We start from the raw sequence: 144,179 nt of genomic DNA, 5'->3' as shown, positions 1-144,179 counted from the left end.
GGAACCATTGATTTTGACATGTCATGTGATTTGTGTTCTGTAGTAAGAGTCAAAATTGAAGAGGTAGAAAAATGCTGCTAAACGCTAATGCGGCTAAACATGCATTAACACCAATGCAAAAAGCTACTAAAAGAGCATTTTTTATAGCTTCTTTATGCTGGTGTCGGTAGTGGCTTTGCTATTGGACAATACAGGACAAATTACATATTTATATACAGTATGGGTGGTATTTAACAGATCCTCCTAATATTTAATATTATTGTCAAACCTTAAACAAGCACAAGTTAGAGGTCTTCTATATACATAGGTTTTATAATAAATGTAAAATGCTACTTCTATGTAGAATACCAAACTCTAAATAATTTTTCATCACGTGAGTACTTTTACACAAACAACAAACCTCTTTGTCTATATTTTTGAGGCTTCGTGCTGCCTGTTTAGATTCTTCCATATGTGCCAGCAGTTTACAGCTCTCGTCATCCAGCGTGGCATCCATCACAGGACCCATCTGCTGTACCAGCTTATTTTTCATTATACAGGAAAGGAACATCAGCTGCAGGTGTCAGACTGTTAAGGAATGTAAAAGACTCAGACTAAAGAGTTAGGCCCCTTTCACACAGGCGGACCGTTCAGATCCGCCTGTCTGTTTTTTTGGCGGATCTGAATGGTCCCCCCATGCATCTCTATGGGGGATCGGATGTCAGCGGAGACATGTCAAATCTGGACGGATGGAAACCCTATTTTCCATCCGTCCAGCGGATCGGATGAGAATGGAGCCGACCGTCCGTTCCCATCCGATTTCCCCCATAGAGAAGCATGGGGAACTGACAGCTGTGTCTCTGCACACAGCGTGGAGACACAGCTGTCATCCTCCTGCTCAGCGGGGGATCGGCGGCTCGATCCCCCGCTGAGAAAAACGGAATCTGTCCGACGGATGGATAATGTGAAAGGGGCCTTATTTAAAGATCAAAAGAAAAGTGGAATAGTTTCTAATCCTAGAAATTCCATCTTATAAGAAATTGAATACGTATTACAATAAATATACCCGTTTTCTGTGTAATATACTGAACAGCATTTGTGCTATAGCTCACTTAACTGCCAGCAGAATGACTATTTGCATTTCTAGGACCAGAAATAGTATACATATATGTTGCAATAAAAATACATAGTGCAAACAGCAATACTTTATATAATAGCAATACGTTATAGAAAAAAGGATATTTATATATATTTCATTAGAAAGAAAAAACATTTTTTTTAACCACCCATCACTTTTGCTGAGATTCAGTCATTAATAAATACTTTGAGATATGTAATAGGATTTAAATTGCTACCCATTGCCTTTGTAGCTTTGGCTAGTTGAGATCCAAATCACAAGTTTATATTAGCCAAAACATTTGCAGCATAAACAGCTAGGCTTAGACTTTATGAAAGATGGTGAAAGAAAACAATACTGTGGCTTCCAAAGTGAAATTTTGCTTAATTGACTAATGAAATATTAACACGATATTAGACAAAAAAAACAAATTAAATAGATTTCAGAATACAACTTCTTAGACATGACAGATGCAAAAGTTTTCCTTCTTTCCTTTATTTTCATCTGGCGATCCGGATAGTAAGTCTGTTATATTTAAACTTCCTTTAACAGGTCAAGCAGTGCAGCAAAAGTGGCAGAATGTTAAGACAAACCATTTTTCTGTAACTGCTGAAAAAGTTTTAGCTGGAGTTAGACTTTAATGTTTTAGTTACTTATGGAAAGTCCATCTGAATTGTAAAATCCATCTACAACCCTCCCCACACAATGCTGCTGCCCAAGGGTATCTCTGTTGCTCCTCAATAAATACAGGAGGCACCTTGGACATTAAGGGTATAATTAGTCAGGTAACCAGGAAAAAATAAATTAAAAAAAAAAAAAAAAGGAAAAAACTAAAAAAACAGATCCATTTTACCATTAAAACCACTTAACACTGACAGAAGTGCCTGAAATGGTCAGTTTTTTTTTTTAATTCATGTAAAACCTTTATCTCAAAAGGAAAAAAAAAACGTAACTGCTTAAAAAACATTAGCTGGACTTAGGCATCAATTTGTTAGTTATGTCCAGACAAATCTGCTAGTACATCTAACACTATTTTTAATTATTATTATCTATTATATTTAAACAGCCACATGAAGCATGGACTACCTGATGTAAAATAAAAGGTAAAAACAAAAAAAGAAAAAACAAACAAAGCCCCCACATTTAAGGATTGTAAACTGCAAAATATATATTTTTTTCATTTTGGGTTTATTACGGGTTTAAGTCATTTTAATATTCAATATCACCTTAAGACATAATCCTGCAGCTCTATAGTCCCAATGGCCAGAGTTTATTTAAAGCCAAAAATAAAGCTAAGTAGTTGATAAAGGATACAGCAACATCCAGAGCAGCGGTGCCAATTGAGATAAGGATCCAGGGAATTGCTCTCACAAAGTACTCCTGATGTCGGTCATGTGACATGATGGCAGCCGTATACATAATGCTTGCCAAAGCAGAGAAGAGGACAGCCCAGACTTGAATTACTGAGAACACCATTCCTTTACACTGCAAATGATTATAACAGCTAAGCAAACCAACAGCTAAAGTGCAAAAAATTAAAATAGTTCTCATTCTGCATTTTAGAGAGTAGTAGCACTTTCATACATAGAAACCAGCAATGAGCTCGAGTGTGTTTGAATTCTAGTTAAAACCCACCTGAGCAATCCTGCCAAGAAGCTGTCACTGTGCTGGGCCAATCATTTGTGGTCAAGGTATTACCTGCCTGGCAGCCACTAGCCACACATATACAAAGGGCATTTATACATGCAGCCGACGGCTGAAAATGCCTCGGCTGCTTATGATTGGCCCAGTAAAGTGACAGCTTCTAGCAGGCTCACTCAGGTGGGTTTGGACTAGGACCCAAACACACTTGAGCTCATCTCTCAAAGAAACCCATCAGATGGGTTTATTCTAAAAAATTTGAGTAAGCTTAAGGCCATACTGGGGACAACATTTCTTTGTTACTGAGAGAATTTCCTACTGGCAGTATCCCAAATTGTAACACACTGAAATGTGCTGTCATAATGATGGGCAACAAGTAATTAGATCTTTCAGCAGCAAAGGGATTTAAATGCCAATGCAGCCCTAAATGACATAAGGAACAACTATATCAGTCCTATAGTGCTAACAGCAGACATGTAGCCATTCAATAATAGGGTGCTAAGAAACAAAAATCGGATAAATCGGGTCTCTTGTGAATACTCAGTGGAAGTGACGAACAGATTTAAGGGTTGGATCTGATAGACAGAGTGTCTGAGGAACTATGGAGGGAGTTGTGTAAAATTGTAGTACCAATGAAACCTATCCCAAAGAAGAAGAAATGCAAGAAAGCAAAGCGGCTATCTGATGAGGCCATACAAATACCTGAAAAAAGAAGGAAGGCAAAAGGCAATGGAGAAAGGGGAAAATATACCCAACTGAATGCAGACTTCCAGAGGATAGCAAGAAGAGACAAAAAGACCTTTTTAAAACAATCAATGCAAAGAATTAGAGGAAAAACAACCGAATGGGAAAGACTAGAGAGCTTTTCAAGAAAATCATGGATATCAAGGGAAGGTTGATGGACATGATAATAGACAAAAATGGCAAGGACCTGACAGAAGCAGAAGAGATAAAGAAGAGATGGTAAGAATACACAGAAGAACTATACAAGAAAGATATAAATGTTCCATATAGCCACGATGATGCAGTCACTGACCTTGAACCGGATATCCTGGAGAGTGAAGTCAAGTGGGCCTTAGAAAGCATTGCTAATACCAAAGCTTGTGGAAATTATGGTATCCCAGCTAAATTATTTAAAATCCTAAAAGACGATGCTGTTAAAGTGCTGCACTCAAAATGCCAACAAATTTGGAAAACTCAACAATGGCCACAGGACTGGAAGAGGGCCGTTTATATTCCGATACCAAAGGGCAGCGACAAAGAATGTTCAAACCAACATACGATCACACTAATCTCACACGCTGGCAAGGTTATGCTGAAAATTCTACAAACTAGGCTTCAGCAGCAGCAGAGCTACCAAGTACAAGCTGGATTTCAAAGAGGCAGAGGAACTAGAGATCAAATTGCCAACATTCGCTGGATCATGGAGAAAGCAAAAGAGTTCCAGAAGAATCTCTACTTCTGCTTTATTGATGACAGTAAAGCTTTTGATTGTGTGGATCACAACAAGATGTGGCAAATACTGAAAGAAATGGGAATACCAGACCACCTTACCTGTCTTCTGAAAATCCTGTATGCAAGTCAAGAAGCAACAGAAAGAACAGGCCATAGAACAACTGACTGGTTCAAAAATGAGAAAGGAGTGCAGCAAGGATGTATATTGACACCCTACTTATTTAACCTATATGCAGAGTACATCATGCAAAATGCCAGGATCAACGAATCACAAGCCAGAATTAGGATCACAGGGAGAAATATCAACAACCTGAGATATGCAGAAGATACCACACTAATGGCAGAAAGTGAATGTAATGGACCGTTTCAGCAGACAAGGGGTTAAAATCCGTTTAGGCGATATGCCCCTTTCTGAGAGACAGGCACAGCTACTTGCAGGACACCAAACTCCCGAACTGGATACAAAATAGCACTCCAACCTGGAATCTCACGAATAGCTGCTAGCAGACGAACAGGAAAAGCATACATCAGCTTACACTCCTAGCAATCAGTCTCCAACAGCATACAGTGAATCCCCCCAAGAACGAGACAAGGCTCCGTGTTAGGCTCAAGCAGTGGTATATTTATTGAGGGCTACCTGCCCCTGTATTTATACAGGTCTCCCACCTGGTGGACACTCCCCTAGGGGACCAAATGGAAGACTGTAACACAAACAGACATGTATCACATTACAGACTCCCAGAAGCAAAGCATCCCCACTCTAGACAAAAGCACTCAGTTAATCAAGAGACATTTCTCAGGAGGGGGCTGCTGGAAACCATCCCCCCCCTCTCTGCAGCTAAAGTTAGTTTTCACAGCGACCTCTATCCTGGAGACAATGGAATATATAATTAGGTTTAGCTTCCAGGATAGAGGCAAGACTCCATTACACACATGGGGACCCAAATACAGTATTATGCTTTAAAATATATAAAGTTACTTTTTATACATTAAACATAGACATGTTACATATCCCCAGATAGCTCAGGTCTGAGTGCACATTATTAGGTGAATGGCACTCAGACCCCACGAATACAGTTTAATCACCATGGAGTCAAAGTCTTTTAAAGTCTGGTCCATAGTCCAAAGGCAGCAGGCGGGCAACCAGGCTCCTCCAATGCAATGGGGCGAGATTGGTCTCGTCACAGTGAAGAAGAACTAAAGAGTCTCTTAATGAAGGTGAAAGAGGAGAGCACAAAAGCTGGCCTGAAATTGAACATTAAGAAAACTAAGATCAAGGCAACTGGTCCCATCACTCCTTGGCCAATAGGAGAAGAAATGGAAACAGTGACAAATTTTATCTTCCTAGGCTCCAAGATCACAGCAGACAATGACCGTAGCTATGAAATTAAGAGATGCTTGCTTCTTGGGAGGAAAGCAAAGGCAAACCTAGACGACCTTATAAAAAGCAGAGACATCACCCTACTGACAAAGTGCCGTATAGTCAAAGGTAAGGTATTCCAAGTAGTAATCTATGGCTGTAAAAGTTGGACCGTAAGGAAGACTGAACATCGAAGAATTGATGCTTTTGAACTATGGTGTTGAAAAAAGACTCTTGAAAGTCTCTTGGACTGCAAGAAGTTCAAACCAGTCAATCCTGAAGGAAATCAACCCTGAATATTCACTAGAAGTACAGATCCTGAAGATGAAACGCAAATGCCACCTAATGCAAAGAGAGGACAGACCCTGTCCCTGATGCTGGGAAACATGGAAGGAAAAAGGAGAAGAGGACGACAGAAAACAAGATGGATAGATAGCATCATCAAAACAATGAACATGAAGTTAAGCAAGCTCCGGGAGGCAGTAGAGGACAGAAAAGCCTGGTGTGCTATGGTTCATAAGGTCACAAAGAGTCGGACATGACCAAACGACTGAACAAGAAACAAAATGAGGAACAGAAGGGTCTTTCCTTGTTTTAACTGCAACTGCAGTTAAGGACACAGACATATTACCAATTTTATCTTACCACTTTTGTAATGACAGGTACTCGAACTGTCCAGGACACCAGGACTGCGATGATCCCCAGAGTAAATCCCACAACATCTATACGTTCCTGAAAGAAGAAAAACTCAGTGTGTGGAACAATTTATTTTGTAAAAATAGAGAATTGCTTGACATGTTTAGCTTTGCAACAGAGAAATGTTAAACCTTAGCAATATCTAAAATTACATTGCGCTCACATAAATGTATTGCTATGAATGAAAGGCAAAAAAATCATTTTTTTCCATAATACAACTCTTCTCCCCAATATATCAAACCCTGTAAGACAAAGGCATAATGAGCTAGTGTGCATCGCATACTAGCTCATTATGAAATACCCGAAAACGAAGCCCCCGCAGTGCCGCCCGCTCAGCTACAGGACGGCCGACATGTTTGGCCGTCCTGCTTCCTGGTTCGCGTCCTCTGGCCATCTGGCGCGATTATGTCACGTCACAGGGCTCTGAAGGAACAGCATGGGTGGCCGTTCCTTCAGAACGCATGCGCCGATGACGTGATCGGCTGCATTAAAAGTAAATATCTCCTAAACGGTGCAAGTTTAGGAGATATTTATAGCACCTATAGATAAGCCTTATTAACCACTTGCCGACTGCCACACGACTATTTACGTCGGCAGTCAGCCCCTCACAGGCAGAGTGATGTAGTACTACGTCGCTAGCCTGTGAGGGTCTAGGGAGCGAGCGCGCGGTCATGGACCCCCCCGCGCGTGTGACACTCTGCGATCGTGGGTGCAGAGGAAGAAAGGCAGGCGGCTGATGTAAACAAGCCTCCTGTCATTCTCCCCTGTGTAGGAATAGTGATCATACGGTTCTACTATGTAGGACCGTTGATCACTGTTCCTACACCTCAAGCCACAGCCAATCACAGTTAGAATCACGCCCCTAGGGACACACATAACCCCTCCCTCTCAAAAAGGTTAACCCCTTCACTGCCAGTGTAATTTTACAGTAACAGTGCATATGTATAGCACTGATTACTGTAGAAATGTCACTGGTAACCCCAAAAGTGTCAAAAATGTCAGTCAAGGGTCCGATCTGTCCGCCGCAATGTCGCAGTACCGCAAAAAACAAACAAACCGCAGATCACCGCCATTACTCGTTAAAAAAAAAAACACCAAAAATGACAAAAATCTTTCCCTTTGTTAGTAAAACGCAATAACTTTTGCGCAAACCAATCAAAATACGCTTTTTGTGATTTTTTTTTTACCAAACATATGTAGCATAAAACAAATTGGCCTAAAATGTTAAAAAATTTTGATTTTTACATTTCTTTTGGGGGAATTTCATATAAAAAAAATGTGAAAAATATTGTTATTTTTGCAAAATTTACGCTCTTTTTTTGTTTATAGCGCATGATCAAAAAAAAAAAAAAAAAAAAAAAATCGCACAGGTGATCAAATACTACCAAAAGAAAGCTCTGTTTGTGGGAAAAAAAGCACGTCAAATTCGTTCAGGTACAGCATCGCATAACCGCGCAATTGTCCGTTAAAGTCACGCAGTGCTGAATCGCAAAATAGGCCCCTGTCAGGAAGGGGGTAAAATCTTCCGGGGCTTAAGTGGTTAAAATAGGAGTTTAAACTGAGTGGTCACGAGGCAAATTGGGTTTTTTGCTCAATAGGACCTCATAAGGGTCCTATATATTAACATATATAGGAGTTGGTATACCCTGATCCAGAATTTCTTAGCCTTAGGGTATTCCCACCATATGTGTAAAAAGAAACTATGCCTGGCAACCCTGAAAACCATGTGTTGGGTATGTGGGGACTAAAACGGCTGTTCCGAAGTTTATGCTAGTACCAGTATAAAAGAGGTTTATAATTTGCTCAGCTTTTGACTATCTCTATCCAAATTTGAACCACTGGAAGTAAATTGAAAGGGATCTATGAAAATTCAGTTTCCATTTAACTACACAAGTGGGGGATATTTTATGCATATCTTCCAACACTATCAGAAAGAGGAAAAGGAGCGGAGGAGACAGAGTTGTAGGTGACAATAAAGGTGCAATAAATTGGTAGAAGGAGAACCAGTAAAGAACAGAATTGCAGAGGCCAAGGGAGTGGAGTTTATTGATAAGAAGGAAAAGGTCAACTGTGACAAAGCCAGCAGAGAGGTATAAGAGTATGAGTATGGAGTATTTTGCATTGGTTTTAGCAGTTCATTAGGGAGTTTTAGTAGGGCAGTTTCAGTGGAATGTTGTGGGGCAGAAGCCAGACTGGAGGGGGTTAAGAAGGTTGTTAGCAACTCATATGATTGTGGATAAAGTGTTCAAAACGTTTAGTGGCAAAGGGGAGCCGAGAAATGGGTCTTAAGTTGTTAAAACAGGTGTGGTCCTGTGGTTTTTAGTATGGGGGTAACCAGTGCATGTTTTAGAGGGGAAGGAAAGGTGACAGTGAAGAGGGAGAGATTGAAGATGTAGGTTAGAGAGTGTAGGATAGAACAAGAAGGGGGCCTTAGCGGTTGTGAGAGGACAGGTATCATGATTTCACCCATAATCACATGACTTATAATTATAAATAGTGATGTTAATTTGCTTTGTGCCATTTAAGCTAAATAATTGAACTCTTGATTTAATACTGTAATTCAGTCAGGGTGCATACACAGTAATAAATATGAAACTCTTTTCTTTCTTCTTTTTTTTTTTATCTGCTAAGCGCTGCAGCAAGGGTTAAAAGAAGTATGACCAAAGCTTTTTTAGCTATACTTCTTTTTTAGGTCTCCCAGAATCAGCTGACAGCGGGCTAACATCCACTGTTGGCTGAAATCACAGAGCCGCTTCCAGGCTGTAGAATTTTGTTGGGATCCAGCCACATGACTGATTGACAGCACACTCCCGCTTTGTGCATGGCTTAGAGTCGAAGCCAGCTGCACCTGCCCCCTCTCCAGCCTGGTACTGCAGTGAGCACTGGAGGGGCAAAGCACAGAGTGGTGACTGACAGAACTGACACAGACTGCTCAGAGCTGACTGAGAACATAGCAATTAGTGGTCTCAGGCTTAGAGCAGGTAGAAGACAGCTGCAGCATCACACCAATGCTGCAGCAGGGAGGGGAGTATGTGTGTTTGTTTTTAAACCCCAAACTTCTACTTTAAAATACCCTGTCCTGGCAAAACGAAGGAAAGTTTGACCATGGCTCTGACACAGAACACAACGGTTTTGCTATCCAGCGGTCTGACACCCCCCCCCCCCCCCCCCCGAACACTCCTTTAATCAATAGCGCTGCTCAGGGAGTAAAAGGGCTGTTGATTTGATCCATGTGCAGGGATGCTAATACAGAAGGTATGTGGGAGCATATGTGTGAACTGCCACCATTTCACAGTTACACAGGAAGCAGCTTTCTAGGGGGGCACCTGTACGAGCTCGCTCCAGAGCCATGCTGCTGTGTTCATTGACACAAGCAGCGGGACTTGGCTCCGCCCCTTGTCACTGGCTTAGATTGACAGCACTGGGAGCCAATTGCTTAAGGTGCCCCAGCAAAGCCATTGAGACCTGGAAGTGAGGGGAGAGAAGATCTGCAGAAGTGCACAGCGCTTGATTGAATAAGGGCTCAGGTAGGTATTGGGGGGGGGGGGGGGCGGAGGGGTGAGGAGCCAATGTCAATGCCTAATCATTTTTTACCTTAATGCAATGCCAATGCCTAATCATTTTTTTACCTTAATGCAATTAATGCATTAAGGTAAAAAATGTTTAGGCTTTAGAACCACTTTAACCACTTCCATACCGGCGTATAGTCAAATGACGCCGGCAGCAAAGCTTTTATCGACCCGGGGGCGCGCAGCACGGCAATCAGGGATGAGGCTCGTCCCTCGGACAGAGCCCATCCCTGACCAAGGTAAACAGCCAATAGAAATTGGCTGTTTACCACGTGATCGGCTTTGTCAATCACAGCCGATCACATGAGCGGCTCCAGCGCGAGCCGCTCGTTCTCTCTGCAATGCGTGCCCCCTCTCTGCAATGCGCGTGGTGATCGGGGACGAGGCTTGTCCCTGGGACAGAGCCCATCCCCGATCTAGGTAAAGAGCCAATTAAATTGGCTTTTTACCATGTGACTGGCTGTGTCCAATCACAGTCGGTCACAAAATGTCAGCGAAAACGGTAACTAGCTGTCACCGTGTTCTCCTCCTCACACAGTGATCCTGTGTGAGCAGGAGATTGAGGTAACAGCTAGTTACCGATTATAGTGCACCCCAAACACACTGATTGCTCCCCCCCCCAATAAAGAGTACCTGTCATTAACCCATCAAAGTACCTGTCACCAGCCCATCAGAGTACCTGAGTACCTCTCTGTATCCCATGAAAGTACCCGAGTACCTGCCATTGGAGTACCCGAGTACCTGTCTCCAGCCCAGAGTACCTCTCTGCAGCCTATCAGAGTACCCGTGAACATGTCATCAGCGTACCCAAGTCACTAGCCCATCAGAGTACCCGAGTACCTGTCATCAGAGTACCTGAGTACCTGTCACCAGCCCATCAGAGTACCCAAGTACCTTTTTTCAGAGTACCCGAGTACCTGTCACCAGCCCATCAGAGTACCCGAGTACCTGTCATCAGAGTACCCGAGTACCTGTCTCCAGCCCTTCAGAGTACCTATCTGCAGCCCATCAGAATACCTGAGTACCTGTCTCCCGCCCTTCAGGGTATCTGAGTACCTATCTGCAGCCCAATAGAGTCCCTGACTACCTGTCTTCTGCCCATCAAAGTATCCTGGTACCTGTCTCCAGCCCAGTAGAGTACCCGAATACCTCTCTGCAGCCCATCATAGTACCCAAGTACCTCTCTGTAGCCCATTAGAGTACCCGAGTACCTGTCTCCAGCCCAGAGTACCCAAGTACCTGTCTCCAGCCCGAGTACCTGTCTCCAGCCCAGAGTACCCGAGTACCTGTCTCCAGCCCAGAGTGCCCAAGTACCTAGCTGCAGCCCATCAGATTACCTGAGGTGTTGAGGTGTTCTTTCCAAAATGGGGTCATTTTGTGGGGGTTTCCATTGTCCTGGTGTTCCAGGGCCTTTAAAAGTGTGATTGGTTGTAATGAAATATGTGTAATTTATGCTCCTAGAACACCTGATGGTGCTCCTTGGATGTTGGGCCTCTGTATGTGGTCAGGCTGTGGAAAAGTCTCACATATGTGATATTGCCATACTCAGGAGGAGTAGTAGAATGTATTTGGGGGTGTAATTTTTGCTATGTACGTGCTATGTGTTTGAAATATCTTATAAATTGACAACTTTGTGTAAAAAAAAAATGCGTTTTCATTTTTTCACGTTTTCCAAAAACTTGTGGAAAAAAATGACATGTTCAAAAGACTCACTATACCTCATAGAATATACGTTGGGGTGTTTGCTTTCCAAAATGGGGTCATTTTGTGGGTAATTCCATTGTCCTGGTGTTCCAGGGCCTTCAAAAGTGTGATAGGTCGTCAGGAAATTATATGTGTAATTTATGCTCCTAGAACACCTGACGGTGCTTCTTGCATGTTGGGCCTCTGTATGTGGCCAGGCTGTGTAAAAGTCTTACACATGTGGTATCGCCATACTCAGGAGGAGTAGCAGAATGTATTTTGGGGTGTAACTGCAAGTATGCATATACTGTGTGTGAGAAATAACTTGTTATTATGACAACTATGTGTAAAAAAAAAAAAAATATTTCAAATATTTCAACATCAAAAAAACTCAACATGCCCCTTACTAAATACCCTGGAATGTTTACTTTCCAAAAAGGGGTCATTTGGGGGGTATTTGTACTGTCCTGACATTTCAGGGCCTCAAGAAATTAGATAGGCCATCGGTACATCAGGTGGGTTATTTTTACCAAAGGTATGTAGTAGTATAAATTTTGGCCCAAATTTATGAAAAAAATTACTTATTTCCAAATTTGTATAATAGAAACTAAAACAAAATCTTTTTTTTTTTTTCAAAATTTTCGCTTTTTTGACTTGTATCGCAAAAAATAAAAAAACCCAGCATTGATTAAATACTACCAAAAGAAAGCTCTATTTGTGTGAAAAAAATGATAAAAAAATTTGATTGGGTACAGTGTTGTATGACTGAGTAATTATCATTCAAAGTGTGAGAGCGCTGAAAGCTGAAAATTGGTCTGGGCAGGAAGGGGGTGTAACTGCTCTGTATGGAAGTGGTTTAAACAATATATATATATAGACACTGTATATAATAAATTAAATATAACTTGCAGTGATTGTAAAAAAAAAAAAAACATGTTATACTTACCTGCTCTGTGCAGTGATTTTGTACAGAGCAGCCTAGATCCTCCGCTTCTCGGGTCCCTCTTTGGCGCTCCTGGCCCCTCCCTTCTGTTGAATGCCGCCACAGCGAGCAGCTTGCTCTGGAGGTACCCGAGCCGAAGCTCCGTGTATCCATTCAGACATGGAGCAGCGGTTCCTTTCTGCCCCCTCTCTCCTGACTGCCCAACTGGCTGTGTCTCAGCCAATCAGCAGGGAGAGTCCTGGACGGCTGAGGCACTCGTGGATATCGCTGGATAGAGATGGGGCTCAGATAAGTAATAGGGGGGCTGGTGCACACAGAAGGCTTTTTATCCTAATGCATAGAATGCATTAGGACAAAAAAAAAACCTTTTGCCTTTACAACCACTTTAAATAATAAATGGCGTTTATTAAAATAGTCTACAAAAAAAGTTCTTATATGTCCTTTATTAAAATTAGGTGGTCAGATGGGCTCTGCTCTTCATATTTGGTGGACTTGTCTCAAGTCTGTCGTTTCTGTATATGGGTTTATTCCTTAATTTATTTGGCCGCTATGGTTAACATTACTAAGGACCCTCATACACCCTTGCTTAACGAACCTCTGAAAAATATCCTAAGGTCCACACAGACTCTAATTTATTATATGCTTTTAACAATTGCTACTGCTTGGAAAAGTCTAGTGATCAACTAAGCTTTAATGAAGCTAAAACTGACCTGGATCGTGCTCCACGAAAAACTGGTCCTATGGGACAAAACCCCTGTTTGAAGAGGTATGGACCCCTTGGCTTTCTTACCTACAGGTGCCGAACACTCAGGATTGACATTGGATCGGTGACGGGGTTTGATTCCTGGACAGGTGTGGTCTCACTCCTTTGCTTTCTTTTCTGACTGTTTTCCTTTCCTTTTCTCTCTCTTTACTCAGGTGCAAGATAGGTCATCTAGTTGGATGCTTTGTCTCGACTTTAGGGTTTCCGTGTAGGTTTTGTATGTGACAATATATCTTAAAGGACATGTTACTGATACATTTGATTTCTCTAAGTACACTGCTCAAAATATTTAAAGGAACACTTTGAAAACACATCAGATCTCAATGGGGAAAATTACCATGCTGGATTTCTATACTGATATAGACTGGGTAATGTGTTAGGAAAGAAAGGATGCCCCATCGTCTGATGAAAATTAAAATTATCAACCTGCAGAAGGCTGAATTGAAAATCAGCCCAAAAATCAAAGTGAAAAAATGATACATAAGGCTAATCCATTTCGCTGAAATTTCATTGCAGCAACTCAGAATGGAACTCAGTAGTTTTTATGGCCCCCACGTGCTTGAATGCATGCCTGACAACATTGGGGCATGCTCCTAATGAGACAATGGATGGTGCCCTGGGGTATTTTCTCCCAGATGTGGGCCAAAGCATCACTGAGCTCCTGAACAGACTGAGGTGTCCCAGAGGTGTTCTATTGGATTTAGGTCAGGAGAGCGTGGGGGCCATTCAATGGGATTAATTCCTTTATCCTCCAGGAACTGGCTGCATACTCTTGCCATGAGGTCAGGTACTGTCATGCACTAGAAGGAACCCAGGACCGACTGCACCATTGTAGGGTCTGATAATGGGTCCAAGGATTTCATCCTGATACTTAATGGTAGTCAGGGTGCCATTTGTCTAGCCTGTAGAGGTCTCTGCGTTCCTCCATAGATATGTCTCCCCAGATCATCACTGACCCACCATCAAACCGGTTACGCTGAAGGATGTTACATGCAGCATAAAGTTTTCCATGGCTTCTCCAGACCCTTTCATGTCTGTCACATGTTTTTAGGGTGAACCTGCTCTCATCTGTGAAAAGCACAGGGCGCCAGTGGCGGACCTGCCAAGTCTGGTGTTCAATGGCAAATGCCAATTGAGCTCCATGGTGCCGGGCAGTGAGCACAGGGCCCACTAAGGACCTTGGGCTCTCAGGCCACCCTCAAGAAGTCTGTTTCTGATTGTTTGGTCAGAGACATTCACACCAGTGGCCTGCTGGATGTCATTTTGTAGCGCTCTGACAGTGCTCATCCGGTTCCTCCTTGCACAAGGGAGCAGATAGTGGTCCTGCTGATGGGTTAAAGACCTTCTACAGCCCTGCCCAGCTCTCCCAGAGGAATTGCTGTCCCTGGAATCTCCTCCATGCTTAAGACTATGCTGGGAGACACAGCAAACCTTCTGGCAATGGCACGTATTAATGTGCCATTCTGAAGGAGCTGAACTGCCTGTGCAACCTCAATAGGGTCCAAGTATTGCCTTATGCTACCAAAAGTGACACAGACTCTAGCCAAATGCAAAACTAGTAAAAAACAGTCAGAAAAGAGGAGTAGGGGAAAAAAAAAAAAGTCAGTGGCTTCCACCTGTGAAACCCTTCCTGTTTTGGAGGTTGGCTCCTTGCTGCCAATCTAGTGTACCTGTTGTTAATTTCATTAACACCAAAGAAGCCGAAACTGATTAACAAACCCCTCTGCTACTTAACTGACCAGATTAGTATCCCAGGAGTTTAATTGACTTGATGCTGCACTGGTTCGTATAATAAACTGGACACATGACGCTATTAATAAACCTTGGGTATCCCTGGAGAAAACTATGGCGGGTCGGAACCTAGCGGGTGCCGCCTGGATCCCGAGGGGAGAACGCGGGCTGTCAGAATGGACATCCCCATTTACGTGTAATACTCTTCGTATCTGGGATGGCCTTAATGTAAAGGGGGTCTTTTCCCTGGGGGTATCACCACTGGCTCCTCTGGGTGGCTTCCCCTGGTTTCGACCAGGAGAAGATCCCCGTTTTTTTTACGCTCCTGGGGGAAGGATGGGAAAACATTTTGTGGCAAATTTGCACCCGAGGGGAACATTTTTTCATTAAATAGCCTACGCGCACGATTTGGGGATTTCCCAATGTCAATGTGGCGATATAGACAAATGGATTTTGTAACTAAACTTCCAGAGCCCCTCCTCGATAGATTGATCAACTCTATCCTTTGGAGTCATGGGTGAATCTCGGAACCCCCGGAATCTCTGCATTTACTATCTCATATGCACAATCTGGTTTTGGAGTTGTGGAGACGATATCTTTTTATGTTAGAGAATGGGAAAGAAAGTTGGGAATAAAATTCTCCCCTCCGCAATTAACGAAAATTATGCAAATAACTCATGTTTCATCTATTAGCACTAGGGTTCAGGAATCTTCTTATAAGTTTATATCGCGTTGGTATAGGACCCCTGCCAAGTTGGCACAGATGTTCCCCACGGCCGACCCAAGCTGTTGGCGAGGGTGCGGCCAGGGGGGCTCGTTTTTACATATTTGGTGGAAATGCCCACGTATTCAATCCTATTGGGATGATATTCATCCCTGGATACAGAAACTGGCCATGGCCCCGTTGGACCGCACCCCTCTTCAATACCTCTTCCATGATACGCATTCCTCTGTAAAGCGATACAGGCGGAGTATTATCCCATTTGTGCTGAATGCTGCTAAGTGTCTGATTCCCAGACACTGGAAGCAGTCTACAACTCCTACTCTAGGAGAATGGAAACGTGAGGTTAATGGGATCATGGAGGCGGAGAGGAAGGTGCTGGTTTCCCGGGGTCAGCAGTCTCTTTTTCAAGAAATATGGGTGGGTTGGAGGCTATACTCAAGAGGAAATAATTTACATTTAACATGATTGGAAATAGCCTATGGACTTGGAGGTGGTATCGTCTATATTCTTATTAGGGATGCACCGAAATTTCGGCCACCAAAATGTTTCTCATTTCGAAAAATGGGTTAAAATGCAGAAATTAATGGCCGCCGTGAGGAAGGAGGAGGGTGCAGTGCAGGTTTGAAAAGTCCCGCCTCTGGCCGGCCACCCGCCTCTCAATGATGTCCCTACTACGACTATGTGTATGAATGAACTGACACACCGGGCGGGAGGGCGGGCGATGCTGCATTAGTGCAACCAGTATCAGTGCAACCAGTGTTAACACTGGTTGCACTGATACTGGTTGCACTAATGTAGCACAAAGGGGTTAATTAACTGCCACTGGTCGGTCACTAATGCATCAGTGACCAGCAGTGACAATACATTAACCCCCTCATGCTGCATAATACAAATACCATTGGTAATTAAATTAACCTCTTGCCAACCCGTCACAGTACATATACTGTGACAGGGTGGCAGCGACAGGTGTACGTCGCTGCCTGTTTTTGGGTGTATGCCCCTCTTCTATCTATTTTAAAATTATTTGGGGGAAAAAGTCATTTTCGGTTTCAGTTTTCGGCCAAGGGCATCCCGCATGTTCGGTTTCGGCCCAGAATTTTCATTTCGGTGCATCCCTAATTCTTATCATTTATACTTGAGGTGCATGCTCAGGATAAAATGGAGGGTCCCTTAGGGGGGGGTGGTCACTCCTTAAGGGAAACTCTCTTCCCCCCTTTTTTTTTTCTTTTCTTTTCCCCTCAATACAGGGGAATCACGACACTGGGGTGTAGAAAGGTTTTTAAGATAGGAGATATCTCCCCTTAATGATTGATAATATGAATTACTTAGGGGTATAATTCACGATAATATGATGGAGGAGGGAGGGAAAATATTTTCTCCAAAGGTTGTTAATGAAATTCACTGATGGCTAATATGGAGAACATATGAGGTTGGGGGGGAGGGAGGAAGAGGCAATGTTTTTATAATTTAAAATGTTAGATATGAAAGAAAGAAGAATTTTTGGGGTTCTTTCCCCATTTCTTTTTTTGTCTATATGTCTACGTTTATAAAAATATATAATATTAAAAAAAAAAAATGACTTGATGCTATATTCTGATTAAAAGTGTTTCTTTAATTTTATTGAGCAGTGTATATAATATATTAAGGTAGGATAAATAAGTCTAGTATTAGATGACATAGTGGTCACTATGTTTGCTGTAAGTTCATTATTATGTCTATTGCCTGCCTTGGTGGTCAGGTGGGCAGGTGTTGTCCCGCTTGACACCACCGCTGAATGTACAATGTTGGACTTATGTAAGGCCCACTGATTGCTTGGCCTCTTATTGGACTATAACCAAACTTGTTTTACAATACAAGTTTTCAACATAGTTGATCACTTTGGCGCGGTTCCTGATAACCAATAGTGGACTTCCATGGATTTCTGTCTACCCTTAAAACATGCCATCATTGTTAACTTCTTGTTTACTGTTTATGTTGACAGAGACATTTTGCACTCTTTTGTATTACGTTGTAATATTTTACTGTAATTCTGAAAACTGAATAAAAACAATTGAAACTGAAATAAATGAGGTATGTAGTTAAGAAGTTGAGCTATTAAGTTAACTGACACATGCTGACACTGCTAAATTTTGCCTGAGCTTCCAGGCATCAATTATATCTGGTCACAAAAGGGTAACAAAGTAGGGGCTTTGGTTTTGCGCTACAACACTGGTATCAAGTCTACAGCATTACGTTATTACTGATCTGGAGATAAATATTCCACATCCAGGTTAATGTATTAATACCACTGAAATGAATAACAAGAGAGCAGTGTATTGGAAGGAGATGGAAACTTTTCATTAAATACTGCTGACAGCTGCTGTAACTAATAGGTAAAAGGTATGTCTCAAATATGAAGAGCGTCCTGTTTTGGATTTCTAGTCCATGATTAAAAGAATCCTGCAAGTCTTTCTTCAGAGAATAAAACCTATGAGTAGCATGCATTACTGTAACATTTAGCTTAATCTCTTCTCTACGTTCACAGTACTGAAACTAAACAATGTTTGGTGCACATATTTTCTGGGTAAATGTAATATCATTCAGACAAGATTATTAGGCAGAAACAAAATATACTGACTTGTAGCCTTTGATATTTTCCCCATACATGATTTTATTTGAAAAACAATTTCCAGAAGCTGGAAAATTCACCCATACAGATCCTCCATAGTTGATCCCATCAGTAACAAACACACACACCGACCAGACATGCCTTTATACAGTCTAACAAAATATTCTAACTAGGGTGTCAAATAGGTATAGGGTAGCTGTCATTAAATGGCGGCCTGTAATCTGAGAACGGACCGCATGATGCTTCCGCCTTGACCGTCAGGCCGCTACCTTTGAGTGGTCATTTGTTTGCTGGGACTGCTGGTGTCCCAGCAACCAGTGACTTCCTGTGTGTGTGGCAATCCCCCTGCCTCTGACTGCAGCTCTCACTTCTAGCCAGGCCACGCGTTGGGGCATGACATCACATGCACACCCTGCCCCCCTGCTCCTGACTGCGGCTCTTGGCTCTAACTCTTAGCCGGGCTGCGAGTTGGGGCGTGTCATCACATGCGTGCCCCGCCCCCCTGCTGTTCGCGGCTCCTGGCTCTCAAACTTTGGGAGGTATATCTCGCATTTTCCGCCCCCTGCAGATTGCTGAATCCTGCCCCAAAGGTATATGGGGCACATATTAAAGGGGATTGCTGATTAGAATATTTTATAAAGTGCACACTAATGGGCATATTTTGTTAAGGGGCACACTGATGGGCACATTTTTTATGCCCATTAGAGTGCACCATAAAATAAAATGTGCCCATCAGATTGCCCCCTAACATAAAATGTGCCCATCAGCCTGCCCCGTATTTTATGTGAAGGGTCAGGCTGATGGGCAAATTTTATGCTAAGGGGCACGGTGATGGGCATATTTTATGTAAAGGGTCATGCTTATGGGTACATTTTATGTTAAGGGACACTCTAATGGCCATATTTTATGTTAAGAGCAATGCTGATGAACACATTTTGTTTTGTCCATCAGTGTGCCTGCCCATCAGAGTGCCCCCTAACAAAATGTGCCCATCAGCGTGCCCCTTATTTTATGTTAAAGGTCACGCTGATGGGCAAATTTTATGCAAAGGGACACGCTGATCGGCATATTTTATGGTAAGGGTCACTCTGATGGGCACATTTTATGTTAAGGGGCACTCTAATGGGCATATTTTATGTTAAGAGCAACTCTGATGGACACGTTTTGTTTTGCCCATCAGTGTGCCCCTTAACATAAAATGTGCCCATCAGAGTGCCCCCTAACATAAAATGTGCCCATCAGCATGCCCAAAATCTTAGCTAAGGGACACGCTGATAGGCATATTTTATGTTAAGGGTCACTCTGATGGGCACATTTTATGGTAAGGGGCACACTCATGGGCATATTTATGCTGTGGGACACACTGATGGGCATATTTTATGTTAAGAGACACTCTGTTGGGCACAATTTATGTTAAGGGGGCACATTGATGGGGAAAACTGATACAAGGGGGCACTGTGACAGGAATGCCTGATGTAAGGTGGCACTGTGATGGGGACACCTGATGTAAAAGAGCACTTTTATGGGGACACCTGATGTAAAGGAGTGATGTGCACATTTTTTTGTGCCCATCAGAGTGCCTCTTAACATAAAATGTGCCCATCAGCATGCCACTTATATTATGTTAAGGGGTATGCTGATGGGCACATTTTATGTTAAGGGGCACTCTACAAACCTTATAGCACAGACTTGGTATTCGGACCTCGGCCCAAAGAAAGTTTTAGCGACTGGACCTCCTTGAATTTTAATTCAATACTGCTGGTATAGGATCATGTCTTTTTTTATTATCTGGTCAATTGTCTTCTCTTCCATGTTTTCCTCTGTTTATGCTTCTCTCACAAGTTTCCTACTACCAACTCATGTTTTCCTCTAGTCTCTCTGAACACTCTACCTGAGCTATACCTTGATGTAGTACGGTTCTCATCCTCGGCTTAATGACCTTGTGGTTCACTGACTGTCTACCCATTGCTTGAAAAGAAGTGGGTCATAGTTACCTGCAGAACACTCCCAAGCAGCTTTCTTTGAGGACCATGAAATACTTCAGGAAGTAGAGGGGCTTTTACACGTAGAGAGTAGTACCCCAGACTTATCATCACACAGTATGTAAAGGCAGATAGGACCGGTTTGTGGTGCCTTTTTCTTTTGGAAGACTGATGACCTATAAAAAAATAAAATAATAATATTTTATTATGTCATGTTTTAATCTGTTTAATGGTGGGTTAGCAAACAAGAAGTCAAATCTGTACATTTCCCCTTCTTCAACTCCAATGTATAAATATAAAATTACATATATAATTTATAGATTATAATATATACTTTTATATTTTCTTAAAAAAAAAATAAATTTTCTGTTCTGCTGTTTTGAATGAAGAGAGTATTATACTATATATGGCAGCCACCACAGGTTTGCAGCGGCCCCCTTTTGTTGGTTGTTGGACTATGTGTTTTCTATCATCCTTGTTTTCCTTATTGTAATACTTGGTAAAACATAGTACCACAGCTAAAATCTAAATGGAATTGTCTATTCATTTGAAGTGTTAAAATATTCTGATCCGTAGAATGCATTTACAATCATATACTTCTAAACTCCATACGCCTGTAAACACCACAAAACAAACATAATTACATTACTAAAATAAGCATTTTGCATGCTTGATTTTTCAGCCAGCTCCTGGCAGAAAGATCCAGTATAGATAGGAGTTTTTTTAAACCTGTGTGCATGTAGCCTAGTATTCAATCTGCAGGCAATATAGCCTGAGAACAATCGATTTTTTCCCCCATTCACACTGAAAAAAAATTTACATGCAGTGTCACAATTATTTGAATATTTTATAAATAGACCCCTAAGTGTTAATTTACCACTTAAGTGAAGTACAAGTCAGTGACAGAATTGTATTATTGTTACTATTATTATTATTATTATTAGGCTTTAGATAAAATGCGTTACATACTTGCTCTCACTCTGTAGCTGGACGTGCATACTGGAAACAAAGTTAGTATAAAGTTTATAACATCTGATAATGCCATATAAGCTCCAGTGATGACCTGTTAAGAAACCGTCAAAAAGTATTACAACCGAACGTTAAACATTAAAAGAATACTTATATTAAATGCTAAATATTTAATTTGTTTACAAATGTATATAAAAAGAACAAATTACATAAACTTTACTGTAAAATTTAGAGAGGTAGACAATTTTCCCTTTGTACTTTTATAAATATGCAAATTTTATGTGCATTGGTTTTCCTTCATAAGAAGTCAGTGTTAAACAGTCTAAACATGATATGCCTCTCACAATACAATCTATTTAAAATAGGGATAGAGCGGTTATCGGCAGCCGATATGCACTTTCCCCGATCTATTGGTATTGGCCCCGGAACTGGCCGATATTTTTGTGATGTAATTTTGCCTTCTTTGGCCGCCTCCCTCGCCTTTCACAGCCTCATCTGGAGTCGGGACTAGTCTCGCGGGAGTGTGTCACAGGCATACACCCACCCACAGCAGCCCGGTGCCAGCCAGCCACCCACATCCACAGGCCCTGTACCAGCCAGCCAACCATAGGCACTGTACCAGTGAGCCAGCCAGCCACCCACAGGCCCTGTACCAGCCAGCCACCCACAGGCCCTGTACCAGCCAGCCACCCACAGGCCCTGTACCAGCCAGCCACCCACAGGCCCTGTACCAGCCAGCCACCCACAGGCCCTGTACCAGCCAGCCACAGGCACAGTAACAGCCAGCCACCCACAGGCCCTGTACCTGCCAGCCACAGGCACTGTACCAGTCAGCCACCCACAGGCCTTGTACCAGCCAGCCACCCACAGCCCCTGTGCCAGCCAGCCAGCCACCCACCACAGGGTATTAAAAAAGAATAGCGCGCAAATGCAAAAGAAATTACTACCAAATCTGAAGAGAGTCCATAAATAAAAATGGGGGTTTTTTTATTTTTATTTATGGACTCTCTTCAGATTTGGTAGTAATTTCTTTTGCATTTGCGCGCTATTCTTTTTTAATATACATGTCTTTTGGTTCATAGCTGCAGCAGCTTTGGAAATACATGGGTATGCTCCCCCAAATTTTTTGCCTACCCACCACAGGGTGCCAGACAGACAGCCACCCACAGACAGGGTGCCAGCCAGCCACAGGCCCTGTACCAGCCAGCCACCCACAGGCCCTGTACCAGCCAGCCACAGGCACAGTAACAGCCAGCCACCCACAGGCCCTGTACCAGCCAGCCACCCACAGGCCCTGTACCAGCCAGCCACCCACAGCCCCTGTGCCAGCAAGCCAGCCACCCACCACAGGGTGCCAGCCAGCCACCCAACACAGGGTGCCAGCCAGCCAGCCACTAAGCATTAAACAAAAATGAACATGTTCAGTACCAGATTTGTGTCAAAAATTGTTTTTATTTTTCAAAATTTTAAATGTACAAAATATCGGCCCATAACGGCCGATACCGATATGTTGTGACCAAAATATCGGTATCAGCCCTGAAAAAACCATATCAGTCTATCCCTAATTTAAAATCACAAAAGTGACATATGAATTCCCTAAATTCTTTCACATTTACTATCTCTTTCACTTCAAGGTTGGAAGGTCATCAATAGGGATGAGTGGAGTGATTTCAGATAAAATGATGATTTTACGTAATATTACAGACTGTGGCGAAGCAGGAATCTTTTTTTATAGGAAGAGATGTGTCTCTTTAGTGACATATTTAGAGTAATGTAGTTTCTTTCATTTTGTTTTCCTTGTTTTCGTGTTATTCCTTTTTCATGTACTGTCACATAAATTTTGTTATCTTACTTTTTTTTGCTATGACCAAAGATAGAGAAATGCTGCACACCAACAGCTCCAAGTGCAATGTGAAAAGCAGCCTCACTCCATACTCCTCCCAATAGCCACGTCACCTCTATGACTAAGCCCCAGTGGCCAGGGCGAAAGACGTCAGAGGTTGTAGTTGTTAGGGGAACTATGGGCGGAGGCCACTTCTCATAATATGTAGCTCGGAGCTGTTGGTGTGCGGCGTTTCTTTCTTTGGTAATAGTGTTTCCTGGATGAGCATATTCACACTAGTACCCTGTTTAGTGGTGAATTAATCAGAGCAGCGGCATAGGCACTTGGATTGGCACTACATGAAGTACATGTCAGCTTACAGTTACTTTTTTTGCAGTTTTTTTTTCTCTCTTTCGATGATTAACAAATTAAATAATGAATCTAATGAGGGTCTGTTTTTGGCACAAGAACAGGTCTTATATAGTTGAAATGAGCTTCTGTAACCCTCAGGATCCATTTGAACCCCATTGCACACTTTAAACACCACATGATTTTCACAAAAATTCTGGAGAAATTAAAATTCAGTTAATCAAGGATCACATTTCTCCTGTACCTTGTCTTTGCTGTGCATCTAGGCCAGCCTGAGGCAGAGACAGGGCAGGCAAGTCTGCATCACCCAGCTGTGTCCAAACTAACAGCTAGGTCCTGCAGATTACACAGGGATAGTTTGGCTCTCCCAATGTAATCATTGGGGTTCAGTGTGAAATCTCCCCACTCCGTATCATGAGCAGGCAGATCCTAATCCAAACCCATGCGAGGAAGCCTGCCAGGGAGCTGTCACTGTACTAACCAGATGAATGGCACAGTACTAGTGACAGCATCCTAACCGGCTCGCTCACATGGGTTAAGACAAGGATCCAAGCATGCTCAGGCTCATCCCTAACCAGGAGCATTAACATTGCTTCTGACACAGAGCACAGCACTGCTGGTTACATTAAGAGAACCCAGTCCTGCTCTTCAAAAATTTATGAAAGACACCTATAGTTGTAGCCTCCATTCATAAACTGGTGTTATTATTTTTTTATCTATTTTTTTACCATTCATATAATAACTTTTAAAATGGGTGTCTGTTTTTGTAGCACTGCATTAACCACTTTACCACTGGAGGATTTTGCTGTCTTACGTCCAGGCCACTTTTTGCTATTCGGCACTGTGCGACTTTAACTGACAATTGCGTGGTCATGCAACGCCGTACCCAAACGAAATTATGTCCTTTTTTCCCACAAACAGAGCTTTCTTTTGGTGGTATTTGATCACCTGTGCGATTTTCATTTTTTGCGATATTAATTAAAAAAATCGACAATTTTGAAAAAATAACAATATTTTTCTACTTTGACAGTTAAAAAATATCCAATATATTCAATATTTGACAAAAAAATTCTCAATGAGTGTAAACCGGAAGGTTTTACCCCATTCCTGACCAGGCCATATTTTGCAATTCGGCACTGCCTAACTTTAACGGACAATTGCGTGGCCGTGCAACGCTGTACCCAAATTCAATGTATGTCCTTTCTTTTTTCTCCACAAATAGAGCTTTCTTTTGGTGGTATTTGATCCCCTGTGCGATTTTTACTTTTTGCGCTATAAACAAAAAAAGAGCGACAATTTTGAAAAAATAACAATAATTTTCACATTTTTTATATGAAATTCCCCCCAAAAAAAAATGTAAAAATCAAAATTTTTTATCATTTTAGGCCAATTTGTTTTCTGCTACATATTTTTGGTAAAAAAAATTGCAATAAGCGTATTTTGATTGGTTTGCGCAAAAGTTATTGCGTTTACTAACTAAGGGAAAGATTTCTGTCATTTTTGGTGTTTTTTTAACGAGTAATGGCAGTGATCTGCGGTTTTTTTTGCGGGACTGCGACATTGCGGCAGACAGATCGGACCCTTGACTGACATTTTTGACACTTTTGGGGGTACCAGTGACATTACTACAGTAATCAGTGCTATACATATGCACTGTTACTGTAAAAATGACACTGGCAGGGAAGGGGTTAATTTTTATTGGAGAGGGAGGGGTTAATGTTTGCCTGGTGCTTACTGACATGTGTGGGGGGAGGTGACTGAGTGACACAGGGACAGATCGCAGGTTCAGCTAAGCTGAACCCTGCAATCTGACCCTGCCTGTCACTTAGGAGATCCGCCCACTTTGTTTACACAAGCGGGCGGATTTCCACACTAGATCCCCGACGATCGGGGAAGAGCAGCGGTGATCACCGCTGCTCCTCCCCTGGCCCGACTCCCGCTGTAACTGAATACAGTGGGAGCGAGCCTCCAGCGGCGCGCGCGCGCCACCGAGAGGGGGAATGTCTGGTGACGTAGGTCTACATCGCCAGACGATAACGAGTCACTTTGCCGCAGTACAGTCAACGTGACTGGTCGGCAAGTGGTTAAAAATGCTTTGAACTATCTGGGCCCTTTCTTATATAGTGTACAATGACTGTTAGAACTAGACACAGATGGGAGTGGGTTCCAACAGTCATTGTACACTATATAAGAAAGGGCCCAGACATGCACTTTTAGGCTCTGAGGAAGAGGCTAAGCCTCGAAACGCGTAAGCCTTCACAATTTCAGGGGACGGCCCTTGGATTCCTATGCTGAGGACTGCGTTCCTTGTGTGATATGTTTTTAACAAGAACTTGTTTGTGAGTATTTTTAAACTTTTCTTTTAATAAACCTTCCAAAGGATAATGCACTAGGCCGGTGCGCCCCTGTGTTTGCTTGTTGTTTACAGTGTTTCCAGACTACCCTGGTCGTTCAAGGGGCAGCAAGGCCGTAGTGTTTTTTCCTGGGTTGTCGTGTCCAGAGCTCCAGAAACAGCTGCAAGATCCCAGCAGAGGTGGACAAGAGATTACACCATTCTGAGCGCAGGGAACTGGTGCTTTGCACCAAACTTTTATGTGCTGCTACTGTATCCCTAGTATGTATGGGATGGACCAGGCTGGTAGTACACCTGTAATCCTCATGTCTGTTTGCAAACACCAGCAGACGTTTCTCTAAAATTTGATGTAGAAGCCATTGCTGTTGTAGTGAGAGCAGTCATTGCAGCCTGCAAGGTGGCACAGGCAGCCTCCATCCTAGAACAGGACACCTCAATACACTTCTTCGGGACCACATACACATTAGCAATGACAGGTTTGGCAGGTAGCTGAATAGGCGTGTCCTCCAGGTTGACTATCTGAACAAGTACCTTGCCTCAGTGCACCTTGGACAGAGTCCTAGCCAATAGCCATTCGCCCTTCACTTCCACATCCCACTGAGGCTCTACCATGATGCTAGCTCCTTGTAACTTCTTCCGAGCCCTCAATGGGAGTGGATAAATGGTGATAGCTGTAGTCCATGGCGAGGTGGCAGTTGTATTATTCCCACCTTTTCTAATTGACGTTTGTTCTCCCAATGTTGAACTTGATATGCATTTACCAAGAGCCCTGGAAAGCAGAGGCAGATGAGAAGTTGCATTTTTAAGTACCAGAGTCAGATCCATCCCCCACAGAGCATTCATACCCAGTACAATGGCAAGATCAGATAGGGAGGACCCACAGGTCACCACCACCCCAATGCAATCTGCTGTCTGGTCAAACACTCAGATATCCCAGCGACCCCTTCCAGCAGAATAGGGAGGTTTGTAGCGGCTTTGAAGGTCAGCTTGGCGGGATCCAGAATAGAACTTGCTCCAAACTGCTGTTGGTAGAAGGCATAGTCCAGATTGGTCACGTCAGATCCCGTGCCCACCAAATACCATGCTCATTAAACACCACCATTTAAGACCACGGGGCATTGGGATACACTTTTGGAGTCAAGCTTGGTACTTATTAGGGTAGCTCCAGCTGGTTGCCCCCCCTCTACGCCGGGAGCTCCTAGCTTACTGGCCTATGTGAGGGAACCTAACTCTTCTACGCCGCAGTTCCTTGCAAATTATCCCTGCTGGCTGCACTGCCAAAAATCTCTGATTCACATCTGGGTCCTGCCTCAGTGGACTGGCCTTTGTTTCTCTTGACAGCCAAGATTTCCTCACAGATAGCAGTAATAGAGAGAGTCAGGTCTCTCTCACCACAGTCTCTAATGCAGAAAGAGGGGTAGCAGCTGCTTCTCTGTAAGGTTCTGGCACTCTCAGTGCCTCCTATCACATTATTTCCGGGTGCTTTCCATCTACCTAGATAGATGAAGCACATATAGGTGTGTTTCCCTTTAAGACTGATGCTGTCATCACTGAGCGCCGGACTGGATGGCTATTTAGATCGCCGGCTCTCACTCACATGTGTTCGTTCAAACTGTTTTGTGCCTTGATGCTAACCTGTCTTGAAGCTCTCATGCTTGCAAGCATACCTCGCTGTCGGAACCACGCTGCGCTGATCCCTGTATCCCGCTACCGGATCATCCGCTCTTGCCGAACCTCTCCTCTGCTACATTGCTACTAGTGATAAGTACCCCACAGGGGAAACCTCTATAACCTTTATACTAAAGCTTACACTATCTAGCTCTGCATACTAAGGACTATTACTACATCTGCATTATCTAAGATTGCTAGCTCTTGAACCTACTACCACCTGTTCTTGCACTGGGTTGATCTCTCTTGTATGTCCACCTGCTACTCTGTCATCTGCTACCATACATGATTGCTAAACCTATCTACATCCCATCTGCTACTATCTTACTTTCAAGAACATTTCCTTTCAAGTGTCTGTCATCTACCATCTCTACCCAACCTGTCTCTTCAGCCTATTGTCACTGTGTTATTATATACATAAGTCACTCTAGGAAACATCTTATTGAGTGTGTGTATTTACTCGCTGAATTGAGATCCTCCACACATGATGAGTCATTGAGAGTTGGGAATGGTGTCTCAGCGTTTCTCTTACATGACTACTGAAGTGGAATATTTCTGCAGCTGGAAATCCACATCATACATAAAACGCAGGAGCGTTACATTCTCTCAGTAATAGCGGTCTTTCCTCTTTGGTGTCCACCATCCTGGCTTCAGTTTCTTCCTGTTCTCTTTCCACTGTTTTCAACAGTATACTGTTGAACAGCACTTCAGCATCTGATCTCACCTCGCTCCTATAAAGCACGTTTAAAGGGGGCTGGCAATAATTCCTGAGACAAATTGAGCTCATAGTACTTTATCAGGAGTGCCCACAGCAACGTAGCCCAGATGATCTTTTTCCTCCAACTGCTTCCACAACTCTTGAATGGCCACTGCAAACTAAGGAATGGTTTCACCTGCTTGCTGTTTCTGGAGGAAGAACTTCCGCTGCAGCTTGGCCACAAGGGTGACTTCTCCATAAAGGCCCTCCAGTAAAGTCACTGTGCAAGGGTGGACCATTAAGTGTTCAGCAAAGCTAATATGGCCCTTCTAGCATCAAGGAGGAGCTTAGCTGGTACTTTGAACAAGTGGGCTGCACTCTCTCTTTTCACCCAATCAGCCAGTGGGATGTTTGTGCCATTATTTTTTGTAATCAGAGTCAAAGCAGCTCTGAAGGGTACCAAGGTGGTATTGCAGCCCTCGTCCTGTGAGCAGGGCGGTCTTTCCATGTCTTGCCGACTACACCAAATGTAGGCGGGACCTAGGACCAAGGTACCCAATCAGGGAGACACTCACACAGTCCTTGATATTTTAGTATCTATATTGTGGCAGTAAGAATAATGACAGTAATGAAAAGCACTGGGGTGAAGCAGAAAAACTGTTGTTTTTTTTTTTACACAGTGTCACCAGCCGTGGGCCTGTATTACCAGTGGAAGGCTTCTGCTGTAGGGGTGGCAGTTGGTGGTGAACTGAGATGGCACAACAGAGCATCTAGGAAGAGCTTCATGTTTCTAACCTGGATACTGGAATGTTTCCTGAAGGCAGGTGTTGTCCCTGTACTGACTCTACTTGCAATGAACCTTTCCCAGGCTATGTATATTCCCTAACAAGATGGGTGTCTGTCCTTCACCTACCACAGAGCTCATACCTCAGACACCAACAGAGTAGACATTTCCCTTAGCAGACTCCACTCCATCAGTATAATGGCATAGTGCCACCTACTAGATGGAGGAAAACCTGCACCAACCTACAACCACATCTAAGGATTGGCAAGCCTCACAATATTCAAACCCTCTTTTGGGGTTTAGTGACGTTTTTTAAATAAGACAGATTCCACCCACTTACTCCCTAAGGAGGTTCTAATCATTGGCATAGGAATACCTGATTCTAATTTCACAGGTCTGAAGTGGTGGTAAATCTGTATTTTCAATACTTTGAGCAACAAGGCACTTGCTTCTGGGGACCCGTAGAGCTTACCTGGCCATATTCAATCCCACCTTGTGCAAGTGTGCAGCTAAATAACTGCTCTGATCCCTGGTTCACACTGCATGTGATTTGCATAGGAATCGCACCACACTACGTGCAAATCACATGCAATTCTGTGCAGTGCAATTTGAGTCCATTAATTTTGAATGACTAAAATCGCACTGCATCTGCATGAAAGAAGACAGCTTTTTTTTTTGTTTTTTGTTTGCATTTGAACCAGATCCCATGGGTGTTTACACCCATGCAATCCAGTTCAGGCAAACGCACTGAATTTTTCGACTTGCTTTTGGGGTGTTAACTTTTAATTGACACCCGCAGTAGATTGAATGAACACAGTGCGATTGCTATGCGGTGTGGGATATGCACAGGAATCGCTGCGTTTCCTGCACTTCATCAGTGTGACCCGGGGCTAAGAGAAGAGGGGAGAGTGCAGGTAATAGGTTGAGCATGTTTCATGCTAGTGGAGTATCACTTGTCTCAAGCAGTCACCAGTGATGCCAATCTGATCCCCCGCCCGCCGAGGATTCCTGGACAGCTATCCTGGAAGTGCCAAAGCATTCCGGAGGACTCATCCGGTTTCCCAGTAGGGAGGAATGTCAGCCACCTGGCCATCTGCAGCCAAATGTACCATACAAACCATGTATGTACTTATGTGTAAGGGAAGAGAAATAAATAGGGAAAGGTTTTTGAAAATGGGTTTGTGCAAGACACGTTAACTGCAGGTACGGTAAGGCAATAAGCAGCCCTTTTAGTTGACATTAAAAGCAGAGTTCCACCCTGATTAACATTTTTTAGATAAAAATACCCCCGGGACAGTCAGGGCTAGTGCATTTAAGCAACATTTGCCTCTGATTTGTCCCCTGTTTCACTTACCTTTTAGAATATACTTACCTTGAAAATGTCTTGTCCAGCGCTGCCATCTCAGGTGTGGGCAGCTGAAGCCGGAGCGTCCTCTTCAGTGACGTTGGAGACCCAGAATGCCCTGCTTGCCACTTCAGGTGCAGGCGCGTCATCCCTGCACAGCTTTTGGGCATGCCCAGAAGCTCTTTAGCAGGGAATGACGCACCTGCACCGGAAGTGACGAGCAGGGCCGGTGCAGGCGCATTGACTCCTGGGAGCGATGAGGCTCATCTCCCAGAAGTCAATGCAAGCAGGACGTGACGGCGCGGGCCGCGGCCGCAGAGGGAGGAAGAGAAAGGAAGGTAAGTATATTTTCTTTAAAAACAAGGTAAGTAAATCAAAAATAAAATTTAAATTATCAAATTCTTTTTCAGTTACATTAAAGCAAGCGGATGGTGAAAAGTTGATTTTGAGGCCAGAACTCTGCTTTAAGATTCACTGCCATAGATCCTATTGTTGCAGAATTACTGTGTAGAACAATAAATTACCACTATTAAAAAAAAAAAAAAAAAAAAAAAACACATTCAGGACATGAGGTATAATAAAATAATTTATAGTGTAAAAATAATGTATGTATTCATGCACATACCTGTATTGTGAGCTGCTTTGACAAAAGAGATCCAATTGCATTACACATGGAGCCAAAAAAGCTATAAATATTCCAAAATACTGATTGCTTGTGCATGGATTTTCTTTTGCATTGTAGGTAGAAACTCCTGAAATTAAATGAAATGGTGAAATAAATTAAATGGATAAAACTATGTACCGTAGGTTAGGTTGTTGGATGAAACCCTACACGATCAGAACTCGCCAAAAAGACCCACTTCATAAAGTACTTAAAGTGACACTCAACAATATACTTAGGCTTCAATCACTCTGGCACTCCTGGGTTTCTAAATACAGAAGTAAAAGCAACTTTTATGACCACCTGATCACTTTTTCCTGCTTTTAGATGTTCCTGCTTTAAAGCAAATTTAGATGCATTTAGTTGCCTTTAGCTGCCTCGAGGCCGCTTTCACAGTCACACCACTGTTTAGTTGCATCAGTGGATTCCTACGGCTGCAATAAACAGAGCATGTGAATAGCGGTAGCCGCTCAGCCTATATAAACCGCCTGACAGTCGCCACTGTTTGCATGTAGCTGCACACCGTGGGTTTATCTGCGGTTAGAGATGGATATTTGAGGCTGATGCAGTCAGCTGTGGTTAAGCCCAGATATCCACAGGCAACCACTTGGTGCACTGTGCGACTTCATGTAAAGAGCAGCGGCCACTGCCAGCCTTTCATTCGTTTTTATAGACTCAGTGGCCACCAATATTTGCATGCTCTGGTAGTTCCAGCCATAAAAATCCACTTATTCTTGCTGCTGTAATCTGATGGATTCTAGACGTATATAAATGCAGGTTTGACAGTGCCAGTGTGAATGAGGCTTTAGTCTCCAAAATTAATTCATATACATCCACTACTTAATGGCCCTGTAATCAATTATTATTGAATATTTTCCTACAGTTTATTTCTGTCCCCCTGTAACAGCCTCTGAGAGCTCCTGAACCCCTCTTTTCCCCCCTGTCACTTCTGTTTGTTTGGAACAAGCAGTGCACATTGGTTGCAGTCATGTGTACTGCTCTATGCACACTACACATCACATAGTCCTTGGTCCATCTCAGGAGCAAAGGAATTTGGAGGAGACAGAGCAACAGAAGTTACTTTTTTTCAGTTAAAGTGGAAATAAACTCATTGACTTAACATTTTCAAAAAAAAAGCTACAATTCCAGCACGTGTCGGGAAAAGAACTGTCTCATTGGTTGTGCCCTCAACCAAACTGTCAAACCATCCAATGGCTGGTGTCAAAACTGATCACATGTGCAGCATCATGCAGTTGAAGATTCAACAGAGGCCAAGATGGCAGCTGAAAATACAAAGCAAAGAAAAGGGCGCACCAGCCTAGCGCATTATCCTCAGCGAGTTTATTTGGATAAAATTTAAAATCAGCTACTCACAAACAATCGTGAAATTTAGGCACATCAATTCCATACACCTGCCTCCTGCCAGAGGATCAACGTCTTTACTGGAAGCAGAGGTCTGACGCGTTTTGAGGCCGTGCCTCTTCCTCTGAGGCTCGGAGGAAGAGGCACGGCCTCGAAACGCGTCAGCCCTCTGCTTCCAGTAAAGACGTTGATCCTCTGGCAGGAGGCAGGTGTATGGAATTGATGTGCCTAAATTTCACGATTGTTTGTGAGTAGCTGATTTTAAATTTTATCCAAATAAACTCGCTGAGGATAATGCGCTAGGCTGGTGCGCCCTTTTCTTTGCTTTGTATTTTCAGTGTTTGGTCGACCGCCCTGGTCGTAAGGGGCAGCAAAGCCTAGCCATCATGGATGCCTAATATCAGCACGAGTTCCGGGATTGAGGCAGCCTGAGGACCAGGTTCCGAGCGCAGGAAAAAGGGGGTGCTGTATAGCACTTATCTTTTTTGGAATATAGCCAAGATGGCAGCTTCCTTGGCTGAAAACGATATGTTTACTTTTACTTGAAGAATGCACACTTCGATACTTAGAATAGATATTTTTTTTCTTTACCACTTGCCGACCAGCCACCGTACATATACTGCGGCATGTTGGCTCGTTCCCGGGAAACGACGTACCTGTACGTTGCTTCACGAGACCGCAAGGGGGGGCATGCATGAGCACCCATTCACCACAGCGGAAGCTGAAATGTGGGCCCGGCGGCCTCAATCGCTCCCCTTGGAGACAGGATGGCGGTTTGCCGCTGTACACACGGCAGACCGCTGTTCTGTCAGCAATGAACACAGGGCTCCTGTGTTCCTCTTATTTAGGAACAAAGATCCCTGTGTTCATTCCATAAGCCAATCCCCCACACAGTTGGAAAGCATCCCCTAGGGACACATTTAACCCTTTGATCGCCCCGCGTTAACCCCTCCCCTGCCAGTGTCATTAGTACATTACCAGTGCATAGTTTTAGCACTGATTACTGTAGTAATGTCACTGGTCCTCCCAAAAGTGTCATTTAGGTGTCCGATCTGTCTGCTGCAATGTCACAGTCCCACTAAAAATCGCTAATCGCCGCCATTACTTGTAAAAGAAAAAAAAAAGACAAATCTTTCCGCTAGTTTGTAGACGTGATACCTCTTGTGCATACCAATCAATATAGACTTCTTGGGATTTTTTACCAAAAAATATGTAGCAGAATACAAATTGGCCTAAAATTATGATAAAATGTGATTTGTAATTTTTTTTTCATAGCAGAAAGTTAAAAAAATATATATTTTTTTCAGAATTGTCACTCTTTTTTTGTTTATAGCACAAAAAATAAAAATTGCACAGCAAAAGAAAGCTCTGTTTGTGGGAAAAAAGTACATCAATTTTATTTAGGTACAGCGTTGCACGACCGTGCAATTGTCAGTTAAAGTAACGCAGTGCTGAATCACAAAAAATGGCCTGGTCATTAACCAGTTCTGGACCAGAAGGATTTGCCCCCTTAATGACCAGGCCATTTTTTGCGATTCGGCACTGCGTTACTTTAACAATTGCGCGGTCGTGTGACGCTGCACGCAAATACAATTGATGTAATTTTTTTTCCCCACAAATAGAGCTTTCTTTTGGTGGTATTTTATCACCTGTGCGATTTTTATTGTTTGTGCTATAAACAAAAAAATTCAAAAACTCTGAAAAAAAATTTTTTTTTCACTTTCTGCAATATAACATTCCCCCCTAAAAAATATGTAAAAATCTAATTTTTTTAAAAAAGTTTAGGCCAATTTGTATTCCGCTACATATTTTTGGGAAAAAAAAAAAATCGCAATAAGCGTATTTTGATTAGTATGCAAATGTATCGCGTCTACAAGCTAGGGGAAAGATGTAATTTTTTTTTTTTTTTTACTAGTAATGGCGATTTGCGATTTTTAGTGGGACTTCGACATTGCAGCGGACACATCGGACCCCTAACTGACATTTTTGACACTTTTGGGGAGGGACCAGTGACATTACTACAGTAATCAGTGCTAAAAAATTGCATGGTTACTGTAATAATGACACTGGCAGGGAAGGGGTTAACCTAGTGGGTGATCAAAGGGGTTAAATTTAAGACTAGGAGAGTTTACTATATGTGGGGGAGGGGCTTGTGAAATGACCATAGAGACCTGTAATCCTATTAAGAAGAATCACAGGCGCTCTGTGATCATTTCAGAGGGAAGAATGGTCGGCTGTGTCCTCTCAGCTGGGAGCGATCGCTGGTGTTAACCGGTGCCACCAGCCCCATGCATCGGCATCCCCGCTGCCTAGTGGGGGCGGGAGCGCACCGCCGTCGGCGCATGCTCGCCCCCTAACACCACGTTCGTGACATACGTAGACCTACGTCGGTTCGCGCAGGAGGGGCTGCCTGCTGCAGTAAAACTGTGGCGGTCGGTCCGGAAGCAGTTAAGGGGGAAAACCTTCTGGTCCACTCAGGCACTCTTCTCCATAAACTCACTCAGACAGATGATTAGAACCAAGAAGGTGAAGAGATGCCCAAGAGCAGAGTATTTCTATACCTTATGCAGTGAGTTAAGTGGAAGGACCTGTATCTCTGATCTCCAGCAATCCTCTTAAGGCCCATACACACGTACCGATTGTTGGCCGTAGATATTCGGCCAACATCCGATCGGCCGATTGTCGGCTTGTTAGTATGATGCTTCCGACAACCGACTGCGACTTTTCGGCCGAACAAAATCTGGTGTGCATGCTATAAAATTTTTGTAGGCCAAGAACGGCCGATTGTTCGTCAGTCAGTACAGATTTCGGCAGACAAAAAGCAGATGAGCAAGACTGGGCATGCTCAGAGAAGAAAAAACACACGGAAAGTAAACCAGCACATGACATCACTTCTGCAGTTGGTTGTTGTTGGCCGACAAAATTCGTGTGCAGTCTTTAGCACTTTTCAACCGTCAGGACAGCACCGGACAAAAGACGGCCGTCGTTCGGCCGACAATCGTTGCGTGTGTACGGGGCTTTACTCTATTCTGTAACAGTTGCGTATTTTCACATATATTCGTTCACGCATTTTTGCACAATTTTTTGCGCATACATTCTTTTGTACAATATACAAATGACCATTCACGCATGAGCCGTAAATTACTGACCAAAAAATGCAGATTTTTTTTTTTTGGAACTAAAAAATGCGCGGTGCTTGTTTACGCGCCTGTGTATATAGACACATTACAAATTATAGGCAGTATTTTAGCTATTTTAGAAAAAAAATCCATACTGAGCCACTTTAAGCTGCAGTGTGCAAGAGGCTTAAAGGAAGCATTTAGCAACGTCATAAGCTTCTGCCTAGAGAAAAAGCTGAAAAGTGACATTTTTAAACGATAGCATGTTAGTCTTTTTTTGCTATTGTTTCTTTTAAGGAAATCAGCTCTTGGCAGCAGCAGAAGAAAGGGAGTAAAAGCCAGCAGTGTTCAGATTACACCTGTGTGATGTAGATCAGCTTTTACAGCTTTATGACAACCAGTATTTGCTCAGCAGTGTGGGCCAAAAGTGACTTCACTAAGTAAAGCACATACTCCAGGACATGGCTACACACCTTACCCCTTTGCTACCAAAGCTCCCACTGAGCGTTGGGACTACATTTAGCACTGATGGAGTTAACCAGTTTCAGTTACTAAGAGATTTAACCCTTTGTTATAACACCGGTCTAAGGCTGGCCATGCATTATACAATTTTCTCGTACAACCTTCCTTTAGATTTACCAAAACCATATAATATGAGGTCAAACCTAAACACTTTCAATTTGTATGCAATCTGGCAGGCCCTTGTACTACATAGTTGAAGGTAAATCTAAAGACAATTAAATAAGAAAATTGTATAGTGTATGGCCAGCCTTAGTTAAAGTGAATGCATTACAAATGTAAAAAAATCAAGCTACCGTAAAATATTTAAATCTTACTAGCAAAGACTAGACAAAGACCATACATGCTCAATTATCTTGTAGAATTTTCCTTTAGATTTACCAAAAACCATATAATATAAAGGTCAAACAAACTAAATAACTTTCAAGTGTATTCAAGTAGGTAAGCCTTTGCACTACATAGTTTAACCACTTGCTGACCTCCCGCCGCAGATATACAGCGGGAGGCTGGCTTGGCTCCGTGAATCGCCGTACCTGTACGGCGATCCAAGGGAGCAAGCCTGGGGGCCCCCCCATTTGCCAGCGGGGAAGCTAATTCATGGGGCAGGCAGCCACGATTGCCGCCGGGCACCCGCGATTGCTCCCTGTGGAGAGAGAACAGCAATCTGCTGTTGTAAACACAGCAGACCGTTGTTCTCTCCGCTATCAACACAGGTACACAGGTCTTTGTGTTGATGTCAAAAGCCCAACCCCCTCACAGTTAGAAAACACCTCATAGGCTCACATTTAACCCTTTGGTTTAACCCCTTCCCTGCCAATGTCATTATAACAGTAACAGTGCATATTTGTAGCACTGATTACTGTAGTAATGTCACTGGCCCCCCCAAAAGTGTCAAAAATGTCACTTAGGTGTCTGATCTGTCCGCCGCAATGTCGCAGTCCCGCTAAAAATCGCTGATCGCTGCCATTAATAGTAAAAAAATAAAAATAAGAATGACATAAATACCCTAGTTTGTAGACGCGATAACTTTTGTGCAAACCAATCAAAATATGCTTACTGGGATATTTTTTCACCAAAAATAAGTAGCAGAATACAAATTGGCCTAAAAGGATGAAACAATTAGATTTTTGGCAATGTCAAATAGCAGAAAGTGAAAAATGTTTCTTTTCAGAATTGTCACTCTTTTTTTTTTATGTTTATAGAGCAAAAAAAAAAAAAAAAAAAAATCGCACAGGTGATCAAATACCACCAAAAGAAAGCTCTGTTTGTGGGAAAAAAAAGACATCAATTTTATTTAGGTACAATTGTCCATTAAAGTAACGCAGTGCCGAATCGCAAAATATGGCCTGGTCAGGAAGGGGGTAAAATCTTCCAGTCTTAAAGTGGTTAAAAATACGCTCATTGAGAATTTTTTTGTCAAAGACATGTAGCTAAATACATTTTGGCCTAAATATATGACAAAAATTTAATATATTGGATATTTTTTAACTGTCAAATTAGAAAATGTCAATTTTTTCACAAACTTTTCGCTTTTTTATTAATATCTCAAAAAATGAAAAGCGCAGAGGTGATCAAATACTCCCAAAAGAAAGCTCTATTTGTGGGAAAAAAAGACGTAAATTTAGTTTGGGTACAGCGTTGGCATGTTGCTTTGCGCAGTGCCAAGTTGAAAAAAGGGGCCTGGACGTTAAGCAGGAAAATCCTCTGGGGCTAAAGTGGTTACAGGTAAATCTAAAGGAAAATTGTACGAGAAAACTGAACATGTATGGGCAGCCTATAACAAAGATTTGCTAATGACAAAAGCCAGGCTAATCAGTCATTGATTGTTAACAAAGCACAGGAACATTAATGCTAAATAAGTAAAAGAGCATTACAGTGAAAAAGATGTAAACCAGAACAAGCAGGACAGCAGCCACAAACCAAACGACACACAGATTTTTTCTTCTGCGAAGCAGGTGATCAGGTAATCCAAATTCCACAGTCCGGTGTCACGATCTTCCTGCCCGGTGACATTTCTGACCCCATCCATGTGTGTAAGGGCTCTGTACCAAATGAGTGGTCACCCTGGAGATGGGCCACAGAGCATCCTGACTGAAGGTCTCTTGTAGGGTCAGTAGGATAGTATACTGCTATCAGCACAATACCTGGCTGGCTGATAACTGCACTGCAACTGTGTTTTCTCTCCATACAAGGATTTGTCACATTTTCTACAGTCTGGAGTGAACACTAGCTGTGTCTGTTTCCTGCTGTACAATGCGTGTAACGTGTACATTGAATGTTCTCTGAAGAACTGAACTAGATACACAATCACACCTAAAGTGCTCCAGGCTCCAAGCCCTGCCCAGAAACCCTGGTCAAGCAGGAAGTCTATTTAAAACCTGTGCTGCTTTACCTGATTCCTCCTTCCCTGCCTATCACATAAACACATGTACTGACAACAAAAAATCTGGTATAGCTCTCTGTTCTACCAAGCAACTGGAATGTTGAACTTTAAAATACCAAAAGTTGTAGAATTCTTTAAAAGAACAAGCCTTTTATGGCACTTGTTTACAAGTAAAAAAAATCTGTATTTTTTTTTCTAGAAAATTACTTAGAACCCCCAAACATTATATATATGTAGCACCCTCCTAGGCAGGTGCTAGGTAAAAGCATTGTTTGCTCTGCCTGCTTATCAGGGGAGCCTGATTTTTAGATTTGCCTGTTGCATGTGTCCATGTGTGATTTATCTGGTCTAAGGGAGTGTCCCCACTGTATCCAATAGGGGAGCCTGTCGGACAGTGGAGGAAACCCAGCCAGTAACACACAGGCTTTTATGACTATCCCAGTGGGTTGGCACAACAGTGGTGCATCCTGGGATACATTATAAAAGCCACGGGCACATGTGACAGGGTGTCTTTGGGTGGGAAGCCAGGTCCCAGGAGGAGGGTGACGTCCGTCTCTCCTCCTGTCAGGAAGGAATGTGGTCACAGGCAGTTGGCCTAGTGGATCAAGTGTGTGATGCTGAGCCAGGAGGTCCAGGATACTGACAAGTGAAGCTGAAGGCAGAGCAACCCAGGGAAAAACAGTGTCCTAAGTACCTGGAAGGAAGCTTGCCAGGGGTCTGCTCAGTAAGGGGACCACTCTAGTGGAGAGTCAGTGGAAAAGGGGCTAGCATGCAGGGGAAATGAGAAAGGGGTGCCCTTAAGAGGAATTCATTCAGGAAAATATCTACTACTTCACTTCAGTGGCAAGGTGAAGCAGCGGCCTTGCCGCACACACCAGTTGTCCTCAGAAATTGTGCATAGTTCAAGTTGGAAAAACCAAATCCCCTGGACTATTCATTGTCTGAGCCAAGTGATAAAGTGATAAGTTTTACAGACTTATGCTATGGGTAACCCAGGGGAATCCAATCTCAGCAGCTCCCTAGGGGGCAGTGCTACATATATATATTTTTTAACAGAGACCCTAGAGAAAAAAAATGGCGATCATTGCAATTTATGTCACATGGTATTTGCTCAGCGGTTTTTTTAAATGCATTTTTTTTAAAGTACACTTTAAACCACTTGCTTACTGGGCACTTACAGTCAGGTCCATAAATATTGGGACATCGACACAATTCTAATCTTTTTATCTCTATACACCACCACAATGGATTTGAAATGAAACAAATAAAATGTGCTTTAACTGCAGACTTTCAGCTTTAATTTGAGGGTATTTACATCCAAATCAGGTGAACGGTGTAGGAATTACAACAGTTTATATATGTGCCTCCCACTTTTTAAGGGACCAAAAGTAATGGGACAGATTAACAATCATAAATCAAACTTTCACTTTTTAATACTTGGTTGCAAATCCTTTGCAGTCAATTACAGCCTGAAGTCTGGAACGCATAGACATCACCAGACGCTGGGTTTCATCCCTGGTGATGCTCTGCCAGGCCTCTACTGCAACTGTCTTCAGTTCCTGCTTGTTCTTCGGATTCAGGTCAGGTGATTGACTTGGCCATTGCATAACATTCCACTTCTTTCCCTTAAAAAACTCTTTGGTTGCTTTCGCAGTATGCTTCGGGTCATTGTCCATCTGCACTGTGAAGCGCCCTCCAATGAGTTCTGAAGCATTTGGCTGAATATGAGCAGATAATATTGCCCAAAACACTTCAGAACTCATCCTGCTGCTTTTGTCAGCAGTCACATCATCAATAAATACAAGAGAACCAGTTCCATTGGCAGCCATACATGCCCACGCCATGACACTACCACCACCATGCTTCACTGATGAGGTGGTATGCTTTGGATCATGAGCAGTTCCTTTCCTTCTCCATACTCTTCTCTTCCCATTACTCTGGTACAAGTTGATCTTGGTCTCATCTGTCCATAGAATGTTGTTCCAGAACTGTGAAGGCTTTTTTAGATGTTGTTTGGCAAACTCTAATCTGGCCTTCCTGTTTTTGATGCTCACCAATGGTTTACATCTTGTGGTGAACCCTCTGTATTCACTCTGGTGAAGTCTTCTCTTGATTGTTGACTTTGACACACATACACCTACCTCCTGGAGAGTGTTCTTGATTTGGCCAACTGATGTGAAGGGTGTTTTCTTCACCAGGGAAAGAATTCTTCGGTCATCCACCACAGTTGTTTTCCGTGGTTTTCCGGGTCTTTTGGTGTTGCTGAGCTCACCGGTGCGTTCTTTCATTTTAAGGATGGTCCAAAGAGTTGATTTGGTCACACCTAATGTTTTTGCTATCTCTCTGATGGGTTTGTTTTGTTTTTTCAGCCTAATGATGGCTTGCTTCACTGAGAGTGACAGCTCTTTGGATCTCATATTGAGAGTTGACAGCAACAGATTCCAAATGCAAATAGCACACTTGAAATGAACTCTGGACCTTTTATCTGCTCCTTGTAAATGGGATAATGAGGGAATAGCACACACCTGGCCATGGAACAGCTGAGCAGCCAATTGTCCCATTACTTTTGGTCCCTTAAAAAGTGGGAGGCACATATACAAACTGTTGTAATTCCTACACCGTTCACCTGATTTGGATGTAAATACCCTCAAATTAAAGCTGAAAGTCTGCAGTTAAAGCACATCTTGTTTGTTTCATTTCAAATCCATTGTGGTGGTGTATAGAGCCAAAAAAAGATTAGAATAGTGTCGATGTCCCAATATTTATGGACCTGACTGTATACTCCCTTCCTGCCCAGGCCAATTTGTTGGCAACAAAAGCGAATACACCCCTAAGTGCAAATGGCAAAATTGGGCTCAAAGTGTCAATATTTTGTGTGGCCACCAATATTTTCCAGCACTGCCTTAACCCTCTTGGGCATGGAGTCCACCAGAGCTTCACAGGTTGCCACTGGAGTTCTCTTCCACTCCTCCATGATGACATCACGGAGCTGGTGGATGTTAGAGACGTTGCGCTCCTCCACCCTCCATTTGAGGATGCCCCATAGATGCTCAATAGGGCATGCTCAAACATGCTGGAGACATGCTTGGCCAGTCTATCACCTTTACCCTCAGCTTCTCAGCTATACCTGCTGCCTAAGGGGACAGAACCCACACTGACCGCACCATCCAGAGGAGCCAAGGGATAGGATTTGAGGACCATAGGAGACCATACACATCACAGATTACAGGCTTGTTACCCCTGTAGGGGTGATTATTTCTGGTAAGTGCGGTCCTGGGAGTGAGGGGAGCACGGTTGACCCACCCCACCGGCCACACTTGGAGAATTTTCGTTTACCTGCACTAAAGTCACTTTTGGTTGAGATACAACACGGAGACACACCGTCTTATCCTTGCACTAGGGCACTCTCATGTGCGGTTTGGACCAATTAAGGACAGTACTGTATGCAACCCATGGTTGAGGATTGCACTCCATATATTTTTTGTGCAAATTGGACACTATTTTTGAGTACTTTTTACTGTGCGACCTGAATTTATCCCCTTTTTTGCATTTATACTTATGCGACTTTGGATTGCAAATTGCGATTTTGGATTGCAAATCGCATTTTATTACCAATATTTTGCAACATTCAGTTGCTTGGAGAATGGTGTATATTTACAATTAATCCTTTTCACTTTGCACTTTAGCTTATACCTACCTTTGATTTCTACACTTTATTCGTATATCCTTCATGCCCATTTGGGCCTATTTATTTGTCGTCACCACTTCACAGCACTTTTTATGTGCGATTTCAATATTTTGTCTGCACTTTCTGCTGATGCGATTTTGGGATAATCGCACCTACCTTTTGCAACAATTAAATTGCCTGTTGACTAACCGATTCTTACTCAGCACTTTATGTTTATACCTGTTCACTTGGTTTAGTTTACTTCACACGCTTTAGTGGGCTTATTTGGCCCTTTCTGTTATTTCTTCTACACGGTCACTGTAGCACTTTCATTTTAGTGGTGACCTTCACCACCACTTCACCAGCACCTGTCACACAGTCACTTCATACTTCCGCACCAATTTTATATATATTATATATATATATATATATTTTTATGATGTATATATGTTCCTAAAACCTAGTATTTACTAACAAGTCTTTTTTTGCTGTGTGTTTATCATATAGTATCTGGCTATTAATATTGTGATCATATCTATTTATATTGTTTGGTTGAACTTCTTCCCCTACACTGCACTTTTACATCTTTAGTAGGTAGCGCCATTTACCTCTCCCCTAATAACTTCAATCTATGTCCTTAGTCTGCTTGTCCTCAGCAAACTGTGGGATTTCTTGTGCATCATATTTAGCAGAGGCTTCCTTCTGGGACGACAACCATGCAGACCAATTTGATGCAGTGCATATGATTTGAGCACTGACATGCTGACCCCCCACCCCTTAAACCTCTGCAGCAATGCTGGCAGCACTTATACGTCTGTTTCCCAAAGACTGAACTTCTTTGGTCGACCATGGCGAGGCGTGTTCTGAGTGGAACCTGTCCTGTTAAACTGCTATATGGTCTTGGCCACCATGCTGCAGCTCAGTTTCAGGGTCTTGGCCATCTTCTTATAGCCTAGGTCGGCCATCTTTATGTAGAGCAACAATTCCTTTTTTTCAGATCCTCAGAGAGTTCTTTGCTATGAGGTGCCCTGTAGAACATCCAGTGACCAGTATGAGAGAGTGAAAGCAATAACACCAAATTTAACACACTTGTTCCCCATTCACATCTGAGACCTTGTAACACTAATGAGTCACATGACACCGGGGAGGGAAAATGGATAATTGGGCCACATTTGGACATTTTCACTTAGGGGTGTACCCACTTTTGTTGCCAGTGGTCTAGAAATTAATGGCTGTGTGTTGAGTTATTTTGAGGGCACAGAAAATTTACACTGTTAGGAACCTTTCACACAAGGGAGTCCGTCGGCGGATCCCGCTGAGCAGGAGGATGGTAGCTCTGTCTCCGTGCGGAGACAGAGCTGTCAGGCCCCTGCTGTTCTATATGGCGAAATCGGATGGGAATGGATCGGATGTTAGCGGACATGTCTTTTTCTGCCAAGGGCCATTTGGGTATTTATAAAATCATTTGGGGGTCGTACAAAATTATCAACTTAAAAATGTGCCTGTTATATTTGGTCAAACATTTAATTAACTCACCCCTAATGTGATGGCTGCAACTGCTTCTCTTTGGTGAGGTGTGTGATGTTAGCTGGTATTGATGATGTTGCTACTCGTAACTGGTTTTCCAGGTTTGCGTCGGTCAGTCTGGAGCGCAGTCGACTTTGTGGTGGTAAGTTTTGAAAAGAACTGCTGGCAGGTAATGCTGGTAGGCATAGCTGGCTGGTACTGCTGGTGGGTACAGCTGGCTGGTACTGCTGGCTCAGGCTGGTACTGCTGGCTGGTACTGCTGTGGGTACTGCTGGCTCAGGCTAGTACTGCTGTGGGGATTGCTGATTCAGGCTGGTACTGTGCTGCAGGTACTGCTGGCTGGTACTGCTGGCTCAGGCTGGTACTGCTGGCTGGTACTGTGCTGTGGATACTGCTGGCTCAGGCTGGTACTACTGGCTGGTACTGCTGGCTCAGGCTGGTACTGCTGTGGGTACTGCTGGCTGGTACTGTGCTGTAGGTACTGCTGGCTGTTACTGTTGTGGGTACTGCTGACTCTGGCTGGTACTGCTGTGAGTACTACTGGCTATTGCTGGTACTGCTTTGGGTACTGCTGGTTCTGCTGTGGTTACTGCTGACTCTGGCTAGTACTGCTGGTTCTGGCTGGTAGTGCTGGCTCTGACTTATACTGCTGTGAGTACTGCTGGCTCTGGCTGGTACTGCTGTGAGTACTGCTGGTTCTGGCTGGTACTGTTGGTTCTGGCTGGTACTGCTGTGAATACTGCTGGTTCTGGCTGGTACTGCTGGCTCTGGCTGGTACTGCTGTGTGTGCTGCTGGCGGGAAATGCTGGCTAGCAGCGGTGCCGCGCTGGAGGAAGAGGCTATGTTTCCTGTATTGGTCACAGGCGGAGTGCATTTGATATCACTCCGCCTGTGACTCACTCAGACTGTCACAACAGAGCCGGAACTACACAGGAAGCATTGGCTCCATTCTGACAGATCAGCTGAGAGACACAGACTCAGCTGCATGGGGGGCCGGACCAAATGACTTTGAGGGCCGCATACGGCCCCCAGGACATAGGTTCCCCACCCCTGCCCTATAGAGATGCATGGGGCATCCGTTCAGATCCGCCAAAAAAACAGACAGGTGGATCTGAACTGTCCACCTGTGTGAAAGGGGCCTTATACAAGCTGCACACTCACTATTTTACATTGTAGCAAAGTGTCCTTTCTTCAGTGTTGTCACATTAAAAGATATAATAAAATATTTACAAAAATGTGAGGGGTGTACTCACTTTTGTGGGATACTGTATATATTTTTTTTAGCAGAGACCCTAGGGAATAAAATGGTGGTCGCAGGAATTTTTTTAAATGCAATTTTTTTGGGAAAAATTTTTTTTTAATGAATTAAAGACAAAAACAAAATGTAGTTAGCCCAATTATTTTGCATAATGTAAAAGATGATGTTACACCGAGTAAATAGATAACTAACATATCACACTTTAAAATTGCGCACACTCATGGAATGGCGCCAAACTTCGGTACCTAAAAATCTCCATAGGCTAAGTTTTAAAAAAATTTACAGCTTAGCAGTTTAGAGTTCTAGAATTATTGCTCTCGCTCCAACGTTCGCAGCGATACCTGACGTGTAGTTTGAATGTTGTATGTGGAACGCAACCTACGTATGCATTTGCTTCTGTGTGCGAGCACGAAGGGATGGGGCACTTTCATTTTTTGTTTGTATAGTTTATTTTAGTTTAATTTTAATTTTTTTACACTTCCACTGTAGATTTCTTTTTTTTTTTTTTTTATCACTTTTCTATGTAAACATCTCTTGTAATAGGAAAAAGGATGACCGGTCCTCTTTATAGAGATCTGGGGTCCTTTAAGACTCCACATCTCTTCTGTTGGCTGGAAAGCCTGAGATAACAAACAAAAAAAATTATCTAATGCTGGCCATACACGTATAGATTTTCATCCGGAAATTTTCGTTTCAAGAAAATTCGTTTGATTTTCTAATCATTAGTGGGGTTAAATCTATGTCCCTTTTCGACTGCAGCGACGGGAAAATTCGTAGGGGCAGAAGGGAAAACTTTTCTCGATCAACGAATTTTCGGGCAATGTATGTGGTAATCGTTCAGAAATTACATTCATTTTAAAATTAAATGTTAAAAGCAAAAGACAATTTTCGAACGGCATTCGTCTATTCAAAGAATGTTCGTACAAATGTTCCACGAATATTCTTGTCCAAAAATCTATACATGTATGGCTAGCATAAGGCTCTCCAGCCGAACACACGGCGATGTTTACAACTGCAGGGGCCGGGCGTGATGTCATAACGCCTCTGAGAGTCATCGAGTTGATTAGGGACTATCGGGTCCACGGTCAGCTCTATAGTAAACTTCACCCGCCAGGGGGAGGGGGGAACGTCCCCTCCCGCCTCCTGTAAAAACAACCAAGCAGCTGAACTGCTGCTATGATTGTTTTTACTGTGCAGGGAATCACCAGGTGAAAAAAAGATATCTGAATGATGCCTGTAGCTGCACCCATCATTCAGATATCTCCGCTTTAACCTAAGGATGTCATATGACGGCTGGCAGTATGGAAGTGGTTAAAGGTTCTGAAACTGTGATGCTGTACTTTGTTCTGGATCTGAGGAGTCTGTAAGTGATCTGCTGTGGTAGCTGAGACCCCTAACCCTTTCTCCTACCAAGTTCAACATTAAAGCTTTAAAAAGACTGAAAGTGACTTGCGCCCAATTTTTGTTTAAAACTCCCAATTATAGCCATGGACTCAACCCTGGGGTAAATGCTAGCTCATTCCCTGTCTCTGGAGGTGTTATCCTGCCTTTAGCGCCGGTTCATACATATGCGATGACAGATAGCGCATTTGATTCGGCGCTCACTGCTCTGCAAATCACATGCGATGTCTATGCAATGCAAATTCGGCCATACAGATTGTATGGCTGAATTTGCATTGGATTCGGACACAACTCACACAGGACTTTTTTTTGGGTACGCACCAGAATCAGATCGCATGGGTGTTCACACCTATGCGATCTGATTCCTGTCCGAACTGTCATTTCCTACTGCGATATGCAAACTGATCTGGGGGTGTCGTTAACTTTGTATTGACACCCCCAGCGATTTGCATATGGCAGTGTGAACTGCTTGCGATTTGAATGCGATGCGGGAACCCGCAGTGGATTTGCAGGGTTCCCGCATCTCATATGCGTGAAGCGGCACTTAGAAGGCCCAGGAGAGCACTATATTTATAAAATATAGAATAAACAATGATGGATGCCAACTGTCTTGGTTAGTTTCCAGTTATTTCATAGAAATCTGTGTTTATTTTAGTTTTATTTAAGGGTAACAACAAATTTGCTGCAGAAGGGAATGACTGTATAGATTTCAGAGCCTGTAAGGATCAACACCTGCACCCTTTTTTGTTTATTTGCTTATTATATAGCTTTTATTGAAACTTTCAATAAAAGCTATTGTATAATAAAAAATACAAAATGCTCTGCGGCTCATTTACTATAATCATCAGCTTCATCTATTGTGTCCTAATATAGGGTGAGCATTGAGTTCTGTAAATAATGAGTTTGTTAAAAAAAAAAAAAAGAAGCAAAGCAGTCTGTAAAACATGAAATGAAGACCAGCTCCACCTGCTGACTCAAAAGAAGAATGCAAAATATTAAACAATTATTTTTTTTGTTCTGACCATAATAAACAAAAATAAAATAAAAAAACCTATAACCACTTTAGGAACGGAGGATTTTCCTGCTTTACGTCCAGGCCACTTTTTGTGATTCGGCACTGTGCGACTTTCACTGACAATTGCGCGGTCATGAAACGCCGTACCCAAACGAAATGTACGTCCTTTTTTTCCCCACAAACAGAGCTTTCTTTTGGTGGTATTTGATCACCTCTGCGCTTTTCATTTTTTGAGATATTAATAAAAAAATGGCAACAATTTTTAAAAAATAACAATATTTTTCTACTTTGACAGTTAAAAAATATCCAATATATTCAATTTTTGTCATATATTTAGGCCAAAATGTATTTAGCTACATGTCTTTGACAGAAAAATTTTCAATGAGCGTATTTTTAACCGCTCTAAGACCGGAAGATTTTACCCCATTCCTGACCAGGCCATATTTTGCGATTCAGCACTGCATTAATTTAACGGACAATTGCGCGGTCGTGCGATGCTGTACCCAAATTAAATGTATGTTCTTTTTTTCCCCCACAAATAGAGCTTTCTTTTGGTGCTATCTGATCACCTGTGCGATTTTTACTTTTTGCGCTATAAACAAAAAAAGAAAAAATAACAATATTTTTCACATTTTTTTATATGAAATTCCCCCCCCCCCCAAAAAAAAATTTAAAAATCTAAATTTTTTTAACATTTTAGGCCAATTTGTTTTCTGCTACATATTTTTGGTAAAAAAAAATCGCAATAAGCGTATTTTGATTGGTTTGCGCAAAAGTTATCGCAGCTACTAACTACGGGAAATTTATGTAATTTTTATTGCTTTTTTTTTAACTAGTAATGGCGGCGATCTGCAATTTTTTTTTTTTCGCGGGACTGCGACATTTCGGCAGACAGATCAGACCCTTGACTGACATTTTTGACACTTTTAGGGGTACCAGTGACATTACTACAGTAATCAGTGCTATAAATATGCACTGTTACTGTAATAATGACACTGGCAGGGAAGGGGTTAACTTTTATTGGTGATCAAGGGGTTAATGTATGCCTGGTGCTTACTGACGTGTGTGGGGGAGGGGACTGTGTGATACAGGCACAGATCGCAGGTTCAGCTATGCTGAATCCTGCAATCTGCCCCTGCCTGTCACTTAGGAGATCCGCCCGCTTTGTTTACACAAGCGGGCGGATCTCCACACTCGATTCCCCACGATCGGGGAAGAGAGACAGTGATTACCGCCGCTCCTCCCCTGGCCCGACTCCCGCTGTGACTGAATACAGCGGGAGCTAACCTCCGGCGGCGCGTGCGCGCCGCCCACAAGGGGAGGAGTCCAGCAACGTAGACCTACGTTGCTGGACGATAACGAACAACTTTGCCGCAGTACGCTCAATGTGAGCGGTCGGCAAGTGGTTAAAAGCCACGAAACATTCCTTTTAAAGAACAAGAATGAGTTCTACTTTATATTGGGTTTAATAAATTACTGTCATGCTCCATGCTTAGGCTAAGGTCCATCAAATTCTGCCTCTCAAACCTTGTGCAGTTTAAAGTATAACTATTGTAAAAGCAAAACTTTTTGGGGGGGTTTTGGATAGAGTGCAGCGGGATTAGAACACCTGTCAGCTTTTATTGCTGTCTGTGCCCCCATTAAGGCAGAACTTTACCGTATAGTAACTTGATAAAAAAATAATGTTCTTCAGCAAGGAACGTACATTCCACATTAATAATTATGTTACCAAAAGTAGTATGTGCTGTAAGTTGTCTCCAGCATTTGTCACTGTTTTATCTTGCCGAAGGCTGCCATTTTGCTGAAGCCCAGAGCCCCAGCAAAGAATCATAAAGTGGAACTAAACCCATCGATTTAACGGTTTCAAAAAGCAGTTACATTCCTGGAATACCGGCATTGCTAACTGTCACATTTGCTTGTGTCCTCAACCAAACTGTCAAACCATCAAATGGCTGGTGTCATAACTGATCACATGGACAGTGCCATGGCAGTTGCAGATCAAACAGAATCAGCTTCCTTGGCTGTAAAGGATAGGAGGGTTTAATTCCGCTTTAAGGCTGTCATCAGATCGCCTCTACAAACTCGACAGTGCCTTAAAATGCCTAAAAATAGAGAAAACCTGAGCATGTGCAGAGCAGGGGGAGACAGTGTAATACTAGATTTTAAAGGCACCTATTGTTAATGTTTTACAATAGCTATACTTGCACAAGGTGATCTAGCAGGAAAATCCCAAATTTTGGGTTGTCCCAAGAAAAGTAATAGAGGGGAAATCCTCCAATAGGGACACTAGTTCTGGTGGCCCTGGGGGTCCCCAAGATAATCCTTTAATTTGCAGGGATTTCCCCTCACTTCCTGTTTTGGCTATGGGACAGGAAGAGCAGGTACCTCTCTCCAATCGGACATAGATGGCAAAAAAAACCTGACAGGGGTTATAACCCTCCCTTACCTGCACTGTTTACATATGTAAATAGCCCTGGTAGCAGCTACAAAAGGGGTGGAACACCAGATGACAGCTGTGTATAAAAGACAGGAGCTGACAACCAATCCCCATCTCTGCGCTGAAGAAGCCCCAGTCAGTGGAAGGGGCGAACTGCGTAGGTAGAAAATGACACGCTCCCCCTCTTTACCCTCTGAGGCTAGGGAACCTGTTGACTGCTGCTGACATATCGGAGTGCACGCCGGTGTACAAGCCCTGTTGTGGACTCTGTGAACATTCTGCATCATGGCTCAATAGTGGATTACAGCTCAAGTATGGCTGATTTTATTTTGGATGCTGCAATAGTGGCCTTACATTTATAGATGAGAAGTCAGCCTCATGTCCCGACTGGAGCTGTGGGGATAAACCCATACACCTAGCTATTACATCTTGCTTGATCCTACACCTGCAATTGTCCTACTAGCCCATGCAGGGTGAGGGTCGCAATTCATTTAGCGGCCTGCCAATCTCGGCGTGTATTCAGTGAATCCCCATACATGGTCAGACCTCGGTGACCGAATACATTAAGCTTGGAGGCCTTGGCTGATAATATCATTGGAAACAAAGAGCGAGATGCTGGACTTTTAAGGCGCTGTTTTTTGCTAAGTAATTTTACAGCTCTATTAAAAATATAGAAAAGTATTAATCAAAAGAACACAAATCAATAAAATCATTGGGCCATTGGTTGTCACCATACAGAAACTGTAGTGTTATAAAGTTATTTTGAATGTTTCCATGCTTCTGTTTCGACATGTTTCGCCATACAGGCTTCTTCAGGAAAGTGTGCGGCACATTAAAGCTTATAAACAGAAGAAAATCTCTACATACATATTAGAAAAATCCATAAACCAGTACATACACCAACTTCATGAATAACAATCAAGAAATACAAACAATACAAAAAATACATCCTCCATTCTCAGCACAGGTTCCCCAGGGTATGGCTTCCTACCTATTGAAAGGATGGAGCCTTCTAATAGGTAAGAAGGGGGACACTTTCGGGTCACATGACCAGCGTGTTCCACTGATGCACGGCCCTTTGCCTTAAGCCCCGTACACACGTAAATATTCAGCCGACGACCGATCGGCCGATTGTAGGCTTGTTAGTATGATGCTTCCGACAGCGCATTTTCGGCTGAACAGAATCTGTCGTGCAAGCATTAAAATTTTTGTTGGCCAACACCAGAACGGCCGATTGTTCGCCAGTTAGTACAGATTTCGGCCGACAGACAGCAGATTAGCAAGACTGGGCATGCTCAGAAAAGAAAAAAGACAAGGAAAGTTAACCATCACATGACATCACTTCTGCAGTCGGCTGTTGTTGGCCGACAAAATTCGTGTGCAGTCTTTTGCAGTTTTCAACAGACACGACAGCCCTGGACAAAAGACGGCCGATCGTTCGGTACGTGTGTACGAGGCTTTAGCATCCTGATCGAGCCAGATGAGCCTGTGTTCACCTTGACCAGCACCTGGAAGCAGCATAGACAGCCAGCTGGAGCAACTAAACAGGAAGATTGAGCAGTACTGTTTTAGTTATTTTTTTGGGTAATAATATGGGCTGCAGCTGACTGTGGAGATGTGTATATACACTCACCAGCCACTTCATTAGGTACACCAGTTCAATTGCTTGGTAACACAAATTGCTAATCAGCCAATCACATGGCAGCAACTCAATGCATTCAGGCATCTAGACTTGGTGAAGATGACTTGCTGAAGTTCAGACCAAGCATTAGAGTAGGGAAGAAAGGGGATTTAAGTGCTGATCTACTGAGATTTTCACGCACAACCCTCTCTAGGGTTTACAGAGAATGGTCTGATAAAAAGAGAACATTTTCAGTGAGCTGCACTTTTGTGGACAAAAATGCCTTGTTGATTTTAAAAGGCAGAAGAGAATGGGCAGACTTATTTTTGCCAACTGTTCCATGTCTCTCAGATAGGAGGGGTTCCTTTTCCCAAATGCTGTTTTGAGGTCTCTAAACAGCTGTGCTATGGGATTTAGATCTGGACAGTTCAGTACTTTCCAGCACTTTGTCTTAATCCATTTCTAGGTGCTTTTTGATGTGTGCTTTGGGTCATTGTCCTGCTGGAAGACCCATGACATCTGACGAAGACCCAACTTTCTGACACTGGGCCCTACATTGCCATTTTTTGGTAGTCGTCAGACTTCATAATGCCATGCACACGTTTAAGATATCCAGTTCCCTAAAGCAGCAAAGGAACCCCAAAACATCAGTGAACCTGCACCATGTTTGACTGTAGGGACTGTATTCTTTTCTTTAAAGGCCTCATTTATTTTTCTGAAACCAGTAGAATGATGGGCTTTACCAAAAAGCTGTAATTTTATTTCGTCTGTCTACAACACCTTCTCCCAAAAATATTTTGGTTTCCTCAGGTAAGTTTTGGCAAACTCCAATCTGGCTTTTTATGTTTCTTTTTATTGCGTTTACTAACTATGGGAAAGATTTATGTAATTTTTATTGTTTTTTTTTTTTTTTAACTAGTAATGGCGGCGATCTGCGATTTTTTTTTGCGGGACTGCGACATTGCGGCAGACAGATCAGACCCCTGACTGACATTTTTGACACTTTGGGAGTACCAGTGACATTACTACAGTAATCAGTGCTATAAATATGCACTGTTACTGTAAAAATTACACTGGCAGGGAAGGGGTTAACTTTATTGGTGCTCAGTGGGTTAAATGTATCCCTAGGGGCATGATTCTAACTGTTGGGGGGGGCGTGGCTTGTGATGTAACCACAGAGACATACGATCCTACATAGCAGGTTCGCATTGCCTCTGTGCTTACATAAGGGAGAATGACAGACTGCTGTGTTTACATCAGCTGTCTGTCCTTTCTTCCTCTCCTTTGGAAGATAGCAAGTGGCCGGCGGACATCGAAGCCGCCGGCCACACGCGCGGGGATGGGAGCGTGCCTCCGGTGGCGCGCGCTTACCCCCTGCAGGCTCCTGGGCGAGCGACGTAGGTCTATGTCGCTTTGCCCAGGAGCGGCTGACTGCCGCAGTAAATAGTCGTGCGGCGGTCGGCAAGTGGTTAATAGCCATGAGGCTCTAAAGCCAGTGATACATGGATTGGAATTTGGCTGGTTCAGTGGGTCCGGACAAATTTCAGTCGATGTGTGGCCACTGTGGTTGAACAGAAGTTGATCTACCGATTGACATGTGTTCAACCACCCTGTCTGTGCATTTTTGCTCAATTAGTGCCACAGGCAATAGACTGCAGCGCAAATCAGTGTATTCTGACAGATGGGAGAGTCTCCCTGCTGTCAGAATACAATAGCTCAGTAGGGAGGATTTCCTCTTTCACCTTAAATTTGAGTGAAAACAATATGGACTCATGTATGGCCAGCCTAATGGCCATATACACAATCCGAAAATTGTACGGAAAATATCGCTTTCAAAGCAATCGTACGACAATCTGATCGTTAGTTCACAGCTTTTGAGAGCCGATCACGACAGTTCACTCAAATTTATTCGATGGGTCAAGCACAAACATATTTCTTGTACGATACCAGGTCTGTATGTACAGGGCTAAAGGCCTCATGCATTCTGTATGCTCGACACTTTGGTTTCCTCTCGCAATTGTCCGTTAAAGTCACGCAGTGCCGAATCGCAAAATAGGGCCTGGTCTTTGAGCAGCCAAATCCTCCTGGGCTTAAGTGGTTAACAGAAAAAATAGAATCTTTGTAAGAATTTACCGTAAAATTATTTTTTCTGAGTCCTCTGACAGTCGCCGCCCACTCATACAATCTGCAGGTCTGGGTATTGGTCTTATCCACAGTAGTAAGCTAGGCAGAAGATTTTGTTAGAAAACATTTACAAACCCTTTGACACACCTACAGGGGGCCGCCCCTCTGGTCCAATACCCCCCATCTAGCTGCATTCCCAATTCAGTTTGGTAGCAAACAGTATAGAGATCCATGAACCCCAAAAGAGGGGTGGGGGGCGGCGACTGTCAGAGGACTTTAGAGAAAATAATTTTACGGTAAGTTCTTACAAAAATTCTATTTTCTCTTACGTCCTCTGACAGTCGCCGCCCACTCATACAATCTGCACGTATGGGACATCCTAAAGCAGTGTAGATGTGAGGGGTGGGAAACGTAGCCGTCAAAAAGGCAACGCAGCACCCAGGTCAGAGAAAAGCACCTCTTCTGAACCAGAAAGGTAAAAACACTGGGTAACAAGAAAGCTCAACAGGAGCAAACAAACCCAGGAAAGCATAATAAACAAGGGGAAAAAAAAAACCCCAGGAGGAGACAGGCTAAAACCACCATGTCTCCCCTAAGGCACTGCCGCACTCAGAACTTTGTGGCCAAAAGAGGCATCCGCTGATGCCAAGACATCAAGTTTGTAAAAGGTATGCACGGACGACCAGGTCGCCGCTTTGCACACCTGAGTCACCGACGCCTGAAGGCCCAAGACACACTAATCGCTCTGGTAGAGTGCACTGTGACAGGGAAAGGTGGAACCTGATCCCTAATTGAACAGGCCTGCACAATCGTCTGCCTGATCCATTTTGAAATGGTTGCCGCAGACGCAGCCGTACCCTTCCGAGGTCCCTCAGGAAGGACAAAAAGAGAATCCGACTTTCTGAAGGATTCAGTAGACGACAGGTAAACCCTGATCACCCTTACCACATCCAAGGAATGCAAGGCAAACTCCTTAGGCTACTTAGGCTTCGCACACAGCGAAGGTAGGACAATGTCCTCGTTGAGATGGAAATCCGAAACCACTTTCGGAAGAAAGGACTGATGAGGTCGCAAGACCAATTTGTTCCTATGAACAACCAGATAGGGGAGCGGCAAGACAGGGCCGCCAACTCCGACACTCTGCGAGCAGATGTGACCGCCACTAGAAAGGCAACTTTCCGTGACAGCACCGGCAGAGGAATCTCCCGGATGTTCTCAAAGGGAGGACATTGCAAAATGGACAAAACCAAATTCAGGTCCCAAGGAGGCAAGGGTGCCCTCCTAGGGGGAGCCAGATGATGCACCCCTTGAATGAAAGTGCGGATCAAGGAATTCAACGCAAAAGGGCACTGAAAAAGAATGGCCAGCGCAGATAACTGGCCCTTAATAGTGGTCAGCGCCAGACGCTGCTCCACACCAGTTTGCAGGAAAGCTAACACCCTCGCCACCGAATAGGAGTGGGGATTGAACCCCTGCGATTCACACCAGGCGAAATAAGCCTTCCAGGTACGATAATAAATCGCACCAGACGAGGCTTTCCTGGCCTTGAGTAAGGTAGGAATGACCGCCGACGAGACCTCTGTCTCTAAAGACCTGGCTTTCAACAGCCACGCCGTCAAAGCCAGCGACTGTAAAGCAGGATGGAAAATCGGCCCCGAGACAAAAGATCGTCTCGTAGTGAGAGCCGCCAAGGAGGCTCGACGACTAGTTGCATGATGTCCGCATACCAAGACCGGCGCTACCAGTCTGGTGCCACTAGATTCACCAACCTCGGTTCTGAGACCAACCTGCGAAGGAATCTGGACAACAACTGAATCGGTGGAAATGCGTAAATCAGGCGATATCGTGCCAGGGCACCACCAACACGTCTGACGCGTCTGCCAGAGGGTCGCGTGTGCGAGCCACGAATCTTTCCATCTTGTTGTTGAGCCGAGACGCGAACAGATCCACATCTGGGGATCCCCACCGCGCACACAGCATCTGAAACACCTCCGGGTGTAGGGACCATTCCCCCTGGTCCAGGGTCTGGCGACTCAGATAGTCCGCTAACCAGTTCTCCACACCTGGAATGTGAACTGCTGAAATCGCCAGGACCTGCGTCTCGGCTCAGGACATAATCTCGGCCACTTCCTTGGCCGCCCGGGCACTCCTGGGGGCCCCCTTGGTGATTGATGTAAGCCCCCGCAGTGGCGTTGTCCGTCTGCACCCGCACTGGGCAGCCCCGCAGACGATCCGACCAACGGAGCAAACAGAGCCTGATTGCTCGCAGTTCCAAGACATTTATCGGCAGGGAGGATTCTCCCGCCAACCAGGTGCCCTGGGCAGACAAATTGCCCAGAACCCCACCCCAGCCCGACAGGCTGGCGTCCGTGGTGACCACTGTCGATAGCAACGGTCGAAAGGACTTGCCTACCGTCAGAGCCGGAGACTGGAGCCACCCCAGAAGATCCGATCTCACTAGGGGGCTCAAAGAAATCCTTCTTTCCAAAGAGTGAGGACGTCTGTCCCACCTGGCGAGAATCTCCGCTTGAAGAGATCTCGTGTGAAACTGTGCAAATGGGATCACCTCGAAAGCCGACACCATTAATCCCAGAGACCGTATGCAGGTCCGAAGCGAGGGGGACTCGTTGTCCCTGAGGGACCTGACCTCGGCCTGCAGGATCCGGAGTTTGTCCTCCGGAAGAAAGACCTTTGCCTGGGCAGAGTCCAGAATCATCCCCAGGTAAGGGAGACGAACAGAAGGGGACAAGGTCGACTTCTGAAAATTGATGGTCCACCTGAACTCCTGGAGCGTCTGAACCGTGATTGACAGATCACGCAACAGAGTGGCACTGGAGCTCGACCTTAACAGGAGATCGTCCAGGTAACCGAGGACGGCAATCCCCCGTACCCGCAACAAGGCTAGAACAGGAGCCAAAACTTTGGTAAACACCCTTGGAGCAGAAGCGAGGCTGAAAGGCAGCGCCACAAACTGATAGTGCTCCTCCGCTATTGCGTATCGGAGGTACCTCTGATGACCCTCGTATATAGGGATGTGTGGATACGCATCCTTGAGGTCGATGGAAGCAAGGAAATCTCCTGGACTCAGGGATGCCACCACCGACCGGATGGACTCCATTCGGAAATTCTGGACCCGCACAAAGCGGTTTAGAAACTTTAAGTCCAGAATCGGACACACCTTGCCCTCCTTTCTGGGCACTGTAAACAGATTCGAGTAAAAACCCAGAAACCTGTCCCGGTGTGGAACCGGGACAACCACCCCTTGGGCGTGGAGGTCCTGAACCGCCCGATGGAGATCTTGGAAACGATCCGGGGTCAAATGAAGATTTGCGGGAAAGAATCTGTCTGCTGGGCGTGATTGAAACTCGATCGTGTACCCTGACCGAATGAGTTCTTGAACCCACCTGTCCTGAATCTTGGCCAGCCAAGGTTCGGGAAAACAGCGCAGACGTCCCCCCACCCCTGAAACGGCTGAGGGCGCCCCTTCAGGTCGAGGCGGAGTGTCAGTGTCGGTGCCAGTGAGGGCGGCTTTTGACTTGCCCGCCCAAGGCTTCTTTTGGCCACCAGAGGCCCTGAAGGACTTACCTTTGTCTTGTGCCTTGAAGGCACGAAAGGACCCCTGGTTAGGTTTAAAGGAAGGGCCCTGCTTACCGCGGAAGGACTTGCCCCGGGACACCTGAGGCAGCAGGGTGCTCTTGCCCCCCGTGATCCCCTTCACCAGTTCATCCAGAGAGTCCCCAAAAAGACGATTCCCTGCATAAGGGATGTCAGACACCATCTTCTTGGAAGACTGGTGCGCCGACCAGCTTTTTAACCAAACGATCTGAGGAATCGTAACTGCGACTGCAAACAGTCGTGCGACTAAAGGGGCCTCATCTAAGGCCGCGTCACACAGGTATAAAAACAGCCTGACCAATATGATCCACCATTTCCAGAGTAGCAGGAGGGTGAAGTCAGCAATTAGAGTGCGCTTAACCGCCTTGGCCCACTCCACAACAGCCTGAGAGACCATTACGGAAGCGAACAAGGGTTTCAGCAAAGAACCCGCTACCATGTAGATGTGGCGGGTAAGAGTTTCCACCCGGCGGATCCACCAGCCTATCCGCCGGGTCTTTAAACACCGGAGAATCCTCCGCGGGCATTAAAGTGGCTTTATTCAACCTGGACACAGTGTGGTTCACCTCAGGAGCCGCAGTCCAGCAAGAATCCACCGGATCCGTAAAGGGATAACGGTACTGAAATCTCTTGCACCACAAAATTAAGTTTTAAACTGCGCCATTGGTCATTCACGGTATCGTGAAACTCTGCGGGACAGGGAAAAACCTGACCCGACTTCTGGGCTTTGCGGGTCCCAAAGGAAGACCGCTTACCCGACAGGTGGGGCTCATCATCCAAATTTAAAGCGTCTTTCACAGAGCTAATAAGCGCAGACATTGCAGCGCGTTCTCTAGCTGATCCGGAGGGGGAATCCTCCTCCTCATCCGACAGAGGACTGAGTCCCCTCAGGGGGTACGCTGTCCGTGGCAACCAAATCTGGTTCTGAGTCAGACGACTGAGAAGGCATAGGCCTTTTCTTAGAAGCCCGGTCAGACATCAACAAATCCACTTTAGACGCTAAAGTCGCAAGTGCAGTCAATAAAAATAATTTAAAAAAAAAAAAAAAAAAAGGCGCAAGTGCAGCAGTAAGCGAGACAATAGCAGAGGATTCGGGAGTACCTGAACCCTCCACCAGATCTGGGGGGAATTTGCTATCCTGGGACTCCATAATAGCAATCGCAAATTTAAATGACACTGGCCCTTTAAATCAGCGATTTCCGCGGTTCCCACCACAAATGCACAGCAATGAGGAACACGTCCTGTGCTACAGGAAACTGCAGGAAAATGAATGCTAGCAGGAATGCAGGCCAGGAAACACCATAAAATCCCCCCCCCCCCCCGTGTGCCTATACTTGCCCCACGCTGCCAACTCGATCTGCATGTGAGAAGAAAGGAAGTGACCTCACGCCTCTAGAGGCAGAACACAGCCCTGAGCCACAATAAAATGGTTGCCAATACCAGTCTATGGAGAAAGCTGAGGGAAAATGACCGCTGACTACATAAAGACACAGTGCCCACAACAAAGATGGCGCCCGATCGGAGCCAACAGTATTGCAGAAAATGGCTACTGCCCTCACGAGGCCAAAACAGCCTGCCCACACCTAAAATGGCGGCCGCGCGGTTTTCCGCCAACTGCGGCCCCCACACACCATGTCTCTACTCGAAATAGATCCCGAGGCACCCCAGGGTCATCAGGGACCCCCACAACCCCCCATACAGCGGTAGAACCGCCACAGCACCCCCGCAGGGACCGGGAAGGGACACACAGGGACCGCACTGACAGACATGAGGGGGACATTACAGATCCATACCGAACTGCCATCCCCATAAACAGAGGGCCCACATACACACCCCGACAGACAATGCCATAGACAGAGGGGTAGCATGGTACTCACCGGTCCAGCGAAAATGTGGGTACCGCTCTGTGACAGGAAGCCTCCCACTCTGGGTGGTGGTGGTGCCGTCAGCCGAAAGGGACGCTAGCAACACGCGGCGTACCGCAGTTGAGACATCCCGGCAAAGTAGCCACTCCGCAGGCTCGTCCCTGAGGACAGGGACATGGTCGTTTGCGAGGCCTGGGCGTACACATAGCCTGCTAATGCTCGATGGCAGGCCGGGATTCCATAAGGCTCTCGGATAACCAGTGCGAATGCCAGCTCCGCAAAAGCTGTACTCTTCTGAAGTCCAACTAACTAAGCGCAGGAACAAATAAAAGCTATCATTGTAAAGAAAAAACACTTTTAGAGAAAAAAATAAGAAGACGAAAAAAGGCTGAGACTGCAGCCCCAGCCAGGGAGAAGCCAGCCTACTCCTATGCTAGGCAGAGACAAACTGAATTGGGAATGCAGCTAGATGGGGGTATTGGACAAGAGGGACAGCCCCCTGTAGGTGTGTCTATACAAAGGTTTTGTGAATGTTTTTTTAACAAAATCTTCTGCCTAGCTTACTCCTGTGGATAAGACCAATACCCAGACGTGCAGACTGCATGAGTGGGCGGCGACTGTCAGAGGACGTAAGAGAAATAAAATTTAAACAACCAACCAAAAGTGAAACTTTGCCATCATTGGTCATACTATGGCCAGTGTCGCAGCCAGGCAGATTGACCTTCTGTAAGTGTCCTGGCATTGTCAGTGGGGTAGAAAATGATGGAAAATCCAAATAGCAATACAGTGAAAGTTTTCCAATGTAGACCACTACAGTCCATTGCACACAGGGCCGTCTAGGAGCAGTGCACTCCCTCCCAGCATTTTTGTGCAGACAGGAGCAGCGTCCAGCTCTGCCGCAGGAGACCTGTCAAAATCCACAACATGCTGCAACTGGAAGGGGCTAAACACCGAAACCAGTGATACCGGTGTTTGGAGCCCTGTGCAATCAGGGCAAATGCACAAAAAGGCCACGAGAAGGCCTCAGAGATTTCATCTCAACTTTTGTCTCTGGGATAGGAGGTGCCCCTCCACACCAGCAAATGTGTGTGTGCGTGTGTGTGTAATGCTCTGTATAATGTACACCAACCTGCTGAGTGTTGTGTAGAGGGGGCACAATGCATTAGTAATTTAGAAGTTAAATACCCCAGCTATATGAAAGCTTAGAAGTGGTTTGCCAACATCCCTGTAAACTGAACAAGCAGAATGGGGGGTCCCCCTAGGGTGTGGGACTTTACCGGCAAACACACTTCCACAAGTAGATAAAAATAAATCGTTTTATTAAACAAGGTTTAAAATTGATCTTACATAGATCGAACGGGTATAAAGGTCACATAGATTGTACAGATAGTGTAGATGGGTATAATTAACAAAAAAGAAATGAGGAGACTTGTATTGCATATACTCAAAGGTACATATTAGCTTCTTGAAGGAAATCCTCCCACCCGACGCGTTTCAGGCACGCAGGCCTTTCTTCAGGGGTCTGAAGTGGGGAGATTTGTGATTTCCTACATGACATGATAAGTATTGTTTAGATTAGTTGCATAAACATATTATCCAATACAGTATAAGTATACAGTATAAGTAAATTATCAGATATACATTGTATATATTGCACGTATAGGTAAAGCTTGGATTCTTAAAAATTCATACCTGTAAGCTACTGAAGAAGTGACAAGAGAGTCACGGCTGTTAAATGAAAGGAAAGAAAAGAGTTCCGCTGTGCAGGATACCGACGTGGGCACCAACTGGGTCCCTGAGGCTGTAGGTCCTCCCGTATGTGGCCCCAGCGAGGATGCCTAGGTTGGGGTCACACTGGCGTCTGTGTAAATGTATATGCAAAGGAATGGTTCGCATTGTGTTCTCTGCGTAGGTAGTATATTTTTGAATAAGAAAAAAAGGGAAGGGGAGATACCTTCTGGTAATTGTCTCAGCACCTATGCTTAAAGGGGTTGTGGAGTATCTGTTCCACTGAGAGTCGAAAGGTAGAGGAAGTTTTATTTGTTTCTGGAAAATAAAAATAAAAATAAAAATAAAAATTGTACCTATTTTCAATGGGGTGTTTTGGTTGGATTGTGTCAAAAGGTTAGTAGTAACCATGTATGTGTTGTACTCATACCTTGTAGTATTTGTATCCAAAAAGGGACTTTATGCCCGAGGGAGTAGAGAATTGTGTGGTTGGTTCCCGATGGGTGAAGGACGAATGGTCCTGAGAGACTATTACAATGGGAACATAACAGAGTATATAATACTTACTGGAATATGTGTCTGGAAATTAGGGGGATAATGTAGACAATATACAAGGTAAGATATATTAAGGAGGGGAGGGTGTCCAGGAGTAAAAAAGAGAGGTCAGACTGGTAAATTACCTGATATTGTTCAGAGGTGATGTAATTTTTGTTAAGGGAATAGGTCTCCCTGTTGGTTCCTGAAATTGTAAAATCCGTGTTAAGTCATCTTCAGCTACATGTTTGGTTGGGTGAAAGGGATATAGTCCAGGTATTTACCTTAGGGAGTAGTTGCGGATGAATTTGCAGTGTCAGCAGCGGCGGATGCTGTGTCTAGTGTCCGCCGCTGTTTATATGTGGAGTGAGAGACGCCGGAGCATGCGCAGTGCGTGCCACGCGCATGCTCCGGCGCTGAAGGTGACCAATGGCATCCCCCGCCGATGGAACGTAGGCCACGCCCCCATAAAGACACAGTGCCCACAACAAAGATGGCGCCCGATCGGAGCCAACAGTATTGCAGAAAATGGCTACTGCCCTCACGAGGCCAAAACAGCCTGCCCACACCTGTTGTGGATCCCTGGGGGATCCATTCTAATATTCAAACACATTTTGTTGCATTGTTCCATATGTGAAGAAGACAACACATTATATAACAGGTAAATATAGTATGAAAATATTATACAGTATATACGTAGAAAACACTTTGTTTATATATACAGAATATCTCCGAGGCTAACAACAGCTCACCGAAGATTGAGTAATATTGTTATATCAGTGTTATTAAAGGTAAACAGTATATATTTAATGGTCTGTGCGAGTGGTTTGATTTCTATATCTTATCCATCACTCTGTGTGTGTCTACGTTATATGGTGCACACATATGAATAGTGTATAGAGAAAAAAAAAAAAAAAAAAAGGAGGGGAAAGGGAATCAATATAGAGAATACTGAAAGACCTGAAACCAGGGACCTCAAGTGGTCTGGGAGCAGCAGACCTATTTGGTATAAACACAGTAATGAGCGAATCATGTAGAAGTTACTGATAGCATACATGTATTTCTGTAGGGGAAGGAAAAAAGTTTAGTTCAATATTGTTAGGCACATTCTGCATACTGATGGATGGAAAATGGGGGGGGGGGGGGGAATTGTTGATGTGAGCTGGTAAAGAATGGGGGAGAAAAGGGGGGGGGAAGGAGAATGGGGGAGGGGGAACAGGGTTGTTGGAGGAAGATGAGTGGGGTGGTGTGAGTTCACTTTTCCCAGCCTCCAGAGGAGAACCCCTCTAGAAAGGGTCTAAAGCTGAGAGAGTCATTAAGGCCTGGAGGTGAAGTGGCATTCAGTTCTATTATCCATCGTGTTTCACGTTGTAGAAGTGTTTTGTTCCAGTCTCCCCCTCTTTTGTTTGGGTGTATTCTGTCTAGAATTAAAAACTGGATAGCGGGGAAGTGGCCATAATGGAAATCTCTTACGTGCCTGCCAAGGGGTAGGTCTGGATTTGCTGTCTTCATACTTAAAATGTGTCTGTAGGCTCTGTTGTGAAATTCAAGTTTTGTTTTGCCTACATAGTACCCACCGCATGGGCAGAGTAGTAAGTATACTACCCCGATGGTCTTGCAGTTGGCGTAGTGGCGGGGTTTATACTTTTTACCATTAGGTAGGATGATGTTGGGGTTAATGCACATATACTGACAATATGTGCATCCACCGCAACGAAAGGTTCCTGGTCTTTTACAGGGGTCTCGTCTCGGTTCACCAGTGTATTCACTGTGGACTAGCATATCCTTCAATGACTTCGTTTTTCTAAATGTTATAGCAGGGGTCTGTTGTATATGTGGATTGAGGGTGGGATCGATTGTTAGGAGATGCCAGTATTTATTAATGATTTTCCTGACTTTGGTGTGATCTTTTGTGTATTTTGTAATAATGCGGGTAGTTTCCGATTTCCTTGTTGTAGGTTGTTGTGGTAGTTTGGGAAATAATAAATCTGCTCTGTTTTGTGCTGCCGCCCGTTTAAAGGCTCTTTTTAAACAGGTGTTGGAGTATCCCCGTGTATGGAGTCTTTCTCTTAGTTTGTCGGCTTCAATTTTGAATGTTACATCGTTTGAGCAATTTCGGCGGGTCCTAAGGTACTGGCTGTAGGGGATGGATCTCAACAGAGGGGCTGGGTGTGAACTGGTGGAGTGTAGAATGGTATTTCCAGCAGTGGGTTTGCGATATATGGAACTGGTAAGTAAGCCATCTGTGTTTTTTTCGATGGTGACGTCAAGAAAATTGATTGTTTTTTGGTGACATGTCATGGTGAATGATAGGTTAAAGTTATTTTTGTTCATGCATGTTATGCAGTCAAGTAATAGTTCCTGGGGTCCTGTCCATATGATGAACACGTCATCAATATATCTGTACCATGACAGGATGTGATCCGTGAAATGGGTGAGTGTGGAGTCTAGAAGAAATGAGCGTTCCCACTCCCCCAGGTACAGGTTGGCATATGATGGGGCACAGCCCGTCCCCATTGCCACGCCCTGCACCTGGAGGTAGTGGGAGCCATTGAAGGAGAAAGAGTTGTGGGTCAGGATGTATTCAAGAGCTTGAATTAAGAATTCATTGAATGGAGTTGGTATTGGGTTGGATTGTTGGAGGACCCTTCGAATGGCCGCGATGCCCTGTGCATGTGGTATGGAGCTGTATAGAGCTTCCACGTCCACTGCCACCAATAAAGATTCCAGAGGTATTACCAGGCCTTCGATGATTTGTAGTAAATGAATAGTGTCTTTCACGTATGAGGAAAGGTCTTCTACATATGGTCTCAGTTTTTCGTCAATGAGTCTACTTAGATTCTCAGAGATGCTTCCTCTGCCTGATACAATGGGTCTCCCTGGTGGGCTTTCTAGGTTTTTATGTACCTTGGGCAGACTGTAAAATGTGGGGATTTTGGGATGACTTGTACGGATATACTCCCAACATTGTTTGTCTATTACGTTATGGTAGTATGCAGTGTCTACAAGTAAGTAGAATTCCTGGTGGTGTTTGTCAATTGTGGATTTGTTTATGGATCTGTACCAGTCTGAGTTTTGTAAAATTTTATCGCACATTGCAGTATATTGGCTGTTGTGCATGATGACAATGTTGCCTCCCTTGTCGGAGGGTTTGATGGTAAGTTCAGATTGTTTTAATAGGGTGTCTAATGCTTTTTTCTCAGAGGTTGGGAAGTTGGAACTTGATGTGAATGTTTTCAGTTTTTTAATGTCTTGAATCGTCATTGTTAGAAAGGCGTTTAGGTTCGGATTGAGGGAAGGGGAAGGGAATTTGTCTGATTTTTTCTTGAGTTTTGTCATATTGGATGCACTCGTTGGTGCAGGATCGACATGTGCGTTGAGGAGGGATTCTAGGTCGATCTTGTCGATCAGGTCTAGATCTTCCTGTTCCTCTAGTAATGAAATGAGTGTATCTAATGCTGCATTTTCTACTGATATTTTTTCTTTGGGTTTTGTGTGAAAGCTTTTTAGCAATAGTTTCCTGGCAAAGATTTGGAGGTCTTTTATTACCTCAAAATTATCCGTCTTTGACTCTGGGCAAAAACTTAGACCCTTAGTGAGAAGGTTTAATTGGTCCTCAGTTAAGGGGTAGTCAGAGAGATTGATAATATTCAGAGGATTGGTCATGGGTTCCGTGATAGGTGTGTGTCATGATAGGTGTGATGGTGCTGAGGGGAGTGTGGGGGGTGGTCCTTCTGGTTGATTGGAAGGTGTGATTGGGGGCGCTGGAGTGCTCGTGGTTTTGAAAATGGGTGCTGTGGTTGGTCTGTTTGTGCCGTTGCGTAGGGTACCTGTATTGCGTGAAGAGGGCGTTCCTGTTGGTGCGCGTGCGGGTGGTTGTGAGGGGACGTGCGAATCGGTGATGTGTTTCTTGAACAGTTGGTCCTCATTGTCTTGAGGGGTCCTCTTCGTTTTTTGTTTTCTGTTTCCGTGAGACTGCTGTGAGGATGAAGAAATAGAGGAATTAATGGAGGAATCTGACCCATGAAAATACTTTTTATCTCTCGTGTTGCGTGTTTGGGATATTGTTTTTTGCCATCTGTAGGCTTTTTGTTCAGCAAACGCTGTTTTGTCTCGCCAGAATTTTCTCTCTTTCGTAGCAGTGGTTTCTTTTACTATATGGTCCAAGTGGAGTTTAATCTTTTCCTCTTGTTCCCGATAGTTAGCTAGTGGTTGAAAAGGGGTAAGTTTTTCATAGATCTTATTGATGTCTATTTCTAAGGAGGTAATGCGTTTACGATATTCCTCCATAAGTAGTTGCATCATGGTTTTAGTACATTGTTGTAAGTTTTGTTCCCATTTACTTTTGAAGGTTTCATCAAGATTGTCGAGAGTGGGGAAAATTTGAATGCGTAAGCCAAACGGATTGATGTTCTCAAGAATATACTGTTCAAAGCTATCAATGTGGAGTGCCTGGGTTAGCTTTTTTTCAACTACTTTTTTCAATTGGGTGAACAAGGAAATCATCTCGGATTCCTTTGCTCCTATTTTACTTTGTTCCTTATACGATGTCAGGAGTTTGGCGAAGCCTTGCTCTTTAAACATATTTGAGGTGGCTGGGGAGAATTGGTAGGTTTGAGTAGATCGTTGTGGAGTTATAGAATATTCTACAGATTGTTTGTAGAATTTGAATTAGAGGGAGGAAAAGATCCAAGCTGTCTAAGTCTGCAATACCAATGGAAGGGGTGTATTGAGAAATAGTCAGGTAGGTGTTTCAAATAGCTGAAGATAAAGGGGGCGGGGGATGGGTATTTGCTACCCTGATCTATAATTTAGAAGTTAAATACCCCAGCTATATGAAAGCTTAGAAGTGGTTTGCCAACATCCCTGTAAACTGAACAAGCAGAATGGGGGGTCCCCCTAGGGTGTGGGACTTTACCGGCAAACACACTTCCACAAGTAGATAAAAATAAATCGTTTTATTAAACAAGGTTTAAAATTGATCTTACATAGATCGAACGGGTATAAAGGTCACATAGATTGTACAGATAGTGTAGATGGGTATAATTAACAAAAAAGAAATGAGGAGACTTGTATTGCATATACTCAAAGGTACATATTAGCTTCTTGAAGGAAATCCTCCCACCCGACGCGTTTCAGGCACGCAGGCCTTTCTTCAGGGGTCTGAAGTGGGGAGATTTGTGATTTCCTACATGACATGATAAGTATTGTTTAGATTAGTTGCATAAACATATTATCCAATACAGTATAAGTATACAGTATAAGTAAATTATCAGATATACATTGTATATATTGCACGTATAGGTAAAGCTTGGATTCTTAAAAATTCATACCTGTAAGCTACTGAAGAAGTGACAAGAGAGTCACGGCTGTTAAATGAAAGGAAAGAAAGGAGTTCCGCTGTGCAGGATACCGACGTGGGCACCAACTGGGTCCCTGAGGCTGTAGGTCCTCCCGTATGTGGCCCCAGCGAGGATGCCTAGGTTGGGGTCACACTGGCGTCTGTGTAAATGTATATGCAAAGGAATGGTTCGCATTGTGTTCTCTGCGTAGGTAGTATATTTTTGAATAAGAAAAAAAAGGGAAGGGGAGATACCTTCTGGTAATTGTCTCAGCACCTATGCTTAAAGGGGTTGTGGAGTATCTGTTCCACTGAGAGTCGAAAGGTAGAGGAAGTTTTATTTGTTTCTGGAAAATAAAAATAAAAATAAAAATTGTACCTATTTTCAATGGGGTGTTTTGGTTGGATTGTGTCAAAAGGTTAGTAGTAACCATGTATGTGTTGTACTCATACCTTGTAGTATTTGTATCCAAAAAGGGACTTTATGCCCGAGGGAGTAGAGAATTGTGTGGTTGGTTCCCGATGGGTGAAGGACGAATGGTCCTGAGAGACTATTACAATGGGAACATAACAGAGTATATAATACTTACTGGAATATGTGTCTGGAAATTAGGGGGATAATGTAGACAATATACAAGGTAAGATATATTAAGGAGGGGAGGGTGTCCAGGAGTAAAAAAGAGAGGTCAGACTGGTAAATTACCTGATATTGTTCAGAGGTGATGTAATTTTTGTTAAGGGAATAGGTCTCCCTGTTGGTTCCTGAAATTGTAAAATCCGTGTTAAGTCATCTTCAGCTACATGTTTGGTTGGGTGAAAGGGATATAGTCCAGGTATTTACCTTAGGGAGTAGTTGCGGATGAATTTGCAGTGTCAGCAGCGGCGGATGCTGTGTCTAGTGTCCGCCGCTGTTTATATGTGGAGTGAGAGACGCCGGAGCATGCGCAGTGCGTGCCACGCGCATGCTCCGGCGCTGAAGGTGACCAATGGCATCCCCCGCCGATGGAACGCAAGCCACGCCCCCAGATGCGGAAGCGTGGCCTGCGTTCCAGCGGCGCCGACGCAGTGACTGGCTCAACCATAGCGGGCGGGGCCGAGATGATCGGGTGGTGCCCGCAGGAGGAGCCAGGATGTAGGGGGAGCCCGCATGTGAATCGCGTGCCCCCCCCGGGTGCGCCAGGTGGAGCAACAGGGAGAGCAACAGCCAAAGGGGGTGGAAAATTAGGGCCGAGTCGGCCTATGCATATCGGAATGTTAGTGTGAAGAGAAGAGCAGAGAGCAGGTCAGGAAAGGTAGGGGAAAAGGAAAGCAATGAAGGTGGATAGTGGGGGTGGCTGTTGTGGATCCCTGGGGGATCCATTCTAATATTCAAACACATTTTGTTGCATTGTTCCATATGTGAAGAAGACAACACATTATATAACAGGTAAATATAGTATGAAAATATTATACAGTATATATATATATATCTCCCCTTCCCTTTTTTTCTTATTCAAAAATATACTACCTACGCAGAGAACACAATGCGAACCATTCCTTTGCATATACATTTACACAGACGCCAGTGTGACCCCAACCTAGGCATCCTCGCTGGGGCCACATACGGGAGGACCTACAGCCTCAGGGACCCAGTTGGTGCCCACGTCGGTATCCTGCACAGCGGAACTCTTTTCTTTCCTTTCATTTAACAGCCGTGACTCTCTTGTCACTTCTTCAGTAGCTTACAGGTATGAATTTTTAAGAATCCAAGCTTTACCTATACGTGCAATATATACAATGTATATCTGATAATTTACTTATACTGTATACTTATACTGTATTGGATAATATGTTTATGCAACTAATCTTAACAATACTTATCATGTCATGTAGGAAATCACAAATCTCCCCACTTCAGACCCCTGAAGAAAGGCCTGCGTGCCTGAAACGCGTCGGGTGGGAGGATTTCCTTCAAGAAGCTAATATGTACCTTTGAGTATATGCAATACAAGTCTCCTCATTTCTTTTTTGTTAATTATACCCATCTACACTATCTGTACAATCTATGTGACCTTTATACCCGTTCGATCTATGTAAGATCAATTTTAAACCTTGTTTAATAAAACGATTTATTTTTATCTACTTGTGGAAGTGTGTTTGCCGGTAAAGTCCCACACCCTAGGGGGACCCCCCATTCTGCTTGTTCAATGCATTAGTACAACACATCACACCATTTACCTTTTTATTTAATTTTTACCTTTATTGAATGAAATGTTATACAGTACAACTCCAAGCAATGTGCTGCATAAAAGCCTGTTATCTGTCCTACTTTTTGCCGTTGCACACCAATGCAGTGGACATAAAGCAAATTGCCTTTTCAATGCATCGGGCAATGGGGCTGATATGAATGAGCCCCAAGGTGAAGCTCCCCCAGGCTTCCCAGGCAGCCAAATGCATTAAAACTGGACATTGATTCTTGCCGGACATTACTCCCCCCAAAAAATAAAAAACACACTAGATATAATTTAAAATAACTTCCAGAAGAGAGTGCATGGGGCTACACAAGGCCTGAAGTAGTGCACCCTGAGGTAATCAATGGTAGCCATATTGCTGTGAAACTTGATTGGTTGTCCTAGATTATTAAAAGCTTTGTTCCCATTAGTCTGATCATGGCAGAAATACAACCATTTGGTACATGGGTACAAGGTGACAGTACAGCACTTTTAGACACCACCCGCCACCTCACTGCTCAACACTTCATCCCTAAACTACACAACACAACTGGTGGGTGAAAGAGGGGAGCCTGACTCTCCGGTCTGGTGTCGTCAGTTTTGCTGGCCAGAGATGGCCAATCAGGAAGCAGCAAAGGCATAATCCCTGCCCATGTTCTGTTCCGGCTGCAGTGCTTGGCTTCTAGAGGTTGTCAGCTACAGCAAAGAATAAAGAAACAAGTTAGGTGCTAATAGGGCGCAGAGCGGGCATTGTGGACCTCACGTTCGGTGCTAAAGGGGCACAGGGTGGGCGCTTGTAGAGCCCAAGTTAGGCGTTAAGGCGCTGGGTGCACACAGCATGGGCGCTAATGGGATGCCCCGTTAGCCCAGTCCAGTCATGCTTTTGCCTCTTGTTCCCTGTCCTGCCTCTCCCGTTTTCACAGTAGCTGACAAACCCCACCCACCACCTCTAGCAGCTCCGCCTCGATTCACTGGGAGGTGAATTCTGTTCCAGGTGCCGCGCTCGCCTTCTAGAGGTGGGCGCTAGTGGAGCCCAAGTAAGGTTGCTTTAACACGGAGGAGATTTTGAAGTGCTTTTGCCTTAAAAAAAAATGTCCAGAAAAGCTATGGAGAAAAAAAAAAAAAAAAAAAAAAAAAAAAAAAAACACAAAAAAAAAAAAAAAAAGATGCTTCCGCTTAAATTCTATGTATGTGTTCACACTGGGGCGTTGCATTTTCATTGCAGTGTACAAAATGTTGCTTGCTGAATCTTTAGTGCATGTTTGGGACAGTAAAAAAAAAAAAAACGCACCAAAATCGCACCTCCCTATTGAAATGCATCAAAAACGCACCAGCGTGTATTACAATGTACACGTAAATAACTTTCCTCCATAGAGCTGTCACCTTCCCATCAAACATGTGACAAGCAGCACACACCTCACACTTCCCTCATGTATAGCCTTTTATTGAATAATGTACTGACCATACAGATGAATGGCCTGCACATGGCTATAGGACGCAGCAGTGAAATGTGATTTTCCTCTCTATGGTTGATGCAGTGATTACCAGGTTTCCAGCTTCATAGGGATCCCCAAAAGTGGAACTTCCGCTTTAAGGCTTCGTAAACCCCTGACATGCCACATTTGGCATGTCATTTTTTTTTGGGTGGGGTACCTAGATTTGACAGGTACCTGCTCCCACTTCCGCACGAGCTGCCTAGGCAAGCTGTCACAGCCGGGTGCCCACACTAAAGAACCGAGGCTCCCGCCGGCCACATCGCTGGACCGTGGGACAGGCGAGTATGTGTTTATTAAAAGTTAGCAGCTACACTTTTTGCAGCTGCTGACTTTTAATAGACACCAAAACGGGTGGAACTCCGCTTTAAATGGATCACCATCATCTACAGTACATAACATTATCAAAAGATTCTGAGATTTGAGAAATTTCTGTGCACAAGGGAGGAGCCCAAAATGCAATATTGGATGCCCAAGATCACTGCATTAAAAACAGGCCTGCTTCTGTGATGGAAATTACTACATGGGCTCAGGAATACTTCCAAAAATCACTATTCGTGAACACAGTTCCCTGAGCCATTGAAAAATGCAAAATAAAGCTCCGTCATGCAAAGAAGCCATATCTGAGCATGATCCTGAAATGCCGCCGCTTTGGATGGGCCAACGCTCCTTTAAAATGGTCTGTTGCAAAGTGGAAAACTGTTCTGTGGTCAAACAAATCGAATTTTGACATTCTTTTTGGCAACCATGAGCGCCGCATCCTCCAGACTAAAGAGAAGAACCTTCCGGCTTCCTTTCAGCATTCAGTTCAAAAGCTTGCATCTCTGACGATTTGGGGGTGCATTTGTGTGTACGGAATGAGCCAGCTTGCACATATGGAAAGTCACCATCAATGCTGAAAGGTTATATCCTGGTTTTAGAGCAGCATATTCTCACATCCAGACAATGACTTTTACAGGGAAGGTGTTCCATATTTCAGCAGAACAATGCTAAATTGAATACTGCATCTATGACAACAGAATGGCTTTGTAGTAAAAGAGTCCAGGTGCTTCGCTAGCCTGCCTGCAGTCCAGACCTTTCACCAACTGATTTATTTGGTGCATCTTGAATTAAAAAAATACAAGAAAATGCAGGAATGTGAGGCCGTTAGAATCCTAAATCAGGCAAAAATGGAACAACATTCATCTACATTCATTTGTTAAAATATGAAGGGTGCTACCCCACAGAAAACCTGGCCCTGTTACAACTTTTTTGAGACACGTTACTGCCATCAATTTCAAAATTACCTTTTTTTTTTAAATGGTATGTTTTCTTAGTTTAAAGTTAACATTTGACAAATTTTCTATTCTGAATAAATGATGGGTTTATGAGATTTGCAAATCAGTGCATTCTGTCTTTCTGTAGATTTTACATAGCGCCCCAACTTTTTTGGCATTAGGGTTTTATTATAGCAGATGCATTAACTATCTTCTAGAATTAGGAAATAAACAGAGGGTGCACCGGCCTAATACATTATTCTCAATATAAAAAAAATATTGTATAAAAAGATACTCGCAAACATACGCTTGACAAAGGCATGTCACATCAAAGTGTCTGCAATGTCCAAAGTATCACATGGATATACATTGGGTATGGAAATGCACACTTTGACCCCCAGTGACACAATGAGGCCCTTGAAATTCACAGGGTTATTCAATGACAATCCCCCTGTTCGAAGTGTGTATTTCCATCTCATGAATCCAGCCTTTATTCCCAAATCCTGTGCATAATTTGTATTAGACCTGCATCTCTAACATGGGTGTATATGCGTCTGATCACATGTGAGATTATAGGCATGTAGGTGTTTATACATTTGGATTATAATCTCACGATTGGGGAGGGCTCTGCTTTTAATATTCATCATATGTTCTAAATACTCTGCTATTTTGCATGTTGTTCTTTAATGAGGTTATAATATAAATACTTTTTAGCATTTTTGTCATATCACTAGAATACTAGGACTGTGTTCATATACTTGAGTTGGGTCAAGGTGGTGGGTTGCTTGACAACATTATGCAAATGAGCATTATGTGAACACATGCGCCATAGGGGCGGGCTAAGTATCCAACCACTACCTTGCCTCATCATGTCTGATAGCATAAGTAGAAGGGATAAGGCACTGCTCAGTTGGCTCTGAAGAAGCAGGACCTCGAAACGCGTTAGCCAATTATCGTGGACGTTACACCTATGATGTGATACTTTGGACATTTCAGCCTTTTTGATGTGATATACCTTTTCCAAGCATAGGTTTGTAAGTTTTTTTTTAATACAGTAAAAAAAAATATATATATATTGAGGATAATGCACTAGGCCGGTGCACCGTTTATTCTTAATTTTAGTGTATCCAGACATCGCCAGTCTTGTGAGGGCAGCAAGGTGGCATTTATCCAGATTGATCTGGACGAGGAGCTCAGAGTAAAACCCATTCGGTGCCTACCTTCAAGCGCAGGAGAGTTGTATGGTGGGTATGTTGAATTAACTACCTTCTCCCTGGCCCTCTATATAGGAGGTGTTCACTGTATATTTTTCTGATCAGTAATATAATTAAAAAGAAAATGAAGACTAGTTCCTTCCAGAAAATAGGAGCAAATATGAAGTTTTATGTCACTGCTGACAAAACTGTTGAATAATTTATCCACAAGGTAGTGTGGGTATGATTGCTGTAGAAATAGGTCATACAGAGGGATAGCATATATACACAAGTTGAAATTGGTTTTCAAATATTAAAAAACAGTCAAATTTGGTTGGCATAATTAAAAGTGTAGAGTTCAGAGTTCCTTTATACACGGTCAAGCATCCAGGTGCTTGTTAAGTCTCCGTATTTTTTCCTTCTTGTTTTTATTTCCATGCTTTTTCCAGGGCTTTCCCGATATACTTTCTGTGCTGGCTGTAGATAATGACATAGGGCCACTGCCTGGTTTGTACCCCATAACACACTGCACACCTTTGGTCAGAGCACGGACATTCTCCTGCAAATTAAAGGAGGAAGTTAGTACATGATAAAATGCTATAATATGAACAAACAACTAGCAGTTTGATTTCCAACAGTTTCATATTATCCAATAAACTGACTTTCGGACATAAGGTACTGGTCATTCAACATTTCCTAAAATTTAGTTTATGCACAAAGCTATCAGCGATGGAGTTAAACATGTTACACCCATATTCGGAGTGTAACGTGTAACAGGTTATGAATGCACTGGCCCCTGCCCCTCCACCCGCTGAACCATTATTTTCTTTGAGCCCTTGCAGAATGTGTGCAGAAAAAAAGACTCTGCATCATGGTATGAACGAGACCAGGGCTCCCTAAAGTGGCGACTAGTGCATGATAATTGGGGGGGCGGCAAACCCCCCCCCCCCCCCCCCGCGGGACGGCCAACTGGCAGGCAAATCCACCACCCTCCTGGGGACGGCCAGCCGGCAAGCAAATCCACCACCCTCCTGGGGACGGCCAGCCGGCAAGCAAATACACCACCCTCCCGGGGACAGCCAGCAGGCAAATATACCACCCTCCCAGGGACTGCCAGCCGGCAGGCAAATACACCACCACATGAAAACTGATGTAACCTGAGGTCCTTGCATCAGTTTTCATGGGGGAAATCAAGTCATTTTCTTTCCTTCAATCTGTGGTTGAAGGAAAGAAAATTGTACAATGTATGGCTTGCTTAAGTAATCTATCTGAAATATATCCTAACAGGCACCCCTCCCTCTACACAGGTCTTGGTAAATTGTGTTAATATGATACTTCAGCATGTGGCTTTACATGTCCAGCTTTTGTAATGTGGATCTGTAACTGGTCCACAGTAAAGGCAATTGGTGCTGGGTTCCAACTTTGCTACAAAAAAATATTTTAAGATACAATATCTTGATTTTCTGGCCAACATAACTCTTTGCAGAGTGATTGATGAGAGAAGGTCTGAACTTTCCTGAAAGTAAAGTAAAAGAAGTGGTAGGAAGTGCAATTACCACTATTATATGCAGGGTTATACAAGCCAAAGTTCATGTTAAAGCCATACTGGTTGTAAGAAGCCAGGTATGCCACGGTGTTTATGACCTCGCTAAACAGTTTATTTTGTTTATCATTATGCAGCAACTGAACTATTTTCATTGTGACTGCTCTGATCCTCTATTTTAAATGCTAAACAAACAGCGTAAAAGTGAAAAGATAGAGATTCATTAACCATACCTGATGGAAAAAGTTTTTGTCTACCACATTTTCAATGCGTTTGACTTTCTTGCTGTTGTGAGCTCTTGTCTCGGCTTTATCACATGCCACTTTTCTTTCCCGATACGCAGTGTTACGAGGCTGGAAATCTGAGGAATTTATCCCAGGAGGAGAGTGACAATACAGCAGCTTGCCCTAACACGGAAATATAACGTTAACAATTGGTCCAAAGAAATATTTTTCTGAATATCTGATTTTTTTTTTTTTTTTTTAAGGCTTCTAATGAAAATGTGAGAAACATACAGTGACATAGTCCTTCAATATGTATCTGGCAGACCTTGGCTGATCCGGCTGTCCATGTGCGGTCATGAATCCCCTCATATCTGCAAGAATACATTTCCATTAGTAGTGTATATCAACAGGTCGATAAATTCTGCCCATTTAAAAGGAGTGGGCTCTTTTAAAAGGCCATTCAGTAATAGATATTAAATAGCCATCCCTCAGGCTTCTTTATCATCCAATAGCTACATAAGCATGCATGCTCAAATAGGAGGAATGGGCCTAGTAAAAACAAAAGCGGTAGACTTGAACGTAAAAGACAGCCATAGATGGCTCAGAATTTGGCTGGCTCAGCAGGTATCGGCCAAATTTCGATCCATCTGTGGGCAGGCTGGGTGCACAGATCTCTTGATCGACTTCTGTAAAACCAGCCTGTCTGAAAATCTTTGCTTGATCAGTGCCACCGGCTATAGCCAGCAGTGCTGATGAGTGTATTCTGACAGCGGGGAAGCCTCCCCACAGTCAGAATATAAATAGCTCTGCGGGAGGGATTCACCCATCCACTTGAATGTGTGGATAGGGGAAATCAATTAATTTTCTTTTGTTCAATCCAATGGTTTAACAAAAGAAAACTGGCCTGCTCAAGGAAATAGCATGTCTTCTGATGTCCATGTGTATTTAAAGCCAAAGTATGCCAGGCTTTTGGATGGTTCTTCACGCTATCTCATGTACAAAAGATGCTATCAATTCAAAACACTATCTGCTAGAAACGTATAACCCCAAAAGAAGTCTAAGGGGCCAGCCTGCCCAGTCAGAGGTACACAGACCCCAAAGACTTCTATGGGGCTCTACTGCAAAGGTGTAGCCAAGACACAGGTGCAAGTGTAACTAGACAACAGAGGACTTGCAGCACTGGATGTAAACAATCCTGAGGCCACACCAGTCGAACCGATGCAAGTATGTATTCTTGGAGGGGAGGTGGGATCATAAAATTATTATATATAATCACACACAAACACATATATACATCCTCCACCCCCCCCCCCAACAGCTTACCTATAAAATCAATTTCTTGGAGTACATCACATGACACATTGACACATAGCCATATTCATTACCATATGGGTTATACGCCACCTATAGATGAATAGACACTAGCAACCAATCAGGCAGGAAGTCCCCCTATCTAACTCCCTCCTACACAGGCAGTACCTCAGTTTTGTAGCAAGCAATAAACATCCCATACAAGAGGGGAGAGACCTCTATGTCCCGTGATGTACTCCAAGAAATTGATTTTACAGGTAAGCTGTAGGAAAAATCCATATTTCTTTATCGTATATCACGGGACACAGAGCCATATTCATTAACATACGGGACATCCCAAAGCAATGCACTTGAGGGGAGGAGGACACCATAAATACCGCCATCAGACCACAAAAGATCTACATAGCTGCCTGCAGAACACGGCGGCCAAATGCAGACTCCTCTTGGGTCCTAACATACACTTGGTAGAATCCAGTGAACATATGCACCGACGACCAAGTAGCAGCCTTGCAAATGTGAGCCATAGAAGCTTGATAGCGAACTGCCCAAGAGGCACCTACTCTTCTGGTAGAGTGTGCCTTTACCGGAAAAGGTGGAGCCTTCCCTTTCAAACCATATGCCTGGATAATAGAATAAAATAAAAGTGCGCTGATAATAGAATTGTAAAGCTGCAACCAAGGAACTGTGTCTAGTGAGATGTATGTTGTGATAGATTGGTGCGCTAAACAAGGAAAACTACAAAATATCAACAAATTCAACCAAACATAATGTTGACAACATAAGTGACGATTATTTTGAATTTATTTTTAGAAGAGTCACTTATGTTGTCAACATTATGTTTGGTTGAATTTGTTGATATTTTGTAGTTACTTTTCCTTGTTTAGCGCACCAATCTATCACAACATACGCCTGGATAATAACCTGGCGAATCCATTGAGAAATCGGAGACATAGATGCTGCCTGCCCTTTCCTGGGCCCTTCTGGCAGCACAAACAAAAGGTCAGTCTTCTGAATCTGAGATGACCTTTTCAAGTAAATCTTAAAATGCGCGTACTACATCAAGAGAATGAAATAACTTTTCCTCTGCTGTTTGAGGATTTGGAAAAAAAAGGATGGCAGTATAATGTCCTGACTCAAATGAAAAGCGGACACCCCCTTGGGCAAAAAACCTGGGTGTGGATGTAGAATCACCCTATCTTGATGTAAAATCAAGAATGGCTCTTTACAAGAAAGAGCTGCTAGTTCTGATACTCTTCTGGCTGAAGTTATCTCAATCAAAAAGACCAATTTTCTAGTCAAAAGAACCAGGGGAATATGCTCTATGGGCTCAAAAGGCTATTTCGGTAAAACTGACAGCACCAAATTTAGATCCCAAGGACACAATGGTGGCTTCACTGGTGGAAGCATACGTAACATCCCATGGACGAAGGTTTGAGCTAAGGAATGTGAAGCGATCGGTCTCTGGAAAAAAACTGACAAGGTTGAAAATCAAACCCTTAATAGTGCCTAAGGTTAATTTCATATCTACCTCTACTTGCAAGAAGGCTAGAATTCTCCTGATGATAGATTTGCTGGGATGCCATTTTCTGGCCTCACACCAGGTAATGTAAGATTTCCAGACTGTAATAAATGCCTCTAGAGACTGGTTTTCTATCATTTATCAGGGTAAAAACTGCAGGGCCAGATACACCCTGCTCTTTTAAAATCAAGGCTTCAATAGCCAAGCCATCAAATTTAGAGACTAAAGCAAGGTGGAATATCGGAACTTGAGAGATTAGGTCCGGACACAGTGGAAGAACCCAAGGTCTTGCAACTGCCAATTTTTGAATTTGTGCATACCAAAACCACCTCGGCTATGCTGAAGCTACCAGGATTACTGGTTTCCCCTCTCGATTTTGTGTAACAGATGTGGCAGCAGCTGAACCGGAGGAAAGGCGTAGATTAGGGAAAACTCCGCCCAAGGAGTCACCAAAGCAAACAACTCCAACTGCAAGTGGATCCCTTGTCCTGGACACAAATCTCTTCAACTTGTTGTTGAACCTGGATCTACATCTGGGGCCCCTCAGCGTTGACAGATCATAGGAAAGATCTCGGGGTGTAGGGACCATTCCCCCAAAAATATCTGTTAATGACTCAGAAAGGCTGCCTGCCAGTTTTCTATTCCTTAAATGAAAACTGCTAAAAAGGGATGGAAAAAAAATTTCTGCCCAGGTAAAGGATGATATCCACCGCCTTCTGGGCTGACTGACTTTTGGTGCCTCCCTGATGGTTGATATAAACCCCAGCTGTGGCATTGTCAGATTGTACCCTGACAGGGTACCCCAAAGTGTAGGCGTCCAGTACTTTTAAAACCCGACAAAACAATTTTTTCAAAATGGTCTACAGCGCAAAAAAAAACAAAACAAAATTATTATATATATATATATATACATATATATATATATATATATATATATATATACACACACACACACACACACACACATATATACATATATTATATATATTATATATACACACACACACACACACACACACACACACACACACACACACACACACATACATTTATATATATATATATATACACATACATACATACACACACACACACACACACACACACACACACACACACACATCTCTCCCCCTGGAGTTTACGTCCATCAGGGGATACTGACACGCTACAGGAAATTAAATTATCTAGAAAATATGCTTACAAGAAATTATGATCAGCTGTAAAACACTACATTTATGGACAGATATTCTTTAAACATTTGCAAGCAAAAGCTTGAATGAACTAAATTTATAACTTACACCCATAAGCAGAGAGCAGCTCTTCTGAGGTTGGAGCACGGTCCTGATCTTCATCTTCTCTAGGTCTGATAATATTGATCCCATAAATGGCCTCTAATACATATCGTGGGATCCGCTGCGCAATGTAGGTTAGTTAAGAAATACTGGACCCAAATAAACAGGACGTATAAAACAAACCTAACTAAAAGTTTAACATAATTATGGTGCAGCCAAAGCTCAACAAACCTGCATAAGCAATTACATACATAACCCAAGGCTCCTCATAGGTATAATATTATTATATACTAATTACCATATATTATTTATTACTAAAAATGGAGTGAGCACCTTAGAAAAACACAATGGAAAAAAGAATAGTCTTCAATGAATGACACAAATTGATATCCACAACAATGATGCGTTTCACTTAGAAAAATAGGGGCGTGGCCTCCCGATGACATTGGGAGGCCCCACCCCCTCATGTCACAGATGACGCTCCCATAGAGGACCATTGATTTTGAATGGAAGAAAAAAAACGTATAACGTGGTTGAACGTACTTCATCACGTTGTGTCGCGTTCGGTCCCATTTTTGCGTTTGAAACGCCGGGAAACACACGTTCAAACGCAAATAATTGCGTTCCAAAAAACGTCCCTGAACTCAACTGCCTGCAAATGAATGTAAACGACCCTGTGTACATGGACAGATAATATGCAGGTGGGTTCAGGGGCTTCTGAAAAAAACGCCCAACTGCTCCTAAACGGCCATTTACGTCCCGTGTACATGGAGCCTTAGTCCGATTTTTTAGAGAACTTTGAGAGGGGTGCGCCCAGCTTTGGCACCTTATTCCAAGGTTGAGATGCATCTTCTTCAAAGGGGAACTTGCTTTTTAGGCCCCAGAGAAAAAAGGCTTTCTTTCCGGGTTCTGCCATTCCAATTTAATGGAATTCACCAGAGCTATGGACTGGGAACACCCACGACATCTTAGCATGAGACCCCTCATACATTAGGTCATGCTTTGACAGCTGTACCTTTTCTTCTTCGATCTCTATGGTGTTGTAAATGGCTTTAAGTAGATTGTCAACATCAAGAGACAATTTGTATCTTGAGCCCTTGGAGGAGTCACCCTCTCCTCTTAAATTATCCTCTGAAGCAAAATTGGCCTGCAAAGAGGCTTGGGATCTGGGATCCTCCTCTGGGTGGGGACAGATATAGCAGGTACCGCAGGACCCTGCATTTTCTCTATCAAACCTTTCAATAATTTAAAGGTTGAAGCAATTTCATCCTTGACTGATGTCAGAATTTTGTGACATGCGGTTACGGATTTATCTCTTACCAGACTATCCACACAACTACAGCATAAGGGCCTTTCCCACATAGAGCTTAGCCTAGCCGCACAAGCAGCATCCTGGGATTTAACATATGTTAAGACAGGAGACAAACAGCATTTGAGGCCAGGTCCTATCCCAATACCCCACTGTGCAGGATACAACCAAAAGAGTGCCCCTGACTGCTGAGACTACCCCAATAGCCCATATGTAAGGAAAAAAAAAAACAGGTACATGCACTATGCAGCTGCCTGTTTAACCAGGTTGGAAAGCACTTGCTCTGCCCCCACAGGAAGCGACACGCTGGGTGAAAACTCCTCACACAGTGAGGCACGCTGAGTTGGCTGGGACACATGGGAGGCCTAGGAGTCCATCAGGAGCGGTCCTCTTTGTCTCCAAGGCAGAAGGCAGCCAAACCACAGCCCCACTCCACTTCTTTAGGGAGAGATCGTGCAGGCAACAAAAAGGTACAGCTGTAACTTTGCAGGGAAGCTCCACCATTCAACCTCTGAGACCTAGAGCTCCCCAGCTTCCTTCACGTGCAACCTATCCTTCTGGAGGAAAACACTAATACTGAGGTTTGGGCCTGGATGACCACCTTTTATTTTAATTGGGGTACGTGTTTCCTGTCCGGAGGGAGGAGCCCTAAGTCTTCGAGGCTGTCTTGGAAGACAATTGGAGAAAACAGCCTTTTTCAGATGTTTTTCCAGCCACTCCGATTGAAGTTTATGGGGCCAAAAAAAAAAAAAAAATGCTCAATTCTGCTTCAAAAGTAACTTTATTTACCTTTGTGAGATTCAGACATCGAGCTGCAGGCACCTAAGTGCTCATACATAAACTGGCACAATTTAAAAGGCATAGCATTTTGTTTGTTGAGCATTTTGGATTTTTGAGCTTCAATCTACAAAACGCTCAGGTGTGAATCAGGTTTTTAAATCTCTGCAGTTTGTAACAGCTTAGATACACCTGCCGTGTTTACATTAGATGGCTGTCAGGCTGCCAAGATGCTGCTTCCACAGAGAAGGCCCCGTTCACACCCAAGTGATGCTTCTGCATTTAGTTTTTTTGCACTTTTTTGTGGCACATTTTTAGAATGGCATCAATCATTTTGAATGGGCCTCCCTGCACTCCAAAAACACAGATCTTGGCACTGAGCCCATAGGCGCTCGACCTTTTATGGTTTACCATGATTTGTGCATTTTGTCGCACAACAATCGTGGCAAAGTTACACCACATTTGGGGTGCCATTTGGAAATAATTTCACAGCAAGGGGGCATCACACGTTTTGTTGCGATTTTTCCTTTGATTCCAATATATTTAGGTGTGAACAGGACCAGAAGTTGAAAAAGTTGCAATTTTCGCATCTATTGTGAGCTTTGAAAAGTAGTTTCTACACAATGCCTAGAGCTAAAGAGGTGAATGTTTTTGTTTTAAAGCACTTTTAATGCTTATTCAGGATATATAAAATAGTCTAGGTACAGATTCACTTTCTCTTTCACGATTGCTGACCTTCACTAAAATAAGCTAGCTATCTAGTTATTGTGCAGCTCTTCAATTCTGTTAAAATCAGTCAGTTGTAGCAAGTAGGCAGACCATGAGTTTTGACTTGCAGTACATGTGTTGCCGGTAAGTGAAACAGAAATTGCCGAAGCCAAAAGTAGAAGACCGGCATTTTCAGGGAAAAGTTAGCAATGTTGGACTAATATTTTTCTCACAACTGGCACAAGCTAGAAGACTTTCCTGTTGAAGAAATATTGAGCAGGAAAAACGTTCAAGGAATTTTCTCTGATCAACTCCTAAATTAACTCCGGGTGCAGGACAGGAACCTCTTTACAGTCAATAGCAGCCAGACAGGAATAAAAAAAAAAAAAAATGTCACTTTTGTTAACCAAAATCTTTAACACAAAACATTCCTTATCTAAGGCAGGCCATACACGATGCGAATGTCAATCGATTTATCGTGCGATAAACGCAAGCAGCACTCGTGTACATCATGCGAGTGTATACCAACCATCAATGTGATCCGAAATTCGTACTACCAAACACTATTTTCTTGTGCCAGTATAGGAAGTGATGCAATATTGTCTTGACCTTTTAACCACACCTCCACTGGGCACTCCCCCTAATGCAAAAACTCGGGTCGCGGCATTTACGAACAGAACAATCATTCCTCACAGCACACGACTATTCTGACAAAGAAAATGCCATTCAAGAGGTATAATAGGAAGCAATACACATACTTTTGTGTTTAGTCCACTTTTCATGCAGACATATTGACCTCTATGCAGAGTTAGCTGTAACCTATAGTATTTGATGTATTACGTTATGTTGCAGACGAACACTCGTTCGTGCTATTACTCTTGTATTTTCCTTCCGGGTCGACCTTTTAGGGAATCATGCGCAGTTGTGTCTTGTTCTGTGGAATTGCACGACTCAACCACTAATGATACGAAATTTGGCCAATTTTCTCAGAAACATCCAACATGTTGGATATGTGAATTTTTGCTGTCGTACGAAAATCGCATGTCGCAAATACCCCACTAACAATACGAAAATCGGTCAAATTCAATGGAGATTTGGATTTCCGTTTGAAATTTGCATCGTGTATGGCCTGCCTAAGCTGCTACTTTCACTTAAGATGTAATTGTTTTCTTTAGCTGATTGTGCTTTAAAAGGGTACAACTTGTACTTTTATACCCCCCCCCCCCCCCCCAATACCACAGTCGCATCCCATATAGTGTGTGTTTTTTGTCAGAAAGAAATCCACTTTGGCGCCAACCAGTCCTGTCCACAGAGCGTTTATTTGTATTTGGCCTTTCTGGATGCTAAAGTTGCTTGCCAGGATGGCATTATACAAGTCTATAAGGGCTCAGTGTAGATCATTTCAACCCAGGAGTAAACATAGCACTGGAAACAGAAGTGAGTAAATAGCTAGGCTAGGGGAGTATTCGTGCAGGTTGAGGAGGAGGGGGTAGGGGTTGGTAAAAGTAAAGTGCTCCTTTTATGATTTTTCTACATTTAATTTTATTTATTTTATTTCAGGTACTTATATAGCGCTGTCTATTTACGCAGCGCTTTACATATACATTGTACATTCACATCAGTCCCTACCTTTAAGGAGCGTACAATCTAAGGTCCCTAGCTCACATACATACACAGTATGGCCATTTTATTTTTTATACAGGATCCAATTAACCTACCAGCATGTCTTTGGAGTGTGGGAGGAAACCAGAGACTACACCACTGTGCCGCCCTACATGGGGACAATGTGGGTGTGCCCTTTGTAGTAGTAAACTTACTAGACTACCTACAAAGTAGCACTGCTCTACAGTAAGACTACAATATGTCTAGTACACACTAATCTTTTTCTATTAGAATTGCTGGTCTATATAATGACAGAATATGAAACACAGACTGGAACACCATTTTGATAGATGCAGCGTTTAAGCACATTTAAGTTGGGAAGCTCTGGCCTTTCCAGCTATCAGAGGCACAAACCCGGGGGTTGTCCAAGAGAGCTAGAGAAATACATTTACAATTTGCAAGTTTCTGCAAATTTTAGGGGCCATTTACACTGTTGCATTTTTTTTGAGCTAGAGGATTTAACAATACAAATACAGTCAGTGCCATTGATTTATCATGGCCCTCAAACAGACCAAGGGAAAGTACATGCATTACTGCACACAGTTAAAACACTATCATGCATTGCAGAGCACTGTTGCAAAAAAAATAAATAAATAATAATTTGTGCATTTCAGCGATTTCAGAAGTTTTGGTGCATTACTAGCCCATTTATTAGAATGAGCTGCCTTAACGTAACACATGTTAATGTAACACATCAGGGCATCTAGCTGTGAATGGACCCTAATCATGTCTGTGCATCTGTAAGAAATAAACTATGCTACGGGAAGAGTGGAGCTGCAGGATGAACGAGCTCATGTCATCAACACTTTAGCCCACGCACATCTTAAGAGTGAATGTACTTGACAGCTGTGACTGTTCTAAAGAGCAGATCTGATCTAGGTCATGATTAATGAACAAGTGTGAGGTCACTGAACAGCCATATCCACATGCACAGTGACCTGCTGCAACATGGAGCTACAGATTGCTTGAATAAAAAGAACAGGGATAATAAAAAACAATTATAAACGCCTTAACTGACAAGGCGGATTTACACTCCCCAGCCACTTTTTTAGGTACACTTGTTCAATTGCTTGGGAATACAAATTGCTAATCAGCCAAACACATGGAAGCAACTCAATACATTTAGGCATCTAGACGTGGTGAAGATGACTTGCACAACCATCTGTAGGGTTTACAGAGAATGGTCTGAAAAAGAGAAAATATCAAATGGAGCGGCAGTCGTGTCGACAAAAAAGCCTTGTTGATGTCAGAGGACAATGGGAAGACTGGTTTGAAAAGATAAAAAGGCAACAGTAACTCAAATAGCCACTTGTTACAACCAAGGTATGCAGAATACCATCTCTGAGCGTGCAACACATCAAACCTTGAAGCAGATGCGCTACAGCAGCAGAAGACCACACCAGGTGCAACTTTTGTCTGCTAAGAACAGGAAACTGAGGCTACAATTTGCACAGGGTCATGAAAATTGGACAATACAAGATTGCAAAAACGGTGCTTGGTTTGAGGAGTCTCGATTTCAGCTGCGACATTCAGATGGTAGGGTCAGCATTTGGTGTAAACATGAAAGCATGGATCCATCCTGCCTTGTATCAACAGTTCAGGCTGGTGGTGTAATGATGTGGGGGATATTTTCTTGGCACACTTTGGGACCCTTAGTACCAACTGAGCATTGTTTAAACGCCACAGCCTACCTGAGTATTGTTGCTGACCATGTCCATCCCTTTATGACTACAGTGTACCCATCTTCTGATGGCTACTTCCAGCAGGATAAGGCAACAGGTCACAAAGCTCAAATTGCCTCAAACTGGTTTTGTGAACATGACAATGAGTTCTGTGCTCCAATGACCTCCACAGACACCAGATCTCAATCCAGTAGAGCATCTTTGGGATGTGTTGAAACGGGGGGGGGGATTCGCATCATGGATGTACAGCCAACAAATCTGAAGGCAACTGCGGGATGCTATCATGTCAATATGGACCAAAATCTGAGGAATGTTTCCAACACCTTGTTGAATCTAAGCCATGAATTAAGGCAGTTCTAAACGCAAATGGGGGGGGGGGGGGGTCCAACCCGGTACTAGCAGTGTGTACCTAATAAAATGGCTAGAGAGTGTATATTATAGTAAAAAAAAAGAATTAGTAAAAAAAAAAGAATTAAAAAATTATATAAACACTTTTTAATTTTCAAAAAAAGAAAAAAGGAAAAATAGTTTGAACATTAAAATAACAAAATAAAATGTCACAGAGTTTAGTATTGCTGTGAATTGTTCTTTAAAAGGATATGAGAGAGATTGGTGGGACGTGGTCTCGCATTTGGTCAATTGGCAAAATACCACTACAGATCATCTCTGCTTTGGTGGAGACAAAGGATGGCATTACAAGACCTGGGCAATCACAGAGGCAGAGGCCAGGCTCCACATACAGGGTCTACAACAGAAGAAAATTACATTTACATTTACACACACATCTTTACAAGCAATACTGAATTTCAGGGATAGGCAAACTTTAGCCCTCCAGTTGTTGTGGAACTGCAAGGACCATGAGGCATTGCAAGACTGACAGCCACAAGCATGGTTTCCAGAGGCATAATGGAAATCTGAAGTTTGCCTGCTTTTACTGAATATGAATAAGGTCTATCTAAAGTTCTCCTAAATATCTGCACCAAAACAAAGTAACAGAACAGAGACAAATATAGACTAAGCATGTCCTACAAAGCAAGCAAATAACTGAAGGGGAAGGGAGGGTTGAAGCTAATAAAAACTGACCATATGAAGAAAAAAAAAAAAACAACTTAAAAAAGGTTATATATGCAAAAGACCAGTATATTTAGAGATAGAGAGCTGAACTGGGCACTCTTAATAACCAGTACTACAGCTCAGGAACAAAAACGGGGTTTGATTTACATGCAATTTTGCTAGAAAAGTTAAGCTTAGCCAATTCTTCAACTGCTTCCGTGGATCATCCAATCATTTTATTAAAACTGGAGCAGACAACCTGCGGTAGCGGTGCATAGAAAACAATCTCCTTACAGCTTCAGCCTGTTCTGTTGCTTCAAAAAAAAAAAAAAAAGTAAGCTAGAGACTGACTAGTTGCCATCCACAGCAATGTAGTTTCTGTTAACCAGGTTTGCAACAGTGCTTATTTCTAAACATATACTTTAAGGTTTTGCTACAGTTGCTATATTAAGTAAAGTTATAGACAGAGAGGTGAGACATTTTTTAATGAGTATCCATGCAAAGCAATTCTGTTTAGCTTTAGGGAACATACAGATAGGTGTCACTATTCTTCACAACAACAAATGGGTCTGGTGTCATTTTAAATACATAACTAAGGGTTACTCCAGCAGACAATGACTGCAAAGTCTATAGCCCAGATACCATTCTTTAGGCTACATTCACACCTGAGTAGCGTTTTCGCGCATTTTTCCCGCGATTTACAGGCTTTTTTACAGGCGTTTTTTGTGCAGGCGTTTTTAGATTGTATAGAAACCAATGGAAAACGCCTGTAATCTGCCCAAAAAGAAGCTCATGTACTTTTTTGAGCATTGGGCGTTTTGCTTACAGCGTCAAAACGCTCAGATGTGAACAGGGGCCATTGAAATGAATAGGATTTGTCTTGTTGGGCGTTTTGAGAGCTGATCCTAGAGCAGAAAAACTCCCCAAAAACGCCCCAAAATGCCTACATGTGAACGGAGCCTAACAGAATAGCCTGAATGAATATGGTTCACAAGACCTGTGTGCAGCAGTTTGCAAGACTGCCCATAACTAGACTCACAGTCCCCTCTTCACGTATCCAGAAATCTGTTCTCCAGAATTAACATATCAGCCTCTGACAAATAGAAACAGTTTCAGTGGTTTCCTTCCTAAATTTATGGGGCTTGTGGATACAATATATCTTCTCAGGCACAATAACCCACTATTATAAAGATATTTCCCATGTATGTGGTTTAAAGGGTTAACAATAGAAATACTTGTGTGCTGCTATGTTTAAAAAACAATAATTGCAAAATATACACACACACACAATATAATATAATATAATATATTAAATATATATACACATATACACACACACATACATACATACACACACATTATATCTGTATCTAGTGTTATTGGACCACTCACACCTAAACACACTCTTATAAAATTGTGTAGAAAACTGTGCAAATGTAAACCAAATGGCGCTTCGCTCCTGTAGAATAGTATTACAGTCTCTTCAAATGATCCATATAGTGATCTGTATCACAGACAAAAAAATATGAATACATATAAAAATAAATTGTGACAGAAAAATAGTACCAAAAAATTTAAATAACCAATTCATCAATGTCCTTTGATGTGGTATACAACTTAAAGTGGAGTTCCACCCATTTTTAATAACTTAGATTACATAGATGTATGTAATCCCCTTTAAAATGACTTTTACCAATGGAAACTTTTTTTTTTTTTGGCTAGTAAATACCTTATTTTCTTCTTTATTCATCCTCTCCTCACTTCCGGGTCCGGTCTGCGATTATGTCATTCTGCGATTCGCAGGGGGTTCTGGGATGTATCTCATAGCATGAAATCTCGCATTATTACACAGGAGCTGATCTGTACTGTTTGTATTGAGGTCGTGCTCTGCCCCGCCTCCTCGCAGTGAGCGAGGACTGAAAGCATTATATCCTCACTGAGCTCACAGAGGAGGCAGGGCGGAGGCGGGGCATAGCACGGCCTCAATACATACAGTACAGCTCATCGAGAGGAGGCGGGGGGGGCGGAAGCGGGACAGAGCACGACCTCAATACAAACAGTACAGATCAGCTCCTGTGTGATGCGAGATTTCATGCTATGAGATACATCCCAGCACCCCCTGCGAATCGCCGAATGACGTAATCGCCGACCGGACCCGGAAGTGAGAAGAGGTTGAATAAAGAAGAAAATAAGGTATTTACTAGCAAAAAAAAAAGTTTCCATTGGTAAAAAGTCGTTTTAAAGGGGATTACATACATCTAAAGTTACTAAAATGGGTGGAACTCCACTTTAAAATCACCAACTCCAGCAAAAACATGAATCTACAGTAAAGTTGCTTATATTTCCAAAAATACAGCTTGATCAAAAGTGTCCACCACTCTGTGCTGCAAAGCTCTTCATGTAAAAGTGACTAACCCTTCACCAGATCTGCCCTCACCTGGGGATATGACCAATGAATGGTCTATTTGAGCCTTTTTTCCCACCATGGGGATCTTTAATGATGTTCCACCACTATTGATATCTCAGGGCTTAAGTCTCTTCTCCTTGGGTTCACTTCCTCCCATCCAAGTTGCCATAAAAAAAAAAAAACTACACACATTCTTTATTTAAATACATCCAATGCCAAAACATTCACATTTGCATGGTGCTGTAAGTGCACCAGACTTAAACAGCATAAAAACATAGCCATAAGCCGTGAATACAAATCCCAGGTAGTTTGTTTACCACAATTCCTCATGCAACATGCACGCTGTGATGTCAGTAGGCCCTACCCCTACGCGTTGCGCCACAGGGTGACGTGGCTTCTTAAGGGGGAGGTCTGTCACAACTTTTTTTTTTATATATCTGGTATTATATATTGATTTCTGTGATACGGATCTCTAGATTGATTTAAAGAGACAGTAATACTATTTAAAAAAAAAAAAAAAAAAAAAAAAAGGAGCATGGCACCATTTGGTTTACATCTGTGTAGCTTTTACGAATGTTTTGCTAAAGGATGGTTACTTAAAAAAAGGAATTCACATCAAATACCTGAAAGTGCTTTGTATGTCCTGGAGTTGCCGAAACAGAAACCTTTTTGTTCCCCAGGATTGTGTTAATGGTTGAACTCTTGCCAACATTGGGATAACCCACCTAGCAGGAAATAAAAAAAAAAATAATAAGTTTACTTTCCCATAAAAAGTTTGACTTCACTTGCTGTCTCTATAGCTAGCCATACACTGATCAAAATGTCATCTGGTTTCTTATGAACTGGCCAAAATTCACTTAGTGGGTGGCCCTGTTGGCCACCTCTCGCCCTTCATCCTGTGACTGAAACAAAGTAAGGAGTCGGGATAAAATTTGTCAGCAAAATAGTTGCTTCCAATGCAATTCAGCAGCCGTACATGTATTTTGATAACTGGTGGGGTGGCTGTCGAAATACCACAGCAGATTTGTAGATCTGTGCTCTATAGCATTAATAGAGGTATTAGATTTTTTTTTTCCCCCCCCACTTAGCCCACAGGCCGAATGCAAAAAAATCTATTAGTGTATGGCCAGCTTTAGATGGTTATCAGTCAAAAGAGCAAAGTTAAGGTGGTCATAGGCAGGTCTTGACAAATTTGCTTAGGAGCCAGTTTTTTAAACGTGCTGCCCAGTGCCCAGAACTGCATGTCTGGGGCGTCAAACAATAAGAATTGCTCATGCCTGGTGCCATTAATAAAAAAAAAGAAAAAGAAAAAAAAAAAAAAAGCAAAGCAAGTGCTACTGACGAGGCTGCATTGATGGGCAATGATGAGGCTGCACTGATAGGCACTGATACACGGCACTCCCCATTCACTCAGCGGCAGTAAGAAAAGGGCGACTGATCAAGCCCAGCTGTCAACCTAGGAAGATGTTGGAGGTGGACAGGCAGTGAGAGTAAGCCGCGCTCATCACAGCACCGTCCACCAGAGGGTGCCGGTTTTCACACAGGAGCATATATCCGCTTCAGCAGGCTGTAAAGCCACGGCCTCAATTATCAGCTAGCCCGACAGTAGTCCGCGCACCCACAGGTGGGCCACATGGGAGGATCCCAGCCACTGCTGCGGTGTAACCCAGGCGCGAGGACGCGTTTTCCAGTCGCCATTGCGACCTGGTGCCTGGGTTTTTTTTAAAGCCCTGGTCATAGGTAAGAAATGTATTGAAAGACAACGCAGACACATTAGCTTAGATTCTGGCCTAGGATCCCATGCTCCAGTACTTTGCAAGTGGACTGCTTCACAATACTGACCAGTAATTACAGTAATATTCGAGATTAATAAACGACTTCAGCAAAATTAGGAATTTTTTCAGTTTATTGCCAAATCATGCATCCCTCTTCAAACGAATCCGTATGCATAGTAAGGCGAATGGTAAAATGAAGGATCAGTTCTTCAAAGTTCTGGAAACCATCAGACAACCTCTACCTCATGCTACTGTAACACAGACTAGAACGTTAAGCTGGCCATTGCACTAGTGGAATTTTGCTTGAATATTTTTTCAGTTGAAGAACAAACGCTTATTTGATTTTCTGATTGTCATCAATGTCAAAAATCGATGCTCATTTTCAAATGCAGTAACAAGAGAATTGAAAAAATAGAAATGAACAACATGAATGTGGTTTTCGTTCAGGAAATTCCATTCATTCCTAAATCCAACATTAAAAAGCAAAAAAGGAGCCTTAACGAGACTAGCAGAGCATGGTAGCAGCTTTATTTAGGGAATACATTTTCTTTTTAGGGTTCATTTCAGCTGCACCTTAACCTTCACCCCATGCCCCAGTTTTACAGTGTAGGATATGCTCCTGAATAAAAAAAAAAAAAAAAATACATTAAAGTTTTTCAGTTGTTTCCTATTAAAGCATGCATTATATTGTTATAAGTATACAATACTCTGTATGTACATGCTTTCTACAATTTTCAAAGTTTATGACTAGGGAAGTGACAGAACAGTAGACAACTTAAAAAAAGGTACGCAAAGGCATTAAAAAATGCACGTGAAGCTAAGCATACATGGGCTCTGCATTTAAAAAGGTGTCAAAAAGCATTCAAAAGTGAATTCATTTTTAACCACATGCAGTGTAAAAGAACCCTCACACATTTGCGAACAAGCTTTATGTAAATAATCTTATGATTTTGTGTTTTACAGCTTGTCCACACTATGTACTGGCATTATCCCACACTGAATGGAAAAAAAATTCCACTCACCGCAAGGGCAGTCCGGAAGTGGACTAAATGGATGTAAGTGGGGTCCACCTCAAAATGCATACAAGACCCTAATCTTTGCATCTAGCCCAAAAGGCCAGGAAAGGCTCAGCAGGCATGCATCTCTACCCCCCCCCCCAAAAAAAAAAACATGCCGGGCCACAAGCTCTCAACATATTGGGGGGGTTGCCAGGGGGGACCGCGGTGACGTCAACTGGCGCCACCATGTTCATTTTAGCAGCGGGGACAAATGACAGTTCCGCTTCTCCTGGCACTAAATAAAGAGGTTGGAGGGTAACTTGGTGGACCCCACCCCTTATGTCATCACTGCCCTATGAGACCTAAGGGGGTGGGGACACCCGATGACATCACCAGATGTCCGCCTCTTTGTTTACATTAGTGGTGGGGAGAACTGGCAAGCAACGGGACTGGTCAGGTTTTGTGTTTTTTTTTTTTTTTTTTTTTGTGCGGGTCGTACGTTTTTATGTATAACATATATACACATACATACACACACACATCATATTTTTTGTGAATGCAGTAGGGTAGGGGGTTAAAAGAGGTTCCAGATTCTAATAAAAGTCACCCCTGCACCCTCTTCAAGCCTCAGGCTAAGGTATTGGGGGAAGAGGCCCTTGTCCTCATCAACGTGGGGACAAGGTGCTTTGTCCGAGGGTTTACATTCTGCTGTCAACAGAGAATTCCCCTCTGACAGCAGGGATGAGTCATGGTTGTTAGGACGTCGGTGGGTGCTCCTAACAGCCAATGCAAAAATTAGCCGTATGTTTACGTCCGCTTCCTGAATGGACACAAAACGGATAATCATCTGTTTACATCCATTTACTGTTTTTCATCAGTCAACAGGCCCATGTGAAAGGACCATTAAAATAGCAAGGCATCAATTCTGCTTTTGAATATTTGTTACAAATAAAGATACTTAATGAATATGTAAAAGCATGGTCCAAGCACAGCAAAAGTCACATGGCCAAAGAGATAAAATAAAAAAAAAAAAAAAACAATTTATATTTCTTCAGTTCCAAAAGTAAAACAGATATATAGATTCATTACACACAGAGTGATATAGTTCAAGCATTTTTTTCTTTAATTTTGAGGATTCTGGCTTACAGCTAGTGAAATCCCAAAATTCAGTATCTCAAAAAATTTGATTACATAAGACCAATAAAAAAAAAAAAAAAAAAAAAATTTTCATAAAGAAAATGTTGGTTATGGAAGCCCAGGTTGGGTCTGGGGTCTCATCTTCCTCAACAATATCCCAAAGATTTTCTATAAGGTTTAGGTATGGCTAGTTTGCTGGCCAAACAAGCACAGTGATACCATGACCATTAAACCGGGTATTGGTACTTTTGGCAGTGTGGGCAGGTGACAAGTTCTGCTGGAAAATGAAATCAGCAACTCCATAATGCTGGTCAGCAGAGGGAAGCATGAAGTGTTCTAGAATTTCCTGGTAGTGGGCTGCGATGACTCTGGACTTGATAAAACACAGTGGACCAACACTGGCAGATGACATGGCTCTCCAAATCATCACTGACTCTGGAAACTTCGCACTGGACCTCATGCAACTTGGATTCCGTGCCTCTCCACTCTTCCTCCAGGCTCTGGGACCTTGATTTTCAAATAAAATGCAAAATTTACTTTCATCCAAAAAGTCCCAGGACTTAGGGCCACTGAGCAACAGTCCAGTCCTTTTTCTCCTTTGCCCAGGTAAGATACCTTCTGACATGGTCTCTGGTTCTGGAGTGGCTTGACACAAAGAATGTGACAGTTGTAGCCCATATCCTGGATACATCTGTGTGTGGTGGCTCTTGAAGCTCTGATAACCAGCCATAGTCCACTCCTTGTGAATCTCCCCCAATTTCTTAAATGGCCTTTGCTTCACAATCCTCTCAAGGCTGTGGTTATCCCTGTTGCTTGTGCACCTTTTACTACCACACTTTTTCCTTTCACTTAACTTTCCATTAATATGCTTGGATACAGCACTCTGTGAACAGCAAACTTCTTTAGCAATGACCTTTTGTGACTTACCCTCCTTGTGGAGGGTGTCACAGACTGTCAGAAAGAGACCATTTAAAGGCTCAGGAAACCATTACAAGTGTTTTGAGTTAATTAGCAGATTAGAATGTGACACCATGAGTCTAAAATATTGAACTTTTTCACAATATTGTAATTTTCTGAGATACTGAATTTTGGGTTTTCACTAGTTGTAAGCCTAAATCATCAAGATTAAAAGAAAAACACTAGAAATATATCACTCTGAGTAGTGAATCTATAGAATATAGGATTTTTACTTTTTTAATTGAATTACTGAAATAAATTAGCTTTTTGATATTCAAATTTTTAAGATGCACCTGTATATATAAAACCACACTACTATTCTGAAAGAAAATACAATTAAATATTTTCATATTGACCATCAGTCGGATAATCGGGATCAATCACAATCTAGTACTGCTTAAATTACTGATAAATCTTCTAAAGATAAAAAAAATAGTGGAAAAAAAAAAAAAAAAAAAAAAAAAGACTGCTCACCAGTCCTACGGTGACCTGTTCCTCTTTAACCCTATTGCCTGTGTGAATGGATTTAAAGATCTCCAGCAGTTCATCGCTTTGCACTAAGTGGCTATAGTTATGGACCTCTGTTGGTTCAGTACTTCTAGGCTCCGGGTCTGGTAAGATCCTTTCATTTTCCCCCTCTGCATCTTCAGAGCATGTCTGCCAGCCTTCATCATCCTCACAGTCCTCATACTCATCATTTGAGCTGTACTGGTTAGGATCTTCAATTTGGGCTTGCGTGTCACTTAACTCTTCTTCATCTTCACTGTCTTCCTCATCTGAATCATCATCATCATCATCATCATCATCATCATCCTGCATCACATCTTCTGGCTCAGCACCCTGCTAAAGAGCATACAGAATGTTAGCAAAAAGCACAAATGCAATGCATTACAACTGCCATCCAGAGGTATAACAAGAGAGTTTGTAGTGAACAAATACATAAATAAAAAACAATGCACTGCAACCGTGACCTGCTTGAACTCAATGGGCAAGTATGACAGACATTTCCACCTGGTAAACCCTGCAGCCCGAGATAAAAATGTGTACAGTCCTGTCAGGCTGTAATGTTAGCATGGGGGGGGGGGCAACATACATGTCAAAAATATCAGGTAGCCTACCGTGACAACTTCCGCAAGTCTCTGTCCTTCTGCCAAGGCTGACCAGAAGACAACCTTTACTCCTTCCTTCTCAAAATATGTTGCCCAGGCTTGACGCTGCTCAGTTGTTAACAAGTCCGCCTTGTTTATAAGGATGATATTTTCTTTATGCGGACTTATTTCTTTCACATAATGCTCCTGAAGAAATTGAGAAAATTTTAGTATAAATTCTGACATTGTGACCTGTTGTGCCCCTGGTGAAGGTTAGTGTAGCTGCAGGGACAGAAACTGTGGCAAATGACAGTACACAAACCAATCCAAATATGTGCAGTCCCTAAAACTATATTCCATGGCTAATACCTTGCCCTCCCTGTACAAAACATTATCCTTTCCTAGGACACTGCTGAGGTATAGCTAGTGTGAAATTCTAAAAACAAACATTAGTGGAGATCGATCTTAGAAATCTGTGCGCTTCTCACTGATAAATTGTATGTGGAAAGACTGTTAATAAAAAAACTTCCATTAGGATTAACATCGCCATTCTGAGCCTTTTAAGGAACACACTCAGATTTGCTAGTACTATGTTAATATCTGTAATTTTGGACCTGCACAACTAGACTAGTGCAAAATCAGAGAAGGAATTCTGTTTCTAACAAAGCACAGAACATTTTTAATACAGTGGAGAATAGCACATGAACATTATATTCAGAAGTTAGTCAATGAAACACAGTACCAGTGACCTTTTAAGATAGAGCACAAAGTGCACCCAAGTAAAATCTAACCTCTGCAAAAATTCAGATGGATACTGGAAACAAAAGAACTAATCTTCCATTTTAGTAGATGACTCAAAAGTACAAATAATTATGCTTGTTAGGCATGGATTCGGATAAGCTTTATTACAAACCAGCTGTTCAAAAAAAAAAAAAAAACCAGTAAGACGTGGCATCAATACCAACTCCTCTTTTCTTTTAGGTTTCTACAATGAACAGAAAGCAATGGAAGAAAGATGTCAATCCAGGAAACTAACTTACCAAATCCTGGCACCTAAACAAGAGCGGGTTTCGGGCATCCACAATCTGTACCACTACATCACTGTTGTAGAAAGAAAAATCACAGATAGAATTTCCAGTAAGAACACATTTTAAAATACATCTCATGTTTAAAGCGGTAGTATCATCGATTTTACAACATTGCAGTATCCTAATGACATGTGTCAGTATTTTATTACGCACCTTTTACCCTGCCTTTCACTGCAGCCGTTCTCCTTCGATTTAGATCGCTGCTGTAATTTACGTCACTCGCGCATGCTCATTGTGATATTTTTTTCCGGCAAGATAATTAGCTTGCCGGAATATTTCACTGTCTATTGCAGGGCTGCGTCATTTCCTCTCCTAGACGTCAGCCCCGTGCTCCCGCGAGACTACGACCTTCCCCCATTAAAAAAATTCTCCACTATGTCCAAATGGTGAATGAAACCAAAACGAGGCTTGGTTTCGGCATTTACTGCGCATGCGCGGGATTTCGGGAATAATACTCGTACTGTGGGCGGAAATAAAGCAGCGTTCTAAAGGAGAAAACCACAGCAAGGATGGCGGCGCTGTACTTTCAAGAAATCCGCACATAAAATATGAAATAATACAGGTTAGCAAAACGTGCAATTGATTGCTTTCACTCAATTGCATTGAAAATGACATGTTACTGGTGTTCATGTTTTTAAATGCTATGCTATGAATGAGTTTACTACCGCTTTAAGAAAAAGGCCTAGTTACTACAGTGCTTAAAAAAAAAAAGAACCTTCCCATGTTTTTTTGCCTTCTTACCTTTTTTGAATTGTCTTAAGCACAATTCACACTCACCCACGCAGCAAATCCAGTGTTGTGCTGCTGCAAATGGCCCTGCTGTGGTCACACACTGCGTCCTGCGATGCTGCCCTAATTGCTGACATCAGGATCCGAGTGCCTCTTCCATGTTCAGGCAGTCCGGACCCTTGGTGATGCACCAGAGGGTCCACCCTCCCTATCCCAGGAGGCTTCAGACCACTGGAGATGTCATTCTTGTTAAGGCGAGAATGGCAGCCAGGGGGAGAAGGCAAGAGGGTGGGGGTTGGAGAAAGGTTGTGTAGTAACCAATAAAAAAAAAACACTGATAATACAGTATATGCATATTTGCATCAGACTACAACCATGGCTGCCAGTTTAAGTGAAAATTACTTACTATCCCAGTAATTTCTGAGTTTAAAATTATCAGATCGAAAACCAGAAAAAGAAAAAAAAAAAAAAAAAAAAAAAAAAGCAACTTGTTTTTGTTTTGTCAAAGCTAAAAACTTACTGCAGTAACAATATTGCTTTTCTTCCTAAATAAAAGTAGGTCAAAAATATAAAAATATACAATTCCAAGCAGCATGTGTAAATACCCAGAAGACTAAAAATGCTATTTAGCAAACACTGCAGCTTTGTTAATATCAGAGTTTTCCCCAATTTACTTTAAAGCAGAACTACAAGCACACATTTTTATTTAAATAGATTCCTCAATAGTCACAAAATATATAAATCAACTTTATGAACACCAAATACGTTTGCAAATCCAGATATTCATTTTTAGTAGCTGTGACATCAGTGTGCTGTGCATACAGCTCGGACAGAGAGAAGCTGTGAGTGGGACTTAAAGCGGAGTTCCACCCATTTTTAATAGGTTGGAATACATAGCTGTATGTAATCCCCTTTAAAACGGCTTTTACCAATGGAAACTTTTTTTTTTTTTTTTTGCTAGTAAGTACCTTAATTTCGGCATTATTGCTCCTCTCCTCACTTCCTGGTCCGATCGGCGATGACGTCATTCGGCGATCCGCAGTGTCTGCTGGGATGTATTCAATTCCAGAAATCTCGGAGTAGCTGTATCTGTACTGAGCCGTGCCTGCCCCGCCTCCGCCCCGCCTCCTCTCATTGAGTTGCATTGTATGAATGTATTAAGGCCGTTCTCTGCCCCGCCTCCGCCCCGCCTCCTCTTACAAATCAATGAGAGGAGGCGGGGCAGAGAACAGCCTTAATACATTCATACAATGCAACTCAATGAGAGGAGGCGGGGCGGAGGCGGGGCAGAGAACAGCCTTAATACATTCATACAATGCAACTCAATTAGAGGAGGCGAGGCGGAGGTGGGGCGGAGGCGGGGCAGGCACGGCTCAGTACAGATACAGCTACTGCGAGATTTCTGGAATAGAATACATCCCAGCAGACACTGCGGATCGCCGAATGACGTCATCGCCGATCGGACCAGGAAGTGAGGAGAGGAGGAATAAAGCCGAAATTAAGGTATTTACTAGCAAAAAAAAAAAAAAAAGTTTCCATTGGTAAAAGCCATTTTAAAGGGGATTACATAGATCTAAAGTTCCAAAAATGGGTGGAACTCCACTTTAACAAGTCCACTCCCTACAGGCTGCCTGCAGAAAACTAGACCCGATTCTATGGAAGGAAAGAGCAGTCAGTGGTGACTGGTCTTTAGTACAGGAAGCTCCCGCAGAGGAAAAGTTTCACACTGGATTGCTGCACAAATCTGGAGAAAATACACTGAGCACACCAAGATTCAAAGTATGAATACACATTCTTCTTGTATTTAGACAATATTTGCTTATCCAGGAGTTCAGCTTTACAATTTCTCTGCTGTATTTTTAACATTTTTACTGCTGATGATGTAGCAGCTGGGAGTTATTTATTTTCTCCTGACAGCTGCCCACCTGATAAATTGATTTTGGTGGGTATACAGTGATCAGTTTTACACTTTCAGGACTCTCAATCCCTGACTGCTGTAGTCGGAGAAGAAGCTGATCAAGCAAAGTCTGTGCTCAACTGGTTTCAGCATCTTCTTTATATTGATCAAAAGGCAAACTGGAGTTTTTGTACACAAAATCACATAGCAGCAAGTTATTCATAAGCTGGATAGTTTAGAATTGACAGGTGGTCTTTGGAATTGTTAGCAAAGAAAATATTTTTTTCCTTTTACATTTACAATTACACTTTTCCTCCTCCTACAAGAACAATATCAAGCACTTTTATTTCACAGAGTAACATTACCTTCTTTCAATAACTCTCCAGAGCTGACGCCAGAAGTCTAGATTGCGTTCAAAAGGTGTGAGAATTAACTTCTTCTCTTCTTCAAGTCTGTTATGGTGGAATAAATAAATGGATAAAAGTAAAACAGCATCCTTTAGTCCACTCATGTATCCAATAAATGTATTCTAATAGCTACTAGTATAATGGTAAGAAACATGTTCTCATATCAGTTATACTGAAACTGGAAATTCATGAATCTGTTCTATTACAAAACGTTAGCAAGCCAGCGTGCTTTCAGGCAAAGGGAGCTGCTTAGACAAGAAAAAAAGCAGACGTTGACCATTTAACCACTTGCCGACTGCCCCACGCAGATTTACTGCGGCAGGGCGGCTTGACTGCACATAATCACGCAGATCTAAGTGATTATGTGCACGTGGGACGATGGAACCACGCTCCCACTGCGATTAGACCCAGCACGAGTCAGACCACAGGAGGAGCGGGCTCGATCGCTGCCAGCCTCCCACGACCTTCAGAGAAACAGATAGGAGAGCTACCTGCCTATGTAAACAAAGCAGGCGGTTCTTCTGTCAGACAGGTAGACAGAGATCAAGTGTTTCAGCTAAGCTGAAACACCTATCTCTGTATGCCTGTCACAGAGCCCCGCCTCCCCACAGTTAGCAAGCACATTTAGGCTTACATTTAACCACTTTCCTGCCAGTGTCATTTATACAGTAACAGTGCATATTAGCACTGATTACTGTATTAATGTCACTGGTCCCTGAAAAGTGTCAAAAATTTCAGTTAGGGGTCCAATCTGTCCGCTGCAATGTTGCAGTGCCGCTAAAAATCACTGATCACCACCATTACTAATAAAAAAAATAAAAATAAAAAGTCCAAAAATCTATTCCATAGTTTGTAAACGCTATAACTTTTGCGCAAATCAATTAAAATACGCTTTTTGGGATTTTTTTTTTTACCAAAAATATGTAGCAGAATACAAAATTGGCCTAAAACTGAAAAAAAAAAATAGATTTTTTACATTTTTTTTTCCATTGGGAATGTTTTATAGCAGAAAGTAAAAGTTTTTTTTTTTTTTTTTTAAAAATTGTCGCTCTTTTTTGGTTTATAGCGCAAAATCTAAAAACCGCAGAGGTGATCAAATACCACCAAAAGAAAGCTCTATTTGTGGAAAAGAAAGGACATCAATTGTATTTTTAATGGTACAATGTCGCACGACCGCGCAATTGTTAAAGTAACGCAGTGCCAAATTGCAAAAAAAAAAAAAAAAGGCCTGGTCATTAAGGGGGTAAACCTTCCGGAGCTGAAGTGGTTAACAATGCAGTTTTCACAATCCGATGACTAGGCAGGTGACAACAAAAAGTCACATTAGTGCACCTTCCTGGCTATGCAAGGGTACAAATCAGAGGATTGGATGGAAAGAATTATAAATCCTTTTGGCAGGTAAAACATTTCACATATGTATTTTATGGTTTAGCTGAGATTCTATTTCAGAAGGATTACTACAGCCAAGTATCTGCCCCATGATAAAACTACATACGTAGCGAGCTGGCGTCTCCACTTCAAGAAGTTATCCCGTTCTGCTAGCTGTAGATCCTCTGCGCTTGTATTTTCATCCCAGCATGGCCTTAAATTGTAAAATACAAAACAGAAATAGTTTACGTCATTCTGAATACTCACACAGCTATAATGCCTCCATAGCCCAAATACATATGGATGGTACAAACCCTAAGAAACATTTACACCTACAAAATACTTTTTAAACATCTGAACAAAAAAGTGCATCTGTCTGTAGCATAAACAAACACCAATGATTCAGATCATATACCTACCTCCTTGGAATACATAGAAACTGTTTATACTCTTCATGGAGTTGATTGATTCTGTTAGACTCCTCAGATGTTAGCAGACCAGTTCTAGCTTCAGCTGGGACAAATTTAATATTCAGTTTCTCTAGAAAAGAAAAAAGGAAGGATAAGCTCCATTAAGAAAATAGAGAAAAAAGTGTGAATGATGGGCAACAAGTCCTTTTAACATTTTTTTCTGTACACAAAATCTAACTAAAACCAACAAGATAACAGAAAACGGTCAGATATGCAAGCATGATTAAACATTCTTACAATTACTTTTTGTAAAAATTTTCAGGGGCTTCATTAACACATGTGAGATTTAGGATACACAGTAATAGAAAGGGAGAGAAAGTGCAGTAGTGTCTGCAGATAGTCTAGGTGCTTAAGAAAGACAGATTGCACAATTTTCTAACATCAGAACATTTCTTTCCCTTGAAATTGTAAGCAGCTGGCCACGGACACTGCTGCAGCCTGAGCTAAGGACTATAGGAGCCTAATTGCTTTAAAATAGAGACTCAATTTAATGCATTTCACCAAACCTAACGTACGGTTATATATTGACCTTGTAATCTTAATATAAAAGAATACCTCAAGCTAGTGACACCTATATCAAAGACTGAGAAAAAGTAGAACACAGAAATATCAATATTCAGTAAAATAAAAAATATGCTTTGCTAACACCATTAATATCAGATTTTCACCACGCTTAAAGGAGTAGGGTAGAACTTCTGCCAGGTTTAAATTGCTGTGTGTCTCTACTGCGAAGAATCCCTCTGTCCTGGTGACCACTGTTCCTGGTCTGAAAGGGAGGGAAAATCCAAATATTTTGTGCCACCACCTAAACAAAGGGTACTTTTACTTATGGTGACATTTGTTCCAATGACAACTATCTAAGAACAGGTCTCTCATTTTGTAAGATTCCTTATCACTTCTGGTTGTTTGTAAAGCAGTGTTAATTTTGGCAGCAAATTTCAATTTAGTTTTAGTCTTCTGCAAGTGTTTTAGTCATATTTAGTCGACTAAAACTCCAGTACATTTTAGTCGACTAAAACTCCAGTACATTTTAGTCGACTAAAACTCCAGTACATTTTAGTCGACTAAAACTCCAGTACATTTTAGTCGACTAAAACTCCAGTACATTTTAGTCGACTAAAACTCCAGTACATTTTAGTCGACTAAAACTCCAGTACATTTTAGTCGACTAAAACTCCAGTACATTTTAGTCGACTAAAACTCCAGTACATTTTAGTCGACTAAAACTCCAGTACATTTTAGTCGACTAAAACTCCAGTACATTTTAGTCGACTAAAACTCCAGTACATTTTAGTCGACTAAAACTCCAGTACATTTTAGTCGACTAAAACTCCAGTACATTTTAGTCGACTAAAACTCCAGTACATTTTAGTCGACTAAAACTCCAGTACATTTTAGTCGACTAAAACTCCAGTACATTTTAGTCGACTAAAACACATTTTAGTCGACTAAAACACATTTTAGTCGACTAAAACACATTTTAGTCGACTAAAACTCATTTTAGTCGACTAAAACTCATTTTAGTCGACTAAAACTCATTTTAGTCATCTATAATCGAATGGGTGTATTTCATTCATTCATTCATTCAATTGTAATTTGTAATGCATTATTTAAGCATTTCTCTACAATTTCCAAACTCATTATATACTGCTGCTGGTCCTAGAGTGAAAAATCGAATATGTTATTATTTATGGTATTAAGCTTTGAGCATGCAACCAGTGTTAATTTTGGCAGCAAATTTCAATTTAGTTTTAGTTATAGTCTATTGACTAAAATGCCATTTTAGTCGTATTTTAGTCATCTGAATTGTTTTAGTCGTATTTTAGTCGACTAAAATTGTGTTAATGTAGTAGACTAAAACGTTTTAGTCGGTTTTAGTCAACGAAATTAACACTGTTGTAAAGCACTGGAAACAATGGTGGGAAAGCTCCCTAATAGGACGCAGATGGCAAAAAAAAAAAAAAAAAAACACAACCCATACCAAACAGGGGTTTTAACCTTCCCCTAATCTATTCAGAAGGAAATAGCAATGTCTAAAGGCAAATGTTTTGCCTTTAGACATACTTTAAATTGATGGCAAAAAATCAGCCGAAAACAGTCAGTTCAGCAGGAACCGGCCAACTTTCGACCCATGTCGGACAGAAGCTGGCTTCACAGCTGGCTTTGATCGAAAAGGCATGCTGGAAAACCAGGTGACCAGCGCTGATAAGCATGTTCTGTTGGGGGTGGTCAGCAGGGGAGATTGCAGTACTAACATCGCTTTTGTTAGTACAGCTTTTTTTGCGCAGCCCAATGGGTTGAAAGAAACAAAAAAAACCTAGTACCAGGCTTGGAACTGTGGAAGTTGCAGTTACCGACCTTCTTTTGCAAGTTAACTGACTACCGCTCTTTTAATACTTCAAGTTTACTAAATCAGAACAAGCATGTAGCCTGTAAAATCAACACTCCCACTTTGCATGCTTGTTCCAAGTCAATAACAAAGTATTGACTATGCCTGGCCTTTCCACCCAGCATCCTGTTTTCATAGAAGCCATACCATTGCTTCCATAAATTAAATGGAGGAAGGGCAGATGGATGTTTGCCTCCTTCATTCATACAGGGTTTTTCGGTTAAAAATAAAAGCAAACTCTCACATAACCTCAAACTGTTCTCCTTTATCTCAAGTGTACACTATAACAGACATAAGATGAAATGATTACTAGTTTCCAAATTCTGCATCAACTCTGTTGCAAAAAAAAAAAAAAAAAAAAAAAAAAAAAACACACACACACACACACACACACACACACACACACCTGCTGTTAGCTAGAAATTGCAGGCCCATAGGATACCTGTCGTACGAGTGTCTCAGGCCCATTCTAATAAGCCTACTCTTCCCTATCCTGCCACCTGAAAATCCCTACTGGTCACTGAGGCTATCTATTCATAAACTGCACTAAAATCAGTAATACGAGAATAACAGCAGCGACTAACCATGTGATATAAACATAGTGCAAATCAGAATATTCAAATAGTCGTGCTAGTAAATGCGAAATATACGTTAACAAAAAAGGTAAATATTGTGACAAATAATAAACAATCACATAAACATGATGTAGGTAATATAAAAAAAGAAAAAAAAAATTGTAACTAAAAATAATAAAGTCCACATGAATATAGACCAGTGATGGTGAACCTTGGCGCCCCAGATGTTTTGGAACTATATTTTCCATGATGCTCATGCATTCTGCAATGCATTGGAGCATCATGGGAAATGTAGTTCCAAAAACATCTGGGGTGCCAAGGTTGACCATCACTGATATAGACACTGAAGGATTCCTTAAATGACAGTTCATAAAGTGTTCTGCCACTAGACACTTGAGTGAAGAATCCCTCTGTGGCACCCACCACATTATTAATGGGGGCACTTACCAGATGACGTGGACCTTCTATCACTAGAATGGTCTAACAAGCTTAATAGCTCTAAGGGGTAGAGTGATTGGAGGGGGTTCTCCTGCAGTTCCAGGCTCCCACTAATGGTGGTGTGGGGGGGGGGGGGGGCGGTGGTCTTCCTTCATTTCCAAACTCCAGCCAGTCATCTCCAGGACAACCATGACAATGCCAGTGAAGATTGATATAAAAGGAGAGGTAACTTCAATAGTGTGATATCTTAAAATAGTATGAAAATGCTCTTACATTTCACAAGTAAAATAACAGCCTTGGTTTAAAATTGGTAGTTTGCTGGCAAACAAACAAAACACCCACACTTCCAGTCTCAAGATGCAATGACGTCAGCTTGTCCTCCCCGATCGTGAAAGTGAGGGCGTTTTGCTTGTTTACCAGCAAACTACCAATTTTAGACCAAGGCTGCTATTTAACTTTAGGAATTAAAGTGCATTTTCATACTATTTTAATAAAGTAGCCCATATGGTATCACAATGTTGAAGTTTCCTCTGCTTTATACCAATCTTCACAGCTGTTGTCATGGTTGTCCTGGAGGTGATTAGCTGGAGTTTGACAAACTTAGGAAGACCCCCCCCCCCCCCCCCCACCATTAGTGGGAAGCTGGAACTGCAGGGAAACCCCTCCACTACTATTAAACTTGTTAGACCTTTCTAGTGATAGAAGGTCCACATCATCTGGTAAGCACCCCTATTAATAATGTAGTGGGTTTAAGAGGGATTCTTCACTCAAGTGTCTGGTGGCGGAACACTATATGAACTGTCATTTAAGGAATCCTTCAGTGTCTATATTTACATGGACCTTATTATTTTTAGTAACAATTTTTTTTTCACAATTTTTTCTAAATCAATTTTTTTTATATCACCTACATGTTTATGCGAGTGTTTGTCTCGAAATTTACCTTTTGTATACTTATTTTTTGCATTTACTAGCGCGACTATTTGAATTTTCTGGTCATTGAGGCTGTCCAGCATAGCAAATGGTTAATGGGAACGCATTGGGGAGCAGGATAGAGCAGCAATCCTCACTACCAGGTAACTAGTCCAGGCATGTACTTTATACCCAACAGCATCATTTTATTTTACCTTTGAGTTATTCAGTGACAGAATCAGTTTAAACATATTTCACTGCAGGGTTGCATGTATGCAATAAAAATCTAAGCACCTTCAGAAATACTTTTTATCAGCATTTTTAATAAGTTTAAAAAGAACGAGTTATCAAGTCTCATCTTTATTCATTTTGATTTGCATAGGTCTAGCCTTTTTCTCTGTACTATACAAGGAAATCAGTGTAGATTACTGGAAAGACTGTTAGAACTGCTTTGCTCACCTGCAACAAATTCTGTCCCTGCCAACTCCGCTGTGGCAAGAAAGTCATCAAGAGAGCTTTGTTCCGTCACTGACTGCAGATTAAGTCTGCCCCAGTCATAGCCATCATTCAGCTCACTCGTGTGCAGCTGCAAAAGGACACAATGTGGGTTAGAGAGACAAGTAAATCAGACCAGTAGGTGTGACCTGTAAATGCATCCCATTACATAAAGAATTATCACCAAGCATATAATGCCTCTGCATTAATATAAATACCATTCTATACTAGTTACACCCAGATTCACTCAGCTGTATAATATGTCAGCACAGTTAGTTAACTGTGCATTGCTTGCAGAAACAGTTTTGGTATCTAAAATTCTATTACATTGCTCCATTTTAAAAAAATCCCCCCAAGATCCTTGGAGTTATGGATTTATAAGCAACTCCAGGGAACAATTGACATAAATCAGTCAACTGCTACTGCTATGTAGGACTCGGTTCAACTGTGCTGAAGTCAAGCATCTGCTTTACTTCTTGTAAACATAGCCCAAAGCAGCACATTTTCAGATGCACTAAGGTTATATCTGAGATTAGGTTATATCTGACTTTCTGAGTTCATTCTACATTCCTTTGCATGTGCTACTGACCTGCTTGAAGCTGCTTGTGCATTTTCCATTTACTTACATAAGGAAAAAAAGCAGTTCTGGTGCACACAAAGGCTTTTATTTATTTAAAGGTTGCAATGTATGGCTAGTCAATTAGGAGTTACAGCTGAATTACAAGAATTCAGTTTCTTTGTAAAATATGAAGGCCCACTATAAGATAAGTCCAAGGAGGTGCAGGATACCTCCTGGGCTTAGCTCCGTTATTAATATCTGACAGCTTTATAGTACTCCTGGAAGACAGCCATTGCTGTAGATCCGAGAGAGCATTGCTGATCCTTTTGAGCCCTGTGTCTAGAACAGGAGAGTCACTGCAACTGCTGTGCCCATCCCTTCCATCCTGCTGCCCACTCACAGAAGCCTTTGTATTATGTGAACATTCACAAAATACAAAGGCTTCTTTGAATAAGCAGGGGAGGGGAGGACATAACTTATCTGTGTGCCTTTCTCCTCTCTCACAGCCCCAATTGTAATTCTCAGCAGAGCAATAAACCTGTCAGATATAAACAATAGAAGTTGGCCCAGGAGATATCATACAGATCCTTGGGTTTAACTTATAGTATGCCTTCACTTTTCACACAGAGGCTGAATTCCTGAAATTCAGCTTTAAGGATTTTAAGCATTGTTTGCATTTATCTGGCTGTTTCTAAACAGCTTGAAAGAGTGTTACAACCATCTCTGCAGACAAGGCCAATTATTACAAATGGTGGCGTGCTAACTCATTAGAAAGTTTCCCTTGAGTGGGCCTGGAGCTTGTTCACACCATGTCTGTAAAGCTGTTTTTCTTTACCCAACCACATATGTATGATGCATCAGACCCGGAATATGTTCTCAGGCAGGGGAAAAAATGAAATGCTGCATGTGCAGTGTCAGAATCTGCTGAGAATTGTAGTAGGTCCCAGGTAGTTCTTGTCCCATCTATTCTTTTAAGAGAAATATCACCCAGGATATTAACAGACATTCACCATAGCAATGCTGCAGAAAATCACCTCTGGGTGCAGATGAAACATGTAGGAATAACCTAATTCTGGCACATTATAAAGAATAATGTTACAGAATATTTAAAATGTACATTCTATATAAAACACTTTAGAAAAGTTAGCAAAGAGTAGAAAATACTTTGATTGCCACCTAGGTTATTTTCAGGGACATGCCGCAGCTGTAATGTGGAAAAATAAGCTCACAGGGAAGGCAGACCTGATGGGGAACTAGTCCCCATGGCCACAGCGTCTCTTGGGTGGGCAAAGCCTGAGAGACTAGTTCCCTTATCAGATCTGTCTTGCTATTGACAGTGGATGGCAGTGGGTGGATTTGAAAGTCACGACTGGACAGAATATCACCTACAGATCTGCCTACTGGCAAAAGCTCAGGTGTGTTCAAACCCAATTGAGCTGTCCCACTGGGAAGATGTCAAAGCCAATGGTAGTCAGTAGAGCAGTGGTTCTCAGGACCCACTAACAGGCCAGATTTTATGTATTACCTTGGGGAGATGCAGACTAGAGTACTGCAATCACCGAGCAGGAAATTCTATCACCTGGGATGTATTTCAGTTATCTTGTAAACCTGGCCTGTTAGTGGGTCCTGAGGACCGGAGTTGAGAACCACTGCTGTAGAGGAATTCCCCATCCCACAGCCGCACCTATTCACACCCCTTATATACGTGCGGCTGCAGGGAATGCTTCCGCCAGCTATGAATGGCTATTGGCTTTGACAGCTTTCAGGTGGGAAAGCTCGATCAGGTTTAGACTTGTGTCAAAACATGCCTGAGCTCATCCCTTAACCGCATCAATCAAAAAGGAAAGATGACCTGATGTGGAACTAATCTTTCAGGTCCCATCAGACTCCACCCACGCCAGTACAAAAATCCTTGGCCATGCATGTGTCTGTGTGTTGGGTGCAGTGACCAGGAAGGGAGCACACTGAGAAAGAGGGGCCCAATATGGACACTTTGACCTCAGTACCAGTCTCTGATATATACATGAATCGGGTGCAAGCACCGTCAATTTCAGCGTGCAGGCCCAACAGAATGCTAAAGGGTTTCCACAGCACCATTTACAAATTTTCTCCATTATACTTTAGCTTCCATTCCTAGGATTATATGCAACTTTTTTTTTTTTTTTACTTTGACTGTGGTGAATAAACAATTCCTTAAAATGCAGCTTGTTATTGAAAAGACAAAAAGGACTGTCTGGGGAATATCAGGAGGTGACAACCCCACAGAGGATGAGGCAGCCTAAATATAAAAGGGGTGTCATCTATTTGCTCACATTAGACGCACATCAGAGGGTGAGGCAGCCTAGATAAAATGGGGTGCCGTGATGTATCAGCTTCCATCAGACACAGATCAGAGGGTGACAACTCCAGAGTATGAAGCAGCCTAAATAAAAAGGGATGTCGTGTTCTATCAGCCCCCATCAGACACATATTTGGGGATGTTAACCCCACCGAGGATGTGGCAGCAAAAATATAAAAGGGGTGTCAAGTTCTATCAGCCCCCATCAGACACATATTAGGGGATGTCAACCCCACCAAGGATGTGGCAGCAAAAATATAAAAGGGGTGTCAAGTTCTATCAGCCCCCATCAGACACATATTAGGGGATGACAACCCCACCGAGGATGAAGCAGCCTAAAAATAAAGGGGTGTCATGATGTACCAGCCCCCATCAGACACATATCAGAGGGTGACAACCCCATAGAAGATGAAGCAGCCTGGATATAAAGGGGCGTTCATGCTCCATCAACCCCCTCCCTCATCTCCTTTCAGACACAAAAAAAGAGGGTAACAACCCTACAGAGGATGAAACAGCCTAGATAAAATGGGGTGTCATATTGTATCAGTCCCCATCAGACACATGTCAGGGGGTGACAACCCCACAGAGCATGAAACAGCCTATATATAAGGGTGCCATGATGTATCAGTCCCCATCAGAGACATATAGGAGGGTGACAACCTCACAGAGAATGAGACAGCCTAGATTTAAATGGGTGCCATGATGTATCAGTCCCCATCAGAGACATATAGGAGGGTGACAACCTCACAGAGAATGAGACAGCCTATATAAAATGGGGTGTCATGATAAATATGCTGCCATCAGAGACATATAGGAGGGTGACAACCCCACAGAGAATGAGGCAGCCTAGATTTAAATGGGTGCCATGATGTATCAGTCCCCATCAGAGACATATAGGAGGGTGACAACCTCACAGAGAATGAGACAGCCTATATAAAATGGGGTGTCATGATAAATATGCTCCCATCAGAGACATATAGGAGGGTGACAACCCCACAGAGAATGAGGCAGCCTAGATTTAAATGGGTGCCATGATGTATCAGTCCCCATCAGAGACATATAGGAGGGTGACAACCTCACAGAGAATGAGACAGCCTATATAAAATGGGGTGTCATGATAAATATGCTCCCATTAGACACATATCAGAGGATGACAACCCCGCAGGAATGAGGCAGCCTGAATATTATGGGGTATTATGTTCTATCAGGCACACGTGTCAGAGGAGACACTTACCCAGGAGTCTTTCACCCGCTGCCCCCTCTGGCTCTGAGCTCGGTCTCGGATCAGGGATCTTCCCAAACCACATGCTGCTTTTTTCTTCCCCATCCCTGTCACACAGAATTTGCGAAAGGAAACACGTGCCCGGAATCAAATTGGAAACACACAAGAAACCACAAGGGGTGTAACAGGAAAAACGTTCCCCGTGTTTTGGCGTGTGAACTGTGAGTTCCCCCTAGCTTCCAGCACGCTGCAGGTTCACCCAAACAGGAGGGGGCGGGGCGTGGTTAGGTCGTGCTGATGTGTGGTGACTTTGCTCTATTCTCCCGTAGGGATTACATTCCTATAGGAAGAATTGTGTCCACTCCAGTCACTTGGAAATCTCCCTAGAAAAGTCCCCTGACCGCCATGCTGTTCCAATGACTCGAATACTTTCTTTCTGAGTGTCTGAGGTGGAACAAGTAGCAGCTCACAATTTGTGACTTTACCTGCTGCAGACTTGTTGGTCAGTGACAACAGACATTAGGGCTCAATCACACCAGTATTTCCCAATGTGTCCCTAATACAACGACCTCACACAGACTATGTTGCATGCTTGGAAAACCCACTTCTGAGGCGTTGTAACGCGTCCTGACGCTTTACAGCACGTGTCGTATATACAGAGTTGTATAAAGTACTCGAAACCCATACTTGAGTAAAAGTACAAGTGCTCGATCAAAAAGTGACTTGAGTAGAAGTACTAAAGTATTCAACATTTTTTGTACTTAAGTATTGCAAGTAGTTTTTTTTAAACATTTTGCTACTCAAGTACTGATAGTAAAAGTACCAGTAGTTTTGAAAATAAAATTGCTACTCAAGTACTGAAAGTAAAAGTACAAGTACTGTGTTATGTAGTTATTAAATAAAGAAGTCAAAAGTTTGAACATCATATTGTTTTTTATTATTTCAAATGCAGCTTTTATTTATACATACAGTAACTTTTATTTTCGTATGCGCTGATAATACACATGTTTTGAACTTCATGAAACCTGCCATCTACTGTTCTGGCAGTGGTAATTTTTATAATAGTAACGAGTAACTATGCAGCACAAAAAAAAAATATCGGAGTAGAAGTATTGAAATAGAAGTGAAGTGAAAGTGGAAGTAGGAGAAAAAAATTCTACTCTAGGAAAGTACAGATACCGCCTTACGGTACTTAACCACTTGCCGACCGCCACACGACTATCTACGTCGGCGGTCAGCCCCTCACAGGCAAACTGACGTAGGTCTACGTCGCTTGCTTGTGAGGGTTTAGGGAGCGAGCGCGCGCCCCCGGAGGCGCACTCCCGCGTGGTCACGGACCCCCCCGCGCGTGTGACCGGCGGACTCGATGTCCGCCGGCCACTCTGCGATCGGCGGGGGAGAGGGAGAAAGTCAGGCGGCTTGTGTAAACAAGCTGCCTGTCATTCTCCTCGGTGTAAAGACACTGATCACACGGATCTACTATGTAGATCCGTTGATCAGTGTCCTTACAGCTCAAGCCACAGCCAATCACAGTAGAAAGCACGCCCCTAGGGACACACACAGCCCCTCCCTCCCAAATAAAGTTAACCCCTTCATTACCAGTGTATTTTTACAGTAACAGTGCATATGTATAGCACTGATTACTGTAGAAATGTCACTGGTAACCCCAAAAGTGTCAAAAATGTCAGTCAAGGGTCCGATCTGTCCGCCCCAATGTCGCAGTACCGCAAAAAAAATCGCAGATCGCCGCCATTACTCGTTAAAAAAAAAACAACAAAAATTACCAAAATCTTTCCCTTTGTTAGTAAACGCGATAACTTTTGCGCAAACCAATCAAAATACGCTTTTTGTGATTTTTTTTACCAAACATATGAAGCATAAAACAAATTGGCCGAAAATGTTAAAAAATTTTGATTTTTACATTTTTTTGGGGGGGAATTTCATATAAAAAAATGTGAAAAATATTGCTATTTTTGCAAAATTGATGCTCTTTTTTTGTTTATAGCGCAAAAAGTAAAAAGCGCACAGGTGATCAAATACCACCAAAAGAAATCTCTGTTTGTGGGAAAAAAAGGACGCCAAATTTGTTTAGGTACAGCGTCGCACGACCGCGCAATTGTCCGTTAAAGTCACGCAGTGCCGAATTGCAAAATACCCCCTGGTCGTTTAGCAGCCAAATCCTCCGGGGCTTAAGTGGTTAAGTACAGTAGTGAAGTAGTTCTACTTAGTTACTATACATCTCTGCGTATATAGCATAAAGTTGAGGACAAAAAAAAAACAATAACAGCCCATTAATGTGCTGTTGTGAAGGAGCCTTTAACCACCTAACCTCCGGAAGTTTTACCCCCCCCACACCCCCCCCCCTTCCTGACCAGGCTTTTTTTTGCGATACGGCACTGCATTACTTTAACTGACAATTGCACGGTCGTGCAACGCTTTACCCAAATAAAATTGATGTCCTTTTCCCTACAAATTGAGCTTTCTTTTGGTGGTATTTGATCACTTTTGCGGTTTTATTTTTTTAAACAAAGACTGACAATTTAATAATAAAAAAAAATATATATATTTCTCTTTTGTTCATTGAGGGACACAGCTCCTGATCCTCTTGACCATTAGGTTATACTGTCTCCTACAGGAGTAGGACACTAGACAGAAAAATGTCTGGCAATGCCCATGGGGGAGCCCAGGAGGTATATTCCCCTTCTCTGCTATAGGTACTCAATTCCTTACTGGGATCTCTGGTCCTGGCAATTGTTTCTTTTTAGGTCGATTTTTTTCTCCTGTTTTTTTCCTGTGAAGTCTACAATCAACTGCCGGACTGGGCGACGGGCTGAATAATCTAGATCCAGTGGTCACCCCAGTCTGGCCAGCGAGCACGCACAGACCTCAGCTCCACGCTAGGCCGCAACACAGCCCCACTGGGGGGGCTGGCCTGCGAGTTAAACGCCTCGCGAGGTCACATATGACCGGGTCTCGGCCTGCGTCGCAGCGTTCCTCCTGGCCGACAGCCCCCCATTTCGAATGATGAGGAGGTTCTGTCTGAAGCGGTTGCCCATCTGGTTCCTGGTATGATGAGTAGCTGTCCCCCCTCTCCCCCTGGAGGGTTTTGGGGTGGACGTGGGCCCCTCCCTGGGACTCTCGGACCCCTGGATTCCCCTCCTTCCCGTTAGGCCCCCCCCTTGAGTCTGATGGTCCTGTGGGTCATTTTTATCCCCCCTCTCTGCCCCCCTTTCCCCCTCCACCTATACTGGGGTTGTATGGTGGTCTGCCTACCCCCTGGTGCTGTACTGGCGATGGGGGAGGGGGTGTACGCCACCAGCGACCGGGTGATCGGCTGTGGGGGGGCTGTATCTGGTTGGAGGCTCCTGCCACACCCCCCCCCTTCTTGCTCTGTGTCTTGCATGGGCCCAGGAATCCCTTCTGGCTCCCTAGGAGCCACGCAGGTCTGCAATTTTGTTGTAGCCTATTGTTTGTGTAGCCCATTTTGCTTTAGTCCGGCATTGAATTGAATGGCGGCCATTACAGTGAAGCCTTCTGTGCGTCCATTTTAGCTGTGGGAGCCCCTCCTTATCCCCTGAGCCTCTTTGCTTCCTGGATGCCACACATGGAGTGCTTTGATCCTGGTGCTTGTCGGTGACTGCCTGGTGGGGTGGTAAGTCTGGTGGTGTCCTCTCCCTCTCTCTGCTGCAGAATCGGGGGGTGCTCTGTAGCTGGCGACCAGGCGGTGTTTTTGGGTACCCTTATTCCTCATGGAGTCCTTGGAGAACATTTCCCCACCTGACTCCCTCAGAGCTTGCAGGGCCCTCCGGGTCCCAACCATCCATTGATGCACTGAAGGCGGTCCTAGAGTCTTTTGTGTCCCAGATAGAGGTGGTTTTTGGGCAGTGGAGTAGTAAAAAGTGTCCTCCGCCTTCCCTTGCCCGCCCTCAGGAGGCCTTCAAATAGTGAGGATGATTCCTCCACTCCTGTAGCCACGCACAAAAAGGCACTGGTGGATGCACTGATTGTGTCTGTGCATGAGACTTTAAAAACGGAGGACGCAGCTGAAGCTGTGGCGGAGGCCCCCGGTTCCCTTTGGCACTCACAAGCCGTCTAGAGCCACAAAGGTTTTTCTGTTTCCTTCCTATTTTGACAGATTTGTCACAAAAGAGTGAGAATGTCTAAAACGTCCCTTTGTGGGACGTTTGAATAGTCCCTCCTTAAGAAGTGGACTATTCCACCGGTGGTGGATCCCCCGGGTTTCAGGGTGAATAAGGCAACAATAATTCTGGTAGAAGAATCGCCGGCTTTTAGGGATCCAGCTGACAGAAAGACAGAGGCTGTGGCCCGCAGTATGTTCACTGTGGCCAGCTCAGCTCTCAGACCGGTCTTCACCATTGCCCTGGTGTCACCAACTCTGACTGAGTGGGCTAAGCTTTTACGCCGTGACCTTGAAGGTGAGCAGCTCCCCCCTGCCTTTGGAGGTAGCCGGCATTCTTCGGTGGGCAGAACGTTTTGTTCCAGCCCTCTTCACCGTACACATTCCAGGGGTGGAAAATTGGCAGGCGTATTATCTCAGTCGGCAGGCGTTGGACCAAGGGGAGCGGTCCCTTCATCCGTAGGTGTTTCATCAGCTGTGTCTCTGGTGGGGCACCCCCAAGGTGGATCTGTTGTCATCCCAGCTCAACAGGAAGGTGCACAGGTTTGTGGCACAGTTACGGGATCCGCCAGCGGATGCCACAGACACGCTGGTTGCCCCCTGGGACCAGTATCGTCTAATTTACGCTTTCCCTCCTCTCAAGCTTCTGGCGAAACTTTTGCGCGGATTGAGGCAGAAAGAATTCTGGTCATTCTAGCGGCCCCGGATTGGCCTCGCCGGTCTTGGTACACCAACCTAGTGTGGCTGGTCGCCGACGCCCCTTGGAGACTACCTCTCAGGGAGAATCTGTGGTCCCAAGGGTCAATCTTCCATCCTGCTTTACAGTCATTGGCTTTGATGGCTTGACTTGTTGAAAGCCAGGTGCTTAAGGATAGAGGTTTGTCTGGGCCACACCACTGAAGGCTAGGAAGTCTACATCTAGGAAGATCTACCATCATACGTGGAAAGCGTACATTTAGCGTACAGAAGCCTCCCTTTGAAAAAATTTGAGAGATTCCCCTGCTTATGTTATCCCAGAGTTGTATTTTCTTATTTGGTGGTCCACAAAGATAAGGTGGTTCTTCGCCCCGTCTGTCGTTCCTTCCAAAGGTGGTCTATGATTTCCATCTGAATGACGACATTGTGTTGCCTTCTCTGTGTCCAAGGCCAAAACATCCTAAGGAAATTGCGTTGCATTCCCTGGATTTGGTTCAGGCTAATCGGGTGTACCTGGCAGCTACGGAGTGTTTTAGGAAGTCAGACTCACTATTTGCGCTTAGGGATGGGCCTCGAAAAGGACTATCCGCTTCTTCTGAGACCATTTCTAGATGGATCAGACAGATGGTGACTCAGGCCTATATAATTAGGGGTCAGGTTCCTCCTTTACCTGCTGTGAAGGTGCACTCTATGCGGGCGCTCAGTGCTTCTTGGGCCTTTCGTCATCCAGCATTAGTAATACAGGTGTGCAAGGCAGCTACTTGACGTCAGTGCACATTTTCACAAAATTTTATAAAGTGGATGTGTTGGCATCTGCAGATGCCTCTTTTGGCTGCAAGGTTTTGTAGGCTGCTGTTTAGGCGGCTTGTTCCCTCTTTGGGTGTGTTTTGTTTTTCAAGTGGGTTCCAGTTGTTTTGGTTGAGTTCCTTTTACCTGGTTGGCTACAGTTTAGTCTTGGGAATTTTTTTTTTGCTGTTCCCACCCCTCATGTTTGACACTGCTTTGGGGTGTCCCAGTGGTCAAGAAGATGAGGAGCTGTGTCCGTCAATGAACTAAAGAGAAAATGGCATTTTTTACTTACTGTACTTTACGGTAAGTAAAAAATCCAATTGTTTTTTCTGCTATAAAACGTATCCAATAAAAAAAAATTAAAATAATAATAAAGTTTCCTCATACAGTGGGTACGGAAAGTATCCAGACCCCCTTAAATTTTTCACTCTTTGTTATATTGCAGCCATTTGCTAAACTCATTTAGGTTCATTCTTCTTCCTCATGAATGTACACATAGCACCCCATACTGACAGAAAAACACAGAATTGTTGACATTGTTGCAGATTTATTAAAAAAGAAAAACTGAAATATCACATGGTCCTAAGTATTCAGACCCTTTGCTGTGACACTCATATATTTAACTCAGGTGCTTTCCATTTCTTCTGATCATCCTTGAGATGGTTCTACACCTTCATTTGAGTCCAGCTGTGTTTGATTATAATGATTGGACTTGATTAGGAAAGCCACACACCTGTCTATATAAGACCTTCCAGATCACAATGCATGTCAGAGCAAATGAGAATCATGAGGTCAAAGGAACTGCCTGAAGAGCTCAGAGACAGAATTGTGGCAAGGCACAGATCTGGCCAAGGTTACAAAAAGATTTCTGCTGCACTTAAGGTTCCTAAGAGCACAGTGGCCTCCATAATCCTCAAATGGAAGACGTTTGGGACGACCAGAACCCTTCCTAGAGCTGGCCGCCCGGCCAAACTGAGCTATCGGGGGAGAAGAGCCTTGGTGAGAGAGGTAAAGAAGAACCCAAAGATCACTGTGGCTGAGCTCCAGAGATGCAGTCAGGAGATGGGAGAAAGATGTAGAAAGTCAACCATCACTGCAGCCCTCCACCAGTCGGGGCTTTATGGCAGAGTGGCCCGACGGAAGCCTCTCCTCAGTGTAAGACACATGAAAGCCCGCATGGAGTTTGCTAAAAAACACCTGAAGGACTCCAAGATGGTGAGAAATAAGATTCTCTGGTCGGATGAGACCAAAATAGAACTTTTTGGCCTTAATTCTAAGCAGTATGTGTGGAGAAAACCAGGCACTGCTCATCACCTGTCCAATACAGTCCCAACAGTGAAGCATGGTGGTGGCAGCATCATGCTGTGGGGGTGTTTTTCAGCTGCAGGGACAGGACGACTGGTTGCAATCGAGAGAAAGATGAATGCGGCCAAGTACAGGGATATCCTGGACAAAAACCTTCTCCAGAGTGCTCAGGACCTCAGACTGGGCCGAAGGTTTACCTTCCAACAAGACAATGACCCTAAGCACACAGCTAAAATAACGAAGGAGTGGCTTCACAACAACTCCGTGACTGTTCTTGAATGGCCCAGACAGAGCCCTGACTTAAACCCAATTGAGCATCTCTGGAGAGGCCTAAAAATGTCTGTCCACCAACGTTTACCATCCAACCTGACAGAACTGGAGAGGATCTGCAAGGAGGAATGGCAGAGGATCCCCAAATCCAGGTGTGAAAGACTTGTTGCATCTTTCCCAAAAAGACTCCTGGCTGTATTAGATCAAAAGGGGGCTTCTACTAAATACTGAGCAAAAGGTCTGAATACTTAGAACCATGTGATATTTCAGTTTTTCTTTTTTAATAAATCTGCAACAATGTCAACAATTCTGTGTTTTTCTGTCAGTATGGGGTGCTATGTGTACATTCATGAGGAAGAAGAATGAACCTAAATGATTTTAGCAAATGGCTGCAATATAACAAAGAGTGAAAAATTTAAGGGGGTCTGAATACTTTCCGTACCCACTGTAAATGTAGGCCTAAATGTATTCTGCTACAAAATTTTTGGTAAAAAAAATTTCCAATGAGTGTATATAAAATTGGCTTGCGTGAAAGTTGTAGCGTCTACAAACTATGGACTACATACTGGAATTTGTATTTATTTATTTTAAATACTTGTAATTGCTTGTGATTGCTGCAATCAGCGACTTATAGGGGGACTGTGATAGTGCGGTGGGCAATCTGACACTAACTGACACTTTTTGGCATTGACTAACTGACACTTTACATCACTAGTGACACTAATTCAGTGAGCAATACTAAAAATATACACTGTCACTGTACTAATGACACTGGCTGGGAAGAGGTTAACACCTAGGGGCAATCAAGGGGTTAATTGTCTGCCTAACAAGTTTTAATATGTTTGTTGTGTGCTGGTCAGATCTATTTTGTAATTTTCCCTTTTAGTAGGGAAAGGAAACAAAGCAATCGCTTCCTCTGTATAGAGCTCTGTGTTGTTTACCTAACACGTAGCTCTAGGCTGTGATTTGACAAAGCTGATCAGCAGGTCTGTTGATGAACTCCCACTGTGTCAAATCACAGGGGAGCAGGCCAACGGGGGTGGGGGGGGGGGTGGGGCATTTGCATGTGTGACTCCACTTTTGTGGGGGGAAAAAAAATAGCAAATAAAAAAAAAATAATAATATAGCGTATACAATTGTGACACAAGTCATATTGTAATTAAATATCATTAAAAATGACCTTTTCTTTTCAATCTGCAGCCACTGTACTTTTCTGAAAATGCTATGCAATATGGCTACCTGGAGGTGTTCTGTACACAGAATGTATACTGACCACACCCCAGAAACATAATTTCCTGCTTGTGTGATTGGCTCACCAATTTTCCCAGAAGTCTGCCTAAGATACAAGTCAGTTTTCTGGCATCCCCTGCAACAAAAATGTCATTTTTAGTGAGCTACTCCCAATAGGAACACGTCTAAAGGGATGCAGGCCCAGCATATTTCCTCATTAATGCTCTGCCAGTGCAGAGCAGTGCAAGTGCAGCTGGTTGATAATTATGAAACCACTTCCATTAGACCCATTCAGCACAGAAGAACAAACCGTGATTTCTTCAGAATGGTAGGAATCTGAAACAAAGGTTGTTATAATCTCTGCAATGTACATAGATCACCCAGAGGGGAATGTTTTTTTAAATTAACCGCTTTACCACTGCTCACTGTGCTGCTACTGCAGCACAGTGGCTCGTTATCGTCTGGCTACGTAGGTCTACGTCACCAGACATTCCCCCCTCTCGGCGCGCGCGAGCGCCGCCGGAGGCTCGCTCCCGCTGTTTTCAGTCACAGCGGGAGTGGGGCCAGGAGAGGAGCGGCGGCGATCGCCGCTGCTCTTCCCCGATCGTCGGGGAATCTAGTTTGGAGATCCGCCCGCTTGTGTAAACAGAGCAGGCGGATCTCCTAAGTGACAGGCAGGGTCAGATTGCAGGGTTCAGCATACCTGAACCCTGGATCTGTCCTTGTGTCACTTAGTCACCTCCCCCCCCCCACACGTTAGTAAGCACCAGGCATACATTAACCCCTCCCTCTCCATTAAAATTAACCCCTTCCCTGCCAGTGTCATTTTTACAGTAACAGTGCATATATATAGCACTGATTACTGCAGTAATGTCACTGGTACCCCCAAAAGTGTCAAAAATGTCAGTCAAGGGTCCGATCTGTTCGCCGCAATGTCGCAGTCCCGCAAAAAAAACGCAGATCGCCGTCATTACACGTTAAAAAAAAAACACCAAAAATGACAGAAATCTTTCTCTTTGTTAGTAAACGCAATAACTTTTGCGCAAACCAATCAAAATACGCTTATTGTGATTTTTTTTTACCAAACATATGTAGCAGAAAACAAATTGGCCTAAAATTTAAAAAAAAATAGTTTTTTACATTTTTTTGGGGGGAATTTCATATAAAAAAATGTTAAAAATATTATTTTTTCAAAATAAACGCTCTTTTTTTGTTTATAGCGCAAAAAGTAAAAATCGCACAGGTGATCAAATACCACCAAAAGAAAGCTGTGTTTGTGGGAAAAAAAGGACGTAAATTTCGTTTGGGTACTGCGTCCCACGACCGCGCAATTGTCAGTTAAAGTCGCACAGTGCCGAATCGCAAAAAGTGGCCCAAGACAGCAAAATGCTCTAGTGGTAAAGTGGTTAAAGCGGAGTTCCACCCTGGAATTTTTTTTTTTTTTTTTTAAAAATACCCCCGGGACAGTCAGGGCTAGTGCATTCCACAATGGCTAGCCTCTGATCTGTCCCGGGTTGCACTTACCTGTTAGGACAAATACTTACCTTGAAAAAGTCTTGTCCAGCGCTGCCATCTCAGATGTGGGCAGCTTGAAGCCAGCGCGATCCTCTTCGGCGTCCAATTCTGCCTTCTTCGGTCCCACGATGCCCTGCGCCGGCCCCGTCGTCACTTCCGGGCGCGCGCATCATCCCTCCACAGCTTCTGGGCATGCCCAGAAGCTGTTTAGAAGGGGATGACGCGCGCGCCCCGGAACTGACGTCGGGGCCGATGCAGGCGCAATGATTCCTGGGAGCGATGACGTTCAGCTCCCAGGAATCATTGCAGAGCCAGGAAGTGACGACGGGCCGCGGCCGAGGAAGGAGGAAGAAGGAAGTAAGGTAAGTATATTTTCTTCGCTACGAGGTAAGTAAAAAAAAAAAAAAAAATGCGATTATCCATTTGTTTTTCAGGTGACCCGGAGCGAGAAGATGGAGGTAAGTATAAAATTAGGGTGGAACTTCACTTTAAAGTTACGCTTTAATTTTAAACCCAATTTCTCATATAGAGTAGAGGCCCCTGTAGTTCCCTAAATTAACCTCTAGGTGTCACCATAGTTAGGATCAGGAACCCTTTCAGTTTCAGTTCACACAAGTTTGAATGGGCTCAAATCGTACCGCATCACACGAAAGTTGTGCATGCACCGATTTTGGAATTGCATTGCAACTGGGTTGAATGGCGCTTTTGTACCATAGGAACTGGTGCTGGCAAATGCATTGCATTTGCGATCTGTGTTTGTGGTGTCGTTAGGATTGCATTGACTCCTGTTGCAGATCGCAAGGGCAGTGCGATTTAAATGTTGTGTGGAAAACATGCACGGATCACTGGGTTTCCCACACCGCATTAGTGTGAACCTAGGCTTAGTGAGTGTAGGCAGTGTAGTTGCTTAGGTAGCTGCTACAGGTTCTGAGAGTATTGAGTGGACTGTTACCATGTATAACAAGGCAGCCCTGCCCCTGCCAATGTGGGACATCTTTTTACCTCCCAATTGTGATGCCGAGGGGGGGGGGGGGGTTATATCACCTTTTCATTTTATGTTAAAAGGGTAAACATATAAGCCACACCATTCTTAAAGTGTTACTAAACCCACAACAGTAAGATCAGTCTGTATATGCAGTGAAGCATGCATGTTATACTTACTGTGGAACCTAAGAAGTTGATCCTCTGCATTGTGTAAAAAGGCTTTGATCCTGTCTTCTCTGATCCTCTCCTTCTTCCACTGTCCCCAAACCATCTCCTGATAGAGCAGAACCTTGGGGGCAAGCTGCACAGGCTCAGTTTGGTGTTTATTGCAAGAGAGTTTTTTCTTTTCTTAGGAGTGTGCATGTGATCAGCATAGGGCCAATCAGCACTGTCCAGACAGAGGGTCAGGGGTCCTGCAGCCTCATAGGACAATCAGGGGAGAATGAAAACTCCTCCTACAAGCTTTAACCAGACACTGATAGAAGTCACAAGACTCCTCTAACTGCTGAATGGAAGGTATTAAGCAGTTTATCTTTACTAAAACTATTGCATTTCCATGTTCTGTGTACTGTGGGGGACCAGATATACAATAGTGAATGCAGAGTCCTGGATTTAGCAACATTTTAATAAACCTTTCAAGAAATTAGCACACTTTGAAATTTTAAAATAAACGTCCGTAGGATTTATAACATAAAAAGAGAAGCACACTTCTGCATTTTGTGTCATTTGGAAAAACTGAAAGAAAAAAAAAAAATCAAAAAAATAACTAACGTGCATTTAGAAACCCAAAATAAATTTTCTTCCATGAGTAAAACTGGATAAAGAACCTATGCAAAACTGATGAGTGGATGGCAAGCATAAGCAAGGTAATTGTTAAAGAAAGAACATCATCTGAAATCGTCCTATGGAATTATAGAGAAGCCAGCACCCACTCCCAAAAGGTACTCAAATCATGAGTGGGCACACAGTTGCAAGGTAAACTAAAGTTCCATTTTGAAAATGGGTTTGGTACATTATTCTGTATGGTAACACACTTTATGCTGAGTGGGCCCACCCATAAGATGTTTACCCTGGATCCACCAATGTCTTTTAATGGCCCCGACCTTCTTCTTCATAAAATTGTCTTACTTTCTCTTAAGTTGAAGTGATGGGAATCTGCAAAGAATAATAACCAGTAATTGCTTTTCTCAGGAATCTTGTAAGAAATATCCTATACCCACCACAATAAAATGTATTTTGCAAGTGGGAGGGCTGGTGGGAAGAACATTTAACATTTTCTGTAAGATCCAAAAGTTTGGATGGCTGCACTCAAAAAAAATCTAACTTTATTGACTTTAAAAGCAAGCAAATACAGCACTATGACATTGTGAGAAAAGCAAAGTAGATCAATGCGTTTCGAGCTATCCCAGTGCTTTGTCCTGATAAGGTGCTCAGCAGCTGCTTGTAGATATCACCCTTGATATTAAACCAGAATAATAAAATTAAACAGCAGCGCTATATCCTAATTTACATATTCATACTTGTTAAAGCGGAGTTCCACCCTGGATTTTTTTTTTTTTTTTTTAATACCCCCGGGACAGTCAGAGCTAGTGCATTCCACAATGGCTAGCCTCTGATCTGTCCCGGGTTGCACTTACCTGTTAGGACAAATACTTACCTTGCAAACGTCTTGTCCAGCGCTGCCATCTCAGATGTGGGCAGCTTGAAGCCAGCGCGTCCTCTTCGGCGTCTTCTTCCGCCTTCTTTGGTCCCACGATGCTCTGCGCCGGCCCCGACGTCACTTCCGGGTCGCGCGCGTCATCCCTCCACAGCTTCTGGGCATGCCCAGAAGCTGTTTAGAAGGGGATGACGCGCGCGACCCGGAACTGACGTTGGGGCCGGTGCAGGCGCAATGATTCCTGGGAGCTATGACGTCCAGCTCCCAGGAATCATTGCAGAGCCAGGAAGTGACGACGGGCCGCGGCCGAGGAAGGAGGAAGAAGGAAGTAAGGTAAGTATATTTTCTTCGCTACGAGGTAAGTAAAAAAAAAAAAAATATGCGATTATCCATTTCTTTTTCAGGTGACCCGGAGCGAGAAGATGGAGGTAAGTATAAAAATAGGGTGGAACTCCACTTTAAACTGGTATTAAAGTGGTTGTATTCCCCCCTTTAATATTTGTACCTATAGGTAAGCCTATAATAAGGCTTACCTATAGGTACTGTAAATATTTCCTAAACATGCACCGTTTAGGAGATATTTACTGTATACTGCGCCGATGATGTCATTGGCGCATGCGCTTTGCCAGCGCCCGTGACGTTTCTTCAGAGCCATGTGCCGTGACCGGCGGCTCCCGCACACATGCGCGGGAGTGACATCACGCGGCTCTGGCCAGTAGCACAGCTGGAGTCCGCGAGCCCCAGAAGGAAAGCAGGTGAAGATGGATGCGGCCTCCAGCAGGGACGATGAGGGCTTTGTTTGGAGGTAAGTGTCACATAATGTGCTAGTATACGATGCATACTAGCACATTATGCATTTAGTTTCCAGGTAAGAAAAAAAAATTTACTCGGCATAACATTCTTTTTCACAAATATAGAAACAAAAAGGGCTAATTTTACTGTTTGCTTATTTTGTAATTTAAAAAAGTGTATTTTTCCCCCCAAAAAATTTACCCTGCGCAAACAGGGTATGACATAAAGTGTTGCCACAATCTCCATTTTATTCTCTAGGGTCTCTGCTAAAAATATATATATATATATATATATATATATATATATACTGTATATATATATATATATATATATATATATATATATATATATACACACACACACACACATATATATATATATATATATATATATATATATATATATATATAATGTTTGGGGGTTCTAAGTAAATTTTCTAGGCAAAAAATACTGATTTTAACTTGTAAACAACAAGTGTCAGAAATAGGCTTGGTCCTTAGTGGTTAAACATTGTGTACATAAGGCCCGACAGTTACATTTTTAGGAAAACTTTTCAGGGTGTCTCTTTCTTCTTCTCAATTCAAGCAGTACTGGTACACAATGAAGTAAAAATCTGCAGTGACAACAAAGTTTGAAAAACACACATAAAACACACACAAAAGCAATAAAGTTAGGCAGATAAAGAATAGAGAAGTGGGGCTAGTGTAAAAAAAAGTATAATGGACAGCACTTATCTGTGTTTCTACCTATTGCAACATACACCAACATCCTATCTGTAATTTCAAGTATGACCATTAGATGGTAGCATTCCATTACTTACCAATATGCACAGTTCCCTTTTCTCCTTCAATCCACCCAGTTTGTCACAAAGATTTCCGGACTTGTGGAAAATTCTACCCATCATTCCAATAAATGCATTTTGTTCTTTGTTTACAAATCTGATGCAGCCATCAGTTAAAATAGTGCATTGCTCAGCTGGGTCACAAAGTTATCTACTCATTTAACGACTTCTGGACCAGAAGGTTTTACCCCCTTAACCACTTTCAGACCGGAGGATTTGGCTGCTCAAAGACCAGGCCCTATTTTGCGATTCGGCACTGCGTGACTTTAACGGACAATTGCGTGGCTGTGCGGCGCTGTACCCAAATGAAATTGACGTCCTTTTTTCCCACAAACAGAGCTTTCTTTTGGTGGTATTTGATCACCTGTGCGATTTTTACTTTTTGCGCTATAAACAAAAAAAGAGTGATCATTTTGAAAAAATAACAATATTTTTCACATTTTTTTATATGAAATTCTCAACAAAAAAAAAAGTAAAAATCAAAATTTTTTAACATTTTAGGCCAATTTGTTTTCTATGCGAGTTATTTTTGGAAAATAAATCGCAATAAGCATATTTTGATTGGTTTGCGCAAAGTTATCGCGTTTACTAACTACGGGAAAGATTTATGTCATTTTTATTGTTTTTATTTTAAGTAGTAATGGCGGCGATCTGCAATTTTTTTTGCGGGACTGTGACATTGCGGCAGACAGATTGGACCCCTGACTGACATTTTTGACACTTTTGGGGGTACTAGTGACATTACTACAGTAATCAGTGCTATACATATGCACTGTTACTGTAAAAATGACAGTGGCAGGGAAGGGCGTGTTTCTAACTGTGCAGGGATGTGGCTGTTCATGTAACAGCAGAGATCTACGATCCTACATAGCAGGACCGTATGATCTCTGCTGTTACACAGGGAAGAATGACAGGCGGCTTTGTTTACATTAGCCCCCTGCCTTTCTCCCTCTGTAACTGACGATCGCGAGTGACCGGCGGACATCGGGTCCCCCGGTCACTCGCGCGGAGGTGTCCGTGAACGAGCGGGGGCGGGAGCGCGCCTCCGGCAGCGCGCGCTCGCCCCCTTTTGGCTCACAGGCGAGTGACGTACCGGCAAGTGGTTAAATAAATTCAAATGAACATACAATTTACTTACAAGCATAGGTCATTCACCAATTTTAACCCCTATATAACCAAGCAGATAAAACACTCACCAGAAAAAAATGGACCCACTAGACATGCGTAGGTCATATGAAATGCGTTATTGACTTACGCATGTCTGGTGGGTCAATTTTCTCACCGAAGATAAACTGGGTGCCCGCTTGATAGTGACAGTGGTTATGCTTGTTTATGCTGCACCTTAAAGTTATCTAGCTAGTGAGTAGTTTTGAGTTTTTTAATACATGTTTTCTCTGATTTACTACGCTATGTGGACATTTTCTCTTTGATGGCGGAGATATGATAGCGAGAGAGAGGAGCTATGGATGGAATCTTACAGAGCTGGTTCATGTCCTCCTTGGATTTAGCGAGATTACATTGAGGGAACAGGTTTGCAGAGCCTGTTTTGCCTTTCTTTAATAAAGTTAGGCAAATAAATCCGGTGAGTATGATGTGCTCAGGGGGTGGGACAGCACGGTTAGAAGGTTTTTTTGTTTTTGCATTTTTTAGTGGATGAAGCCACTATATTGGTTGAGCCAGATGGACTTGTGTCTTTTTTCAACCTGACTAACTATGTAACTATGTAACACTGTGTGACTTCACACAAAAGCTGTCAGTCATATAACATTATGGACATTATTTGTTTGAGTTACATGGACACTTAGTTCATGTTTGTTTTATCTTTATTATATACTTTGTAACTTTGCACTTTTGACTTGCTGTCATACAGTGGTTATATGAGGAAGCTTGGCAATGGGCTGTTTGAAGTGTTAGCTACCTTACATACAGTATACACATTATTGAGGGGATTTAATAAGCACAGCAGCAGAGCATTATTTGGCATATTTGCACTTTGTTTTTCATTTTTTTAATTCTTGACATCTTTCTATTATTCACGTTTTGTTTCATTTGATTGTGGTAGGGAAGTTCATTTTTTTAACCTAGTGTTGCAGGATGCCTGGTGGCAATAGCCACCTCCATCTCAGGATGCTCAGTGGCAACAGCCACCTGAGCCCTAGTGTTGAGGGATGGCAGGTGGCAATAGTTGCCTGCATCCTAGCAACAAAGGAAATAGACAACAGGACATGCCTGCATCCTAGCAACAAAGGACGCTAAGTGGCAGGAACATGAGGCTTATGAATAGAAGTGGCTTCCTGCGCATGCCCAAGGAGTGGTGTCAGGCAGAGTTTCAGAAAGGCGCTAGCATTTGTATAGCTGAAGCCTCTATACATCAACAGGTGCACAGGCGTGCCCAGTTTTCTGTGCATAAACGTGCTCGAATGCTCATGCGCGTGCGCACCCACTACTAATGTTGGCACCACCAATGACACTTTTTAAACTGCAGCAGTGCTATCAGCCAGTGCTGTCTGCTCTGCAGCTATTACCTGTGTTCCTGCATCCCTTCCTGTATTGAAACCTGTTATTGACCTGGCCTACCTTGACCTTGCTTGAATGCTTCCTGCCATGACCTTAGCCTGTCCCTGGATTTGCTCTGTCTCCTGTTTATCTGCCTGATTCTACGTTTCTGACCTCTTGCTTGTACCCTGACCATTCTTTACCTACTGTCTATGCCTGTATCTGACCATCTGTTGCTGACCTGGCTTCTCTGATCTTGCATCCAGTTATTCCCCATCTCTGCCCTGCTGGTTCTTCACCTGCTGAGTGTTACCAATCCTGCTGCACCAGCCACCTGCTAGATGCCCATCAAGCATCTGTCGCCTGCTGTATGCCCAGTCCTTGGTCTGCTGCCATCCGCTGTTCCAGTGATCTGACCTGTCCCTGGTGACGCGCCTGTTACCTGCTACCGTGGCTGATAGGACATCTTACAGGCATTCGTACCTCGCTGCACTCTCGTAGCCACTGCCACAACATCAGTGGTCTCAAAGCCAGGGCTGACCGAAAGGCCTCCCTCTACATGTCAGGCTCTGCCACAAGGTACGTGGCACAAATTCTGGTTTCTACAAGATAGAGTGTGATGGCAGGTTTCCCCCCAATCAGATTTAGCTCAGATTCCACAGGGGTTCTTGTGACCTTGGAGTACTTTACATCTTCTTACACTTGCCAGGGCATGAGATTGGTTTCAGACCGCTCTGATATAAGAGCAAGAGGCATGCACACATTTCCCAACCATCTTACATGTTATATCATTCTTGTAAATGCATTTTTATCTTTTTAATAAATTGTGATGATTGATTTCAGTAATACACTATATGTGTTTTTTTGTGCTGTGTTTCCCTTCCCTCTTCTTTTCACATAGAGTTGGAACTCCCCTCCTGAAAAAATCATGGTCTGCGTTTTATGACTTATTCATAAACTGCAAGATGCTTTATAAAGCTCACTGTGTCCTACAGAATTCTTCTGCTTAACACTGTTGAGAGCTCAGTGGTTAGAGGAGAGCAGGTCACGACAGATTTTTATTTTTACTTTCTCCAATTATTTATTAGCACTTTGCTGGCTTTAGAGTACCAAAGCTAGTGGAGCACCAAATCCATCTATAGGTTACCATTTCTTCCTCCTCTACATCTCAGTTTGACACATTTTTTGACAGGTTTTTTGACAAATTTGACTTTGTAAAATATATGATCCCTTCCTTGCTCCGTGCCTAAGCTGGTAAAATAAAAAGTCGCTTTATAAAAAATTTGCTTTGTGACTGTCTTATCATTCACGAAAATGTAACGAATAATACCCATAATGTTTGTATTATGTGTGTAATAGATTCTTTGTTGCCTTTCGCCTGGCAAATATAACACTTTCTAACATTTGGTCCCAAGAGAAATATAGCCATAAGAAAATAAGAGTTCAGGAGCCTTCAATATTGGAGAAAATAGCCCAACACTATAGCCTAACTACATTTGACCAGTAGGGGAAATACTACGAGGTAGACTTCAGAACTATGTACAGTTTATAGAGATTCCTGTGTGAGCTGCTGAGCGATCCTCCAGCTGCAGTGTGAAGTGAAACATTTAGTAGTGTATTAGGGCTCTTTCACATGATCAGATCCGCCTGTCAGTTTTTTAGGCGGACCTGATCAGATCCTCTATGCATCCCTATGGGGTAGAGGATGTCAGCGGAGACATCTCCGCTGACACCCGCTGCCATCCGCATCCAATCCGAACTCTATTTTCCATCGGATCAGATCGGATGACAGCGGACAGGCGGTCCGCTCTCATCCGATTCCCCCATAGAGATGCATGGGGCTCTGACACCTCCCTCTCCGCACACAGTGTGGAGACGGAGCTGTCATCCACCTGCTCAGTGGGGATCAGCGGATCGATCCCCGCTGAGTAGAGAACGGTCCGCACCGGACAGCGGACCGTGTGAAAGGAGCCTTATTACTGCTAAATGTAACAGCTTCCAGCTTGTCAGCTGTTCGTTCAGCCAATCAGCTGCAGCTGCTGATTGTTCAACTCTGACAGTAATGGGTGCCGCTGTCAGAATACAATATCCTGGCTGGGGGGATTGCTCTATCTTGTTTGTGTGGGTGGAGGTATCTGTTAAGCTGGCCATACGCTACTAGATTTTCAAACGAATGTTTGTAAGAATATTCATATGAAAATTCTTTGTACACTTTAAGTGTTACTAAATCCACAACAGTAAAATCAGTGTGTATATGCAGTAAAGCATGCTTGTTATACTCACTGTGGAACCTAAGGCAGTTTGATCCTGTTTTCTCCGATCCTCCCCATCTTCCACTGCCCTCAGTCCATCTCCTGATAAGACAGAGCCTTTTAAATCACTCTGCACATGCTCAGTTGGGTGAGTATTGCTAGAGAGTTTTTGTTTTTCTTGGGAGGGTGCATGTGACCAGCACAGGGCCAATCAGCACTGTCCAGACAGAGGGACAGGGGTCCTGCAGCCTCATAGGGCAGTCAAAGTAGAATTTACTCAGTGCTCAGTGCTCAGCCGGATAGAAATCACAAGACTGCTATATACTGCTGATAAGAAAAATTATTTATATTTACTAAAATAATTGCATGTTCATGTACTGTGTACTGTTGGAGACCAGATATAGTGAATGCAGGGTCCTGGGTTTAGTAACACTTTAATGACTGGATGAATGCTGTTCGAAGGTACTTTGCTTTCAACATTCAACTTTGGAATTAATGTAATTTCCCAAAGGAAAGCCACAAATACTGTTGGTAATTTGTTTGAGAAAAAATTTCCATCTGGTTCTTTCACATTTTCTCATTTAAATTTTCGTTGAAAAGGAACATCAGTTTGACCCCACTAACAATTAGAAAAATCAAACAAATGTTCCTAAAGATCAACTCCAGGCAATTAAAAAAAAATATCCCTTGCAGTGAGGCTGCACCAGCACTACAGGGGTTAGTTGATTGTTTTGCCTAGGGGAGAGGAGAAATAGTTTTACTTACCTGATCCTCCACTCACCTGGCAGATGGGCACCCCCCCCCCCCCCCACGCTGGGATGACGGACTATCTCTCTGTGTCAATGCATCCAGTTCAGGGCTATGGGTTCTATGACCCCAGAACACTAGAGTGTGGGGGAGAATAAGCTGTGGGGACCAGTCTGGTTGCAGGGAGGCGCAGAAGATTAGCATTCTATGGCCGGCTTAAAGTGACACTAGACAATATCCTTAATCTCCAAAAATTATCCATACACATCCACTATTTTATGGCCCTGTAACCTGTTTTTCATGAAATTGTTTCTTCCTTCTTGTAACATCGTCTGTAATCTCCTAATCCTCTTCTTTTTCTCCCTCCCTTTCATTTGTTTGGAATGAGTGCAGATTAGATGAGGTCAAGTGTACTGCTCTATCCACACTATGCATTCCATAGTCCATGATCCATAACCATAGTCCATCTCAGGAGCAAGCAAGAGAGGGTGGCTATGTTCCTACATACAGTGGGACCATGGAGAATGAACATACCCACCCTCTAACAGGAAGTTAGATCACAGCAGCAAAACCAAAAAAAAAAAAAAAGGAATTCGGAGATTCAGGCTGTGTTCACATATATGCAAATTGGATGCGTTTTGAACCCCATCCAATTCGCATGACATGTGAACCGGCAGCCTTCTCTATAGAGCTGGTTCACATATCTTCAGGCCATTTTTATAAAGAGTATTGTGCATTTTGTAAGGAGTAATTTCAAGTAAAAAGTCGCACCTGAATTGCACCTAAACTGGTGAACAAAACCGCACCGGGCTCCTTTTAAAAATCGCACTGAAACCATGGCCGGACATGTGTGAGCCGGGCCTCAGAGGAGGCTTAGAGAAACAGAACTTTTTTAACCTAAAAAGAAGCTACAGTCTTTCGTTAAAAATAATGAAAGCAAATGATTTGTAGCGACAAATGTTGTAGCTGCTGGCTTTTAAAAAAACAGACACTTTCCAGTCCACAAGTCTAGGGCTGTCATCTCCTAGGCTGGTTCTTTGCCAATCTCTGGGTCCCTGGTACTGCCATCTTGCTTGGCTGGCTGAGATTTTCTGCTGCTCATGCATGAGACATGGTGCACATACGGACTGGTCCCACAGCCCCCTGGACTTATGATGTGTCCCAGTGGCGTAGCGTGGGGGGTGCAGGGGGGCCACTGGCATCGGGCGCAACATTTAGGGGGGGCGCATCCCACGCCCGCCATCCGCGGGATCATAGCGTCCCTTTACAGACATCTCAAGTCTCCTACATTTCGCCCTGTACTCACGGACACCCGCGAGCGCAGGGCGATATCCCGGCAGGGCTAAGGACAGCAGTGTCAGAGGTGAGCTCAGCTATATTGACTCAGTAGGGAGCCGCTAATTGCCACATAGTACCATATCTTCATGCTACACCATCTCACAGGCGGAGTGATATCAAGTGCACTCTGCCTGTGGGAGGAGGAGACATACAGAGGAAGCAGGCTCTGCTCTCTACTGCAGCCGTGTGCTTACTCTGTATGACTCCTCCTCTCACAGGCGAAGTGCACTTGATATCACTCCGCCTGTGATCTTCTGGAATCTCCCCCTGCTGTCCAGGCTGGCCGCCGATACGCAGTCTCTCCCCTCCACTCCGGATCGCCTCCTCGAGTCGCCAGTGTCTGGACACAGAACAAGGTAAGTGATGTGCTGCCATCCCCCGGGGGCCCAGGGAAGTGGTGGGGGGTGTATGTGTCAGTGTATGGTGGGGGGGTCAGTCAGTGTAGGCGTCAGTGTATGGGGGGTCAGTATATGGGGGGGTCAGTGTGGGGGGGGCGGCTCAGTATAGGTGTCAGTGTAGTGGTCTGTGTAATGGTCTAGTAGGTTTGTGTAGGGGGCGCAAATTACTTACCTTGCCCCGGGCGCTGATAACCCACGCTACGCCACTGATGTGTCCCAGGAGGTTACAGACAGGAAGGATGAACTTCTGCTCTTCTCAGAAGTGGGAGCGGGTACCTGTCAGAAATAGGTACCTTCTCCAAGAAAAAAAAGAAACCCCCAGAAGTAGTAGTAGAGTGTGTGGGGGGGAGGAGGGATGTGGAACTTCCTATTTTAGGTGAAGTTCAAGTTTGAGAATACATTCTTCAAAAGACTTTTCCAGCGTCACTTTGAGAGCCTATTCACATGGGCAGAAAAATAATGCTGTGTTTAGCTGCATTTAGATGCATAACTTCTTCATGAAAGATCCTGAGTAGAATACACACATAAAGTACTTGTGTTTTTATATGTTTGTGTGCATACGGGAGTAAAATCTGCACATCTTCAGTACTGTGCAAAAGTTTTAGGCAGATGTGAAAAAAACTGTATATTAAAAATGCTTTCAGAAATAGAAATGTTAATTGTTTATTTTTTTATCAATTAAAAAAAAGGAAAGTAAATGAACAGAAGAGAAATCTAAATCAAATCAATATTTGGTGTGACCGCCCTTTGCCTTCAAAACAGCGTTGATTCTTCAATTCCTCTGGGTACACTTGCACACAGTTTTTGAAGGAAATCAGCAGCTAGGTTGTTCCAAACATCTTGGAGAACTAACCACAGATCTTCTGTGGATGTAGGCTGCCTCAAATCCTTCTGTCTCTTTATGTAATCCCAGACAGACTCGATGATGTTGAGATCAGGGCTCTGTGGGGGCCAAACCATCACTTCCAGGACTCCTTGTTCTTTTTTACGCTGAAGATAGTTCTTAATTACATTGGCTGTATGGTTGGGGCCATTGTCCTGTTGCAGAATAAATTTGGGGCCAATCACACGCCTTCCTGATGGTATGGCATGATGGATAAGTATTTGCTTGTATTTCTCAGCATTGAGGACACACCATTGATCATGACTAAATCTCCAACTTCATTTGCAGAAATGCAGCCCAAAACTTGCAATGAACCTCCACCATGCTTCACTGTTGTCTTCAGACACTCATTATTGTACTGCTCTCCAGCTCTTAGTGAACAAACTGGCTCCTGCTATTACCAAATATTTCACATTTTTTGTCCAGAGCATATGCTGCCATTTTTCTGCACCCCAGTTCCTATGGTTTTGTGCAAAGTTGTAGTTGAATCACTTAGCCTTGTTTCAATGTCGGAGGTATGGACTTTTTGACTGCAATTCCTCCATGAAGACCATGTCTGGCCAGACTTCTCCAGAAAGTATATGGGTGTACCTGGGTTCCACTGGCTTTCCACAGTTCTGTGCTGATGGCACAGCTGGATATCTTCCGATGTCAAAGGGAAGTAAGCATGATGTGTCTTTTATCTGCTGCATTTTTTTTCCTTGGGTTATTTGTAATGGTCCTCTGTGTTGCCCGTTTGTGCTTCTTTCAAATAGCTTAAACAGCACATCTGAAAACCCCAGTCTGCTTTGGAATCTTTGTCTGGGAAAGACCTTGCTCATGCAGTATGAATACCTCGTGTCTTGTTGCTGTGCTCAGTCTTTGCTATGGTGTGTGACCTGAAACTGTCTTCTACAACCTCACCTTAGTAGCAGAGTTTGGCTGTTCCTCACCCAGTTGTATCCCTCCTGCACAGCTGTTTCTGTTTCAGGTAATGATTGTGTTTAACCCGCATTTAAAATTGATGATCATTAGCACCTGCTTAATATATTTGGCTAATCATACACTTGACTCTAATCCTACAAAATCCCTGACTTTGTGCAAGTGTACAAAGTGTGCAAGTGTAAAAAGTGATGCTGATTTGAAGCCAAAAGGGTAGTCACACCAAATGTTGATTTGATTTCAAATTTTCTTCTGTTTGCTTACTTGCATTTTGTAAGTTGATAAAAATAAACAATTTAAATGCATATTTTTGAAAGCAATCTTAGGCTCCATGCACACGGGGCTTAAAAAAAAAAAAAAAAAAAAAAGTTCCCTTGGCAGAAAAAAAATGCTCATATAGAGCATTTATTTTTCTCTGTCTCTAAATGCTGAGTTCAAAATAAGCCTGTAATCATCCTTATGTGCATGGACACATAGGATAACAATGAGCTGCTTCTACAGGGAGAAGTCAAAACTCCTGTAGAAGCAGCGATTTTTTAGACCACTGTGCATGGAGCCTTACTTTACAATATTTCTTTACGCATGCCTAAAACTTTTCCACAGTACTGAAGGTGTATAAAATCTGCAACTGCAACTTTTTTCGTGCGCGGCTAAATTCAGCGCACATTCTCGTATGCAGATGCAGCTGTGTGTATGGACTCATTGACTACTATTGACTACTGGCTGGATAAACGGATCCTAAGGCCAGAAAATGAATAATCTTGGATGGCTAACTGATAGACATGTTTTTAACTCTTTTTTTCAAATATTTGTGATATCTTTAATAAAAGGTTACATTTTATATATAAACAGCCTTTTCTTGTCTATCTGAAATCCAAGGAGGTACATATAGGGCTCATTCACACTGCATCTCAAAGGGCTCATGCACACTGTAGCTAAAAAAAGCTGTTTTTATATACATTTGAGCTTTTTTTTCTCAGCCTAAAAGCTTGAAGAAGCTTGTCCTTTTTTGTGGTCTTTTACATGTTTTTTTTTTAGCTTCTTTGAGCTTTTTTGAGCATAAGCTATTTTTTGGCATTTTCGGGCTTCTGTGAGCTTTTTGGTGCTTTTTCACGTGTTTTTAGGCACTTAGGCATCTTTTCTGCTTGAAACCTCCTCTCAAAAACGTGAGTTTAATGGGGTTTTTTTTCTGCCTGTAAGAGTATATGCTAGTGATCGACCGATTATCGGCAAAGCCAATATATCGAGGGCCGATATGCACTTTGCCTGTTATATATCGGAATAGGCCTTTTGATTTACCGATATTGCCGATATTTCGGGAAAGTGCTTGTACCAGGTGATGCCTGCAGCTAGAGGCATCACCCCAGTACCAGGGTCCATAGCCGATGGTTGGCTGTCTTGTAGTGACAACTGATGTGGCTGAGAAGCCACTCGGCTGTCATTCCAAGGAGCGGGAGGGGACATCCCCCCCTCCCACCACCTTCCGCGGTTCGCCCGGGTCTCCTGTCCCACCGGCATCCTACCTTCACCGCCGCTGTCTGACCGGGTCTCCATTTCTTTGAATTTGGCGCTGCTGAGTACCCGGAAGTGATGTCACGACTTCCGGGTACTGGTGGCGCCGAATTAAAAAAACTTACAGAATTCAAAACAGCCAAATCTGGCATTTTGAATGCTTTTAAGTGCAGAGGAGGGGTTAGACTCCCCAGATCCCTTCACCACAGTACCTGTAGACATTAAAAAAAATAAATAACTTTAACCACTTTACCACTAGAGCATTTTGCTGTCTTACGTCTCGGCCACTTTTTGCGATTCGGCACTGTGCGACTTTAACTGACAATTGTGCGGTCATGCGACGCCGTACCCAAACGAAATTTATGTCCTTTTTTTCCCACAAACAGAGCTTTCTTTTGGTGGTGTTTGATCACCTGTGCGATTTTTACTTTTTGCGCTATAAACAAAAAAAAAGCGTTTATTTTGAAAAAATAACAATATTTTTAACATTTTTTTATATGAAATTCCCCCCCAAAAAGATGTAAAAAACAATTTTTTTTTTAAATTTTTGGCCAATTTGTTTTCTGATACCCATGTTTGGTAAAAAAAATCGCAATAAGCGTATTTTGATTGGTTTGCGCAAAAGTTATTGCGTTTACTAACTAAGGGAAAGATTTCTGTCATTTTTGGTGTTTTTTTTTTTAACGAGTAATGGTGGCGATCTGCGATTTTTTTTGCGGGACTGCGACATTGCGGCGGACAGATCGGACCCTTAACTGACATTTTTGACACTTTTGGGGGTACCAGTGACATTACTGCAGTAATCAGTGCTATAAATATGCACTGTTACTGTAAAAATGACACTGGCAGGGAAGGGGTTAATTTTATTGGAGAGGGAGGGGTTAGTGTATGCCTGGTGCTTACTAACGTGTGGGGGGGGAGGTGACTGAGTGAGCCAGGGACAGATCGGATGTTCAGCTATGCTGAACACTCCGATCTGTCACTCCCTGTCACTTAGGAGATCCGCCCGCTCTGTTTGCACAGGCGGGCGGATCTCCAAACTGGATTCCCCGACGATCGGGGAAGAGCAGCGGCGATCGCCGCCGCTCCTCCCCTGGCCCGACTCCCGCTGTGAATGAAAACAGCGGGAGCGCGCCGCCTACAGGGGAGGAGTCTAGCGACGTAGGTCTACATCGCTAGACGATAACGAGCCACTGTGCTGCAGTAGCCCAATATTGGCCGATACCGATATCCGATGACCAAAATATCGGTATCGGCAGTAAAAAAACTATATCGGTCGACCAATAGTATATGCCTTCTTTGAGCTTCTTTGAGCTGCAGTGTACATTAACCCAAGGAAGCTCAAAGAAGCGGCTCCTACAGGCTTTTGAGGTTTTTTGAGCTCTCATTTTTCTCTGCCTGGAAAAAAATGAGAGCTCACACATTGGCTTCATGTTAGCCAATGTGTTTATGCACACTATGGCTTTTTCAGAAGTTTACAGGCAGACAAACAAACCCCATCAAACTTGCAGTTTTGAGAGGCGCTTCTGAGCACAAAAGATGCTCAAGCACCCAAAAATGTGCGAAAAAGCTCAAAAGAGCTTAAAAACGCACAAAATAAAAAAAGAAAAAAAAAAAAAAAAAAGGAAAAATTAGCTGAGGGGAGGGTTTGTAAAAAAAATTCATATGCTCAAAAAAGCTCAATAAAAACATTCACAAGCCCAAGCTTCTTCAAGCTGAAATAAAAGCTGCCTGTAAAAGCAGCTTGTTTTGGAGCTGCAGTGTGCATGAGCCTAAAATCCCATATAGCTCCTGAACTCTATGGTGGGCACAGGGGGTGTCCTGGGTGTGCCTGATCACAACCTAATCTCCCCCTGCGGCGCAGATTCCCCTTGCTGATATTTCACCAAAGCCCACCAATGGGGCTCCTAAAAAAATTGTAAAAAATAATATAAAAATAAAATTGTAAAAAATGATACAAAAATAAAATAATAAAAATACAAAACTACTGACACCATCCACTGCCCTACTGACACCAACCTCTGCCCTACTAACAAGTTCATTGCTCTCGCTATACCATCCACTGCTTTACTGCTTTTTTACAAGAGTGTATATATATATATATATATATATATATATATATATATATATATATATATATATTGTATATATTACAGTAAACAGAGGTTGCAACCTCATCTCTTTAATCCAGGATCTGAGGCTGAAATAATGCACATAAGGCACTAAGTGAGTTTAATTACCACCTTAAAGCAGAACTCCATCCAAAAGGGGAAGTTCCACTTTAAGGACTCATTCCCTGCTCTTCTTGTACAATTGGCACTTTTGGAGAACGGGGGGGGAGGGTCAGGTACAGGTACCCTATTTTTACAGGTACCTGCTCCCACTTCCGTTCCTAGTGCCCCGGCGCTGGGAGCGGAAGTTCTTCTTCCTTCCTCCCTCCCCCCTGCAGGCTTCTGGGACACTGACAGGCCCCAGAAGACTGCATTCACCAATACAGGATGCGCCACGCATGTGCAGTGGGTGCCCTGCTGCGAAGCCGCAAGCTGCCACAGCCGGGTGCCCATAGTGAAGATGCTGATGCCACCGAGGGAGGACAGAGAAAGAAGATGGCTGCGCTGAGCTCACCGCTGGACCATGGGACAGGTGAGTGGCTGTTTTTTAATCACTTGCCGACCGCCCCACGCAGATTTACTGCGGCAGGGCGGCTTGACTGTGCATGAGCATGATGGGAAATGTAGTTCTAAAACATCTGGGGTGCCAAGAGTCACCATCACTGCTCTAGGCTGTGACTACTATAGTGCATGAGCATGATGGGAAATGTAGTTCTAAAACATCTGGGGTGCCAAGGTTCACCATCACTGCTCTAGGCTGTGACTACTATAGTGCTGTGTTTAGATGTGTAGAAAACGATGGCATGTAAATGCAGGGAGCTCTGACTCATCAGCACCATTCACTGTCACCATCCTTCCCATCATAGTATTTGCTAGCTCTGTGATAACACTAATGATTGTCAGCTCATATGACCCTTGTATGTTTTCTCTGATTTGGTGTAATTTATGTCCCTTGTAGTTCCTCCTTGGTAGGGCTGTAAATGAATAAAGCTGTAGTATTCTCATGGTAAGCAGAGAGTTAATGGGGAGTAGTATGTTCCATTGGCTGGCCTCCCCTGCTCTGTAGTCGGAATGGTATATTCCAGGCTATATGTAGCTGTACAGAGCAGTGGAGCTCAGAGATGGGAAGGGGGAGTCCCAGCGGTGGAAGGTGTTGGAGGAGTGCTGATGATCGGCATGCAGTGACAGCTCTCTCCCCTACACTAAGCGATGCAGTGAGGACGATCTCCTCCGTGTGCTCCGTACCTCTCCCTCCCATACACAGACATGTTGCCCTGGAAAAAGAGCAAGTTTGACCTGATCGAGGAGGACAGCAAGCAGAGCAAGCAGAAGGGCTATGCGGTGAGCCTGAACTACAGCGCCCTCACCTCCCTGGCCAAGTCGTGCCCGGAGGGAGCTCTGACCAGGGTGGGCAGTATGTTCAAATCTAAGAGGAAGAAGATCAAGATCACCGGGGAGGACCCGACCTACACCGTACTCTACCTGGGCAATGCCACCACCCTGCAGTCTAAGGGTGACGGCTGCACCGACCTGGCTGTCTGTAAGATCTGGAGTAAGAGTGAGATGGGCAAGCATGGCACCAAGATGAAACTGACGGTCAGTGCCCAGGGCATCCGTATGGTACACGTGGAGGACAAAGCCAAGCGGCCCGGGCACCTCTACCTACTGCACCGGGTCACCTACTGTGTGGCCGATCCCCGCCTGCCCAAGATCTTCGCCTGGATCTACCGCCATGAGATGAAGCACAAGGCGGTGATGCTGCGATGCCATGCAGTGCTGGTGTCCAAGCCGGAGAAAGCCAAGGCCATGGCACTGCTCCTCTACCAGACCTCTGCCAACGCCCTGGCCGAGTTCAAGAGGCTGAAGAGGAGGGAGGATGCCCGGCACCAACAGCAGCAACTCATCGGGGAGCACAACATTCCCCTCGTCCCCCTCCGCAAACTCCTCAATGGTCAATGCTGCTACAAGCCGCCTGTGGAGAGGAGCCGCAGCGCCCCTAAACTGGGCTCCATCACTGAGGATCAGCAGGGGGAAGAGGAGGAGGAGAGGGCCATGAGCTTTGAGTGTGAGGATGTGCTGGACGCTGGGGGAGGGGGGGATGAGGAGCAGGACAAGCAAGAACTGGCCCAGCTCATTAGTGACTTGGGGGAGCTCAGTCTGGGGAATGACCTGCAGACCCTCAAAGCTGATCTCAGGGTCACCAGACTGCTGTCCGGGGAGAGTACGGGCAGTGAGTCCTCCATAGACAGCAACCAGGAGAATGGACACATTGGCAATGGTTTCCAGGAGTGCAGGGTGCTGGAGACTGTATGAGCAAGGGGGGGGGGGGGGTGCATTAGACCTGGGGGCATATTTCATATGTGGAGGACAATGACACCATCCTTGGGGACATTCTCCATGCCAGGAGGACATTAGCACCATCCTTGGGGACATCCTCCATGTGTGGAGGACAATGACACCATCCTTGGGGACATCCTCCATGCCAGGAGGACAATGACACCATCCTTGGAGACATCCTCCATGTGTGGAGGACAATGGCACCATCCTTGGGGACATCCTCCATGTGTGGAGGACAATGACACCATCCTTGGGGACAGCCTCCATGTCAGGAGGACAAGAACACCATCTCTGGGGACATCCTCCATGGCAGGAGGGCAAGAACACCATCCCTGGGGACATCCTCACAAAGCAGGAGGACCATGGACAATGACACCATCCCTGGGACATGGACAGTGACACCATTCCTGGGGACATACTCCATGGCAGGAGGACCATGGGCAATGACACCATCCCTGGGACATATTCCATGGCAGGAGGACCATGGGCAATGACACCATCCCTGGGACATGCTTCATGGTAGGAGGACCATAGACAATGACATCATCTCTAGGGCATAGTGGTGTCAGGAAGGCATGATTGACATCATCCTTGGGACATACTACAGTATCCTAATGGCATTTTAGAGACCATGCACCTCTATACTAATATCAAGAGAGCATTAGACAATGGCCATCCCAGGGATATCATGATTTTAAGAAGACCATAGACAATAACACCCTCCCTGGGGCATAGTGATGTCAGGGAGGCATTATTGACATCATCCCTGGGACATAATATATGACATCTTAATGCCATTTTAGAGACCATGCACCTCCATACTGATATCAAGAAAGCATTAGACAATGACCGCATCCCAGGGATATACTGATATTAGGAGGATCATAGACAATCACACCATCCCTGAGGCATAGTGATGTCAGGAAGGCAATAAAGACATCATCCCTGGGACATATGACTACATCCTAATGGCATTCTAGAGACCATGCACCTCCATACTGATATCAAGAAAGCATTAGACAATGAGAGCATCCTTGGAACATACTGATATTAGAAAGACAATTGACTATGACAACATCCCAGGGACATAATTATAATAGGAAGACCATAATTACAGAACCCCGGAGACATACCGATGTTAGGAGGACCATAGACAATGGCCACATCCCAGAATCCTAGTGATATTTAGGAGACCATAGAAAATGCAAGCATCCCTGGGACATACTAATCACAGCATCCTCATAGTATTCTAGAGAACATGCACTTCCAAACATACAAGATGTCAGAATACCTTAGACAATGACAGCATCTTGATGGGGGTCCTAGAGACCATTAACCTACATACATGAACAGGCTGATGTCTGGAATACCTTTTAGACAACGACAGCATGTTGATGGGTTCATAGGGACTGTGCACCTTCATACATCCAAGAACATTCTAATGTCAGGAATAGCTTAGACCATGATAGCATTTTAATGGGGGTCCTACAGAACATGCACCTCCATTACATACAAGAACTGCGTGCATGTCCTAACATACAACACACAATAACATACTGATGTCAGGAATACCTTAGACAATGACAGCATCTTAATGGGGGTCCTACATATAGTGCACCTCTATACATATAACACACAAGAACATACTGATGTCAGGAATACCGTAGACAATGACAGCATCTTATTAGGGTCCTACATATAGTGCACCTCTATACATACAACACACAAGAACATACTGATGTCAGGAATACCGTAGACAATGACAGCATCTTATTAGGGTCCCACATATAGTGCACCTCTATACATATAACACACAAGAACATACGGATGTCAGGAATACCGTAGACAATGACAGCGTCTTAATGGGGGTCCTACATATAGTGCACCTCTATACATACAACACACAAGAACATACTGATGTCAGGAATACCGTAGACAATGACAGCATCCTGATGGCACCTTAGAGACCTTGCACCTCCAGGACTGCCAGAGACATACAGTTTTAACTCCTCTACAGTTATCACCCCCACCTCCCTGCAGTGAGTAAAAAAGGATTTTCTGACATGGAAGGGAAAACAATGCATATCTATGATTGCAGAAGATGATGTGGCACATGCACTGTTATGGTTAATATGTACTATGACTGACTTTTGACACATGGGTGAATGCATTTACAGTACTGCTAGTGTGCATGTGTTGTATGTAACATTTGAATGGTATATTTTGATGCTCTTTGTGCCACAAATTTTGTGCTGTTTAGGGGTCAGTTCTTCTAGAGGTTGTGCACCATGGGAATGCGTGTGTTAAGCTGGTTATACATGTATTGATTTCAGTCTGCAGACTAAACAAAAGAAATCTAAGAGATTCCCCCATTAGCGATAAACTGTGCAGAATAAGAGAACAGCGCTTGCATTTGATTGGATGCAGACGTGGTTTGGCTGACACATTTCCACCTGGTTCTTTTCACAACAGTTAATTGAAAAGTCAACTTTTGCCAATCCAGGTGATGCTGACAGTGCCACCCACAAAGCTACATTTGGTTGATTCAGCAGAAGTCAGCTGTAATTTAAAGCATGTATGGCCTTTAGGCTATAGAGACGCAGTGGGAGATTGTATTTCCAGGCTATTTCCCTCAAACTGTTCTACTTCTGTCAAAGTACATAGTTTGGAGGAATTGTGGAACTGGGTTTACACCTGCTTCTACAATTGCACAACTGAACTGTGATGAACATCTGATGCCCCCTTATAATCTAGTTGTACTAGGAGCTGTGTCCATGTCAGATTATTATTAATAATAATAATAATCATTTATTCATTTTTTTTTTTGGGATTTGTGTGCAATGCCTATCACTTTCCAACACTATATGAGTTCAAGGTGCACAATGAAAACCATGTGTTATGCGCAATAAGCACTTTGTGGCCTGGTGTATGTTCCTTAACTAGAATGGTGCTAGCACCTTCTGTTTCAATCAGTATTTCCTGCAACATTGTTTCATTCTTCTTGTATTTAAACATTTAACTGAGATCAAAGCGATTTGTAACACAACGGATGACATCTTGGAGCAGTAACACACTAGTTTTTGTAGTAATTCTAGTTGTTGAAGAGCCCTCAGAAGTTTATGGTCCAGAACATGTCTATCCAAGACGTTTGTGTGTGTGTGTGTGTGTGTGTGTGTGTGCCCTAGTTGACTCTGCTGCTAAATTGGAAGACAAGGGATTTTACCAAATGTAGGTGACCCATCCAAGCTGTGCTGACACTTTTCATACCCGGCTTGATAATTGAATTCTAATCGTGAATCCAGAAGCAGACATTTTCTGGCAGTTGTGCAGAAGCAGCACTTTATGAGCAGTATCTTCCCAGCTGCTGTTTGTTAGGTTCTGGGCTCACGTTCAGAGTTGTATGAAATGGGAAAAATAGTGCAATGCCGGGAAGTCAAGCGGGGCCATGCACAAGTTATTTTTTCCATGTCTGCTTCCTGTTTTGTTCTTGGCTTAGTGCGATATTTGCACATAGAACTGTGGTGGGATGAGGGACAAGATGAAATGTTGCCAATCTGCTCCTGCGCCAGGTACACTAATACATAGCAGCTGATAGGTAAGCAGCACATGGCAGACCAAGTGCTTTGGCTAATCCCAGCTTAATCAGCCCTCTTAGCCACCCTCTACTAGCCGAATATGAAGAGATAACCGTTCATAGTGGTTCTGCTATTGACTACACAATGGAGACATTCACAAATTCTTCCCCTGTCATTGTTTTGTCTTGATTTAAAAATGATTACTACATGAAATAAATAGCCTGCTAAAAATGTTCCATCAAATTTTGAAGAGGAGCAGCTAAATTTAATATCGTTCTGTTGATCGGTCATGCCAAAGACCCCTTGCTATATGATACTGTGGCCTTTCATGACTATGTATACTATTGTGTAGGAAAACCCATGTGGCTTTGGACTGAGGGTAAACTTTTTAGGGCTCTTTCACACAGACGTTCCGTATGTCCGTAAATCACCCCATCCGTTTGCGGATGATATACGGACATAATGAATGTCTATAGGATTGCGGATGTCAGCGGATGACCATCCGCTGACATCCGATTTTCGTCCTTTCAGTTCTGTTCCGTTTTTTGGAACGGAACAGAACCCTAGTTTTTCTGTTTAAAAAACGGAACGGATGCAAAATCGTATGTCAGCAGTGTCATCCGCTGACATCCGCAATGCCCATAGGCATACATTATGTCCGTATGTCATCTGCAAACGGATGGGATGATATGCGGACATACGGACCGGGTGACACAAGTGTCATCCGTGTCCGTGAAAAAAAAAAAAAGTGCCGGAGCTTATCGCAATACGGTCCGCTCCGTGTGAAAGAGCCCTTAGGGCTTGTAAACACTGGGGTTGATTTACTAAAACTGGAGAGTGCAAAATCCGCTGCAGCTGTGCATGGTAGCCAATCCGCTTCTAACTTCAGCTGGTTCAATTAAGCTTTGATGAAAAAAAAAAAAAATGGAAGCTGATTGTTTTCTATGCACAGCTGCACCGGATTATGCACACTCCAATTTTAGTAAATCTACCCCACAGTGTCCACTGAACTGCATTTTTCTGTACATCACCACAATCATGTAAAGTGTACATGGGACCTAGAAAACAACTGCTTTTGTCCTGTTCACACCATATGTTTGCGGTTGTGTGCAGAAAAATGTAGCTCAATGGATATGGTGTGAACAAGCCAATACTATCAGAGAAGCTACCAGCAGAGAGGATTTATTAATTGGATTTGTAGGCCATCAAATTGTATTCACATTGACTTCAGAATAGAGAAAAATGTGGTTTAACTTGTTTGACGAATTGATACAGTTTTGCTACTCATAGCTAACATTCTTCATATAAAAAAAGATACTTTTTATCCTTCTCTTACCCTGATGAAAAAATCTGTTTCAAAAACATTGGATTACAGATTTATCTGTTGCCTGTAATCATTTCTAAAGAAGAAAAAGAAGCACTTGGTCAATAATGCTCAAAGGTTTAATGAGGTCACAAAGCATTGATGGCAGGAAAATATGGGAAAAGAATACATCAATATTTCAAGGCTATGTAGAAACGTTTTCTCAAGGTGGTTATATGTTACACACGTGGCCTTGTAATGTCATTGTCATGTGTTTTTCATAATTTTTTTTTTCCTGCATCCATGCATAATTGTCTCAGTAAACCTTTTGAGGCTTATTAGTTGAGTACTGCATTTTCTTCTTATGAATCACCAATGGCCATGCACCCCGAGCTAGTGGGGACAAGGTTTATGTACTGAATGGATTTATTAGCAAATAATAACCTGTCATGATTTCATTTTTTTATTCCTGGCTAGAGGAAAATGTCTCTGAAATCCAGTTTCCATAGTGAATGTCTGCTTTTCTCTGCTTTAGATCTACAAATACCCCAGTAACCTAATTTTATAAGCCTCTGAGAAGTGCCTAAGATAACTGGCGGGTTTCCTGTGCTTATTGTTAGAAATGCAGTAGAACATCTAGTTGTAAAACTGGTTATTATGGGCAACAGAGGGGTTTTATCATGGCATTAAGTTAGAAGATAAATGGGCATATAATGATTTAAATAGGTTTCAGTTTTCTGTAGCTGGGTCTGTAAATTTGTATGGTTCCTATAAGTAACACCTGGGTTTTCTTACAGGAAATTTCAAATGATCCATTTGGGTCTGTTTAGTAAGGAAGATGAATGTGTAATAATCCAAAGTGGCCAGTTGAGACTGTTTTTCAATAGTCAGATCAGTAAAATTGAATGGTTCTTATAGGCAACACCTGGGTTTTCTTGTAGGAAGCTAAATGACCCAGTTGAGTCTCTTTAGTAAGGAAGATGAATGTGTAAATAGCCTGAGTTAGTCGCTATAGATTGTTATGCAGTCACCTTCTTTACTAAACAGACCCAATGGGGGTGATTTCCTGTACAAATGCTCAGGTTTGGCATGTAATGACCATCAAATTTTCTTGACCTGACTGTAGGAAAGAGACTCAATTGTTCATCGTGGATTATTTCCTAATGTCAGCTCAGG

The 144,179-nt window shown here is 43.1% G+C and overlaps 3 protein-coding genes across 4 annotated transcripts in view; 1 reads left to right on the top strand and 2 right to left on the bottom strand.

The window, feature by feature from the left end:
• Nucleotides 1-38,230, bottom strand: part of TMEM44 (transmembrane protein 44) — a 69,492-nt gene extending 31,262 nt beyond the window's left edge. The window contains exons 1-7 of one of the 2 annotated variants that reach the window (XM_082252591.1): nucleotides 37,794-38,230; nucleotides 30,884-31,010; nucleotides 21,221-21,314; nucleotides 20,264-20,427; nucleotides 6,198-6,284; nucleotides 2,411-2,581; nucleotides 401-553 (exon numbers count right to left, since the gene is read on the bottom strand). In XM_082252591.1, coding sequence (XP_082108717.1) covers nucleotides 401-553; nucleotides 2,411-2,581; nucleotides 6,198-6,284; nucleotides 20,264-20,427; nucleotides 21,221-21,314; nucleotides 30,884-31,010; nucleotides 37,794-37,948 — 951 coding nt within the window. In that variant the 5' untranslated portion in view covers nucleotides 37,949-38,230. The remainder of the gene's footprint in view (nucleotides 1-400; nucleotides 554-2,410; nucleotides 2,582-6,197; nucleotides 6,285-20,263; nucleotides 20,428-21,220; nucleotides 21,315-30,883; nucleotides 31,011-37,793) is intronic. The other variant, XM_082252590.1, reaches the window with a different exon arrangement.
• Nucleotides 38,231-72,763: 34,533 nt separating this feature from the next.
• Nucleotides 72,764-109,121, bottom strand: LSG1 (large 60S subunit nuclear export GTPase 1). The gene is made up of 14 exons (XM_082248894.1): nucleotides 108,926-109,121; nucleotides 104,759-104,885; nucleotides 99,938-100,058; nucleotides 99,646-99,732; nucleotides 98,109-98,195; nucleotides 95,070-95,130; nucleotides 94,060-94,236; nucleotides 93,416-93,784; nucleotides 88,698-88,799; nucleotides 85,207-85,359; nucleotides 78,483-78,597; nucleotides 74,646-74,725; nucleotides 74,364-74,537; nucleotides 72,764-73,146 (listed from the first exon to the last, which is right to left on the bottom strand). Exons 1-14 carry the CDS (start codon nucleotides 109,016-109,018, stop codon nucleotides 72,967-72,969), a joined length of 1,926 nt encoding a protein of 641 aa, XP_082105020.1. The 5' UTR covers nucleotides 109,019-109,121; the 3' UTR covers nucleotides 72,764-72,966.
• Nucleotides 109,122-136,903: 27,782 nt separating this feature from the next.
• Nucleotides 136,904-138,190, top strand: FAM43A (family with sequence similarity 43 member A). Its single transcript, XM_082252574.1, has one exon. The coding sequence runs from the start codon at nucleotides 137,055-137,057 to the stop codon at nucleotides 138,099-138,101; it is 1,047 nt and encodes a 348-aa protein (XP_082108700.1). The 5' UTR covers nucleotides 136,904-137,054; the 3' UTR covers nucleotides 138,102-138,190.
• The last annotated feature ends 5,989 nt before the right edge of the window (nucleotides 138,191-144,179 follow it).

This window comes from Pelophylax lessonae, assembly GCF_965119305.1.
Source record: "Pelophylax lessonae genome assembly, chromosome: 3".
Taxonomy (NCBI): domain Eukaryota; kingdom Metazoa; phylum Chordata; class Amphibia; order Anura; family Ranidae; genus Pelophylax; species Pelophylax lessonae.
Note: the sequence above shows the minus strand (reverse complement) of the source record. Positions and strands in the feature narration are given on the sequence as shown.

Bases quoted from the DNA above. Each gene is read 5' to 3' on its own strand.
- LSG1 (XM_082248894.1), bottom strand. From the start codon at position 109,018: ATGGGGAAGAAAAAAGCAGCATGTGGTTTGGGAAGATCCCTGATCCGA. The intron at 95,131-98,108 runs GTAATGTTACTC...TTTCTACAACAG, and splicing joins TGGAGAGTTATTGAAAGAAG to TGATGTAGTGGTACAGATTG. The intron at 88,800-93,415 runs GTGAGCAGTCTT...ATTTCCTGCTAG, and splicing joins AACAGGTCACCGTAGGACTG to GTGGGTTATCCCAATGTTGG.
- FAM43A (XM_082252574.1), top strand. From the start codon at position 137,055: ATGTTGCCCTGGAAAAAGAGCAAGTTTGACCTGATCGAGGAGGACAGC.